Raw genomic sequence first — 110,667 nt, forward strand, 5'->3', positions numbered from 1 at the left:
CTCCGCTGCTGCTCTCTCTTTTCACACATGTGATGCTTTTGTTTCTCTCTTCCCCCTTCTACCAATCTTATGTCTTACTGATGATGCTATAATCATTACTGCTGATCTAGAACATCTTCGGCAGTAAATGTACTACAAATCAGTTTCCCTGTTATTGTTATGATTCAGCTCACTGAATCAGAGCAGACATTTTGATTAGACACAGCGAGAAAAGCACAGTTGCTATACATTAAGGATGAATCTGCTCCACTTTCACACTTTCCCCTGCTGTTTTAAAGGCACGACTTGAGTCATGGCCGGGCCTGGAATTATGCATGTTGTCATAACACAGGAAATATTTTGTAAGACAGAATCTGAATTCTGCACATTAAATATTGAAAAGAGTGGAAGAAACCTACAGTAGTGATTGTCACCAAAACATGCTTCCGAGTCTATAAGAGATATCCTATAATAAAAGGTTTTCTTTCACAGTGTATCCTTCCAGTTGAATCTAAATTGAATTAGACAGAAGACAAATAGCTTGGGGACTGAAGCTGACACTGTCATGGGGGCTGGATTGTTACCAGGTTGGTCATAAATCCACATGTACAGTTAGTTACTGCTAATAACCTGCTTTCTTTTTAGCCTCATATTTGTGAGAAGAGCTGAAATCTGACCTGATTAATGATTATTTTACCTTTGAGATTACATTCCAGTTGACTACAGCCTCACTATCACTTAGTGACCAATTCATTATTGGTTAACACTTTGCATGGCATTAACAATATGAACATGATATGGTAAACATTTTGTAACAGGGAAGTAATATATGGTAATATTATCATTTCCTTTAGCAATTTCGTGATAACTTCTTTTTTAACTTTTTTTTTTGTACATTTTGAAAATGTTCATGTGTTGCATTACATTGATTGTAGCCTATAGTATCTACCACAACACTGTAACATTATTTCCTCATTACACTAATTACATTATTAATGCATTCCATTACAAACAAGATCAAAATATTCCCTTCCCATTGCAGAATTATTATATACATTCTGTGATGATTTTAAATAACACCAATCTGTGAATATTTTTTTAATTGGGCACTAAAAAAAACAAGCAAAAAAACCTTATAACACACCCAAAGCATTATATTAATGACATAGTGAGAATGTAAGTTCACCCAGGTGATAGATCTGTAACGTCTTGAGTAGTCTTATGTTCCGTTTTCCTGTTTTATTTTGAAATAATTACCATTGCCTCTGTGTCTGCTTCCTGTACAGTTTCCCTCCTCTGTGATTACCTGCCCCGTCCTGATGTGTTTCACCTGTTCATCATTATCCCTCCACCTGTGTATCTTGACAGGTTGTCTTGTCTGCTGACCAGTCTGCTGACCAGTCTGTGTCCATGCCTGTATTTAAGGTCAGTTACTAGTAGCCTTTTGACCTCTTTTGTATTTTTGTATGTTTTGTTGCATTGTACTTTCTGGAAACCTGTTTTCGTTCACCTCATTTATAAAATAGTTCATAAGCCTGCCCCTCCTCCACTCTATATATTTGTACAGCACTGCTCTGATACTACAACCAGAGCAGTTGTTGATATTTAAAACTGTAATTGTATAAAAATAACACTAACTGAGGCATATATTCATATGGTTGATACGTTACCTTGCACATTATATAAACTAAAAATATTTAAATAATTTGAAATTATTTTTTAGAGAAGTGTTTGGATGGTGGGTTGCACCTTATGTGAGTACTATTTAGTAGATTTGGACTTTATATGATGAGGTGTGTGTAAAGGGACTGTGTTCTATGTTGTATTTTACATGTCTTGTATATTTTATGGTCATGTAAGGACTACAGATGGAAATTAGCTTTCTGCTAAATCTGGTGCATCCAACTTTTCATTTTATTGAAATGATTATTGTATGTGCACACTGTCCTGAAAATAAAAAAGTTAAGTTAAAAAGAAAAAGTAAAGGTGGTTTTCTGTTAAAACTGAGACTGTCCATCAACCTGTCCATAATCTCATCGCTCTGCTGTTTGATAATTAAGCGTTTCTGTGTGAAGTGGATGTGAATGGATAGACAGGAACAAGTGAAGGTGTAGTTTGTGAAGCAGAAGAGCTTACAGTTAAAATGTTACATTTGAGTGCAGGTTAAAAATTTGAAATTTGAAAAGTTAAAGTGGATAATGGCTCAGAAATGTGAGTGTTTTCAGAGTGAATTCCATTTGTGTCCATTTTAACTGTTTTGTTTTTGTGCTTGTAGGTGACAACTCTCGCATATTGGATAAAGTAAGTTCAAAGCTAATAGCAACAGAGCTGCATCTGGGTGAGTAGGAAACTAGAATTAGCCCATAATATACACTACATACAATACATAAGCAGACTCCATAAACAATCTTATGACCGCTTGTTATGGATAAAGAGAATAATTAATTTATGGCTTTAACCTGTGAGGTCGTGGCTGAGCCAAGGATAGTAACGCTGTAGACGGCATTTTCACCACCCGTGGAATCCCCAGCTATGAGTCATGCAGTGGTTTGTTGTGTGTGACATGTGTGAGTGGGAGGGGATGCCGCCTGGCAGCAATCTCTGATTTCCTTCTCTGGTCATCATCCCCCTTTTCTCTTTTCAAGTCAGCTCTGATCAATGTCAGTGAAGAGATGATGACACAAAACAAAGGCTGCTCACAGGATTTCCACCTTCCTTCAACATGTCAGGCAGAGGTGTTTGAAGGGACCCCAGGCTACATCCACAGTATCCACAGCGACTGCTGGAAAATTTCTCTTACCTTTTGATGTTTCTCAGTGGAAAGTTTATTTCACTGCTAAACCAACGCTATACTGTATATCCGGTCAGACCGACGTCTTCTGTTACACTCAAATCATTCTGTGCTTCTTTAACGGACATTAGGACCCAGGGGGAATCACTAAAATCAGCCTGATCCTGTCTGACAGTGCTGTCAATCTCATTTTGGTGATGATAACATCATTCTATTGACTCCAATGCATCAAATGAGGTATCATTCACTCAAATCGAGCGATCCGTTGCGGAGATACAGGCTTGTACGGTGGCCAAAGTGCAATTTGTGTTGGTGTTTTGCACTTTGCCTGTATAAACCTATTTAATAGGAAAACACAACAACATTAACTTCTGACAAATATATTTAGTATTATCATCTGAATCTGAATCGACCACCTCTAGAGGAGGTTATATCGTTATAACATGAGATCATAGAATATATGATAGAAGTGGTGTTTAGGACTTCCCTCTATCTGGACTATTCTGCATGCACCTAGACCAACTGAACGCCAAGTATGACTCCTATAAAGATTGACAGACAGTATAAGGTGGACGAGGCTATCACCTGGGACACCCAGTTGTTGCTCCACTTTCGCAGCTATATGCCGATTAATGGCTGTCGTGATTATACTTCTTTGCGCTGCTGTTTTCACATTGAAACTGGTCAGTGACGAGGAAAGAAGAAAAGAGTGCAGATTGCTTTCTCCCTCTGAGCTGGTGCCGCATGACATCAGCCGACCGTGAGGCTGTTAAAGGAGGGCTTGAATAGCATCCTTAATAGGATTACGCTTGTCATATGCAGTTATTCCTGGAAGAGTTCTGCACTGTAATACTGGCCCCTGTGCATTCATTCAATTATACTGTACTGTATCTATGCACACACACACACACACACAGGTCCGTGCAGCTGTCCTTTTATGACATACATTGGCTTCCATTCATTAGGACAGCCTGAATAAAGTGTAACCAGTTAATGACTGACCCTAACCTTAACCTGACTATACGTAAAATCTTAGCACTATACTTTTAACCACTTCCTCAGAAATGAATGAATTCTGCCTCATTAGGACCAGGTTGTGGTTTCCATGAGGACTACAAGGTCAGTGTTTATGCCTGAAAAGCGGCATGCAAGAGGCACTAAATATAAGAACACATTTTTGCACAGCTTTTTGTGGAGGACATTCGTAGACATTCTCTTGACTCTTAACTTAACTTTAAACATCACAACTAAAGACACTTTTCTATTATACAGTTCTAGCACTAATGGGCCTTTCACGACAAAGTGGTGTACTGAATCATTAGAATCAGTTAATTATCGCTAAATGCACCAGACTCCTTGGTTAAATATTGAGATTTTAGAAATTTCCTTGCTAAATGTTGGAGATTAACACAAGTTTTCAGGATTTTTAAGTATTTTTAACTGAACTACAGCTCGGCTATGTGGTTCAAAATGTCACATTTTAATATGAACTCAGCAGAGTAGTAACCCTTACCTAACCTAAACCTAACCGAAACCCTATCCCTAAAACCAGGTCTTTAAATTTGTGAGGAATTCCTGATAGTTTCTATGTTTTTTGGTGCTCACAAAGATACACATACAAGACAAGAACCCACACAAACGCTTCTAACCAAGTGTCCATATGATGTTGACACAATCCCTCTGTGAGCTGTTTAAAGGTTAGTGTCTAACAGGATGATGGAAGTGCAAGTGCCTTCCCTCTCCACTTGTCTCCACCTCTGATGTTTTATGTTTCTCTCCGTTTTCCGACCTCACTTTGTTTACCGCTCCACCACTGATCAATATTGCTATTCTCATTTTTACCTCACCCTGGCTTCTCTTCTATCACTTCGCGTCTGCCTTGGACAATAAATCAAGCGTGAATGCCGTGAGTAGTGGTCAATACTTGCTAACGCTGCTGTCACTTCTCACTTCATATTTCACCATGAGGTATTCAGCCTTCATGACTTAGATTTCCTGAATAAGTTCTTGCCGTAAGATTGATTCTTTTCAACTGTTTCAATTTCAGGTTTTTCAACAGGCTGCGGTCCATTGTCAGTGATGTTCTGAAATGTTCTGACTGCTGTTTTTTTGTCCTAGGGACATGAAGGAACTACAATTGCCTTCACATTCCAGAAGTGATATCTCCTCATTTGCTCACTTTTTCTGAGGGCATTTTGATTTGAAAGTAAACACTTAGTTTAAACCCTCCTTAATGTTACACACTGGACCTTTTTAAAGAGAGCTGCCCAGAAGTAACAGCAGAACTTTTGTCTGCATCCTCTTTAGCCCCTTTTTCACCTGATGGGCTTTAATAACACAGAGTTAACATGACAGTGTAATCTGATGAAATGGAAATGGAACAATATGTTCTCCACAAAATGCAGAGGAGTCTATAGCTCAGGATCAGTACTGAGACAAGGTGATTAAAAGCAACGACACTAGTGTAGGATGGATTTAGCTGCAATTCTTTCTTTCTTTCTTTCTTTCTCTTTCTTTCTTTCTTTCTTTCTTTCTCCATCCTTCTTCCACTTCACCCAACCTCTGGCTGACAAAGACGGGAAAGCAATTAAAATCACTGTCACCATTCATCTATTATCCTCCATCCTAATGGAAGATGACAAATTGTGGTGATGTGATATGAGGATGTTATATTCCACCACCCCAAATTTGCTGCCCATGTGTATGTGTCTGTGTGAGTGGAGAGTGGAGAGTGGAGAAAAATAGGGCAAAGTATAATAGATTGTTTTGTCCTGAAAATTGACTTTTCTATTCATTCGAGGCATTGTCTTAGCATGAGGAGGGGGGGTGAATACTGTAAGCATATTTCTTTACATGCTTCTGCAACAGTCAGCGGTCACCACCTCTGGGCTTTTGAACTGCCACATACGGATCTGTATGACGTGATGCACCGGAGGGATAAACATTTCCCCTTTAATAGAAAGGTACTTTACCTCAGGCACACTGGGGTTTTCTTGGTGTGCACGGCTGCTGTTTCTCATCATCTTGGGAAACCACATGTTAACCTCCAGGCAGGAAGTGATTCATTTTATATCAAGAGAGATAGAGGGAAGAGAGATAGAGAGAATGAAAACACAAAGAAGGAAATTCTACTACTCAAAAAAACCAAGTCATTCATCGGTTTAATGAAATAACCATCCCTGTAGTGCTGCTGTATACACACTAGCACTCCCTCAGTCAGGTCTGATAGTATTGCTCCCAGATGGACACACCATAGAAATGGCTTAGGAATGATTAATTAAGTCTCTGAGTCTCCGCAGGTTTTTATGAACTATCACTTGTGTGTCATTTCCACTCTTGTCTGTGCTCACAAAACCTCCTCCTAGGGTTCATAGGTCATGATTACATGCTGCGCTGACTGATGTGCCCCGGCTGTACTGACGCCCACACTTGCCTCATTACATCAAGTTTCACATGACACACACTCGTGTGACAGCATCTACACACCCACATAGATACAGAATTAAGTTGCAGTGCCTGTAATTAGTGCACTGGCACTTTGTTACCTCATGAGTTTAATCTTCTATTTGTTTGTGTGATCAAAAGAATAAAGTGAAGGAGCAGCCATGAGGCCTTTTCCAGTATTATCAGGTTTATGTCATACAGGGTTGTTTGCCTTACTATAATAAAAATAATAATGATAAAAGTTGGCTTCTTATTGTACTTTATTTCTACCTGCATAGAGAATAAACAATGATTACAGAGAGCAATGATAATAGTAGGGAAGTACATTTAAAATGATGGTGAGGCAATGTCTCTATATTGCTTTTTGTGCTTGCAGATGTTCAGTTCCCTATGCATTTATATCACAATATTAAACACTCTAATGCATGAATATGGAGGGGTAGGTTGAAAGCTTTCCACTCAAGCATCAGAGTCAAAGATAAAAAAAGGGACATGAGCTGAAATTCAAATACAAATACAGCTATTACATGAGAAACAAATCTAAATCTCAAGCCTCTAAATAAGCTTTGGTAACATTTTGTTTTCCCTCCATGAAGCACAAAGTCTTGACACTTTGGCATTTGCAGACGGTTTGTTGACAGAAGTATCTCTACTCTCTGTGGGGTCTGGAGATGTGACGCATGAAAGATCACAGGGCAAATCCAGGCAAGTCTGGCTCTTCTTATGAAACTTCCCAGGTTACATAGCATTGCAAAGAATTTCATTATCACTGTCTCTCTTTGGCTATTTTTATTTTTTTTGTTATGTCATGATAAATGACCTGTATTTATCTACCACAGCCATTCCCAGACTTAACAGTGCTGCTTTGAAATCTGAAAATCCTCTGAGGTCCACCCAAGCCTTAAATCTAGACTCTGATCAACACACAAGTCTAGGGTTTATAAATTAAAAATTCAGTGCAGCAGTAGCGATTGCTCTAAGACAGCAAGGGAAGCTCAGCTTCCTCTAAAATGTTGTCAAATATGCACTGTGTTGCATTCACATTTTAATACTGAATGTGTCACTAGCTTCCTCAGAATCAGCTGTTTATCACAGATGACAGGTCTTATGTGATTTTCATATTCCAATAGTAGCCTCTGCATTAAAACCAATAACAACTCCCCTTTACTGAACTTTATGCTAAGAATAGTTGTTTTTTGCAAAAACGTTACTTCCAGGGAAGCTCAGCTTCCATGACAGTGTATGGGGGAGTGGGCGAGATAGGCACTTGTTACACTGCTGCTGTATACACATAAATGCTCCCTCGGTCAGGTCTGATGGTATTTCTTGATCCTCTGGAATTGCTTTTAGATGAGGAACACAGAATATAATGATGTTACAGAATAATGACATCATCAAATCTTCAAAGTTACGCACTGCAGCTTTAATATCACACACATGACTGATACCGCACAGATGACTTTTCACCCATTAATGCTGGTGGTATCCAACATATAATAATAGTAAATAGTAAAAACAATTCTCTCTGTTTTGAAACAAACTGTCTCCCCTCCTCTCTTCCTCCTGCAGCCTCCTCCTCCTCATGAGACTCCTGAAACCCCTCACCTCTATCTGTTCAGAAATGTAATTAACCTTGCTTTAACCTGCCAGTCCATTCCAGAGGCCATTTGTCTTGTTACTTAACACGACAGTCAACAGTATCTCAACCCTCACAAGCTCATCCGTGTAGCTTTATGAGAGGGTGGAAACAGACGAGTTCACTGGAGGCTGAATAAGCAGCTCTGGTGACTGTTATGTGGAACAGTGGCTCCCAAACAACAATAGAGAAAGGATCCTCAGATGATTACTAAAAACACTAAAAAACATAGTACCGTAGTTACATTTGAAGTATAATTACTTACTCAATAAATTATACTTAACTGAATGACACAAATTTTACACTATGCTTTTCCACTACACGGTCCCAGCACTGGCTGCCGTCAGTGTCACAACCCCTTCCACCGTATTTCAATTTCTGTATTTGAAATAATCTTTTTAATGAACTGATTCTCATGATTCAGTTACACTGAAATTAACTGCTTTACAAGTCACTAGTCACTCGCTTGTGTGTGTTGCGTGTGAAATGAAGATACGGCAGTTTCACGCAGCCGTGCTATGATGACTCCGCCCACGTTACTATAGCAATGGACAACCGTACCGAACCGTGCAGTCAAGCTGTGCCATGCCGAGCCGAGGCAAGGCGTGTCGGGACTATGTAGTGGAAAAGTGCCATAAGAGTTTCTGGTCACATTTTTTGGAAACACTGTTCGAGACTGCTTTGACTGGACACACACTTTTATTTTGTATCTTCAATTACAGCCATAAAATGTGATGATACATAAAATAAAAATAATAGTTTGGGGACATAGTGAGGCATTTTGTTTGGGCAGTTAAGAGACCTAGATATATTGATATAGACCAAGGTGTGGTTGAAACAAAATAATGAGAGTAAATCTGGTTTATTGCTGCTGTCGCCAAAGCAAAATCGTTGCACCTAATCATTTTTAGTGAAGTTTAATAATGTGAATAACCAACCAGGAATAACTTTTGTCCAATACTTTGTATTTATTATTCAGTCTCTAAAGTACTTACTATTCAGTCTCTAAAGTACTTACTCAGTGGTTTTTTTGAAGTTCTGGTAAAAACAAGTAATTACTCAGAATATGTTTTGCAGTGTTTGTGTCTGTGTGCACTTGTATTTGTTCCCTCTTTAGGAGCTGGCATAAACTCTCATAGACTCTGAGTAGTCCTCATGGAGACTAAAACCCAGTCCTAATCAAACAGAACGTTTAGGGCTACATTTTGAATTGTGGTTAAGGTCAGGTTTAGGCTTTAACTGGTTATGGTTAATGAATGGATGTCAATGCAGAGTCCCTAAAAGGATAGCAGCACCAACCTGTGTGTGTGTGTGTGTGCAGAAAGATGAGTGGAGTGTGTAATTACAGGCACAACAGAGTAGTGCATCCTGATGCATTCTAAAGGAGACCTTGCTAACAACCCCCTTTGTATTTTACGCATGAAATTATGGGCCCACCAGGGCATATAATTAGAAATCAATTAAACTCTGTATCACACACATACTAGTGAACGGCTCAAAACATTTCTGCAGTATATTATCTAAGTGCACTCCCCTAAGGCTGTAATACCAAGAGTTTCAGAGAAGGAAAAAAAAAACTGTTACGGTATAGAATTGAGAGTTTAAAGTAGCAGTAGCAGTAGTAAGTAGTAATATCTGAAATCCTAACGTAAATGTGAATCCTTGAGATTTGGCTGACACCATGTTCACATTTTGCAAATGGAAGATGTTGAATTAACTGTTTTTCTCTAAACTGGAAAAAATTGTCATTATGTTGGATGTCTAGAACTAGTGGTTGAGACCATTAACTCCTCAGGAAAAAGTCAAGTGTGTAGTAGAAGCTAATTTTTCTATAGAAAGAGTTGCCCCCTGCTAGTTAATTCCTTCTTACTTCCTGTTAAGCTTCAACCGGCAAACAGGAGGACAATGTCTAACCTTTTTATATACCCCATCATATACAACATTATGTATTACATAAATGTACTACAAAAACTTTATTTTTTTCTTATATTTTACAAAAAACTAAACAGTTTAAAATCTTCCTTTCTGGAAATGTGATGCTTAGTTAAGAATTTCTTTGCATTGCTTTAAATGAACAGTGGTTTATTTAAGTTGTACTATTTGAATTTGGACTTTTTTGATCTTTATTGCCATTACTGATTTATGATGTGCTCTCCTCCATTATGCATCTCATCCTGTTTGACTTCTTGTTTGACCTCAGGAAGTACTTTTCTTGCCAAAGTGTATTCTCCTTCCTTGTGTGTCTACTCCTGCCTTTTACTTCCTGCTCCCAGTGTTTTAAACTCTTGTTTTAAATACTAGGGCTAGGTCAATAGATAAAAAAAAGAAACTAACTAAAAAAGACTAATTAACCTCACATATTGAAATTCACTAATCTAGATTAATTGCGATTAAAGGTTGGTTTTCTTCTAATGACTAAATGAATGAGTGACAGTGTGCTTTTCAGACACCATTGTTTAATTGTATCTGTCTTTTTAAACACAGAACCACACACGGAACCATGTGATTTCAAAGAGACTCAGGCCTGTCAAGTGCCAACAAAAGCATCCAAATGGAAGTCTCCGGGCAGCTGGCAGCACATTATGGGCAATATCGGTACCTAGAGAGGTGAGTTTGCCACTTACTTTCCATTCGTTGGCGATGTGGAGGAATTCCTCTGCGCAGGTCTCAGCAATTAGTCGTGCATCTGTTTTTTAGGCAAAGAATCGCAACCTCCAGTCTTTGTCAATAAACTGTGCCGTGACACCCGGGTAGATGTCATATTGCATAAAAAGCTTAAAAGCTTCTTAAAAGGAAACCTTCCGCCCAAGAATCCCTCATCTCAGTCTCTCCTACAATATCTGACTGACGGCATGCAAGTGACTGTTTCACGCCGATAATTTCCTGCTTTCATGTCAGAGGTCAGTGCAGTCCAGAAGTAAACAAACTTGCGTTAATTGCGCTAAATCATTTTTTTATTGTGATACACTCGACTGTATTAATCGCGTTAACTTTGACAGCCCGAGTTCATCCCTTTGCGGTATGTTTTACTCCAGTTTTTACATTGTATGTCCTCTTTTTAGGTCAAGACCCTGGTAAACTGCAAGAATACTTTATACTTAAGTAAAGCGAGATGACTGCAAACTGCAGTCAGTCAGCAGTTTGATGGGATCTTGCCCTCGACCACCCCTGCACTGCTGCTGTATACACACAAACGCTCCCTCAGTCAGATTTGATAGTTTTGCCTGACGGAGCATCATACAAAAAACATAACACTGATTTTGCTAATTTGTTCAAAACAGATGCACAATCACAAAAGTTACACACTGCAGCACTTATTTAGTGACCCAAAAATAGTCTCCCACTGACCCAGTCTCTGTGAATGATATTCAGTCTACGTCAGCATTACCATAGCATCAATAATGAAGCTTTCTTTTATTGCTGCACAGAACTCGGAGATCTCTTAATCTTCCCCCGCAGTGTTTTATTATTCCCTGCGTCCACCTACTCACCTACTTACTTACATCCTGTGTGATCAAAGACTGCGAGGTTCATGAGAGACAAAAGGGAGGTGTTAAAAAAAAGAAGAAGAAGAAGATAACAGACAAAGACGTGATAATTATGTTACAGCTCTGACATCGAGAACGGCGCTTGTGTTGTGATGATGCAAGACCAATTTAGTGCCAGTTGAGTACTTGTGTGTTATGCATATGTGTGTGTGTGTGTGCAGGCATGTCCCATGAATAATATATGTGTGTGTGTTTGGTTTTATTCATCTCAGCACTCAAATTAAAGCACAGCTGCTGGATGAAAATGCAAATGTAGCCACATTTTTTTGTTGAATGAGCCAGAGGGACGTCCTTCCATGGGCTTCCTTCCTCACTCCATGAGATCTCTGTTGTAATGGATATTTCTGGGAGCAGAGGAGATGAAGGCTCATTCAGTGGAGTCCGCGGCCTCCTCTTCATTCCTAGTCATGCAAAATTGGATGGCTGTTTGGGGACTGCTTACACACACACACTCTCTCTCTCTCTTCACTCTGAACTCTTATTGCCTCAAACTCTTGTGAGAGTCATTTGGTGACTCTTCATAAAACACAAACCTGGACGGATTGAGTGCAAAGACACTCGCTGATAAATTGATCGGTAAAAAAAATCATCGTTTGAAGCCAAGTGAGCTTAAATCAAGGGTGGACGCAGGGGAGGCACTATAGTTTTTTATATTCATTACATATAAAAGTCTACAGTATCTTGACAGTTTGTTCACTGCTTTATTTTGTCATGAGACGTCTTTGTCTGACTTTGTCTTCCCACACCAAATTCCATAGAGAGAATTCCTTGTTTCTAGCTCGCAGAGACCTGAGAGTTGCTGCTCTACCGTTGCCCTGTTTTAGTTAAGTATTTCAAACACAGAAAATCACAGAAAGTCACAAAATAACACGTTTGAACTTACTGATGGAAAAAAAAACCTGTGGATCAACAACCCCCAGGATGCCTTGATGGAAAATTGCTGATTTTCTCTATGGACTTTGGTGCAGGGAGTTTACAAAGTGACACAAACTTGAATTCACAGCTGAAAAGGGCTGTCGAATGGCAAGATAAGAGAGGGAACATGCAATTACGAGAGCATATGCAGTCTATGTCTCTGTCTGAAGTCTGCAGCAATGTTTTTCACTGTGTATGCTATCACGTCTCAGGTTGTTTTTTTAATTAAATTAATTTTTTATTTATTAATCCAACTAGGACAACATAAACCCAAACACATAGTAGCAAACAGAACCAAGTCCACCAGGAGACAAGTGAAGTGCAAAGCACTGCAATAAAACATGAAAAACAGTATTAAAGAAATAGTATAAAAATGATAAATAAAAAAAGCCATAGGCTGAATTTAGAATTCTGAACATCAGAAGTCTTGGCACTGCAGTGAGTACTGACTGTGTGTCATTATCAAAGACTGCACTTACAAATGGACTCAATCCTCTGGATTGATGAATGAAGCCCGCAAAGTAGGATGGAGGTTATGGTAAAGCCACTAGGGGGCGACTCTGCACGTTGCAAAAAGAACAGTTTGAATGGAAGTCTATGGGAAAATGAGTCTACTTCTCACTGTATCACACTCTTTAACCCTGAGAACAGAGCATTTTGGCTGCTTTTTTCCATTACTATGTTTAAACTTACAGTATATACAGAGGCTATAAGAATGTGCAACAAAGAGTGTCTTATATCCTTTTTTTCAGCACAACCTAAGCAATCTTTTTTTTTTGTTTTCACCAACTATATAAACACACCGGAGCAAAAAGTGCTAAGAATGTTTCAAATCGGATTGAATTTGTGAAATTTGGAAAATTCGTCTCAGTTCAAAGTTCACTTGGCTCAAAAGAAAAAAATGCTCTAATTTTGTGACTTCTGCACCATTATTGCTACTTTATATCACGACTAAAAATGCGATATAAAATGAATCATAACTTTGACTCAACAACACATAAGAAGACAAACCCCCCCCCCCCATCTTTTAAAGCCTGACTGTGACCTATAAGCACACACTCCCAGGATGTCCATATAAGGAGTTGTGTATTATTCCCACAGCAGGGTGAATCTACCCAAGGAGTACCAGGGGGCGATGTCACAGACTGCAAAAAAAACTCAGTTTTGAATGGAAGTAGTTTGTAGTTTCAGCTCTTCTTCAATAGAACATAATGTCATCTTTGTAAATTATGTTCCCATTTGGAGGAAAATGGAGACTTAAGGGTGGGACATGTGAATGGACACCAATGTGATTGAAAACAGGTGCCTTCACTGAGCTTGTGCTGCAAGAAAATAAAATAAAATACCACACCACTAATGTCAGCCTTAAAATCCAATGGGCCGGTACTGTCTGGTATGCAGTACCTGCACTTCATCATTTTTACTATTTCGAGAACCTGCACCTCTCATAAGATGCCAGTACACTGTTTGGGTCATCTGTCCAATTCATTATTATGGCCCAGAATAATCAAGTGCATGTTTCTATGTATTTATTTGTTATTGTTTAACAAGGACAATATCTATCTATCTAGCGGCCCATAAAGGGAGAAGCCGAAAGTGGAAGAAGAAAGAGAACAATATCCATTAAAAGGGTCTTTAAAATTCTTCACTAATGTTTAGTTATATTCACTGACTTCCTGCCACTGGAGGACAGTATAATAACAGGACACCAAAGTTTAAATCATTGTTCATTTACTGAACATAGTATATATTCTCCTGGTGTCTTGTATTTACAGTAGTGGAAGTAGCTGCACTTATTGTGTCCCCGCTTCACTCACTGCTTCAAATGAAAATGAATGTAACAGAACTTTCAATGCTTCTACTTTTAACCATTTCTACTATAAATGTCATCATTGTGCAGAAAGACGTGATGTTTAAATAAAACATCAGGATGTATTGATTTTCCAACCCCACCCCTTCCTCCCCTATCGATTAAGATGTGTGTAAGTGCAACTGATGCAGCCTCCATGATCTGATTTGATGAGACAGATCATGGATCTGTCTCATCAAATCTCATCAAATCTCATTTTTTCTTTGTCTGTCATCCCTCGGTAAACTTGGTCCCAGGAGCCACATCTCATCTGAGCAGCTCTCACTCTCAGCACTGCTCCTCTTTGTTCTTCTCCAGCAGCCTGCAATCACCACCACTCTCCGCCACACACGCTCACTGGAAACGCACACTATACTACTGTAAGATTCACTTCTTATGTTATTTGATTCCCCGTCTGTCTTTTACTCAAACAGCAGCAGCAGCAGCATCTCTGTTCCGCGCTTCTCCCTCCTCCTCCTCCTCCTCCTGACACTCACGCTTCTCACCTCCTCCTCAGCATCTCTCTCCCTCCCTCCCCCTCTCTCTCTCTCTCTCTCCCCCCCCCTCTTCCCTGGACTGCAGCAGAGGAACCCGCTGCACCGAAGAAGACAAGTAACGAGGGGGTGAGGAAGAAAAAAAGAGAAAAGAGAAAAGACCTCGTCGCGATGCTTTGCGTCTCTGCTGCTGTGTAGAGCAGGGAATCAGGAAAAAAAACCCAAAACCCCGGCCCATTCACACTCACTGAGCTCAGCATGACGGATCTGCTCCTCTGTGGTAGATTGTAAGTATTTTTTTAATCATTATCTTTCTTCTTCTTCTTCCTCCCTCCTTTTTTTCTTTCTTTATTACATGCTCCAAACTGTAACTTCATCCTCGCGCGCGTACAGATCGCATCACTCTGCGTCGGTTTGGATCAGTGATGTGGAGGCACCTGCATGATTTGACTTATTTTTTTAATTTTATTTTTTTTTTAACTATATTACGGATGATTGAAGGAAAAGTTGAAGGAACTTTTTTTTTCTAAAGTTGTCCCACCCTCATGAACACCACTTGAACAATTCGCAACACACAAACTACTGTGAGGTGTGTATTTTCCTCACGTGAATAAATCATAAATCATGAATAAATCCACTAAGTCGTTCTATTTGCACCTTTTTTTATTTGCGTATTTTGTTAAAGTTTGCGTGGATTACAGTAGAAAGAAATGCATTTGGTGCGCAAGTCAATGAGCCATGTTGCGACTTTTCTCTGGTTGCACATGTGTGACTGTGTGTGTGTGTGTTGCTGGTGTTGGTGATGTGAAACACCATGATGTGATCAATGGTCGTGGCACGCGCGCGGCGCGGAGGCAACCCCCAGCACTCCCCCACCCCCCCACCCCCGAGCGCGCACACGCAGTCCGAGATACTCTGCAGTGAGCTGCGCAGAGAAGAGACACAACCATCCATTACTCCACTTTTGTGTGTGTGTGCGGCGATACTCATCTCTCTAACTGCATACATGCATACATGGCGCACCGTGCCGCCGCAAACGCAGAGCAGGATTGATTCCCGCTCAGCCCCGGGATCTAATTATGGGACGCGACTTGCGTCAACACACTCGGCGGTGATTGATGCTCCTCCTTCCCGTATGTGGTGTGACTGTGAGCAGTGGAGCCGCTGTGCTGGCTGCAGTCGTAAACGCTGCAGGTGGAACAAAAGAGTTCATGCATCCATCACACTGTTATTATGCGGCATAAAAACAATGGAAGCAAAGAACATTTAAATAAAAGTATTGAAGTGCTGCATACAAGTTTGCATGGAAAGTTATTGTAACGGCGAATGTCGTGCAAATATAGGATATGATGTTTAGAAATCACAAGTATTTCTGCATTTCATCACCTGAGAATGTTGTAAATAGGGTGATATTATCGCCATGATGTGAGTATCGACCAATCTTCTTCCTCTTATGGCTTCTCCCTTTAGGGGTCGCCACAGCGGATCATCTGCCCCCCTCTCCCATGTGTCCTCTTCTGTTACACTAATGGCACTTTTCCATACAGCTCTACAGTACTACTCGGCTACGTCGTTTTCCATTACTTCATACCTCCTCAACGTGGGCAGGGTCGTCATAGCACGGCTGCACGAAACTGCCGTCACGTCATTTTATATGCGTCACAAAAACACTGGATCCTCAGTGTCCAGCAGTCTGTTGGCGGCACATTTTAGTGTCGACTCAGCTCGCTTTGAACCTTGTTAGAGCAGGTACCAAAAACAATCACCAGGTATTATCCCTAATGGAAAAGCAAAAGAAAACGAGTAGAGTCGAGCTGAGTACGGCTAGAAAAAAAGCGTCAATAGCAGATCAGACCTTCCCTTTCACTTGTTCTGCTATCATTGTGTTTTTTAGTTTTTAGCAATCAGCTAAATTCCTGCATGCGCTGAATTGACTTTAAAATGTATTATTGGATATCGGCAAACATATCCCCCAATATGACTGAAACAGTAGGTAGAATAGGCTGCTACCTCCTTGGTTATATTCTGGCTCCCTCTACAATTATTCTTTTATTTTGCACAATGAAGAAAATGTATGAGTATGCTAACTATTCCCTACCAAACAGACTAAATGACAACAGTCTGCAGTTGGGTGCAGGGAAAAAGTTGCATACCCTCCTTGCTATATCAGCATATCAGATTTCGCCAAAAAAGTCCTTTTAAACTTTATTTATATACGGTCTATATTAAACCACATCATTCAACTTAGTGCAGGAAAATCTTCACTTTCTTCTACAAAATTTTCAAAAGTAGGCTTTTTCAAAATTCCAAGTTATTGAAAATGTTGTTAAACCTTGTGACGTCTTTCAGTGGAAACCAGGTGATAGAGGCTTCAGCGGGCTGAATGCAGTTTGATTGGACCAAACGTGCTGTGAGCAGGCAGGTGTTTGCCCCAGGACAGTGTGGTTCAGTGTGAATAGATACTTGTCAAACACAGCTGATGAATGAATGTTTGCCTCAGTGTTGACTTTAGCTCCGTTGCACGTTATCTCGGCTTCGTCTGTGTATGACTGAAAACTAAACACAAAAGATGCTTTGGCTTGAATGGCTCTGCATGTCAGGATAACCTGGAGGGAAAACAGGACTCTATCTAACTGAGATAAAATATACTGAGCTTTCTCTGTCTGAACAGTTGCCTTTATGCTAAGCTAAGCTGAGCTAACCACATGCTGGTTGCAGCTTCACAAGTGATCGTTAAAGCACTTGTTTTTCTTGATTTGAAATGTGTTTATAATTGTACACAAGTGTTGTAAGTCTTATAAAGCAAAGCTGAAACACTTTGTACTGTGGTACGTTTGCTTTCTGCCCGTCAACAAGGCTTAAAACCCGGAGAAGTGAGTTTGGAATGACATTATTTCATCTGTTTCCGTGCCAGCTGAGGCATCACGGCTGTAGCTGACGTCACCTTCAGTTAGCTTTAACATTTTTGACTTCTTCTGCCAATGGCATTAGTCAATTTGGTTGATGGGCGCCCTCCACTGGTATAAGCCATATACAGTGTGTGAGGCCCAGAGAAATTACACAAAAAATTATTATTTATTTTTTATTTTTATTTATTTATTTTTATTTTTTTATTTTTTTATTTATTCATTCATTCATTCATTCTTGACAACAGTTATTTGACTAATGTTCATAATCGCCACACGGTTGTTGTAGTGGTTATCATTCTTGCCTTTGCAGCAAGAAGACCCCGGTGTAACAGGCCATAGTCTACCCCCAGTCCAGAATAAACCCGGGGTTAAAGCGATCTTTGCTATGTTATACCCCGGGTATATTATGGCCTAGGCCGCTTTAACCCTGCAATATAAATTAGCCTAAGCCCAGACTATACCCCTGTTGTGTTGTATTTACACCAGAATGACTTAAGTGTTCAACATTTCAGCTGTGTCATGTAAGTTAAGTGAGAAAGCTAGCTGACTTAAATCTTAAAATAAGACCACAACCCTGAACATATAGATGTTACAAGGCGACAATCCTAAACATCAATATCTCCCTAAGAAAATGTGAAATGTCAAAAGTTTGTTAGTAGTGAGAGACTTGTTTTTGATAAATGTATGAAACTCACTAAAGTAGTTCTGTCTTCTGTATCTTACATTTCGTTAAGTTTCTGATGAAAAAAAATAATTTAAAGCACATGTTTTATTTTCGGCTTAAATGTAGATTATTCCAGGGTAAATACATGTTCCTGTTCATAAATATTAATGAGTGAATAAACTGTTTAAATTCAATCAAAGAGGGGTATAGTCTGGCCTAGGTCAGAGCAATCTCTCCAGGGTGTACCCCGCCTACTGCAGCTTTAATTTTATATGTTGAATAAGTTATTCCATGTTTTCCTTGTAATTTAAGAAAAAGTACACGTAACATCACACTGAAGGCACACACACACACACATGCACGTGCGCACGCACGCACTACGTTCAAAGTGCATGCAGTGTATCCATCAAATCTCGATTTGGGCATCCGCAGAGGGAGGCCCACAGAGGCTGGCTGAGCTCCAGCAGTCAGTAAACCCTGACAGCTATCATTATATACAAGCAATCAGGCTGATGCAACTGTGTGTGTATGAGAGAGAAAGACACAATGTGTGTGTGTGTGTGTGTGTGGATATCACAAGGAAAACCCAAGCTAAGTGCTGCGTTTAGTATGTTGTGTGTTGAGTGGAACTCAGCCGCTGTAAGCTACTATGCCGTTATATAACTTAATGTGTGTTCATTAGGTCTGCTTTTATTCTACATCTCCACTCCCGTCGTGCACCCCCCAACATTAATGTAACTTCAACATCCCCTCGAGGCATCCTGTTCAAAGAGCTCGTTCGTCGGCCTGTTTCCGGCTCTGGGAAAGCAGAGCACACGGCGTCTCCACTGCTTTTCAAAAGTTCTGCTCCAGCGTTTAATCAAAGATATTTATTGGATTTTTTACTTGTATGACTTTAGTATTTTGTAACTGATGTTGTCACATTGTCATCTTTAATAACAGGAGGGTGTCTGTGTTATAAGCTATAGCTTTTTTCCCCCCCACCTTTATGATGCTCACCAACTGTCGCTGAACCTCAAATTAGTAAAAGGAGAATATCATGTAGCAGAAGTAGCAGAGCGGTTTCTCCTTTAAAGGAATAATGGTAGCAAAACACATCCGTTTTTTTTACTTTCATTGCAAGGTTTAGGGTTTGAGACAACATCTCGCTGCTGTTGCTTTCCCTCGTGTTCAAGAAGGGCAGTGAGAACACCTTCCATTGCCAGGAACATCAGTGATTTGCAAATTTTGGCTAATAAAAGAGCTATTTTTGGGGTGGTAATGTATTGGACCAGATAGATTCAGCACTGGCACCTCATCAGTGTTCTGTCACCTAACCCCCTGCAGTGATTTTGACCTCATAGAAGTCTATCTTTGGGAAAGACAACTCAAATTTGATGTTGTAGTATGTTTCATTCACATGAATGGGAAATCCTACTTTATTCTTGCCAAGCTCCAAACCTCACTTGTGTAATATCAGCAGATCGTGGCGTGCACTTTTATTCACATGATGTGCAAATGCTCACTGCAGCCATCTGTGGCCACTGCAGAAAGCCTGCAGGGCTCTGCACATGCACTACTCTTATTCACATGTCGTGAACGATGTCACATGTAGATACGGAATCTCTGATTATGCATTTGTCGTTTTTTTCTGAAAAAGTTTTGAGAGACAGAATCTACCTGCAGTGTGTGTGTGTGTGTGTGTGTGTGTGCGTGTGTGCGTGCATCGTCTCTATATGCGCGTGTTTCTGCGAGTGATTAATGGACGTGGCTGGTTGGCGTCAGCGGGCCATGACAGCACGACTGCAAGGAAATCATTTCTTCCCCCCCCCCTCTCCATGGACTGCTGATTCAGAGCTCGCAGGAATTTTGCTGATTGCTAAAACCGCATCATGAGGGCGTTGTTATAATAACCCCAATCACAGCATCACAGCGGCGGGTGAGGGCAGTCGCAATCGAAATGGAAATAAAAAAAAAAAAGGGGGCCATAAATGATTTTATCCTCCATGTTTATGGGGGAGGAGGCCGCGGAACTGTGATGGCTTCAAACAGCCCTATACGATTCCTTACATCAGCAGCATGCAGTGTGAGAAAACGCCGTATTATAGGTTAGGCCTAAAATCAGGACTGGACGTTCTGACGAGGGATTATCTCTGTGGCTCTAACTGCTCTGAAACACTTCCAAATGTCAGTATTAATGACCATCTGCATATGGAGGAGAGCGGTTAGCCCATCGTGAATAATGAAATGTCAACAGTAGCGGGATCCCTTTCGTGTTCGGCTTTGCCATTAAAAACACAAAGACTTTGAAATTCCTGCAGCACCCAGGTGTGTGTGAGTGTGAGAGAGATGAAGGGATGGAGGAATGGAGAAATGAAGTGTCCATGAAGACAGACAGGAAAGAGAGGAGAGAGATTGACAGTCGCTGAGAGGGGAAACCACAGAGATCCTTCCTTGGTGGACAGGTTCCTTCCATGTCTTCCATTGTATCCTAGCATTCTGGAAACACAGATGAAACAGGCTAGCAAGTGTCCGTCAAGACATCTCAAGAAGGATCTGCCTGGCAAATAAAAATGCGTAAAGTAAAAATTACAGTCAACAAATGCACACTTTTCAGCATTTTTTTTAAATTTTCTGGGCTCAATTTGAAAAGTACTTATCGTGTAACATGTACACCATAAGTATGGTAAATATTTAAATTCATACATAAATGGCATACACAAAGTTTCCAGAATGCATTAACTCAAAAAACCTTCAGTTTTCCTTTCATTTATACATCATTTTTTTCTATTTATTTTTGTGCTTTATTGTTGTCATCATTATTGCTATTATTTATTGCCTTCATTACCCTATCATTACAATAATGGAGTGCTCAAGTTATAAAAAAGAACATGAAGGCATGAAGGGTTTGTTGCTGCTCTTGCTGTGGATAAACCAGCAAAGGTTCTGGGGGAAGGACTAGCATTTGAAACACGCTGCACATTGGAGTCTGATAATAACAGTATCCTTTAAATCCAGCCATGTGAGCATCCTTCCTTGACTTTGACGAAACCCTGACTGAAAAACGGGCCTTTATTCATTTTCCCCATGATCAAAAGTTTTGCAAAGCAGATGTGCACACATGTGTTGCAGGAATTATCAAAGCACAGCATGGGGTCCAGCACAGAGTTTGACCTTTAGTCCCAGATGTCAGGCACTCTGCTGGAGGAGCTACATCGCTGGCAATGAGTACAGGGCATGTTTGCAGAAATGGACGTGCTTACAATAGTGAGAAATCGGGTATCATCTGGTAGTGAAATCGGAGTTGCTCCTGTCTCCTCATTTAAAAAAGGGGGAGGAGTCTGGGAAGAAAGAGACGAACGTAAATCATCTCTTTCTTTCAATACTTAACAATAAACTCAGCTTCATCAAGTAAAGGATGACTTGTTTTAAGTAAATATGTCAAAGAAACAAAGCATTTTCATGAATTACGTATCCACCACTGCCTGAATTTTCAATATAACTGTTTGAACTTAGTGACAAAACGTCAAGGACCGACGTAACTTCAACACATCAAAACTCTCCAGCACCATTTTACTCAAATACTGACTTTTTTAAAGCTGCTAATGTTTTATTGTAGAACCTCACCGTAGCAGCGTGTGTGCGGGTTATTGTTCTGAAGCCACAGGACGGAGAGATTTCACTGGTCGCTCTGGTGCTTTGATGGATCCATGGCCAGAGGGAGTTAGTGTCTCATCTCATCATCTGTCCGAGCACAAAGTTAGTTAGAACACATTTCCTTCTTCACTTTCATTGCTGCATTGCACCAAAATCTCTCGGGCTGCTCGTACGTCTCTGTGGAGCCGCGGGCTGTAATGTTCGAATGACAGATCCCAACTCATGTTTTATCTAATCCCGCAGAGCAAAGGTGAGCAGAAACACCATACATCAACCTGCCACCGTCTGGTTGGGCACAGACCCAGTTTCAACACTCACACAACGCTTTTTTACCCCAGTGACTGCACATACATATGGAGCATGTTAGTATGTTAATACTAATGTAGAGTTGAATGTATTTATTTGACATGATACTGATGCCAGTGGAATGCACCTTCAAGGCCGGTTTATAGGAATCTCTATTAGTGAGTGAAAATATGCATTGTTATGCTCTGGATGTCAATAAATATCATTTCATGGCAGATTGTTTTCATGCTATGGAAGAGTATTTGGGAGTATTTTGTAAGAAAAAAACAAAAAACATTGAAAGAAAAAAAAATAAAGCAGCATGAATTCTGAGACTTCTGACGTTACTCACAGAATTCTAACTTTAATCTCAGAATTCATGCTGAGACCCTGTGGGTTATAAGATAATGGGCTTAATCAGGATTGTGTGAAGTCATATGACAATTGTTTGACTGTAAGAGGTACAGTGTTGGGGGAAGTTACTTTTAAAAAGTAGTGTTTACTTGTTACTTCTTAAAAAAGTAATCCTTACTTTACTTAGTTACCCTCTATGGAAAGTAACTTACGTTGTTACTTTTACGTTACTTTTATGTTGCGTTACCAAATTTTCAGTAGTAGCACGTTACACTACTTTTTACCCGAAAAACTAGCTACGCCACGTTACTTTGGAGCGCGTTACACACAACACTGCAGAGGTATTTGTTTATTTTCAAAGATTTCGGACAGGAGTTTTTATTTTGTGTGATCTACATTTCAACAATGTCACATCATTCTCACATCTCAAATTGCAAGCCTTGAAAATGCTATAACACGTCACATGAGGTTTTTGATGTGTGCCATCGCGGAGTGAGACCTCTGTAATTGCCCCGTCAATAACAGTGTAGCTAAAGTGCTTACGGGTGTAATGTGAAAGCCCAGAGCTAACTGTTGTTTCACCTGCAGTAGTCTTTGTGTCCGGTCACTGCTGGACACCGTGTTGCAGACAGAGACGGCTCAGCACTGATGTGCTGACACTTTTTTTTTTTTTTTTTCTAAGACTCCACAGCAGCAGCGTCACGGTCCAGAGAGCCCCGAGGGGGAGTCAGTCATCCTGGATGACACGTATCCTGAGGCTAGAAACCTAAACTGCACAGAACACACAGTCATTCATATTTCCAAGAATGTATTTCTTTTTGTGTTTTTTCACATAAGTCAGTATGAAAAAAAATGTCATTCATTCATTCATTCATTCATTCATTCATTTGTCTACCGCTTAATCCTCCACATGAGGGCTGTGGGGCCCCTGGAGCCAATCGCTGCTGACAATGGGGTGAAAGACGGGGTACACCCTGGACAGGTTACCAGTCTGTCACCGGGCAAATGTTAAAATATTGTTAGAGAAAATTGAATTATTAAGTTAGTCTGAGGGCCACACGCTTGGTGTAACAAGGGCCTTTGTGCATGTTCTCCCCCGTGTGTGCGTGGGTTTTCTTCGGTTTCCTCTCACAGTCCAAAAACATGCTATATGGGGGTTAGATAAATTGGACTGACTAAATTCACCATGGTTGAATGGTTGTTTGTCTCTATGTTTGGCCCTGCGATGGACTGGCGAACTGTCCAGGGTGAACCCCGCCTATCGCTCTATGTCCGCTGAGATAGGCCCCCCCCCCGTGACCCTCCTGTGGAGGATAAAGTGGTAGAAGATGGATGGATGGATGTTAGTCTGACGTAGAATGGACTTTTGTAAGTCACTTGAACACATTAGTTCAATTGGAAATGTGCTAAACTGAGTTTCTCAGTGTCCGAGTAACAGCCACAGAATTCATCTGGAGTCTAATTACGATTGCGTGTACAGCGCTCTGGACGCGACGTGACTGACACTCATGCTGGCACCAAACAACACGGTTCATCCCATAGATGTATTCAGTCGATGGCACATAAATCAGACAACTTTATCTTCATCATAAAAGTGAAGATGGTGGAATATTTTACCGGATCAGAGAGATGCCAGAGATGAATCACTGCTATGAAACGAGCTTCACAGTGAGCAGAGGAAGACAGAGCGATGGGAACAATGGAGTCAGTCTGACTGACGTACAAGTCTGCAGAGTAACGTTAATAGCAATTATTTACATCTACACATCACAGCAGTGATTCACCTCTGCTGTCTGTCTGGATCTCTGGTAAAATACTCTCCTGTTACCCCGTCTACGACTGCTCTGGCATCCCGGAGCACAACATTTATCCACCATCTTCACTTTAAGAGACACCTTTTCTGATATATTACCTTCTTTATGTGCTGTCTACTGTATGTACGTCTGTGAACGGAACAAATTGTCTCCTGCCAGGGGGCGTGTCAGCGGTGTTGCCTTGTTTGTGGGACGCCAACGTCTGGAACTTTATACATTTATACTGCAGCTACAGCTTAGATGCTCGGCACAGGTGCTGCTCACCCGGCAACAATACAAGAAGATAATAATATCTTAATAAAGATTAAAAAAAATGGCATGACTTGCTCGGACTAGTAGCTAGCTGAAGTTAATTTGGTAAATGAACTAATACTAACAAACTGAAAAGGGGTCATAGATCGCCAGTGTTGGGTATAGTTACTTTGGAAAGTAATTTATAACGTTACAATGTTACCGTCAAATAAAAGTCATCTGTTGCGTTACTGCGTTACCTATGAATAAAAGTATCTCATGCGTTACTAAAGATGAAAAGCCATTCGCGATGCCTGCACATGCTGCGGCTTATCTGACCACAGCAGGACACACACCACCCTTCAGATGTACCGACACTGCATGGCATCGTTCTACTAACCACAATTTGTAATTCAGGAGGCTGAAAATAATGACAAGGTAGCAATAGTCCACTTAAAAGCACTTAAAAGCATTTAGTTCAATCACAAAAAATGTGATTAAATGATCAGGTATACAGGAGCTCCAAACAAGGTTATAATATTTGTTGTCCTATCCATCCATCATTCTTTTCTTTCTTAAAAATAAATACCATGTTAACCCAGGCTTTATAGCTGCTGTGAGACATTCACTGATTCACTGACCATGTTCTTGAAATGCGGGTGGAAAATACAAATGTCGGCAAAAATGACCGTTTTGTATGTAATGACCAAAACAGTGTTTGCAGAGGAAGGTCATTAAGCTGCTGTGTGACCCTGTTCTGTAATGACTGCACAACATAATTTATGACTACACACCAGGCTTCACAGGATTAAAAGGGTTCCTTTACCTCCAGCCATGATGAAACTAGATGTTGTCAAGTCACCAGCAAGTTATTAATACAACAATACTACTACTACTACTCAATAACAATAATCATGCAGTGGAGTGGGCTGCAGAAAACAACTCACAGGACAACCTCAGTGTTCTGAGAGCCATAATCCTTGTAGTAACATAAAGGTCAGGTGCAATTAAATGACAATCAGCCATGTTTGTTCTATTCCAATTGCCTTATTGATTATTTTCAATTGATTTTGTAGCAGTAATGAGAGTACAGTTGTTGTTGGAGGGATTTCTTGTGACTTGCAGTTATTGTTATTAAGAACACCTATCTGCATGTTACTTATGTTACTTGTGCATTGTCTGTAATATTTTGTGCACAGCTGTTTTTTGTCATTTGTTGATTTCCTCTTTGCACCAGAAGATATCCAACTCTATTTGTAACATTGCTAGAACATAGATCAGCTTCCCTTTGTTGTCCTTATTCTAAATTCTCAGCTTTTACTTGTCTTATTGGTGCACTCATTCTTCCGTGGACTGCAGTTTGTGTCGCCTCCTGTGGGGAGTTTGGCTCTCCCAGTGTCGAAATGTTCTTTTTGCGGGTTCTCCTCCTCAGCGTGCCAGGAAATACTGCTGTCCAGCATTTGTGACAGTCGGCCTTTAATCAGACTAAATGTGCTCTTCTCTTTCTGTCCCCACAGGCTGATGGTCTCTTCTCCTGAGCTCTGACAGCACTGAGGATCGCTTCCATCTTAGATCAACTGTCTCCATTTCAGCATCGTCTGGCTGCTCCCATCCCATGGAATCAGACATCATTACTTAATCATTAGTGTCCTGGCATCGAAGCGTCTTTTCAGCACTAGTGAACTGCCTTAAGTGCTTGTCTATCTGAGGATAGAAGACGAGAACACAAGAACACAAAAACAAAAAAAACAGACGTGCAGCTTACGTTTTGTTGCTCCTGGAGGAGTAAACTCTCAATAGAATTGAATTAAGAGACTTTAAGTGCCAACTATTCCTGTGCCAAGATGGATGAAACGCACAACAGGACTTCCTTGGCCAAAGGTGCCAAGGACATCGCTAAAGAAGCCAAGAGGCACGCGTCCAAAAATTTAAACAAAGCCGTGGACCGTGCGTCCGATGAATACTCAACTCAACGCAGCTACAACCGTTTCCAGAACGAGGACGAAGACGAGAGCAACTACAATAACTACACCCAACAGGACGGCCGGTATGCTGACAATGGAGCCAACGACGACGACGACGGGGCTTCTAGTGACGCCACGGAGGGCCACGACGACGAGGATGAGATCTACGAGGGGGAATACCAAGGCGTGCCGGCCTACAATGACGGCAAGCCGCAGGACGGACAGGTGGCCCTCGGCCAGCCGGTTTCTGACAGCCTTAAGAGCCGCAAGGAGCTGGAAAATGAGAGGCAGGCCGACGAGGAGGAGCTGGCCCAGCAGTATGAGCTGATCATGCAGGAGTGTGGCCACGGGAGATTCCAATGGCAGCTGTACTTTGTGCTCGGGCTGGCGCTCATGTCAGACGGCGTGGAGGTGTTTGTGGTGGGCTTTGTCCTGCCCAGTGCTGAGACAGACATGTGCGTCCCCAACTCTGGAGCTGGATGGCTCGGTAAGGATCTGCAATGTTCTGGTATTCTTAGACATATAACATTCTGCTGTCTCTTTCCTGTACCCTAAAAGTGGGGATTTATGCCAGAGAAATCTAGATATCTTTAGATATCTAAAGAGTGTTGAACTTAAGTTATTTGGTTTTGCCTTGTAGTAGAAGATTTGCTCATTTAGTTTTAAAAAACACAGTCATTCAACTTGTTTACTTGTTTCACTCAAGTTCAGTATCACCTCACTTAGTGCTTCACTTTGAATATGAAAGTGCAAATTAATGCTAGTGCAGCTAGTCAATCAAATGCAGCTTAAAGGCTTGGGCCGGCCCTGATTAATACACAGGTGTGACATATGCTTGGATAAAAAATAGAACCTGACAGAGCAACATACTGAGCACCTGTCGAATATCTTTTATTTGACTGACCCGTCCTCGTTTTAATCACCTGTGCTGTCATGTAACATGGAGAGAGCAGTGGTGGCCGACACTTTTAGCCGTTATCTCATCGCTTTAGGAGCTGCAAGCACGTTGTCATGGCACCAGGTATTTGGATACATGAGTAGGAGGTGTACTAAAGCGAGATGGTTCTCTCTCCCACACCGGAGGAAAGTTGTGTTTGTCTGCCACTAATGTGTGTGTGTGTGTGTGTGTGTGTGTGTGTGTGCATGTTGTGGTTGATTTGGCTCATTATTCCTCTCACTATATCAAAAATAGCTACATAGTACTGGCCATTTTCCCATCATACATTGACTTCATTTTCAATGCAGCATGAAATCATATTCTTCCCATTGAAAGACATTCACTTTATGATAGTGCATGTTTATATTTCGTATATCTCTTTAACACCTAAGCCTTAAAATGTCCGCCTGGACTTTTTTGTGTGCTTTCGCCCATTTTTTTTTTAGAATAACTTTCAATATCTGGCAGTTATTTACAATTTACTGCACGTCAAAATAGTGTATTCAAATTTAGAATGAAGAAAAGCAAAAAGTTAAAACTTAAAATAACCAGAACTGCAACTAAAAAATGTTAAAAAATGTTGATCAGTGTTTGTGATGATTGTTGAAATGATGATTTGTTTTGAATGATTTGATGAGTTATATGGAGCAAAGACATGAAGAAAAATTCACATTTCAGAAGCTAAAACAATCAGAAATTTAGTTTTAATCATGAAAAAAAGCTTCAAATCGATTCATCAATTATGAAAATACTTGACGATTCATTTAGTAATCGATTAATCGAGTAATTGTTTCAGCTCTAAAAATAGCATAGTTTTTCCAACTCTCTCCTCTCTGGTGACAAAGACGCTGATTCTCCAGTTTCCTGCAACAGCATGAGTGAAATCACCGTCATTTTGACTTGTAACCTGTTTTCTGACGAGGAATGAGTCATTGTTACCAACTCACTCACACATGCACTAAAGGAGGTGTGTGTACACTCACATATAGATGTAGAGCTGACGGGAGTTTTACTGCACAGTTTCTCAGTGAAGGTCACTGACTCTTCGTGTGGTCAATAAAAGCGCCTTGTGCCTGGAAGGAGAAAGCAAGAGAAAGAGAGCGAGAATAAACACAGATCACCCTGCACTGTGGCACTTAGTTACAGACCAAGATCATTAAAGTGGTTTATTAGCATCATTTCAACTACTAATGCATGATTCATTCACATTATTAAAAAAGTACAGTCACTGTGCATAGAATGACGACAGGCTAAGCTAAATGTCATCCAGAGATATTTGAGCAGTTCTATCCTCACTCTGTAATTGTGGAGTGTGATGTGCTAGATGGGGTTTGTTTTGGCTGACTCATGCTCTGTCAACAGCTGACTTAAAAAATAGATACTGATTAAGTGGAAAAGAGTTTTCCCAGCCATATGCAGCCTCGCGAGGAACCTCTTCTAAAGGAGACAAGAGCACAAAGATGATGCTCAACAATAAGGTGGATCGGAGGGGTTTCAGGGTCAGTATTAGATCACGAGTGTCAGAGACGTGAAGCACTGGAAATAAGGAGCTAATAAACCTAGGATTGTCCTCTAAATTAAAACAATATGCCAGATAATATGATAGATGGCGTCTAGTAAATGTAGACGCTGAGAGGACGTTTGAATGTCCAACATCGCCGTAATTAAACGCTGACTTGAAAGTAGTGGGAGTAAGTCTGCGTTTGGCTTCAAAGGAGGGAACGATAAAAGCAGGCACAAGAGGAACGATGGCTGGATCGCTGACAAGAATGACGAGAAGAGCGGCGCCAGCAATGAGGAGACAGACACAGGTGAACACAATCGGGACAATCACGATAGTTTCTGAACTTTTGTGTGAAAAGGAAAAAAAAAAACACTATGAAGTCCAATAGGAGGTGTATTTGACATGATACACAAAGAGGAAAGGAACTTAAACTTAAATGTCCAAATGAACAGAAACTATAGCCCCTTTTCCACCTATGGTCCCAGTTTGCCGCGAGTCCAGTGGTGCCGGGGGAAACACGCCATATGAGTCCATGAGAGGTTGATCATAATCAACTATGTCTTCTATAAACTGTTTCATTATGTTGTAGTTTGAGTATAACTTGACTATTAACTGGATTATGTTTGGAGCAACTGTTATTACTTTATGAAATGGATGCAGTGTTGCATTGAGTCATGCACTGTAGGAGGTGAACGGTGGGTGTGCAGAGCCTTCACACATTCACAGTTCCGTGTATTGTTTTGGTTTCTGCGACAAAGGTCAGTCTCTTTCATTTTTGTTCAAATTTAAGTACACCTGTGAAGTTTATAGTAGGTCTCACTGAAACTTAATCCAAGTGCTAAAAACTCTTCTTTTTTGAAAGCAAACAAGTCTTATGACTTTATTATTTATAATGAGGAGGCATGGAGATGCAGTGGTTATATTGTATTTGTGTACTAGCGTTTGCACGTTGTGTGTCTGTGGGAGTTTCCTTCAGGTACCTTTGGCTTCCTGTATGTGGGAAGACATGAATCTTAAGTTAATTGGAGACTCTTAATTGCCCGCAGCTCATTAAAGAGTGAATGGTTGCCTGTCCGTGTATTGGCACTGGGATAGGCCGGCCTCTCAATCAGTGTCGGGTGGGATTGGCTCCACTTCCCCCTCTGACCCACAGAAGGAAGACGGTAACAGATAAAGGATGGATGGGTTTTTTGCAGCTGAATGACTCCAAGGGGAAGGTGGGGGTGGCATTTTAGAGAGGAGGCGAGACACAATAAACATTCAGAGCAGGACTTCACACAGTCTCTCCTTCAACCATTCATTTTGCGGCTGTTTACTCAAAAAGTGGAGGAAGAAGTAAATAATTTGGAAAAAAAAAAAAAATCAATTTCAGTTGCAGCATCCTGGCAGGTCCGGCAGTCGAAAAAATGTTGATTAAGAAATGGTTGACATCCTTCATGCTATATATCAGCATCGTCATCATCATCATTTATTCAAGAAAAATGCAATAGTAATGATCATTTTGAGACTTTTCTTGTTTAAAACTGCCATAGTGCTTAAAATATAATTGTGCGCTTTCGCAATTGTTATTAATGAATATTAGTATCGATCAACATGAAAGAGAAAGCGAACCCCAATTCTGTGAAGTTGCTTTACTGTCACTATATTTAAATAGCAGCCTTCTATTTAATATAATATAAAAGTTGAGATGCCATCCAGAAATCAGTTGTTTCCCTTCTCTCTCTGTTACACTCCTGCTGTAATCCCTCCATTACACTCCGTGTGTGTCTCACACAGCCATGCAGGAGATGTGAAGATTATGGGCCGGAGTTAATCTCTGCAGCATTGTGCTTCTCTGCAGTTTAGCCATGGTAGACTGGCTCACGTACCTCTCCACAGCAATAGAGTGAGAGCGCTTGCTTTTACACTTACCATCAATGCACTCCCCCCCCCCCCCCTTCTTTCCACCACACACTGTATGACTTTAATTTGTCTGCAGGTGTTTTTTTGTGTTTTGTGTGTTTACCTGCACGTGTAGCGTAGGGGTCAAGACCTGGACCAGTACATCTGCATTAGGGTTTGGACTTGAAGGAGCGTTTTTGAATAAGGTTTCTTTCCTTTCTTCTGCTGTGCGACGCGTCCGATCACAAACTCCATCGACAGCCAAAGTAAATCGGCACAATGCAGTGATTAATAGGCTCTGCTGCAGCCCGAGGTGAGTTAATTAAAAAAAGCAGGCGACAACAACATTTGCGGACTATCTCTTCACTCCCTGTCCTTCTCGCTTTCTTATTCACAACAAAGCGCCGCCGCAGGATCCATTCACCTTCTCACTGCTCGGTGCAAAGTGGCCACAATTCACTGTGGCTTTGCCCTCAGGCCTGAGTGATTGAGTCATTGTCGTGTGGAGTGTCGAGGCGAGTAGGCGACTTAAACAAGGAGCAGGATTCGTGTTAATACTGTTGTTGAAAATGACTAAAAAAGAACAACACGAAGGACATGAGCGTCCCGTCACAAATGGGTCGCAGGAGATATCTCTTTCCAGCCCTTCATTTGGTTTTATTAAAATAACACACGCATGAAGTGAAGTTGGGATTAATTTATCTAAGAGATATCTTCTTTATCCTGGGTTTATCGTTTTTCGTTTTTGTTTCTGTTTTTCTTGTTTTATTTTGTAGTTTTTCCTTGTGTATACCCTTAAGTTTTACTTTCTGGGTTAGCTATAATATATACATATATATCAAAGAAGTATACATGACAATAACAAGTAACCCTTACCCTATACTACTACTACTACTACTACTACTACTAATAGTAATAATAGTAATATTGTGTTTTATTATGAAAGAAAATATACAAATCAAGGAATTAAAACAAAAAAGGTCAAGTGGAAAACCCAACAATAAAGATAAATGCTTGAATAAACCAAATATGACATGCAATTATATAATAAAAGGCAGTCATAAACATGCTTTTTTTCCCAAAACATAACTTTATTAAGTTTTATTTAAAGACAAAACTGATGTCATGAACATTTTTTTGTTCTGTGGAAATCAAAGCAGCAAATGTTTGCGGTCTTTTCTTTGCAGAATTCCCGACCATCTGTGGAAAGACGCTGTTAAAAGTTCATTTGCAGTTCTGTTCAGTAGATGAACTTCAATGAGACTAAAGTGTTTTAGTCAGCCCCAGCACTGTGACAACAAATCAGCAGGCGTTGATGTAATTAATATCTAACAGGAAGGGCTTTGCTTAGCGCTGGTGCCTCCCCCTCCTCTGCTCTCACTCCCCCGCTGAATCCCACCTGTCAATCACACGCGGCCTCATGGGAATCCCTTCAACTGCTGAAATCCTGCAGCTCTCACGTAATGTCCTGAACGTTCCCACTGAGGAAATTAGCACTTGTTTCTGCAGCCTGCTGTCTGTTTGCCTGCACTGTGTGCTCATCCATGCCAGGACGCTGTATGATGTGACAAGGAGAAGAGAAAAAGAAAAAAACAGAGCAGGTGTCAAGAGAGAATAACACTGAAAACACAAGAGCTAATTTATGAAGACGACTTTAAAAAAATCCCCAAAGGTACAGCAGAGAAAAGCAGCACAGAGTCGCTTTAAAAGACGTCTTTCAGAGATGTCTGCAGGGAGCTTTTGCTAAGGAAAATGATGAAGAGTAAAGTTAAGATGTGCTCAGAGCAACTTAACAGAGACCGACAGTGCTGTGGCAACACCACAGATCTGCTGGGTTTCATACAATGAGCGACACAGAGGCTCCTCCACTCATCCCTGCATTCCCCAAGTGTGTCAGGGAACTATACACGGCCACCTTCACATACCAAAAATCATGTTTTTTTTCAGATTCTGCTTCAAAACACAAAACACACACTCTGGTGTCGGCACAAAATGGCGTCATTCGCTGTGAAAGACTTATTCTCTAAGATAACTGTTGAGTTTTTATGTTGAAGTGATTATACTAACAGGCTAAATGTGTAGTACACAGCCAGCTATAGGTACTGGCCATAGAGGTGGTCGCAAAGGGGGCTGGAGGGGCACCAGACAACCACAAAGGAAATATAATATATACATATATATATATGTATATATATATATATATATATATATATATATATATATTAATAGTTAAGACAGAAAAGAAGGACAGAACAAAGAAAAAAAGAGAGTGTAAATTTAGTTTAATCCGAATCCCAATCTCACCTATAGGGCAGAATAATGCATAGGGCCGTCTTCAATTTCTATACAATTACCCTTTTTTTTGAGCTGGAACCAATTCCAGGTGACATTGGGTCAGATTAGGATTAAACCCGGACAGGCCATCAACCTATCACAGGGCTGAACCAGGAATTAAACTGGAGACCTAACACCAGCTAAACACCATACTGCCACGTACCACTCTGCTGTTTACAATGGCAGTAAATAGATTTTTTATCCAGATTCATTTTCAACAACCATAATAAAGGTAGTCCCAGCACAAGCTACAACACTGTGCAACAATTTCTCAAATCCATGTGTATCAACTGTGTTTTAGGAGACGCTTGTTTCACTCTGATTGATGTAGCTCACTGTTTGAAAGTGTTAACCGCAACTGCCAAAACCATGTTTACTACGACTGGATTATTACTTTAAGTGTTATATTATGGTTACCACAGAGCAGCCATGATGTCACTTTCTAACATGCTGTAAACACTAGTTTAGTGTTTCTGTATTTCTACATTAGTTATTTCCATAATGATTTCTATATTGTTACATTAGGTCTCGGTACTTCTCATCCATCTTTGAAACTGAACTTCCATTTTGATGTACTTATTTTGTAGTGGAACGGACGGATGCTGCAGTATTCAGAACTTCCCCTCTGGTAGTTTCTCGGACCACATGTTGCCGTGGTGACACAGAATCACTTGGTGAAAATAAATGCACAATTGACTATGATTTGGTAAGCAATCCAAAATGGGTTTTTGTTAGGGCTGGAAATGTCGTGTGGTCTGCTGCAGTGATTGTAGCCTACACAGTCAGCGAGCTAATGCTATCCATCCACTTACACACTGAGACGTTTGTCAATAAAACTGCCCCAAACATTTTAAAAAAGTAATAACCTCCCCTGTTGTGACAAAAAAAAGTGCAATACACAAAAGCCCATAAGCCCAAGCTGTTATATAATATCTACTGTCTGAAACTCTCATTAAACAGTGGGAGTCATGCTAACATCAGACTCCCATCTTTTAGTTGCATCAGCATTTTTACTAAAGTACTAAAAGTGTGTGGCTTACTTCCATATCATTTCACCGTGATTGTGTGCTTATAAATGTGATGCATTTGCATGCAGCGCCGCACACGCACTGGCGAAATGGCACGGGTTGCCAGACCGCCAGTGCAATTACCTACAAAAACAGTGCGAATATGATGCATTGCATTATATTTAATGTGTTTCCTAATGTAAATGACCAAATGTCCCCGGCTTTTATTTGCAAAAACAAGTTGCCCGAGTGCAAGTTCTGTCGAGTTCTGAGCCATATGCACATTTTGAAGTAGCCTGTTTGTAGTGTGAATATGGCGCTTTTCTCCGTTACACAGTTCTAGCACTACTTGACTCTACTTGGTTTGGATATCAGACACGTCCTTTTGTATTACTCCTCGACGTGGGCGGGGTCATCATAGAAGTAGACATTGAGTTGATGGTGTACTTCGTCTGCACCTCGTCTGCGGATGTGTATGCTTGTTGTGATGCTCTTGATGGTTTGCCGCTCATGACTAGAGCTGCAACTAATGATTATTTTCATAATCGATTAAGCTGTCGATTATTTTCTCGATTAATCGTTTGCTCCATAAAATATCAGAAAACCTTAAAAAATGTTGATCGGTGTTCGTCAAACCTGGAAATGATGATGTTCTCAAATGTCTTGTTTTGTCTACAAACCAAAGTTATTAACTTTTAATTAATTATTTGTTATCCAGAGCAAAGAAATGAAGAAAATACTCAGATTTAAGAAGCTGTAATCTTGTTTTAATCATGAAAAAAAGCTTCAAACCGATTATCGATTACCAAAATAGTTGTCGATTCATTTAGTAATCGATTAATAATCGATTAATCGATTAATTGTTTTTGCTCTACTCAGTAATTCAGTTGGAGCCTTGCAAAGGATGCAAAATTATCTTATATGTTCATAAAATTATACATTTTGGTGCAGCACAATGTTAATAAAACCATTTATAGCATGTTTTTTTTTATTTTCTAGTGTTGGACACTAGATATTCAGCTTCACAAGGCCAAACCCTGTGCTCCACTGCTTTTAGCTCCTCCGCCTCGCTAATTTACATAAAAGCCCTGCAATCTGAAGGGAAGTGGAGGTTATAACATCTGACCTGTGTTTGAACCTGGCACAAAAGCACAAATCCAGTCTCATAAAGATTCGCGCTGCGCTCCGTTGCCACATCACCCTCCCCCTTTATTACAGATACAAACCCAGTGTGAGGGGAGCCATAAAACAAACGAGTTGATGTTCCCAGATAGCATCTTCTCCCAGAACATGCCCTCCGATTCCTTATTTGTGTGTAGCTACACCAATCAAAAGATGTCATCGGTTTGTGCGCGATGCTGCAGTTTTTGATATTCGGTTTGATATTTTGCAAGCGGTAGTGTAGCCTGCTGCCTCTGTAGCAGCGCCGTCTCTGCAGTAGCAGTGGCTGTCACCTGTAATGAATCATTAGCGCTCAGTATTATGTCTGTGCGGCTCGATAAGAGCCTCTACTTTCACTGAATCTGTCCCATCACCTCAAACAGAGCGGGGGAGAAAAAAAGAAAGGAAAAGAAGAGAGAAGGCCTCTTTTCCTCGTCCGACAATCGCATCGTCCCCTCCACACGCATTAGCATTTTTATTAGCACATAGAGAGTAAAGTGGGTTATTTTACTGGCCTGACAACCCCCACACCTGTCCACCACACCCCCTTTTCTTTTATGCTTCATGGTCCTGCAGACAGGAAGAGAAATGACCCCCGACTTCCTGCAGACAAGCTGCAGCGAGAGACGAATGCCCGGGCTTTAAAAGCAAGGATGCAAAGTCAATGGCTGCTCTGCTCTGTTTCCTCCAACCTATAGTCACATTAGCGGTGTTTCCCAGGAGTGGAACGGTTTGGTTTGGTTTTGTACATTACGATAAGTATTCTTTGCATTTCCACGAGGAATATGTACCAAAATAACCAGCTTCGACCGTACCATTTTTTGGCAACCCTTCCCTTGGGGTACCAGTGGTACAGTAAGGTCAATGCGGAGCTAGACCAGCTGCACCCATGACAGTCAGCTGATTGGGCAACAGGAAAACGTCACTATGCAGTCTATTCTAATTCAAAGCTTGATGTCTTGTTGAGACAAACGGAGACAAACCAAGCAGGATAAATAAGAGCTGCTGGACGGCCTCCTTTGTAGCCTGTTGTGTCACGTTTGATGTTGTCATTTGTTGTCATCGCACTGGTACAACGTCACGGTACGACTTCACGGCACGAATGGAGTCAAATCTTGATTGTCCTGCGGGAGAAACTTGCTTTAACAGATGGTGGTTATGATATTATGATACCAGTTAATACTGTGGATAAATGAGTAACTTTATTTTGATACCCTCTACTAATAATCAACAGGTATTCAGTATCATGTCAAGAGATAATCAGTTGACACTTATTTATTTTTACGGTCCTCAACAGTTTTTTCTGTAGATTACATTTACAGATGTAAGTGTAGTCTGTTGATGAGCATCTAATGATGTGATTTGATGTTTACTTGACATTAAACATATTGTCAACAGATAATCAACTAAGACTTAATAGTAAAATAGTCACTTTTTTATAGCGTTAGGGTTAGAATCAGCAGACTAACACTGAAGCACAGTTTATAGTATATTGGCAATTAGTTAAATAAATGACAACTGACTACCAAAGTAAAGCGTTAAAACAAAACTGAAGGGCACTGTATACATGAAGCGATCTCACCACAGCTGTTGTAAGTCAGACCTTTTACACATCACTTTGTATCACGTAATATGGCGCAGAAATGCGTGCTATCAGATATTGATCTTGTCTGCCTCGGCCCAAACTCCAGACGATATTGACTTTTATAATCAGAGGAAGGAAATGAAAACGCTATAGCCTCGTTGTAGCCTCAGCCGAAACACGGTTGAGTTGATCTCCAGTGTTGTGGCCTCACCGTCTGGCTTGTCGTTGTGCTCCAAGGCAAACTGAACTAATCAATCAATAGCAACAAATGCTTTTGATGGAGATGTGCGTTTCATTTGACCTCACTGTGTTCTGTCGAACGCCGAGAAATCACAAAAACAAGCGATCTCTGTCCGAGCTCCGCGGCCGCATTCGAAAAGCACCACTTAAAGTTTCCAGGTGATGTTTAGCAGGTGTGAGGAGAAGCGATGCAGTCGTAAACCACACAGCTAAACAGCACATGCATCATTTGGTGTGATTGGTCATCCACAGCTGTGGTGCATTAGCTTGAGTGTCAATATGTATACTGCCACTTTGAAATGGATTCCTAGCACCTGCAAATACAGCACATGCAAGTGTCTTTTACTTTTACCCAAACCATGAGAATCATCACATTTGCACATTCTGTACGGTACACAAGATTCAATATTCATGCATGTTTTTTCTTTTAATGGAATTTAGTAAGGCTAAGAGCTAAAAGCAGTGGAGCACAGGTTTTTAAACATCCAATTTCCTCTCACAGGTACATGGATATTGAAAAAGGAAAAAAAAAGGAAAAGGAAGGAAAGGAAAAGTATCCCTCCTCCAAAACTTAGAAGTTTTACTTTCAAGGAGAGAACACTGTTCTGTATTCACTTTTGGTTTTGAAAAGTATCCCCACATGGACTGAACCTTCACTATGACCTTAAGTGTTTCTTCATAATGGGCATATTTTTCTCCTTTGCTGTATATTTATGATGTGTGTATACTGCGGTTAAAGCCCTGTCTTTAGATCTTTTAGAAATCTTATATTTCTGTATTGGTATATTCTGTTTCTATGTACGTTAAACTGTCAGATTCGCCTTGATTGAGTGCTTTTTCCATTTTTAATATTAAAATGTCTTGTGACACATTCACACATAAACATATTGTTCACCAGAGATCATTCTTAACAATTAATATCCTCTCAGTCACATTAACGTCGTATGAATGAAGGCGTTATTGGATGTTTAAGATGGTTCAAGCCTCAGTGAGAGTTTGTAATCTGTTTTATTTACCCACTCAGCACTTTTCACTGAGAGTTTGCCTCCAGATGGTTGTGATCATCTGTCTCTCTCTCTCCGTGTCTCTCCTCCTGCAGGTAGCATCGTGTATCTGGGGATGATGTTTGGAGCCTTCTTCTGGGGCGGCCTGTCGGACAAGGCGGGCCGTAAACAGTGCCTGCTCATATCCTTGTCGGTGAACGGCTTCTTCGCCTTTCTCTCGTCCTTCGTTCAAGGCTACAGCATGTTCCTCTTATGCCGCATGGTCTCCGGCTTTGGGTGAGTGCACTTAACACTTCCTTCACTGGAATAGTCTCCTACTTTACATCACATCCTCCTCTTCCTCCTACATCCAGAGACCATCTCTGAGGACTTTCCCCTCTCCGGCCCTTAGAGTTCCTCTGCCATTTCCTCTTCTCAAAAGTCAAAGCCCATGACAGTTTTTTGTTTTTTTTGTTTTAACTGCCTGGCTTCAGCTCATCCTCAATCCCCTGAGTCAGAGGGAGATGGAAGAAAGCGAGGCAGAAATGAGCTGAGCACAGTAAACGAACATCTGGAGTGTGATCCACTTGGCTGCCCACATCCTTCATAAATGCCCTCCCATCTCAGGGATGTGACATCCCTGTTCATACAGTATGTGACTTAGAGAGCTCATCACCATTGCAGAGGTCAGACCGTCATTATAATTGATAATTATGGGACATACAGTAATTGGTTTACGCATTTCTTAAAACCGTGGAGTGCGTAACTTTTAAATATAAACAAACATTGTCACAATCTTGGTCAGTAGCAGAGTTTACAGCTTGTTTCTCCCACAACAGGAAAGTTGAGCTGTAAGTGAGATGACTGCAAATAGGTTGAAGTACGACTGAAAACACAAAGAAGTGTCGGAAGTGAATTCTACAGCTCAAAAAACTTGGTTGTTCAGGAGTTTGATGATGTAAACACTTCCCAGCTTGCATCGGCGATGCTGCTGTATACACACAAACGCTCTCTAAGTCAGGTCTGATAGTACTGCATGACAGAGCTCATTTAAAGATGATGGACGCAGCATACAAAGACCAAACAGAGGCAGGATATTGATCAGACATCAACAATAATAACGCTAATCACCATAAGTTACGTGCTGCATCTTTAAATCTAACAAGTGGTGATAACTTTAAATGATAGTTCCAGATTTTAGAAATATGGTTAAATTAGGTTGTGTGGTTTGTGCTCTCAGAAAAGTTCCAGCGGTTTCTGAAAGCTGAGAAGTTGCACTTCAAAACAAATGTGTGGTTATTACGGTAATTTCACTCACGCTGTTGCAGGAAGCTGGTAAATCAGTGTCTTTGTCACCAGAGGGGAGAGAGTTGGAAAAACACCTGTACGGAGTTTCCATTTTTTGGCCTGTTTTTGGACATTGAGACAAAGACTCAAACAAATGTGATTTGAAATATATTTTATACTGTTCAAATTTAAAATTTAACATGCACAATCTGGTATTTGTGTACTCAACTACTTTTTTTTTTTTTTTTTCCATTTCAAGTTGTTAATACACTATTTCAACATGCAGTAAATTGTAAATAACTGCCAGATGTTGTTATTCTGGAAAACTGGGAAAACTCACATGACATTTTCTGGCCCTTTTATGGTTTAAATAAGCAAAAAAAAAAAAAAGTCCAGACGGACATTTTGAGGCTGAGGTGTTAAAAGGTTAAGCTGATGTATGTCAGTGATCAGGCTTGCATTAAAGTGATAATCAGAGGGTGCTGCTGTCATGTCACATTTGTATGATTGGTTCAAAACTGTAACCTCTACTGGAAAGAGCTGTCAAAAACATGAAGTCTAAAATGTTCTTTTCAGGCTGATGTACTGGAGAGAGCATTGTGTGTGTGTGTGTGTGTGTGTGTGTGTGTGTGTGTGCATCCCATTACAGCCTCTTTCTATTACACAGTCGTTCTGTTCTGGCAACAGAGTTACCTGATTTGCACTTAGCTGATTTGTGCTTTAATTACAGTTGTGTTAGCCACCAGTGCCTTGCTTTAAATTTTTAATTAGTAGGTTTAGTTTTTATTTCATCGCTTAATTTGCAGTCTGTACGCAGATGCGAGTTTATGGTGGGGGGTAAAAGAGATTTATGATGATGCGTACACCTTTGAACAAACAGATCTATATTATTTGGGCCTGTGCTGCTATCTGTGACAGTGTAACAGATTTGTCAGGGAATGCTGGGATCTTTTTTTCTTTTTTACAGCCTCACAAATACGATGCGGCATTGAGGGTTATAGCCAGGATGACTTAGATTCTGCTGGTCTCATTAACATTTTCCTTACTTCATTAACTCTGCTACCATGAGCTGTCTCCACAAACTGGAAAGACAAAAAAAAAATTGTGTCACTGCAGCAGGATTCGTAAGGGTGGGAGATGGGAATGGATTTTATTTAAGGATATGATCAGATCATCAAGTTTGCAGCAAGAACCCTCCCCTGAGGGACAGGAACATGGTCTTTGGCCATTGCTCCCTCTGCCTCTGCTATCTACTGATCCTCGATCCTCTATCCTCATCAACAACTCAATTAGACTGCACAGGATAAGGAATTCCACCAAAAACAACCTGCATTTAACTGATGAGGAAGGAGAGCGGGACACTGTGCAACAAGCAGAGTGTACGTGGATTGTGAACTGGCCTACTGTAGGTTGGTGCATCCGATGCATTGCTAATATAATCACGAAAATACTGCACCATTGTCTTAAGTATTTGCTACCTACACAAGGTAGCTTGTGTTTCTCCTGGCAGGTTAAAATGGCTTCAATTGTCATACCTTCAAACACGAATTGAATAATCCTAAGTTTCTTCTGACACTATTTTGTTGAACAGGACAATACAGTTTCTATACTACACTTTATTTCACAGCAGAACTTTTTCATATTTTTTTATGACACTGCCGTAAACATCCATCCATTGTCTACCGCTTGTTATGACCAAGAAAGCTGGTTGTGTTTAGTTGTTGTCTTGTGTCAATGTTGTTTTGTGGTTTCCTGTTTTATTTTGAAATGTCACTCTCCTCTTGTTTCAGGTAACTTGCCCCTTGTGTTTTTCCCGTCACTCTGATTGTCTTCCCCCCCCTTGATTGTTTCCACCTGTTCCCCATTACCGTGTGTGTGTGTGTGTGTATATATGGTCTGCGTCTCCTTTGTCTGTTGCCAGGTCGTCTTGTCTTGTGAACGTGAGAACGAGCGTAACCTCCGTGCCTTTGTCTTGACAGGCTTGATCCGCGTTTGCTCCATGTCCCAGTCTCGTCAGGTTTTGTACTGTTGTTTGCTGCTTTGTCGAAGCCCTTGTTTTTGCCAGTAGTTTTTCCCTCGAAAGCTTGTTTCTTAGCTTTATTCAAAAGAATGATTTTGTTTGTTAGCTTTCGCTCTGGTATTTGTTAGTTTTTCCCTCCGTAGTAGTGTTTTTTGTTGCACTTTCAAAATAAAAGATTGTTTATTTTTCTCTTTGTCTCCCAAGTCGTGCAAGTGGGTCCAAGTCCTTGTTCAGTTGTGACACCACTTTATCCTCACTGTCATAAATACTCACCACTGATGCTCCCACCCCCCTTACTGATTTGCATTTTTGAAAAAGAGCCGGTCCGTTGTTTACTCGTGTGCGGCCCTTCGTCACTTCCTCTTCCTCTAACGGTGGGGGGGGGCTGGTTCCAGAGACAGCCTCCAAATTTTCCCACAACAAGACATTTAACCATCAAAATGACTCTCTTTTAAATTTGGGGTAACCCTATGTAACCCTAAGTCTGTTTTTCTGTATTTTTTCCAAATTTTCAACGAAAGCATACATCGTTAACTACAACAATCTCTCTTTACAGGATTGGTGGAGCAGTGCCAATAGTATTCTCGTACTTTGCTGAGGTCTTGGCTCGGGAGAAGAGAGGAGAACATCTGAGCTGGCTCTGCATGTTCTGGATGATTGGAGGAATCTATGCCTCAGCCATGGCCTGGGCCATCATCCCACACTATGGTGAGTGACAGCTCTGACCCACTGAACCAGACGTGACGATATCACTCTGATGCTGTGGTGCCACACTCTGGAGACTGGGTCACGGAAACAGAGAATAAGCAGTGAAGGGTTTCACATGAAACACAAAAACAGCTCTACATTAAAATACAATGCAATTCAATTCATGTGTGTAGCACCAAATCACCACATACATGTTCTCATTTGGTTATTATTATGCACTGGGGTTTTAAGGGATTATTTTAAATTTAAAACATACTCGGGTACATTCTTGGGTGGTGAAGTATTTTGTAGTACCAAAAGTAAATGCACAGTGACTTGATGTTCATCTGCTCCGTGCTTCAGTGAACCCAGGTTCCAAACAGGGGATCTTCTCACAGTTGGGAATCACATGCATCAGTAGTTTAAACATTATTTCAAACAGAGACGGCAGTGAGGTTTGACGTTGCAGTATGGTTCGACTGTTGTTGATGCACATATACGTCTCGGCATGACATCCGTAATGTGTGAAATAAAGGGAGCATTGCGAAAATAAATGAATATAAACATCAATATTTAGAAATAAAGACCCTCAGTGGGAGCGCACAAGCACAAAGCAAAGAGGATGTCAACCTGCACAGTGAAAGAAAATGACCAACACAGGTGTGTGACATTCTGTCTAAATCAGTCCATGAGGATACCACACTTCCTGCAACAGGAAGTATGCCTTCATTTGTGATGCTTTCTCATTCTTATATTTATTGATTTTTCCTTACTGCAGCAGTGCTCTATAGTCAGCACAAAACTACATTTCACATTGGGGATGGGCATTTTAAACAAAACCACTATCAAATAATTGCTGTGAATGATTTGCTGGAATATCCAGATAACCATAACCAGTTAACTCTAACCTTAACCTAACTAACAATTAAAATCTTAGCTCTACACTTAACCAGTTCCTAAAAAATGATGTTCTGCCTCATTAGGACCAGTTTTTTGTTCCTAAAAAGGAACCAGATTGATTATGCCAGAAAAGGTCCTAAAGGAGTGACAAATATGAGTATTCGCTAATATGATTTGATATGATATGATATGATATGATATTCACCATAGTCTTTAAGAAAAAAAAAAGGAAAAGGGTGTCTCCGTGCAAATCTATGAGACAGAATTTAAATTATGCCTGAAGGAAATTCTCCTTTCAAAGAAAACAAACTCCAGTGTGGTGCAATTGGAGCAGCTACAAGATGCATTCAAGAAACCTCTTAAATTTGCAATGACACATGCAGTGCACTAACTACATGCTTGCTGCTGCTGCTGCTGCCACCCTGTGGTAGTAGATGCACCAGAAACATTGGCATTAACTGATTGACATTTTATTGTGAAATGAATGATCACACATTGATAATTCACATCAACCAATGTGCATGGTCAGTGTTTGTGTTTGTTTCCTGGGAGTATATGTGGAAGTGTTTGGGGGGGGGGGCGTGAAAGAGTGAAGGGCTGGCTGACACAACAAATCTCATAAACTATAGCGAGGCAGGGCTGAGGAGGATAAGAGACAGACAGAGAGGTGTGTGTCAGAGGATAAGAACAAAATGAGCAAAATGAAATCAATCTGGTGTGTGAACGAGGGAAGAGGGGCAGAGGAAGAGATCGGGGGGATGGAGAGGTGGTGGTTGGAGGCGGGGTGCGCTTGATTTATGTGGCTCGTGTCAGGGATAATCGAAAGGTGAAGGGATACAGCAGGAGGCGAAGGGAGACAAAAGAGAGAGTGAAACGGTATGAAAAGGAAGGAAGAGTGAAAGGATGAGTGTGTTGTCAGAGCTGCGTCGATCAGATACTGAATGATGACGTCTTTGATCAGGATATTGTCCCTGAGAGTTGGACTCTATACAGTAATTTATAGAGTGCTGTTTTTATCTTTAAACTCACTTGTACAAACTTTACCACACCATGGAAGGAAAACTAGCTAGAGATCCAATATGTAATATGTGAATATTTGCTTCAAAATAAGATTCATCTGGTTTCCACAGCATTGGAATAAGCCTTGTTTTTGTACTTTAAACAAGGGCCGCTGTTATGTCCCTGGCCTAGGGAAACCAGGGGTAACGTGTGTGTCTTCCACCTCCTCTTTCCAAACCTAATCTTATCTACAAAAAGAAAACAGAAAATAAAGGCAAAAACCTTTACAATGGTGTAGTATTGTTTGGCACTTTTTATTTTCAGAGAAACTGCAAATAAAAGTGCCAAACAAACCCAAAACATGTGACCTAGGGTCATAAAAGCTGCTATCTTAGGGCGCCTTGTTTATACGGCAGCCTGAATGGACTAAACAGCCAGAGCGTGTGTTTTGCATGTTTAAAGTAGAAGCTCACTACTCAAATGAAGACTAAATGTACAGTGCCCTGAAAGGAATATGGAAGGAGAAAAAAAACAAGCATGTACTTTTGTGAGATCTTGTAAAAGTGCAGTGGTTACTTGGTCATTTGAGGATTAGCAAATAGGGAGCGTCATGGAAGAGGATTTGTTAGAATTCCTGGGGTCAGAAGGCGTAAATAAAGAGGACATTATGTGCATGAAAACAGACTAGGTCTAAATCACATGATAAGTCAAAGTAACAACACATGTCACTCACTATTTTTAATGCCACACACTGATTTAATATCTTTATAAAACAATATTAACCTCTCCTCCAGGTCAGTATGCAGTTTGTTCTGTTGTTTTGTTCATTTAGTTTGTTTTTGTTGTCATTTTTGTCAGAAGTACAATGAATACAAGATAAAAAAAAATTCAGAATCTCACACAAATTGTCTTTCAACCTTCATTTTTTCCTGTTCCTTTTCTGTCCCTTCCTTGGTTCTGTAGAACTGCATTACTTCTGGTGTGAAGGCCAGAGTTCCCCTGTTAGAATCTGCTGTCTCACCATGAGATCCCACTTTTTCTTACACACTGGAGCTTTATAACGTGGACATCACACACACACACACACTCTGTACACAAACACACAAAAAAAACAATCTGGTCAAAGACAGAATCCGCGGGTTGTTTGAGATGACTTTCCTAAAGTTTGATTATGTGGCTGTAAATTGCTCATCCTTCAAGTCTAGACAGGGAATGAATACAAAATCGAATGCGAGGATGACAAAGTACCAGAGGCAGCTGCAGAATTTAATACTGTGAATGGGCTTTGCTTACAAATGCTGGGATTAAAGATGAATTGAATACTTATATGTGTGTTTTGAGTTTACAAAACTGAAGTTTCATATCCCTCCCCAGCAGTACTACTGCAGTTTAGATCACCACAGAACAGTGAGTCCTGTGATGATCTGGCTTTTGTTTCCGCCGTTAGGTGAGAGAGCCAGATGGCAAAAAGCTGCTTCAGCTATGTAAATAGTGTAATGTCATACCGGTGGAACAAGGGATGTCGAGGGATATTCAATAAATGGACATTTATTGAAAAGCAATTATGGTCTGTGTGTCCAGTCTACACTGCAGTGTCTCCTCATATATTCACTATTAAATACATGACTTTTCAAATAACCTTCTACCTTCTAACCCCTATTATTAAAGTTATAATCAGCCAAAATGTAAAATAATTGGGATTAATAATGTTTACAGCATTGGAAGAAGAAACTTTATTGACACAGTGTGTCGGGATAATCCTGGGTAAAACTGGGAATATTATGGGTAATGATGACATCGTTGCAAGAAGAGGAGATAAAGCTAAAAAAAGGGAGATAAAACTTGGTAGAACGAGTAATACTAAGGAAAGAGTACATTTTTAAGTGCATTTCAATTTTGAAATTGTTTGCATATTTATTTATATTTAATTTCCATCTACTACTTTTTTTTTTTTCCAGCCACAATTTCCTCTGGAACTATTTCTTTCATTATTTGCCGAGACAAACCCCAAATTATTACCCTGTTAATTATATTGAACATAATTGTTTTACATAAATGTATGTATAGATTCTCATATATCACACAGGAAGAAGTTTATTCCATCTTCTAGGCTTGTGTGTGTGTGTGTGTGTGTGGATCTTCGCAAACTTGAGAGTGTGAGTCGACAGAGGCTCATAATTGAGGTCAATTGATTAGATGCCACTGTTCTAACACATTTTGCTTGCAAGATGCAGTGGTGTGTGGGTAATAGGTTCCGCCGCAGTGCTCTTTGCATTGACTGGTGGACAAAGGCCAGATAGCGTGTGTGTGTGTGTGCTTGTATTTGTCACCTCTTAAGGACCTTCTCGGGCTTAAACACTGACCTTGTCAGGACCAGTAGTTCTCATTGGGACCAAAACCTAGTCCTGATAGGGTAAGATAATCCTTTATTTGTCCCTCATTTTAGACATTTAGAGCAGCAAAGACAGCAAAGGTTAAGGTAATAAATAATAAACATCTATAGAATGTACAATATAGAAAAATATGAGGCGGATCCTCATTTCTAAGGAACTGGTTTAGTTTAGGGCTAAGATTTGAATTGTGGTTAAGTTAAGGTTACTGTTAGGCTTTCGCTGGTTATGGTTAAAGTTATGGATAATGTTTTGTTCAGAGTGTCCAAATGAATAAAAGTCAATGCAGTGTCCTGAGAAGAGTAGGTGCACACTGTGTGTGTCCATGCACACTCAGTGCTTTAAAATTTGTGCTACAGCATTGACCGATGACCAAGGACAGGGTTTTTTGTGTGTTTTGGCTCGTGGAGGTGTGTGTGTGTGTGTGTGTGTACGTCAGTTGTGCTCACTTACTGTAGAATGGGGACATAAATCTTGCTGAGTATCTCAATCAGTCAGCTGTCCCCTCTAGTCCATTACAGCCATAATCCCCCTAATGAGGTTTGTAGTGGTATACAGGCTTGAGGCAACCCCCCCCCCCCCAAAGCACACACACACACACACACACACACACACCGATGTGTGCAGCTACTCTTAGGATATTGCGTTCATTTGGACATTCTGAACAAAGCATTATCCATTTTTCTTTACCCTAACCTTAACCTAACCACAATTCAAATCTTAGCCCTAAACTTAACCAGTTCCTCAGATAATTAGGTCCTGCCTCATTAGAACCAGGTTTAGGACCACTGGTCCTGACAAGGTCAGTGTTAATGCCAGATAAGTTCCTGAAGTGGTAACAAATACAAGAACACACTCACATGCATACACGTTTGTATTTGGAGTTATTTTTGAAAAAGAGGCGTTCAAGTGGTTTTCTAGTTTTGAGTTTTTTTCTTTCATCCCAACCGACCGAGGCAGATGGCTGCAAATCTGCAAATCACAGACTGTTCTTTTGAAAGGTTGCTGGCAAGAATGAAGGAATGAGGGAACACTGTTCTAAACTAATAACCCCAAAGAAGTGGTGTTTTTGGACAGACCATCATTTGCACTTTTCGGATGTCGCTCTCTGTGGTGCTGAAAAGGTTCAAACTCAGGCTTAATCCCATTACGGGCTGCAAAAATACTAGAATTGCCAACTTACTTTTTTTATTCTTTTGTAATTTTACGTTCCTGGTAGTCTCTACTACATATCTCAATGATGATGATGGTGTATATTCATTTAAAAGTTTCAAAACAAGGCTCTGCAGCAGATGGATATTAAAAACCTGCTGTACCTGTTGCTCACACACACACACACACACACAGTACAACACTCTGACCACATTGTGCAGAGAAAATAAAGTCTCTATTATCCTTTCACTAAGAAATATGTATCTTTACATGAGCAGTAGATTAGCATCAGCTCTGTAGTGCAGATATATCTATCAATATCATCAGTGCCCTGGCACAAAACATCAAACAGCCACCTGGTGACATCCTGCGTCATCTTCTCTCTGATTCTCTGTGTTCTTCATCTTCTCTTCTTCTTTGTGCAGGATGGAGTTTCAGCATGGGCTCAGCCTACCAGTTCCACAGCTGGAGAGTGTTTGTGGTGGTGTGTGCGCTGCCCTGTGTCTCTGCAGTGGTCGCGCTAACCTTTATGCCAGAGAGCCCCCGCTTCTACCTGCAGGTCAGAGACAGAAGCAACATTTACATCTGATGATTTTGCTTTAGTCAGTAAATAAATGCAGCATTTTTTTTTTTATATTATGCTATTACATCCTTGCATTATTAAGGTGAGTTTTTCTGAGCAGTTTTCAAACTCCCAGAGTGGAGGAGTGTTGAAAGTGTAGAATCTGGACATGGAGACATGATACACATGCTGTATGTCTGTGTTCAGTGTGGCTTTTTATTCCTGCATCCCAAGAATCATAATCCTCCTTGTAACTACGCAAGCTACAAACTTAAGTGTTAATAATAGCTGTTAGAACATCCATTGTTATTGAAATTCAATACACAGTTTCAGTACTGATTGTTTGTTTTTTCCCTGACCATGCCCAGAAGGGCAGGACCTGAACTCATCAGGCCACATGAAAACAGATATGAGGCCTGGATTCCTATGTTAATTCCAAAGTGTGCCTGTGACAGCTTAATTTATGAGAGAAAGTGACTGAAACAGATGGAATATTTGATTAAGCTGATATTTGTTAAGGTACTGTTCTCTAGATATACTTATTTGAATAGCCACTGCTTATCTATAAGCTATTGAAATTGTCTAAATGGTGAAATGTAAGTGGATGAATAGAAATTCTTGTGTTATAGCATCAGGCACATAAAGAAAATCTAACAAAGAATGAGATATAAGAGGAAAATACAAATGGATACATGTAATAAAAGAGAGGAAAGTAGAATACAAGCAACATGTGCCAAAAATAGATGCAGAGATTCATCAATTGTTGGTTTTGTGTTGTCTTTAAATGTGTACTTGTAAAGTTTTGCAGAAATACACAAGCTTCATTTGTGTATGTTTTGTTTGTGTGTGTGTGTGTGTGTGTGTGTGTGTGTGTTTGTGTACTCGACTGTCTCTCAGAGTGGTAAACACGACGAGGCGTGGATGGTGCTCAAACACATCCACGACACGAACATGCGAGCCCGCGGGGAACCGGAGAGAGTCTTCACTGTGAGTACACGCTCCGCCTCCGCACTTGGCAAGCCTCCTGCTGCTGCAGTGCCCGGTCGACAGCAGGTGACAGAACAGTGTCTCCCCCTGCAGGTGAACAGAATCAAAGTCCCCAAGCAGTTGGACGAGCTGGTGGAGATGCAGAATGAGTCAGCCAACCCTGTGCTCAAGGTCCTCTTCAAGATCAAGGCTGAGCTCAGAGGAGTACGACACTGTTTTTGTCTTTCCTGAAATAGGCAGTTCATACAACGACCACGTTTTGTCCCAGTTTTTAAGACGATAATCATCTGAATTTTATCTCTTATTGTAGATCTGGCTGACATTTATGAGATGCTTCAACTACCCAGTGAAAGAGAACACTGTGAAACTCGCTATTGTCTGGTTCACTCTGTCTTTTGGGTAAGAAAAGTCTTTGACATCACCTCGAGCTCTGATGCTTAAACCTCTCAGTTCCTTTGTCACCGTGTGGCACGGTCATTACAACTTTTAATGAAAGTTCCCTGCACTGATGCAGATGCCCTCTCACTTCAGAACTTAGTGATGAATGTTGACAGGTGAGATCAGGGAGAAAGAGAAGGTACTGTTTGACTGTAATGAATTACATGACATACGTTTTGGAAAAGCTTCTCTTCTTTTCTGGTTTCATTTGTCCTTTTGCACACACAATTTTGCAACAATTTACTTATTTTAAAATGTTCTAAACCCATGGTTCTCAAACTGTGGTACATGTACCACCAGTGGTACGTGAGCTTCCCCTGGTGGTACTTGGAGGAAAGACAGAAATACTACTGTATAAACCGATCGGAGTGGAGCTGAGGAATTAAATACTAATAATTAAAATCACGTTATCGGAGGATGGGAGAGCAAATTATCTTTTATTTGGAATAAATCTACCTCCTGTGAAAAGTCCATAGCTTTTTTTAAGTGTTACTTACTTAAAAGTAAGTAAAAACCCCTTTACTCCAATGAGATGCAAACCTACACCACATCCAGTTATTCCCCTCTTTTAAGGATTCATTCAGCTGCTGCACTGTGTCTAGAATTAATGAATATGATGCAAAAATGCTGTCATAAAGTTGTCGTTTCATCATGCAGCCATAGCCCCCTCACCCCGGCACTCAGTGAGTGAATACACTTTTATCAACAATGCTGCCACAAATCCACCCAGTGGAACAATTTCACGCCGTTCACACATTTTCTTTCAAAATGAGTTTTCATACAACTTTCAACTCCTTCCTGGCAACTGTGTCTAAACACAGCGAGTGAGTTCACTGTCATGGCGTCTTTGTACTGGACACTGAGCTTCAAGTGTTTGCATTGTAATGACTTGAATTTTACATTTTACACAATGGTGATGAAACCACTTTTATACACAGATTAAAACAGAGGCCCCTTGTTGTGTCGCCTCAAACAAGCCACTATTCGCGGCACGGTCGTCCTGTCCGACCTTACCAGCTCTCCCTTATCCCCCTGCTGCTGGATTTAGTGTCGGAGAACAACATAACCCTCTAATTTCATGTCCATAAAGGTGCATCAGTTCTGTCTTGAACAGGTTAGGGAGCAGGGGCTTCAATGACAATCCCTGATCACATTTAGCAGCTGAATTTGCTCTAAAACCAAATCTGCAACTTCAATATGAAATGTACTGTTGTTGGGCCATTCCCTTGCTTTTTCATATATAAACTATAAGGACAAAGTTGTTGAGGTGCCTGAACAAGGACTGTAATGAAATACAGTACTTTAAGATGGAGTTGGTTCTAACGCTAAAACAGCTTCCAGTCTTCTTGGAAGACTCTCTTCAAGGGTTTCTGTGGTCATTTGTGCCCATTGAAGTAAGTAAACAGTATGTGAGGAATTATCTTATGGGGAATAAATCTGCCTCCTGGGGAAACTCCGTAGCTGCCTTTGCTCGGCCTATTTACACCACTCTATTTTAACGTTGGTGATAATGGTGTTCAATATTTTCAAATTTAAGTGGTACTGATGTTGGACAAGAAGGCCTGGCTCGCCATCTCTGTTCCACTTCATCCCAGAGGTGCTCGATGGACTTGAGGTCAAGTTCTTCCACACCAAACTGGTCAAACAATGTGTTTAAAATCCTTGCTTTGTGCACAGTGGCACAGTCATGTTGCAGTAGAAAAGGGCCTTCCTCAAACTGTTGCCACAAAGTTTAAAGCATTGCCCTATATTGGCGATAAGAGGCGATAAGACTTTTGTCCATATAGTGTATATACAGTATATGACATGTCTTATATATTCCCAATAAGCTTCAGATGACAAATACTTAAAAATCAGCGGTAGCGGCATCAAATGAAAAAGCTCCGATCAGTGGCTTGTGTTGCATGCACCACAAGTTGAGCCATCCAAGTGGCAACCATTCAAAATATAGCAACAGGCGCTAGTCAATCAAATTCAGTGCTCTTTGACAAGTTTGTCTTCCCAGCTGCTGATGTTTTGTTGCCCCCAATAACAGCAGAATTAGACTTGACAACACCACATCACTGTCGCTTTAGCAACATTAGCAACTCTTGCTACGTAGTCAGCCATGACAGACTCTCTCTGCTGTGTGAGTCCACAGTTGACACGGTCCATGATTTCTGACCAGTAATCTGGTTAAATGAGTCAAATTAGGTTGCAGGTTGGTCAGTGAGTGATGTGGGCGGCTGAATGTGAAAAACAGCAGAGACAGGATACAGAGTGAGCTGAAAAAAGCAGTGTTTATGAAAGGAAAGCTTTAGCAACTTTAAATAAATGTACTTGTATGCACAGGGACAGCCTGTGGAAACAGGGAGAGGGGGAAAACAGAGGGTCTGATCGGTTCTGGTGGCTGATGAATGCACGTTGCATCTGTGGTGGTGCAGACTGTCTCCCATAAGGTATTGGAAAAGTGCTGGTCGATTAGAAAATAAACAAACAAAAGAGATATGATGATGTGAGCAGCTCATATCCCCAGTTCTGCTGAAAAGCTACTGCTGGTGTGTCCTGCATATGGTGCAACATCCTGCAGTGGAGGCTGCGCCAGCATCGTCAGCTCCCAACTTGTCATCGCCCGCCTTCAGGCGCTGAAATGTGTCATTGACCATATGTAACTCACTTCACTACTGCAAGCTGTGGTTGTGTCCAGGTACTACGGCCTGTCTGTGTGGTTCCCCGATGTCATCAAGCACCTTCAGGCAGATGAGTACGCGTCCAGAGTGAAGATTCACAACAACGAGCGCATTGAAGACTTCACCTTCAACTTCACCCTGGAAAACCAGATCCACAGAAACTCCGCCTTTCTCAACGACAGGTGAGGAAAAACAAAAACCGTGTGCAGCGATCCAAACCTGTGAGCCTGCTGTGGAATAGCTATACTGTTATTGGTTGTTCATGTAAACACATCACTCTTGGTATAATATTAATCCCGCCTCCTTTATCTCCTTTCTCTCATCACCAGGAAATTAAACGGCGTGTCTTTCTCTCTGTTCTGTACTTGCACACATACATGGTCCTTCTCCTCTGTCTGGTTGTGGTTACACAAAGGCCAGTGTGGAGATGCAGTGATATGCTGTTTTTGTTCTTCACATGCACACTGGAGACCACAGTGCATGTTTATTACCAGATAAAATCAAGGCCAATATCATTTTCTGTCTGTGTGCAGCAGCGCTTTCATATTAGACATAAAGAAGAAATACTCTACCTCACATACAAGTCAAAGCTTTAAATTCATATACATTGCTTCATATACCACCGTGCTATATATGAATCTGAACCTTTCAGCTTGACTCGCCTCGCGGTTATTTTGCATTTCCATTAGCGATGGTACCTGGTACGTTTTTTTTAGTACCTGCTCTGGTGAGGTTCCAAACGTGACGTCACCAGACTGCTGGACACTGATTGGTCAGAGTGCCATCAAAGGAAGAGGCATAAGACATGAGCAAAGACGTCCGACACAAAAACCAAGCCGAACAATGCCTGAACTGTAGATCAGTTAAAAAGACTTAACAATCCTAAAAATGTGGGTTAATCTCCAACAACTACCAGGGAAATGTGTAAAATTTCAATATTTCACGACAGTTTCATGCAGCCGTGCAGTAATGACTCCGCCCACATTGAGGAGGTACTATTTTGTAGTGGAAACACAACCTAAACCGTGCTGCGAGCTGGGCCCATAGGTGGAAAAAGGGCTTAAGTTTATGTAGAAAGAACTTGAGACAGCTCTGCTTCTGTTACTTACTCTCTTTCTGTGTATGTGTGACAGGGAGGGAAGAGGGAGAAAAATAAGGTCAAATATTTAATCAGACGTCCACAGGGGGCAATAGAGGTTCTACTCTGTAGCTTTAAGCCAAAAAGCTGTCCTGGTATCTGAATGAAGTGAGGGGCTTGTAAAATGTGTGAAGGGGGCAACTTTTTCCTCAGTATACAGTAAAATTCATAGGTTTAACTAGAGCTGAAACAATTACTCGATTAATCGTCAACTATTGTGATAATCGATTAATCGGTTTGAAGCTTCTTTCATTATTAAAACAAGGTTTCTGATTGTTTTAGCTTCTGAAATGTAAATCTTTTCTAGTTACTTTGCTTCATATAATAAAGAAATCATGATCAACATTTTTTTAAAACATTTTCTGACATTTTACAGACCAAGCGATTACTCGATTAATCTAGAAAATAATCGTTAGCTGCAGCTCTAGTTTCAACCATAGGTCAGCCTCAGAAAGTACATAACATTATCACATTACATTAGTGTTCAAAAGTCAAATACACATTAACTGAAAAATGATTCAATTGATTTGTAGTAGAAAAACAATTACCACCTTTATCTCATCCAATACTTTTTACATAGATGCAGGAAGCCTGAACTGAGTCGACTAAGCCTTTTTTTGCCCACTTTTTGCAAAAAGTGTCTCGTTCAGCTTTAACCTCTACTTTGAATTTAGGTATCGGCACCTATGCTGTTAGAGTAATGTCAGCCCTTGTTAAGCTGCTTTACACGTTGATACCTGAGCTCTCTTACATCTCTTTCCTCCACCTCCGCCCAGGTTTATCGGGATGAAGTTCAAGGCGGTCACTTTCATCGACTCGTCCTTCGTCAACTGCTACTTTGAAGACGTCTCCTCGGTGGGGTCCTTCTTCAAAAACTGCACCTTCGTCGATACCTTCTTTTACAACACGGGTGAGTATGCGCCTGCAAAGTTGCCCCACTCTTTCTTTTCCCTTTCCTGTTACAGCGGCTCCCACAGCTGAGGTGTTTCCTTCCATCCAAGAAAATCCTATTATCCTGTCAGTGCTTCGCACATAAGTCTCAATCAGTCTCTTTCAGACAGTTCATTTTAAGTCTAATGTCCAAGCTTCTGGCTCGGAGGGTAAAAAAAGAATGGGTTTGAGCGTTTTATGGCTTTGCTTTATGTCAATAAATTACTGCTTAACCTCTCCGCCCCTGCACAGATTGCTTCTCTGAACTAAGGCAACTGTACTTAACAAAGAAACGGAGCCACACTGCACTGCAGCCTTTTTTTCCTCAGTCACACGCTCACTACTTTTATATAATGTCAGAAAAAAAATCTAATCATTGTGTAAGTTTGACTAAAAACCACACTTCATCAAATCATGCTTGTCAAGCACTGGGTGGGTCACATGGTGGAATAGTGGCTAGCACTGTTGCCTTGCAGCAAATAGACCCGGGTTTGCAGCCGAGGGCTCAAACCCGGGTCCTTCAGGAACCTGAGGCGCGACTATACCAGGGCCTTAAAGCAGTATTTAATGAATGAATGTAAGGTAAGCAAATTTCTCAAAGTCAGACTAACACAAACTGGCCTAGGAATACTGCACGTCCCACAGTTCCTGTCCCCAGATTTTGACCTGGAAATAAAAGAAGACGCCAGTATACAGACGAGAAAGACAACAGAGAGAGCCCACCAGATTGGGGATTAAGTTAACTGAACACTAACCTTGTATGTAAGAGTGAATGGTTGTTTGTCTCTGGGGTTAGGATTAGGGTCATGTGGACAGGGTCATATGTTTCATAAACCGTACAAACTTCTTCCACATCACAAGAGTTTCAGTGCAAAGTTGTCACAGATCATTTGTCACCATAATTTAGATTAAACAAATTACTGGCAGACATTTAATATGAAAAATAAAATATTAAAATACCTGTATCCATGGTTATTTTGGTCTGTGACATAAGAGGTCAACCCAAAAAATGACTGATACTAACAAGCTCAATGGAGGTGGACACACTTCATTTAATAAACTAACTAATAATAGGACAGTAGTCCAATTCAACAGGTCGCCCAAGGCACAAGCAGAAGTGGCTGCTTGCATCGTGTGTGAAGAAAAGAAACAATCATTTTAACATTTTAAAGACATCTAGATAGAGATTTCTTTATATATATATATGAATAGTTTTAAAAACCAAAGGCATTATACTATTGTGCAAATTAATACTAGGCCACTTTTGTGATTTTACACACATACAGTCAAGCACTGGCTGCTGCATGGTTGTGGTAGGAGGGATTTTGCTGAGGGACTCATAAAGGCGTGGGTACTGAGTGACATGTGTGTTAGGAAAATCTAAGACGGTGAGGAAATTGAACTTCCTGAGCGGAGCTTCCCCTGAATAATTCATCCTGGCATGTTTTGTTTTGTTTTGATGAAGACTTGGGAACTCAGGCATGAACAGCATCTGTGTAATATCCGTGGGTTACATGGCTAAGATATTAAAGTGCAATCACAAGCAGGAGGGAGACGAGGAAAAGGTACGAGAGGCATTTTAAATGTTCGCTGAGTCAGACCTTGTGGGAACGTCGGGTAGAAAAACTGTTCCCTGCAGCGCTCAGGAAAACGCTGAACACGGAAACAGGAAAGGGCACGTTAGGTTTCTGGTAATGCCCCATGGGAAATGAAGTCTCTTTGCCCCCAGCAATGTGTCTCTGGAGAGCAGAGGATAAAGAGAAATGAGGAGAGACAGAGAGAGCAGGGGATGTTGCTCTCACAACACACTAAATATTATATGGTTTATTGCTTATCTATTTGTGAAGTTGGGTTAAGGTTAATAATTACATACACATTATAGCCGGAGTAGAAGTCCTTACACGTTGATTGTTTTTTGACAATAAAATTCTGCTTTCAATCTACTTCCATATGGAACTAGAACTACATCTAGTATTATTCATACATTAGCTAAGCCACTGTGGATCCGTCAGATATGAATTGCTATCCAGTCACTAAACCACAAGCCTCAGTCCAGTCTTATTTAATCCTAGTTCAAGTCTGGGTCTCTAAAGAACTGTCAAATCTGAGTCACTGAGTTGACTCACATGTGGGCTCATGTGTCTGAGTCCTGGACTTAATAAAGTATATAAAACAACACTGCTGTATAAAATCATCCTAAAACACAACGTGATGAGGCTTTAAATTGAATATCTAAATATAAAAATATTAATATCAAGTCTTATATATTACAACATCATTTAAAATGAAAACTTTAAACATCAGATATAACTGCATAATCTGCAGCAACTGGACATGAACCTCATATAAGTATAGGGGTGGGTCAAAATATACTGTGTGTTGGGAATAAAGAGAGAAAACCTTTACATTTGAAGTATTTAGTTTTCTTCAGTTAGACAGATATCGTGCTGTATCATTATATGATTGTCTTGCAATATATTGATTATCACAGAATTGTTGTATCGTGATATTATTGGTATCGTGGACCATTGTTTGTGTATCGTGTCATGAGCTACCCCATGATTCTTCCCCGAGTACGCTACTTGTGTGTTATGGTGTTTTTCCACTAGTGCGACTCAGCTCAGTACAGTTATTTATATATTTATTTAGATATTAGTGCACCAATCTACCACCACATCTGAACCTGGCTGGTATATGCACCATGTGAGCTCAGTATAATAATTAATAATATAACTGACGGATACATGAGGCTCTCTTAAATCCATGGTACATGGCAACAAGGTGAGTTAATTATGCAGTGGCTGCTTCAGCTGTCATGGTTGTTAAGTGGTGAATTCATCACGGTCGTAAAACATGAAAATTTGACATTTAAGTAAAGCTGACACTTTCAGGTCTTAAAGGAGTCTGCGGCAGTTTTCTCCTGGCTTTCCAGCTCAAGAAACCTGAATAATTCCATCATTATAATGTAAATCATTTCATTTATAGCAGCTTTAAAAACACAAAGTGCTTTGACAAACAAAGAAAAGGCAAAGACACAAAAATTGAGAATATCAAATGTCAATGTTTATTTAAAAAACAATTCTAAAACACATATGGAGCTGTTAGAAGCATCAATCAAAAACTATTAAAGTGGAAAATGGAAATAAACTAAATCAAATCCTTTGAATTCTCAGCAGAAATATCATAGTTAATGTGTTTGACCTCTTTACTTACTACATTCTTACTAATACATCCATTTATTTTGATTATTTATCTATATTTTATTATATTTTCATTGTCATGTATGGAAGTGTACAAAAGTGAGTATTTCTGTTTATCATTGTAAAATAAAAATGATGCCTGATCGACTACACATGTGCATCTGTGTCTGTGACTTCAACGCTGCACTCTCATCTCTCACATTCACAGATGTCGACGACACCAAACTCACAAACTCCCGCGTGATCAACAGCTCCTTCCACCACAACAAAACCGGCTGTCAGATGACATTCGAGGACGATTACAGCGCCTACTGGGTCTACTTCGTCAACTTCCTGGGAACGCTGGCCGTGCTTCCTGGAAACATCGTCTCTGCCCTGCTCATGGACAAAATAGGCCGCCTCAGCATGTTAGGTATGACGGGGACATTGTTTGAGCGCTCCGTCGTCCCAAAATGTCACAATGTCCCGCTGCCGTGACCTCTGGTGACGTGAGTGAGGTGTGTTGTGTTGCCCCCTGCAGGAGGCTCCATGGTGCTGTCAGGTATCAGCTGCTTCTTCCTGTGGTTTGGCACCAGTGAGTCAATGATGATCTTCATGCTCTGCCTCTACAACGGCCTCAGCATCTCGGCCTGGAACTCCCTTGATGTGGTCACAGCTGAGCTGTACCCAACAGACCGGAGGTGAGCGCTGCACACAAAGTATTGGATTAGAGAAGTTAAATCATTTGTTTATTATTTTTATAGAAGCCTAGAATGGGGCGAAAGGTGAGGTACACCCTTAACAGGGATGGAATTAGATTTGTGTCAATATTTTCCAACAACACTTTTCACGAAGCAAATGAAATATCTATTTAATTATTCAAAAGTATTGTATTTCATTGCTTGAAAATACACTTGTTTTTTGTGTTCCCTCATTTGTTCTTTGCTCTCCTTGATTTGTTCTTTGTGCTCCCTCACTTGTTCTTTGCGCTCCCTCACTTGTTCTTTGCACTCCCTCATTTGTTATTTGTGCTCCCTCACTTGTTCTTTGCACTCCCTCATTTGTTCTTTGCACTCCCTCATTTGTTCTTTGCTTTCCCTCATTTGTTCTTTGGTCTCCTTGATTTGTTCTTTGCACTCCCTCTGTTCTTTGCTCTCCCTCACTTGTTCTTTGTGCTCCCTCACTTGTTCTTTGCACTCCCTCATTTGTTCTTTGCACTCCCTCATTTGTTCTTTGCACTCCCTCATTTGTTCTTTGGACTCCCTCATTTGTTCTTTGGTCTCCTTGATTTGTTCTTTGCACTCCCTCATTTGTTCTTTGCACTCCCTCATTTGTTCTTTGTGCTCACTCACTTGTTCTTTGCACTCCCTCATTTGTTCTTTGCACTCCCTCATTATTTCTTTGGTCTCCTTGATTTGTTCTTTTGGCTCCCTCACTTATTTGCACTCCCTGATTTGTTCTTTGCACCGTGGTTTTTTGTTTGCGTTTCTGACCACGGGCGGGCCTTACGAAGCTGCCTGCTGATTGGCTACTGAGTTTTAGAGCGACAGCTCAATGGCCCAAAAGTAGTCACAGGCCTGGAGCCACTGTCCGTCTGGAACTCGTTCCCCGAAGTTTTCCCCGTCGACATCTGACAAAATAATTCTAAGTAGCTAATATGACAAATATTCGATACTTTTACAATTATTTTGTTCCAGACAGACAGCGACTCTGCCCGTGATTACTTCCGGTCCATTGAGCTGTCGCTCCAAAACTCAGTAAAAGAACAAATGTATTTTGAAACAATAAAATAAGAAATTTTTGAATGATTAAATCGATATTTTATTTGCTTCTTAAAAAGTGTTGTTTGCTTTGTGAAAAGTGTTCCATAAACGGTCCCTGTGGTTGATATTTACAGAAAGTTATATTCTTATAATCATAAAGAAACACATTGCTGCAGCTTAGTCTTTTTTGTGCGATAGGTTCACAGAATCAGAGTCAAAAAAATCCCAGTAGATCGGCCGTTTTCGTTCCTCCTCTTCACTCTGACGCTCCATTTGAACACCAGCAGGTCGTCTTGACCGTGTCTATGCGCCTGAATGTGATTGGCTGATTGGCACATTTATATTAACAAGCAGTTGAACAGGTGTACTTGGAATGTAGAGCAGCAGTGATAGATGGCGTATACGGCCCTGAAAAAAGAAGTAAGAGTTCCATCAGAAAATAAATATCTGCCACTCTTTTCTTCTATTTCCTCCTTGTCTCATTGTTCTCAGGGGCACAGGATTTGGCTTCTGTAACGCCATGTGTAAGCTGGCAGCGGTGCTGGGCAACCTGATCTTTGGCTCACTGGTCGGCATCACCAAGGCAATCCCCATCCTGCTGGCATCGTCTGTGCTGGTTGGCGGCGGGCTGGTGGGGCTGCGACTGCCAGATACACGTGCCAATGTCCTCATGTAAACCTCACCATGGAGCAGTATGTCTGTTTCCCAGGTTTTCACTCAGTTTGCTGAATAATTAGCTCGTCAACAACACAAAAGTTTGATTTTTTTTAGCTCTTATTCTGTCGTTTCTGAGTGAAACACCTGGTCAATCGGGATAATAAAACACAGTTTAACTTTACAGAGAGCTGTAGATATAAAGAGTTTGAAGACAAAACAATCGAAGGTTGCAAATCTGTGTCCCATCAGTGGCTTTTTTGCAAGAATTCGCGATGAGAAAGTTAACAATTGTGGTTATAAAACTCTGTATATCCGCAGCTCTGCTATATCTATTCACCACGGGCTGTTTCACACATGCAACACACCTAAAAAAAAAAAAAAATGTGTCAAAGCTGCAAAAGGCTTGGACAACAACACACAACTTTAAAATCCCACTCAAGTTCATCTAGATTAAAGAAACAGTTATTTTTTTATTTGGATGTATTGTTATTGAAAGCTACCACCCTAGCATAGTATTGTCTGGTTGATGACAGATTACAGATTACGGGACCATTCACATGCAGCATTGACTCTCCATTACTTTTAGTGAGGAGTGACACAGGTGTGATGCGTGTTTGGTGGAACGCACCTCTTTTTCTGAGCGTGTCACGGTGATGACTTTAACATTTTGAACCTCCATCCTCCAGATGAAGCTTCTACGAAAGAGTTTTAGGGCCACGTGTAAAAAAAAAAACATTGAAAGAAAGAAAAAAATAAAACAGCAAGAATTCTGACTTCAATCTAAATAAAAAAATTCTTAAACTCAGACTTTTTTCTCAGAAGTCTGACTTTAATCTCAGAATTCTGACGTTTCCCTTTAATCTCAGGATTAAAGTCAGAATTCATGCTATGTTTTTTACTTGTGGCCCTAATACTCTTCCATAAGCTCCTGATCAACAAACCAAACCAAACAGTAAATCTTGGGGTGAGGGAAATCAGCACTGATAATCTGTAGTCTTAATTTTGAGGTTTGTTTTCCTTAGGTTAGAGCAGTTTTTAATTCAGTGAAGCTACGGCAACTTCAGTCATCTGACAAGCTCTAATGTTTTTCCTGTGGTTTGGCACCAGGTTTCTTGGGCGTGATAGAAGGGCGACCCCACAAGCCCTGTATGTGGCCCCTTCCACGTGTTTCTTAAGCATTTTAAGATGCTGCATGTGAATACAAAAAACACCTCTAGAGCTCCTTAAGAAAATAGACCGCTCTTGTTTCTCAATGGGAGTCTGAGTGGCCGACTAAAATCTCAACACGATTTTCAGACATGCACTGAAATTGGCGCTAGCTCCATGTGTGAAGACAGTCAAAAAGTCAGTAGTGGACATTTTACAGAACTTTTCCTGCCACCCATTTTATCAAATTCACAGATTACAGTATATCCGGGTGAGAACACAGCAGCAGGAAAAGCTCTGGATAATCTCTCAAGTCAGATTAAGACAATCTCTTACTATGTATGTGACACGCAAACTGTCTGAACTCTGTTTTCTGGAGTAGTCTGAAAACTACGGAAGAATATTACAGCCATATGTAAAAAGTAAATAAATAAAACAGCATGAATTCTGATTAAAGTCAGAATTCTGAGATTTAAGAAAAAGTCAGAATTCTAAGGAAAAAAGTCAGAATTCTGATGAAAAAAGGCAAAATTCTGATGAAAAAAGGCAAAATTCTGGGATTAAAGAAAAAGTCAGATTAATAATCTCAGAATTCTGACTTTTTTTGTCAGTTTTTTTTTTTTTTTTTAATTGTGGCCCTAATCGTCTTCCGTAGAAAACACATTAAATGAGCTTTAGAGGCGCTGTTTCCCTCTGCTTCCTTGTTTTTATGCTAAGCTAAGTGGCTCCCAGCTTTAGCTTTATATTTACAGTTAAGTGACATCATCCATCCTGACTCAGCAAAAAAGTGACTATTGTTCAAAAAACAACAACAACAAAACACTGGTGGAACAGTATCTTTAATCATTTAGTAGCAGCTGAGCATTTGTCATCGTGTATGATTATTTTTATATTTATTTATTTGACGTTTTATTTCATATGAACACAGACTTTTATTATTATTGCTTCACGTGTCTCTTAAACCTGAGATCCACCAGGTTGATGATGTTCAAGCCTTTTCGCAGCAACATGCAAGAATGACAAGGCCATAGATTTAAAAAAAAAAATAAATAAAATAACGATGTAGTAGTTTAGTCAAAACTGGCAACTTCAGCAGCTACATTTCTAAAAACCGAAAAGACGTTTACATTTTCTGCTTTTTACAGTAAGACTTTTAAGACTGGAAAAGCTTTTTGTCTGAATGCTTCCTCTCTATTTTTCTCTCTAACTCTCTCTCTCTCTCGTGTCCGTGTTGTGTTTGGTCTCGTGGCGTCCGGCTCACCGTCGAAGGGCTTTGCTCTCTGTTGTAATCAGATCCTGTCAAGAAGAATTTATACTGTAGGAAACCTCTGCTCTTCCTCTTGTGTTTTCCCCCTGTCACGGTTTCCTGAGTGTGCCTCGACCTGTCTTGTCCCCTTGTCCTCTCTGTTTATCTTCCTGCCTTGCTGCTGCTGCTCCCTCCAAAACTCAAAGGCCTTTCTCAAATGTCGTGCCTCTCTCTTTCTCTTTCTCTTTCTCTTTCTCTTTCTCTTTCTCTTTGTCTCTCTCTCTCCATTGAGCTTGTCTCTCCTTCCAAACCTTGCTGGAAGCTTTGCTGCTCTGCCCTGTTTTTTTGGTCTCTCATCTCTTGATACTGCAGTGTGTGTGTGTGTGTGTGTGTCTTTCATGTTCTTTTCTATACAGAACAACTAAAGATTTTTGGAGAATCCGAAACAAACAATTAAGTGAAATTAAAAGCCATGCGTAAAGGGCCAGTTCACCCAAACGTGCTCACAGCAGCCATGCGGACATGCATTGACTTTTTTAGTAAATTAGCAGCTTTTTTTTTTTATAACCCTATGATGTATAACATAATTAAAATTAACATATATCTCATGTGTCTTGAAAATGGGCCGCCTACCTATTCAGCATCAGATTATTTGTTTGAAGAATGGCACTGAAACAATAGTCAAAAAATGTTATAGCAGAGATGGGATCAAGTCACACGTGTTCAAGTTTTAACTTTCAAGTCTCAAGTTAGTCGTTTTAGTCTTTTAATCCATCACTATGTTTAAACATACAGTAGAAACTACATTTTCCACCAACTCTATAAACACACCTTTGAAACTGTGCTGCACACACCTTTTTATGAACAAAAAGAAAAGAAAAAACCCTCTATTTTTGTGACTTCTGCACAATTACTGCTACTTTATATCAATACTAAAAATGTGATATTAAATGAATCATAACTTTGACCCAACAACACAAAAAAACACACTTTTTAAAGCCTGAATATGTGACCTATAAACATATGTGACCTATAAGGAGCTGTGTATTATTCTCACTGCAATTTACAGTGAGTGCACCTGAGCACTAAGGTGTCTGGTCCTTATAAACAGAAAAGACAAGATATTAGGATCTGTCAAATAATGATATCACTGGCAAATGTATCTAACCTGTATGTATGACAATCAATTGGATTTGCATTGTCGTTTTTGATATTTATAGAAACACACATAACTTCATAAAAGCTTGTATTTTTCTTCTCAGTCAAAAAAACAATTCCGATAGTTTGTCATTTTTAACGAAAAGTTTGGCGATTACTGGTATATACAGAATATTTCCAAATGGATCACTGTACTGTAGTGTTTAATCCATGTAATGTGAGATGCAGGACATGGTGGAAGATGAAAATCAGTTCAAATATAGCCTAACATGCTATGGTTGGCTGTATACCGCTATAATGTATTTATTGTGTGTAATTTGGGTGAACAGATCCTTTAAATTCCCTTGTGAATGGTACTCTTGCTGCTCCAGAGCCAGTGTATTATAGGTCATTTATAAAAACTCAAATCCTCTAACATCCTGTTCTCTTCTAAGTTCATACAAGAGTGCAGCACAGTTTCATTCATACAGGCTTACGTCACATTCCTTACTGTGGAAAACGCTTGATATTGAACACATTATTTGTTTGTTTTCTGACACTTTTTTTTTGTTAGATGCTTGTGTGCGTCTGCTCGTCTGCACTGTGCCCTCGTCTGAACTCCACCAGCTGTGCTCAGCAAACTCACCGTCTGTCACTGTTTCCAAGAACCAAACCCTGCATGTTTGTTAACTGAAGTCCCTCTGTCGTACGTATGTATGCGTGTGTGTGTGTGCGCGCGTGTATGTGTGTGTGTGCTTTTTCCATGTCGGTGTCCTCGCTCTGTGACTTCCTCTGTGGGAGGAAGTCACAGTCCCTGGGTCAAAGGTGAATGTATCATGCGTGCGTGTCGTCAGGTTTGTCGTGGACAGGTGTTCATCGTAGCGCGTCGACTTGTGGTGTGTTTGTGGAAGGGCATGCTCGTGTCTGGTGAGGTGACTGTTTCTGCTGGAGGGTCTTCAAATCTGCCGTCAAGTCACCGAGGCAGGGATGGACACGCCGGTGTCGTGACTCGGATTTGAAAAACCTCTGCTCGCAGATGATATACAGACGTGTGTGTAAAAGACATAATTACTTGTCCTCGACATGATTTATTTTGATAAGAAAAGGTGCAAGTGGATGCGATGTAAAGGTGGATTCCGTACTGAATAAAGAGTTTCATTTGAACAGCAGAGGGACTCGACTCGAGTGTGTTCACTGCATCGACATTCACCAGCAGATGGCACCATTTGTGGAAAATGAACGAGTACAGACTCCTGTGACCTCTCTGCCAGATTTTATTGCTCTTTGCTGGGTTCTTATTTCATGACTGCGTCCTGGAAAACTTCCTGTTTTGAGTAGAAATGTCACAATGTTTATTTTTAGTTTAGATGATTCGAGAACCACAGGGGGGGCTGGACTAGGATAAGCTGTTAAATCGTGACAATGCCGTTTTTAACCGTACCATAAAAAGCCACACAGTAACAAGATAATGATGAACATGACTGACTCAGGAGGAAGTTACAGTTTAGTTTAATGAACTTATTCTCTCTGTCATATTAAATCAGCTATGGTTCTCGGAATGAGTGTTGGGATGTTTTTTTCAAATTTTAACGTTTATTGACTTATACATTAATTTTATTCTCAAGATACAATAACATTGTGCTGTAAGAGACATATTTTATGTTATAAACACTCATTCAATAGTTTATTTCACTAATGGCTTCAGTAAACAATGCTTATCATTGTTTCAAATACATGACGTCCACAAAGAACAAATACTAAAGCTTCTTCAACACTTGTTAAATAAAAAAAAACACCTTTCATTTCTCCCTAAAATGCCGTGGTGAAGACTTTTAACATGCAAAAATAAATATTTTTTTTTAATCCTTGGCACCACAGAACCAGCAGGTCTCTGTGTTGTTGCTGAATGTTGGCTGCGACTCTGAGGCTCTCGTCTGGTCACATAAGTTATCCAGACGTTACAAAGAGGTCTCTGAGAGACCTGTGGGCCTCAGCTAAAAATGCATGTTCCTGAAGTGTTGGAACATGCTCATGTCGAGCATGTGTTTCTCATGGGTTCACACCAAACACTCGTTCCCAGACAAATGCCTTTCCCACTTCTCCAAATCGCAAACAGATGGAGCAACAGAAGACGCTCAGAACAACAGAATCGAAAATCTATGGACTCAAACGTCTACGTACAACTTTGACTTGTATGTCATGTTTTTGATTAACAAGTGTTTCTGCGGCTCCTCTAGATCAATCTAGTCTCATTCAGACCACTTTATTCATCGAGCATCACGAGAAAATCAGTCACAGATGATTTAAAGAGAGTCCACAGCAGTTTGATCCAGCTGTTTCCTGACCTTTCACACAGACACCGCGGTGGTTTTCAGTGAGTGGAATTCAGGTGACGTGGAAGGATAAATGTGTTTTAATTAGGGTCGTTTGGGAAAATGACTTTTTAATCACACCATTTACAATAAATGTATTTTTTATTCACAAATGTGAAAGTGTTTGGTGTCTCTAGGTCTCACTGTTTGTCTTTGCTATATCCAAACGTAATTAAGTACATTTAATGAATTTTAATGTATTAAATATGAACAAGCAATAACATGTACATATATATAATTTACTGTGGGACTTTCCTATGAAAAGTCACAATTTTGTTTAGAATGAAAAGATAATTATTCCATCTTTTTGGAAAAGTAGGATCCTCCTGGAATAAACACAGGCTTGTCCTCGCTGGACAGCTCAAGACTGAAAAATGCAGTCTGGTCTGGATTTGTGCCGAGGCCGCACACGTGGAGTGTGAAATTTGAGTCAACAGCATGAATCAATGGAACCAACCTGCCTTTTATTAACAGTCCAGGCTCATGCTGCTGCGGGTGTTGTAACGGTGGGAAGTGTTTTCTTGATGTGATCTCCGGCAGGATGCGGCTCCATGTCACAAACCGGTTTCACCTTTGCGAGCTGAAGATCTGTGACGAATCGTGTCACATGCTGAGCAGGAAATGCCAACTTGGTGACAGCGAGACGTCAAGGATGGGAGGCTAATTTTCGATTGGATAAACAAAGCAGAAATGCTGCGATTCTATCTGTGTGTGAATAATCTCACGTTGTTCATGGTCTGTGGCCACGACGACTCATATTTTTGAGGAGAATCTCATGAAAGTTTCATGTTGTGTTCATTCTTCACCAAACCTTAACATAATGGACATTATACAAAAAAACAACAACAAAACAATAGTTTTGTTGCTTTTAAACCAGAAAAAGACAAGACACGCTGATTCATAAGACATACATTTATATACTAAATAAATAATGTTGGTCTACGGCAATGTCAATTTGGTGAGAACTACCTTAAATACTAGGATTGCTTATGGTTAATAAGAATATGGTTGAAAACCCACTACAGAGTCCCTAATCTGGTGCGGAATCTTTCAACAATGGAGTGCACTTTAGGGAGTGACAAGAGAAAAATGACATGTCAAGAGGCGGAGGACATAAAAAAAGCTTTATGCAAATGATTCATTTGTAACAGGAGCATAAACTGCATTTCCAAGCACTAAGCAGTTCGGCACAGTGGGATTACTGGAAAAGTAAACCCTGATGTGGGGTGTGTAGGCCAGATTGTGAAAGCTGCGACAGCTGCGAAAGCTTCGTCATGTATGTATCATACCAGTGTGAAACCAAAGAAAATGTGGAGAAAAAGAAACACAGAAACACACAATCCATTCCCATTGTTGCACAGAAGTGATCCAGTGTGTGTCAAACTCAAATGACCTGAGGGCCAATGAGCATCTAGTCTGGTCCAGCTTGTTTTGATATAAAATGATTCACAGTAAAAACATATTTATGATGCACAAATACGGAGAATTAAATTGAAAATTTAGCAAATAATGACGAGGATAATTGTGATTAAAACAGCTTAAATATATGTAATTTCAAGTTGATTAAACACATTTAATAAAGCAATGATTACAACCAAATGTCTTATTACTATTATAAAAATTTTGCAGGCAAATATAGTCTTATATTCTGTCTCTATTCCATCACCTTGCACAGTGGTGGGCGGGCCGCATGTGGCCCCCGGGCCACCAGTTTGACACATGTGGTCTAACTCCACCGTTCAGGTACCAAACCACTGTGCAAGGTACTGCAACAAAAGGGTACCATGCAACTGTTATTATCAGATATTTTGATTCCCAGGACAATTTCTGACAATGGAAACACAGCTTATTGCATAATATACCAATATAAACTAAATTGTACTGAAGGAAATGTAGCAGCATGCTAACTGCTAGGTTCTCAGTCAAGAAAACACCCTGATTGTTTAGATCTATTGATCCTAATGATTCAAACAAAGGCCAAGTCCAGCTCTTGGTGCAGTGGAGGTCTTTTTGCTTTCTCTCTCTGGTTCCAGCCACAGAGAACATTTACCTCCACATCAGCTCCAAAATATCAAACAACACCAGTCTTTGGGGGAAGGGGCGGAACAGGTGTCTCTTAAACAGATATGCTCAAAGTCTTGCCTTTAAAGGCCCTCAAGTATCGTGTTGATCCCACAGACTTGGACATCAAGACAAAGAGGAAAGGGTCCAGACACGCGTGGAGGCAGCACAAGCACACTGCCACGTTAAAGTACATGTACAGGTTCTCTGTTCTATTCACAAACAGTTTCACATAATGGAGGAAGTGCAGAACTCCTGCAGGGGTGAAGCACACCAGGAAGATGACGAACATCAGTGAGCTGGCCTTGATGTACAGGGACCAGTCGTGGTGGGACTGGTTGAGCTCACAGATGATTCTGCAGAAGCACACCACAGAGGTGACCAGCGGCACCAGGAGGCCGAAGACGGTCAGGATGAGGTTGTAGTAGAGCAGGAAGCTGTGGGAGTCGCTGCCCAGGGGGAGCACGTCATGGCAGGTGATGCGCTCCAGCTCAGGGAGCCAGTAACTCTGCTGGACGAGGAGCTCGGGGACGACGGCGGCTCCGAACACCACCCACACGGCCAGCGTGACCCAGGCGGTGCACATCCTCTTGGGGAGGGCCTTGTACTTGAAGGGGTGCACTACAGCCAGGTAGCGCTTGACGCTGATGCAGGCCAGCGTCTGTGCCGAGCAGTAGAGGTTGCCATAGAAACAGGCCGTAACCACTCGACACAGGGTCTCTCCAAGATCCCAGTGGTTACCATGGAGATGGTAGTGAGCCTTGAAGACGAGGGAGAGGAGGAGGAAGAGGTCAGAGAGAGCCAGACTGCAGTACAGGATGGCGGAGGACACCTTCCGGATTTTAGACGCCAGCGTGTAGAGGATGGCGACATTGGCTGGGACGCCGACAGCAACCACCAACATGTAAATGATGGGGATGACCCGAGTGCTGAGGGGGCTGCTGAGGTAACCTGCTGTGCTGTTACTGAGCGACTTCAGTGCTGGAAGAGAATGAGCTAAAATGGGAGCCTGAGTCCCATTGGCGACAAAGTGGGTTGGCTGAACATCAGGGTCCCCAAAAAATGTTCTGGGCACAGGAAACTCTTGTGAAGAGCTGTTTCTCTTCACTTTGGAGCTTTTTGGTTTCCCTGCAACACAAACAACAGCAACACAAAGAAAGTTTACTCTCTTTTCACTTTAGCTTGTTATATTTATTTTATATCAGGGACAGTGTACAAGATGCTTCATAGCAGATTTAGCTACTAAATAACTATAAATCATTATTATTTATGAGCAAAACAATTATCTAGTGTCTGTTATTTATACCAAATTCTAACACCTATGTTATTTAACATCGAGATTTAAATTAAATGTATTGTTTCGTCATGAGTTGTAACTTATCTGTCCTGTAAATGAATCTGATCCGATCAATTAATCTGATTTAATAAATGAATACTCACAAAACACTTCAATGTCAGTGTTTATGCAAATATACACTTTAATTATAGTTCATTTTCTTCAGTTTCTTCTGTATGTGACAAAAAGGCAACAAAGTCTGATTTAAAACAAGGAAAACGTGAATAAAGTTTTTATTTTCTCTTCAAAAGTCGAAAGATTTTCCGATTTCAAAGAGAAAGGACAGCGTTTTGGTGACTAGTCGATTATCAGAGTTTAATTTTCCATCAATAAACCTGATTGATCTGTAAAACTGATAACAAACCATCTTGTGTTGTAATAATGTGGCATTTGTTGTGAGTCAGTGAGAGACGGCTCTGCATGTTGCAGCTTGCGTTAAAGTTTCCACATCAACTTACAGATCGCCCCCAGCACACATTCACATTCTTTAGCTAAAATAAAAGTCCTAATGATCTCATTATAATAAAAGAGAAACATGGCAGACACCAAATCACTTCAGAAGTCTTGAATGTTCTCAGATCAAATAAAGATAAACTATCACTCACCTTTCTTCTGAAGAGAGCCACTTATGCAGAGAAGAAAAATGAGAATAAAGACAAGTTTTCCCATTTTTCCTTCTTGTTTGAACAGCACTCGGACTCAAGCGCAGATCTCTCTCCTGTCGTTCGGCTGTTGTTGTCTCCTCTTCTCTGCTTCACATTTCAACAGCCTCTCCTCTGTCTGCTGTGCCTGTGTGGGTGTATTCAAGTTGGGAACACCTCCTCCCCCCACATCTACTGATGTGGGGGGGGGGGGAGGTGAAGAAAACATCTTCACCGAGAGTGGTTTCCTGCCAGTTTGTTTTACCATGCCCATGTTGCACGTCCTCACATGTAAGATCTTTGTCACATTACTGTGATATCGATTTCATAAGATTTAAAGGTGACAATACTGACTGAGCCACACTCGTTTTTATGTTCCATACTTCCATAACTTCCATAACCCACTGTTGTCTTCACTCTTTTGCTTTTTAATCTTTGAGGCTTTAAAATGGCTGAATTCAAATAAAAAAATATATGTTGCGTCAAGTGATATATTATCATAAAGTCCACTCAGTACAGTATGTACGACACATGTGAAGGCGTTGGTCACTTTCTGTGTTGACTTCTTGAACCCTAGAAGAAACGTGGAATGAGGTAATAAGCAGAAAAGGGGCTCTGGGTGAGTGCATGAGGAAATGTCTTTCTGAACATGATAAGCTTGTCCAGACATGAGCACAGTTTTCGTTTAGCCTTCTTCAGTGCTTGTGTTTTAGTAGGAATATGTTCACTGTGAAGGATCTACTTGTGATTAAAATCAGTGAAACAGACGTCAGTTGTTTGTGTTCTGTTCCTGAGGGCGAATCAAAAACATGACACTTATATACAGGTTGTTAAATACAAACACTTTGGGGCCGGGACTCTCTGACTCTCTCACTGAGCCCATAAACATGGTTCTCAAACAGTGGTACATGTAGCACCGGTGGTAGGCAAGATTCCTCTGATGGTACCTGGAGGAGAAAATAAATAACTAAATTAAACTAGGTGCGCAGTCAAGAAAGGGCCCTCGCGTCCCCCCCACACAAGTGTCGGGGGGGTGCAGAAGTTCCCTGACATCATTGTCTCCCATGAGACCATGATCAGGGTCGCTCTCTTGTGTCATGTGTGACGTTTCAAGGCAATCGGTCAATGTACGGCGAAGTTACAGGGCACTTCCTGTTTTGTGGTAAATGGTCGGAATTCGGCAAAATGCATATGGTTGCTGTGGCCACGCCCCCTTTAGAATCCGCGATGGGTGTTTGTCAAACCTGGAAATGATGATGTTCTCAAATGTCTTGTTTTGTCCACAAACCAAAATGATTCACTTTTAATAATTTCTTTGTTATCCAGAGCAAAGAAATGAAGAAAATACTCACATTTAAGAAGCTTAAACAATCGGAAATCTTGTTTTTAAAAAAAAAGCATTAAACTAGTTATCAAAATAGTTGCCGATTAATTTAGTAATCGATTAATAATCGATTCATCGTGTCAGCTCTACACCAGACAACAACACGATGGACAAGAATGGAGGACGTCCATCAGATGACTGTCATGGATGGAGCCGGTCTAGCTCCATCCTGACCCTACTGTACTATTTTACTCTGCTACCCCAAGGGAAGGATGGAATGGTTGTGACCAATTGAACTGTTCCACGCAATTAACAAGACAGTGACGTTTCAAGGAGGAATAAAATAAATAAGTCTTGTTTTATCACTCTGATGACTGCTGGGGTGAAGGACCGTAAGGTAACGGTTATTTAAAACGCCGACCTGACGGTATTATTTTAAATTGACAGAATGAGGATGTGGTCGTGTTGGACACGCGCTCTCACCAGAGAGAAGATTTCTACTTCTTTGGTGGACTCAGACAGACCTTGGTGACGCTGTTCAGTGGTTCAAGTATAGGCTTGAAACCGTCGCATAAAGAAAACTGACATATTCTCAGTGAAGGACGGATAAACCACCTGTTACACACATGAAAGAGTTTCGCTTCCCCAGTTCTCACACTTAACAACAGTATCTACGTTGGTATCAAATTGCAGCAGAGAGTCTAATTGCACTGAGACTGGTCAGTTTCTCCTATCACCATCATCAGATTTCTCGAGAGGAAAACACCCGACTCTGGTATTTAATGTGAATTACGCTAAGAGATATGGACGTTGTTATCATTAAGGCCAAAATGATCCTGCCTGCTGTTTCTTTTGCTTTCATTTTGGACTCTCCCTTTGATCACTTGCGTCCAGCTGATCGCAGATGTGACCTCTGTCTTGTTTTCCTCTAAACTGTTTAGGAGAGGGGTGGGCGTCGATGTTTTCGGTACGAGCATCTGCTCGACCTCAGAGCGTGCGACAGCTCTCTCGGAGATGTATTGTCTCCACGTCCCCGCCTGCGACGTCACCGCGGCTGACAAACATTCGCGTGACTCAGAACGCGACACCGAGGCATCACAGCAGTTTACTGTAGCATCATCCGAGCACACACACATACAAACATGTTGTTTTCATATTTGGAGTGAAAGGTCAGAGAGGTTCTGTTTACTGTCAGACAAACACAGCGCAACCAAACTACAATCGTGCTAATGTTATTATTTAAACCTCTAATCTCACATTCTTCTATGAACACACAAAAAAAAGGAGAGCAACTTTTGTTAATTGTGAAACCATTCAGTATTTCAGGTCGTTCAGATAAGAGGCGTGATGCATCTCCTTCCTCTGTGTAGCAGCAGCACATCTGAAACAAACATCTGCTTCCTGTGTTACAGTCGTCACCTCGTATCCTAGAAGGGGCCGTTGCGTTCTGCTTTCCTCTGACAGAGAGAAAAAGAAAGCGCTTTGACATGTCGGCATGTGACGTGGATTTACTTGAAGCGACTGCAAACACAGGACGATAGGACGATAACGATGGTCCGGTTTGACCTCGTTTTCTAGTCCATTAAAAAGGTTTTTATGAAGGACAAACAGTGACAGGCAGTGATGATTCACCCTGACATGGAAAATTATCTAAAAGGAAAAACATCGAAAACTGGAAAAGTAAACTGAACATCTTTAACTCTGAGAACGCAGAGTATTTCAGCACATCTGATGAAAAAATATACATATTTTCACACCTGAACAAAAAGTACTCAAAATGTTTAAAATCCGATTGGATTTGTGAAATTAGTGAAATGAGGGAAACACGTCACAGTTCAAAGTTCACTTGTCTCGTTTTTATGAACAAAAAGAAAAGAAAAAAACTCTTTTGTGACTTCTGCACAATTACTGCTACTTTATATCACGACTAAAAATGTGACATAAAATAAAAAGGCCTGAATATGTGACCTATAAACAACCTCCCCATTACACCAGAAATGTTTGAGCCTTACATGTTTCATCATTCCAATCCAAATGCAAATTATAATTATATATTTGTCTGTATTTTCTGGAAATATGTTTATAAAAAAAAAAAAAAAAAACAGAAATAAATACAGATAGTCATCCAAACTTTGCTAAAGCTGCAACAAAGCTGCTGGCAGCGTCCAACTCACAGTATGATTTTAACAATATACATGAATGATGTTTATGTACCCTCTGTGCCCTCTAGGGGCAGTGTTTCCCAACTTAAACTGAAGGCTTAGAATTACAGCAGTTGAATTTGACCCAGACTAAATGTGTGAAATGCTGCTTATCAGGTTCAGCAATCAACTTCACTTTATGCTCTGGTGCCAGATGTTGTTCTGGTTTCATACATACAGTATAGATTAAAAATCTGCAAAATGACACAGATTATCCGGATTTGGGGGTTTAACCCTTAGTGCTCACGCGGCACAGGTCTGTGCCGCAGGTGCACCCACGGTAAATTGCCGTGGGAATAATACACAACTCTTTATATGGACATCCTGGTGGGTGTGTTTATAGGTCACACATTTAGGCTTTAAAAAATGTGGGGGTGGGGGGGGTTTTCGTCACATAATTGTATCAAATTGAAAATCTCAAAACGCCCGCCTCGTGTTTCCGTGTAGACAGCGGATAAAATACTTTAGGGAAAATGATGACATCATATTCCCCGCTCTCTCTCTCTCGCTGTCATTCATTGCTTGTGTTTGGAGATTATTTGACCAACTACTGTCAATGAAAAGTAACTGAAGTCAGTCTGAAAAGACACTTATGAAAAAAGTATTGAATCATAAAATAAAGACAGGAAGGAGAAAACAGTAAACTGTGCCTCATTTGTCACACTCTCATCCCTCACCTGGATTATTGTTTGTTCTCTTCTTGTCCCTGTGCTGACTGAATGGCAGAATAATCAAATCCTCGAGTGGAAGCAGAAAACAACAGGAATGAAACTCGTTTGAGGCGGTGCCAGTGACTTAAGTTTGGACCTAATCTCCCACACTCTGCATCCTGCCTCCTTGTGTGAGCAGGAATGGGCTTCTGTTATTTTAGGAACACCCAAACACAGCGGGCTGCAAGAGCAACATGACCTCAGCCATGTCCAGCTGCTCTGCCTCTGCACACAAAATGTGAAGCAGCTATTATTAGCGGGTTTAATCGATGATAATATATTGATAACTGCTTATACATGGGTCGATCGTGGAGATGAAGTATAGTAAATAATTAGTACCTATTGTATTGTACCATTTTGTTGTTTTTGGTTCACGCCCACTGCTCACACACAGTTCATCGCTGTGTTATCAGGCTGCAGAAAAGAAATACCCAGCAATTAGTGACCAGCACCTAATGGACAACCACAAAAGAGCTGAATATCTCCCTCTGAGTGAAGAGGAGATTGAAATATGAGGCCAAAAAAACACATTAAACATAATGAATCAGTAATGCTCCATATCTGGCAGCCTATGATGCAGACACTCAGTCTCACTGAGGAACAACAGACAAACAAACAAATAAAACAATGGCACTTAGTGATGGAGACAGCAGTGAATCAACAACTCAGCACACAGGAGTTCTTGTTTTCATCTAGAAAATCACATTCTCGTTGTCATGGGATGTTGATTGTAACCATTCTAATAAATATTCTCTTGGATTTGACGGTTTGGTCTCAGTTGAATCTTTTATTACACTGATCACTTGTATCAAGAATTTCATAAATTGAGTCATGTGACTGTTATTGTTTCTGTCTGCATGGATTTCAAAGCCGGGGGTCGGTCACATTCTCAGTCATGACGTAACAAACGAGACACTGGCTGCCTCCAGCTTCTTCACAAACACTTTGTTTTCGTTGACTCACGTTTGGAACAGAATAAATGCAGGTGGAGGATATGCACTGGCTGATCATATATCTAAAAAGCAATAGGACACAGATCACTCTGGTGGATATTTCTTGAGAGGAAGTGGATTTGTCCTGGCTGTCTGTGAGCTCACGTCAGTCCCAGTGGATGTAAAGCTGCAGGATGAATGAGTCAGACGACTCCCACCTCATCCTGTCATTATTATCTGATAACAAACCCTCACAGAGAGAAAGCGTCTCATTCTCCCCCACACACTCCTGCTCTCCCCCGCATTATTCTTGAAGTTTATATGAACTGCAGATCTCCAAGAAACACACACAGGAAAGAAAAAAAAAAGAGAAACGCTCCCATGGCTCCCATGTCCAGCAGACAGAGGTAGATGCAAAACATCACGTATGACATTAGAGTCTGAACAGCGTGTTTACATAAGCGGATAAATAAAGACTCAAAGATTGGTTGTTTTGCTTTAAATTGGTCACTTGAACTCTCTGTCCGATTTGGTTCGTTTCCAAACAGCGGAAACGCTTAAGCATCTTGAATGCAATGGGCGTTCGTTTACATTTGAAAGTTACACACTGCAGCTTTAAGAGGAAGCATGACCAAGAATTTCCTGTTGATTCTGACTATGTCTGAACAAAATGTATATCTTACCATGATCTTATTCTGGCACTAAAGGAAGGAAGTACATTTCTAAAACAACTGCTGCGAGAATGTTGGTCCAGTACTGCAGATTAGTAAGAAAGGGTGGACTTCTCTGCTCCCCCTTCCGTTTTAATAGTAAGACTACGCTTCAAAGTGAGAAAAGCACATTTTGTCCATTTGGGCTGCACATGACAGCCTCCATAAAATCCCTTGCCTAAAGCACACACATCTGGAATTTTTATATATATATACATATATATATATATACATATATACATATATATATATATATACATATATATATATATACATATATACATATATATATATATATATATATATATATATATATATATAAATTCCAGATGGACAGCGACTCCAGGCCTGTGACCGCTTCAGGTCCATTGAGCTGTCGCTCCAACATCCAGTAGCCAATCAGCAGGCAGCTTCCTAGGGCCCGCCCACAAACAAAAAACAAGTGTATTTTCAAACAGTAAAAGACAATATTTTTGAATGATTAAATCGATATTTTATCTGCTTCTTAGAAAGTGTTATTTGAAAAATATTGACACAAATTTAATCCAATAGACTGCAAATTATAACAAAGCGGGAATTCCTCCATTCTTCATTTGCATGTTATGCTTCCACTTCAAAATGCGAAAGGCGTGATATAGTTTTGCCAGCTGTAGAAACATGGCAGCACAAAATGACATAAAGTCCTATTATATAAAAGTTTTTTACCATGAAAACCAAACTCAAAAGAAATCAAAGAGATACACTTTTTAAAAACATACATATGAGTATAATGTTCAATTTCTGCCACTACACCCTCCTAAATGTGAGATAACCTATGAAGAGAAACCAGACACCAAACTGAACTATTCAATTTTCATACTTATGAGCCACTGGGGTGCTGCTGTAGCTAAGACTGTGTGACGGGAAAGGTGACCTCAGTGGACAGGAATGTCTCTCTCTGAGCCTGGACTCTGCTGCTGATGATTGGTTGGTACCCAGGTTTTGTTTTTTTGTTTTTTTCAGACCAGCGGAAACAAGACGCACAGAGGGAGACAGAGAGAGAGACAGAGGGAGAGACAGAGGGAGCAGAGAAAGCGTGGGACAGATAAGAGTCGCGTGGATTAACAACATTTAATATCATATCTGAGTCTTTTTTTATTCCTGTTTTTAACACGGCACCATGTTTCCAAAGGCTTTGCTGATGCTTGTGGCGTGCACATGTGCTGCTTCAGCCCAGAACGGTAAGAAAACTTACATTTAAAAAGCCATTTAAGAAATATCAAACAATGTGTAGTACATGACTCAACTATGGCATCAATTTTTGGGTTTAATAGAGCTGAAAACATTAGTTGTTTTTTCTTTGTTTAGGTCTAAGGAAATAGAAATAAATAATATAATATACAGCACTTTCTGGTCTTGGTGACCACACAAAACTGTCTTTCTGTTACGTTCATTTTTCTATCAGGAAGACAAAACCCATCCACAAGAGATGCAGATTCACTACTGGGATGATGCTTTTGACACGATTGGATTGTGTCACAATACTTTTTTAAATTTGTATCACTGTGACTCAATAGCATAGATCACTGCAACTTCATTCTGCTCGCTGTATCGTCCACAATTGAATGCTACATTTCTTGAGACAATAACCCATGATTATTTATTAAGCTGAAAAATGCCTTTTCAAAATTGAAAGCTTCCAATACTTTTGGAATTGGTGACTATGTTTTTCTGTTCAATAATTTAGCAGAAATAACAGGATTCTGGGGAAAAGGGGATTTTTAAAATCATCAAAACAAACAAAAGAATTCACGACTTATTCATTTTTTCATCAGATTGCATATAGGTTGTGCTAAAAAAAGGATTTAAGACACTCTATATTGCACACTCTTGTAGCCTCTGTATATACTGTATATTCAAACATAGTAATGGAAAGCAGCCAAAATGCTAAAGGTTAAAAAAAAGTGTTTTTAAAGAGGACAAATATTTTGCAGATACATAGATTTCCTTTTTTTAACCATGGCCTTTTATTCAATTATACTTTATTAGACTCTTTTTTTCTTCATTTAACTCTTTGGGTTCTGTAATGACCAAAATAGCAGAATATCCTGTAGAATATCTGATAGTAATCTCAGCTCTAAAATATGCTTTCATGTTCTGAGTAAATAATCTTTCTTACATCATGGATTCTCTGACTTTTTAAACGTTTTTCTTACTTTTTCTCTCTCCAGGAACAGCGCGCGGGCGGACCTTTGGCTTTTTTGGAATGCCAGAGCCGGACGAGTCTATAGAATATACGGACGATGAGTTCACCACATCTAATCTCGTTAAATTGGGTCAACTGAGGAACATAACCAGCAGCAGCAACATGCTGCAAATCTCAGAGGAAGCGTTGCTGTTTCTCACAGGCCCGGTGTCCACCATCCTCATACCGTCCTTCTACACGCTGGTCTGCCTTGTTAGCATACCGATCAACATCCTCGCGATAGTGGCCTTTGCTCTGAAGATCAAGCCTAAGAAGCCGGCAGCGATCTACATGCTGAATCTGGCCTGTGCTGACCTGCTCTTTGCTGTGCTGCTGCCCTTCAAGATCACCTACCACTTCAGCGGCAACAACTGGATGTTCGGCGCAGCCATGTGCCGTGTCGTCACTGCAGCCTTCCACTGGAACATGTACTGCTCAGTTCTGCTCATAACCTGCATCAGTGTGGACCGGCTCCTGGCTGTGGTCTACCCCATCGACTCCCTGTCTTGGAGGAGGCCTCGGAATGCCATCGTGGCCTGCGTTACCATGTGGATATTGTCGTTTGCTGGCACTGTGCCGCTAGTCCTCGCCGAACAGACTGTTCACCTCAGTCAGTTGAACATCACCACTTGTCACGACGTCCAGTCGGCGCATGAGATTATCTGGCACTACAGGATCTACTTCATCACCCTGGGCTGCGCCTTCTTCTTCCTGCCCCTGCTCGTCACCGCCGTGTCCTACGCTCGCGTGGTCTGGTCGCTGAGCAGGGTCCCCAACGGTGTTCTGGGGAGTTCGCGCCGAAGAACGCGAGCAGTGGTGATGGCGTTAACCGTGCTGGTGATTTTTGTGCTGTGTTTCCTGCCCACCAACTGTCTGCTGCTAGCGCACTACCTGCAGTTTCACGAAGGTGTTACGAAGATCCAAGATACGCCAGACGGCTCTTATGCAGCCTATCTGGTGTTTATGTGTTTGGGAAGTCTAAACTGCCTCCTGGATCCTCTGGTCTACTACTTTGGGTCGTCCCAGTGCCAGAAACAGCTGTCCAACGCGCTGAGGTGTCAGAAGACTTCAGGGGGCAGCAGCATGCGGCATTCATCATCTGACTCACGCCGATCCAGCAGCAGAGCAATTTTAAAATCCAGTCGTACAGACAGCTCCAAAGTACACACTCAAGTTACCAACATGGACTCGTTCAAGAGCGACCTCAACGGCCAGTACAAGAAACTGCTGGTTTGAGCAGATGTGACTCAGCAACACAGTCTCCCGGATCATGTGTCGCCTTTGTAGGTTTCTGCAAACCACAGATAAACATGAGGTCACCAAAATGAACCAAAATGATGTCCACATCTAAAGACGGGCATTTCAACATGACAGTGGTTTTTACCCCTTGCCGCACTTATTGTGTTCTGAGGAAATGAAGGTGATGACAGTGAATGAATGGCAATGAATGTGGTTGGGTTTAAGCACAAAAACCACCTGGTTAGGGCAACCAAAGAGGCTTTAGTTAACCTCAATAGCACCAACTAGGGTTGAAGTATTAAGCGTTATACAATCAAGATTGCAATTTAAAACAATGCCATTAAGAAATCACAATGTCAAGGTTCTATATTATGCCAATTTGAAAAAAAAGCGTAGAACGTACATTTGGTAATGCTTTTCTTGATCTAAGACCATATAACACAGCAATATTGAACCTAAATGTGTACTAAAAATAAGATCATTTAAAGACCACAATGTCACACTCAAACATTTATGTTCTGCACAGAAGGTCCAAGAGGCAACATTTCCTGTGGTTTGCAGAAAAATAGAACAGTAAACTGTGTGACTGAACTGACTCTGACATGAAGTCGACAGTTGTCTCTTTGTTGTGAAGTTCAAAGAGAAGAAGTTATAGCACAGAGCAAATCTGCAGAGTTTAGTCTATTGACTGTGTTTTTATCTTTCATTGAGATTAAACAGCTCTGCTGAAAATGTGATACTATGAAATGCTTTTATGTTTGCACTATATCTTGAGTTTTATATCCTCAGCCTATAGAAATAATAGCTATAATATACAATATAATGGAAGGAAACTACTTTTTGCTTTTTTCCCCGCTATATAAATGTATTGAAAAGCTAACGTTAAAGCACTTGTAAGTTGTATAATGTTACTTTGTACTTTATAGAAAATGTGCTTACTCCAGTGTTTTTGTCTGTCTATCATTGTGACTGTGTTTAAGAGACTATCAAAAAAAAACCTGGGTAAATCACCCAGCTTGTCTTGGGCATATTCAGCTCCATGCTGCCTCCTGCTGGTGTGAAATGTGCAGTACTGAATGTGGGTTCTGTAAATAAAAGCTGTCATTTTTACACCACTACACAGCTGTTTCTCTGTAGATAGATGGATGGATGGATGGATAGATAGATAGATAGATAGATAGATAGATAGATAGATAGATAGATTTGGGTGTGAAGCTTGTGTGTGTGTACGGAAGGAAGTCAACAACATAATACCTTCATTAAAGGTCCACTCATCGCTTTCTCCTCCACATAAGGGGGCGCTGGTGCCAATCTCAACCATAAAAGGTCCAGTATGTGAAATCTAGGGAGGGTTTATTGGCCGACATTGAATGTTAATTGAGTTTATAATAATAATAATAATAATAAAAACATTTGTTTTTCATAGCCTTAGAATAAGCCTTTTGCTGTACACACACACACAGCACAGTTTTACGCTATGTCTATTTATATCCCAGTTTCCAAATGTAATCAGGCTCTACAAGTACACACATGTCCAACATGGCTCACACCATGGAAGAGGACAGGCAATCTGGTAAAATAAAAAGTCTCAATCTATCACAATCTAGAAACAAAACAAAACAAAAAACACACAATCATTTTTGTGTTAATACAGTAAAGGAAATATACTTTTAAATAATACTGGATCTCTGTAACCCTAACCTTTGTGTCTCAATGACATCATATAATGTACTAAAATAAAATAGAGACACTGAGGTGTTATTTAAAATTAGGAAACAGAAAGATAAGGGAACAATTGCACAATTTGTTATTTCCTTGTATATAAAAATACCTCTGTGATCATATGTCTGTCTGCACCAGAAGGCGGAAAGGAAGTTGTTGTTTTTCCCCCTTTTCATATTCAGCCATTTATTCATGAATGAACAAAGTATCAGAGTTGACATTACTGAACATCAAACAAACAAACAAACAAACAAACAAACAAGTAAATGAATGAATGTGAGCGGTTTTATTCAGGCAGCGTAAAGAAGGCGGAAGGGAAGGAAGATGAAGAAACACCTGCGAGAAACGCGCGCCTGGATCACCTGACTCCGTGACGTCACGCAGGTGTCAAAAAGCATTTTACAGAAACGAGGACCGCACCCACACACACACACACACAGACACAGAGACACAAACATACATTACACACACACACATACACACTCAGTCAGTCATGGCTGCTCCTGGGACTGTTTGGCTTCAGCTGCTCCTGGTTGTGCTCGTCGCGCAGACTTGTCTCTCAGAAACAGGTAAAGTCTCCTCTTCATTTCACGTAGATTCGGTTCAGACAGAGTCACGAGACAAAACGAGCTCGACCGAGCTTCATGCGTCGAACATACGACACAGGCCCCGTTTCTGTGGCTGTGACTCTTGTGTCTGTTTGTCTTGATAAACCGAAGCCAAGCCACAAATGTCATGGAGATGTCGTTGTGTCCACATTGTTTACAAGTTAGTTTTTATTTCACTATTTTCACTCAGGTGTGTGTGTGTGTGTCGTCATGTAATAGGAACTTTGAAGCTGTTAACGACACATTTGTGCCATTTCAAGCTATTTCAAAGACATAATTATCCAATGTGTGTGTATGTGTTTTTTTTTTTTGACTAGGGCTGCAATGATTAATCCATTACTAAATTAATCGTCAGCTGTAGTCGGCTGTAGTGTTTTTCCAATAATTGAAACAAAGTTTCCGGTTTTTCTGCTTCTTCAGTGTAAATATTTTCAGTTTTTCTTTGTTCCATACAACCCAAAAGTCATTAAAGCGTAACCAAAAAGTGCTTTTTCTGTCTGATTATTTATGAAAATAATCTTTGGTTACAGACCTACCTTAGTCCTGTTTACTACTATTAACTATGGTTAATCCAGAACCCACTCCAATGTTTACTGCACTTCACTTGTTGCCCATTACTTATTAATTGAAATACATTTTAAAAAGAGTGATCACTTATAAGGCAATTCATGGCCATGTCCTATAATTATGGCTCATATCATTTTTGCGTGTGTGTGTGTGTGTGTGTGTGCTGCAATACCAATATTAGGGATGAGCTGATACCTAATCCAATCATTTTAGTCAATATCATACCAATACTGATATTACGTGGCCTCGGACTAAACTGCAGAACTTTTTCACCAGTCAGACTGAAAACAGAAGGTGACTCATCATTTTCAGTTGTTGGTCCTTGTCTGTGGAACAACCTCAAAATGTGTTGAGTGCCATTTACCTGGATTTTATATAAACGTCCGTATTCAAAGTTTTTGTTTTTAAAAACAAATGTAAGAATTTTATTTTGAAGTCATAGAATGGCCATGATGTGTCATCAGAGATAAAGGAAATGCAAAATTGGAGATTGGAGGTGTATTGGTCACACTCAATTGACCATATGTGTGAGTGTGATAGTGAACGGGTGTTGGTCGCTATATGTTGGCCAGGGTTGAAACATGCTTTTTACATGATTGTAGCTCTGTTATGTTAATGTATGCTGTTCACTCTTACACTACACTATTACTTTTATTATTTATTTCCAAATTGGATTATGTAATTCATTAATTTTATTCTAAACAAGGCAATCAGAGATGGCAGACTTCACCCCATCAAGCCTCTGTCAGCCTCTGTTGGTCAAGTGTCGAAACACAAACATACAAACACACAGAGCCGCTAAAAACAGTAAAAAAAAACACTCACAATTTGTTTATCATGGTGAATTTCCATTATTGGGATAATTGTGAATGTAGAAAATCATTAATATTTCACGCGAGTGACTTGAAAACATTTTAAAATGTTGTTTTTCCACATAAAAATGTTCTCTAGCCATTTTTTTGGTAACACAACAAACATTTATCGCAATGGACATTGTGGATCGCAGTCATTTTGTTGAGAATAAATGTGACAGGAAATGTTAACATGGCCTATAGCTTTGTAAATAACACACATTGGATTTGCCTATACATTGTTGTAATACACAAACTCAGCCACAGCCAGGATAATTCAGCCTCATAATAGAAAGAAGTCAAACTTGTTCTGAGTTTCAGGTGCAGGCAAGTTTGGTGCTGTTTCCGCACATAAACCTGTTGCACTTCTGTTTAGCATATGTTTTCATATTGTGCCCTCACAGACACCAGAGGCTTCAGTGGCACAGAGACCCAAGATGGCGTGTGGGTCAACTCCCAAGCCCAAGAAGTCCTGAGCAGCCGCCTCACAACCGTCTTCCTCCCGATCGTCTACATCATCGTGTTCGCCGTTGGGTTGCCCACGAACGCCTTGGCTATCTGGGTATTCCTCTTCCGCACAAAGGAGAAGCACCCGTCGTCCATCTATATGGCCAACCTGGCTCTCGCTGACCTGCTCTTTGTCATCTGGATCCCGCTGAAGATCGCGTACCACTTCAACGGCAACAACTGGATCTACGGAGAGGGTCTATGCAAAGTGCTGGTGGCGTTCTTCTACGGGAACATGTACTGCTCCATCGCCTTCATCACCTGCATTAGCGTCCAGCGTTACTGGGCTGTGGTCAGCCCACTTTCCCGGAAACATCGGAGCAACCGTGTAGCCATTTGCGTCTCCATCTCGGTCTGGGTGGTGGTCTGGCTCATCACGATCCCTCTCTATCTGTACGATCAACAAGTCCGCGTCGCTAACCTCAAAATCTTCACCTGTCACGACATCACAAGGCCCGGTCAGAAGGAAACGGCAGCAGGTTACTTCCTGACAATGGGAATACTTGGGTTTGTCGTTCCCACCATCGTGTGCGTCGTCTCCTACGTCCTCATGCTCAAGACCCTCAGGAACAGCATGGGGGACGCCGCCATCGCCAAGAAGCGGCGTAAGGCCGTGGTGTTGATCATCACCGTGCTGGTCATGTTCTTGGTGTGCTTCACGCCGAGTAACATCATGCTGCTGGTGCACTACATCCTGCTGCTGCGCGAGGCCACCAACAACCTGTACGGCTTCTACATCACCACGCTGTGCTTGGCGAGCCTCAACAGCTGCTTCGACCCCTTCATTTACTACTTCATCTCGGAGGACTTCAGGGAGCATGTGAAGAACACGTTCCTCTGCAGGAGTGAGAGGACAGTGGAGAGGATGAGGGTCTCCTTCAGTGCCCTGAAAAACTCCAGAAAGAGCAACACGTACACGTCCGATTCACGGAACACACAAAGCTCTGACTGCTAGTGAACCGCTGTTTTTTTGTTTTTTTTTGTGTAGATTTAAGTTTATTATTCTACGGTGAAGTCTTACATCTGTGTGGAAACTCAAGGGAGCCATCCGTGGTTATGATCCACTCAAAGCCTTGAAGTTTTTCAGGTGCTGCTTTTATCTATTTTATAAATGTATTATAATATTTCACTGTATTGAATTCCCCCCCCCCACCCCTAATATCTGCTTTTCTTCAATATCAATATAGTAAAGGTACAACACATTATAAATATAATATAATTCAGACAACACATGATTGCTAGTAAATCCAAAATAATCTGTGCCAGTGAGGACCAAATACACTTTGGAATAGTGTTAAATGTTACTCTTTTGGAGTAAATTCAATGCTAATGTTCATTTTAAAAGTATTTCAGTATAATATATTTAACTCTTAGTTTAGTATTAACACTAATCCATCCTGGATTTGGTCCTAAACTGAACTGGTGTTAGGTTGACTCCTACTTTGAATGTTTGATTTTGATTTAAACAAAATTCAGTTTTTTACAACTCAATCTTTAATATTTAAGATTTGTAACTTGTTAACCAATACGGACTGATTTAATTTTTTTGAAAAATGATTTTATCCATATCACCCAGCCTTGGGACATAATTGAAGGTCATATTAACATTTTACTTTGACATGGGCAGAAATCTCCATGCTGTTATTACTTGTTCCAATTTGTACATGTTAGTTGATGTATCTTGTATATTTTTAAAGTTTTCCAGTAAAAATCTAGTGCCCAGCTTACGTATATTTCCCTGTCAGACATGGCATTTATTTGACTGACATTGTCTCTGTGTGGTGTGAGACTGGCAGGCAGTTTAAAAGGTCAAACTGGATGTTCCTCATTTTCAAAACAGTCCCATTATTCAGCACTTGTTGTGGCTTCGGGTTTCTGTTTGACATTGAACCAAACTTTCTCTTATTCATTCCAAGCCAGAGTATAACTGTCATTTTGATAGATGGAGTATAGATATTTATTTTATCAGATCTATTTATGACGTTATTAAATACCCAGGATTTTCTATGGATTTGATGTGATAAAGTCCACTCACTGAGTATTCTTGTTTTTATGTCTGCCTAAACGGAAAATGTGATTTAATCAGGCCAGTTTTTAGATCCAATATATCATTTATTTTACAAAGAGAGCAAATTGAAATTGTATTTTTCAACACATCAAACATGGGTCACCTATTTTTATGTGTTCCTTCAACTCTATTTTTGCCTCAGGTCTGTACAGAATAGTATTGAAAGAAGCTTACAGTTCTGTATTTGCACTGTTACTATTCGCTCCCAGGAGAACATTTTACCTTTTATAACAGCGGAATAAAGTCGGTGACGTTACTGTAGCACCAAAGCTAAATAACTTGTAACTGTAATATTTTAGATTTTTAACCTCAGTTGTGCCACACTGTGAGTTCTGTAATAAAATGTTAAAACAAATAACACTGGTCTTTGTCTGATTTGTGGATCAGAAGAGAAATTAGTGTTGTTAAGCAGAAACCGATGACACCAGTTCCTGAAACAGTTTTTTTCCTTTGTCCTTCATATTCAATTGGAAATATCTGGGTTAACATTTGATGCTCAAGCAAATGGCCTTTTTTATTTTATTCAATACAGAAACTAACGGCAGATTTGTCTGTAGAGGATGTCATTTTCTAAGTTTTCTTTTCCAGAACAGATGAGAAATAAAACGGCATGTTCTCTAAAATGTGAATCTCGACCTGTGGCTGAAATATTTCACATGAGAGGAAAGCACAGATGTTTATGTTATGTACATTTTCCTTGTATTACTTCCTTCAATGTACTACTTTCTTCAATTACTTGAATGCATTATTGACAATATTGCAATTCAAATCAAAGATAAAATACAGTAGTTATATTCTATCAGTGTAAAATCACCTGATTGTGTAAGTTACTGTTTTTATTACCTCAGGTGTACGATACACGTTTTATAAGAATACTGAACATGAAATACTACTTATTTCCACGATTAACTTGGAATTACTTTAATATTGAGATCATATGACTGTGATTACTGCAATAAATAAATGGCATACAGTAGACAGTTGAATATAAATGCAACAGTTGATTTGCTTGGATGTTGTTTGCTTTGGTCACAGCTGTATTGGGATCATTGTTATTTGTTCATAAATAAGTGCACTGCGACAGCATCTTCAAACACCTTCTCTCAACATGGTTTGTGCCAAGTCTTTGTGCTGTTGCGTGAGAGAAAGTGAAATGTACGGTGGCCGACGGAGGCAAACGCACCGCAACGAACCAAAACACATGCAGAAGGAGAAACGAGCTGCAAAAATAATGCGATGCGAAACCCAAAACACACACCAATCCCAAAACACAAGCAGAAGCGAAAACACCAGCATATTCAATACGTTTCTCACGTTACATTTGTTTTTGTTGTCGTTTGTGCATTTGTGAATATGCAGCTCATTCACCTCCTGCAAGAGAGAAGAATGTGTGACATGTTATTGTATCGAATAAAATTATCGTTAATTGTCAATCATTTGCAGTCATGGAGTGTACTGTATAATTTCACAGGCAGGAAAAAAGACTGTCAGTTCTTTTGATTTGCAGACATAAATTGTTTCAGCTGTGATTGTCATTATTAGTACTTAAATGCATATAAATCATTTAAAAATGATTCATCATAATTTGTTGAATGAGAACACCAGTCCATTTTGGACCACCATGTTCTTAATGGACAAAACCAAACTCGCACAACTAAATGTTTACACACTGTACCTTTAAAATTTAATGTCAGCGGTATTTTCCCTTGTCCTTGTACATCTCAGTCTTGCATAAAGTACCAAAAAGGGATACTTGAGTAAAAGTACAAGTATCTTACCAGAAAATGACTTTGGTAGAAGTTGAAGTCACTTTTTTAATAATATTACTTAATTAAAAGTCTTAACATATATGACATTTACTGTACTTAAGTATCATAGGTCATTTTTCTGATATAAAATGTACTTACGTTTTAGAAGTAAATGTATTGAAAAAGTCAGGAGTTAGGTAGCTCAGTGTCTTTCAGCTGGAAGGTGGTGGGTTCAATTCCTGGCCCTCCTAGTCTGTCATTGAGCAAGACCATAATACCAACTCTTCTTCTTCTGATTTGATTTGGTAGTAACGAGTAACAAAGATAGTTAGAGGCAAAGTAAAAGTATAACTACAGATACGTGTATTTTATTCTACATTTTATTACATCACTGGTCATTTTACATATCTATATGTGTATATATGTATTATAGTTGTTGTTTTTTATCCAATAGATCGAATTAATTGATATTTTATTTTTTATTTCAAGAAATTGCCTTAATCAAATCATATGCATTGTGTGTGTGTGTGTGTCAGTGAGTGGGCGGGGCGTCCTGGGTTTCCTGTGTGAAAACTGGCACAGACGAGAACAGGTAGTCTGTGACGTAGCCGTGCGAGCAGGTAGTCTCGGGGTGTGTCCTTCATGTTGTCCGACTTTAAAAAGCACCGTGTCTGCGTGTGGAGGAAAGGAAAGAACAACAGTCATAGTAAAGAGAGCCGAAATGGATTTAACTCGCTCGTTTATTTCGCTCCTGGTGATTTTCTGCTGCTTCTTCGTCTCCGGCTCTCATGCTGCAGGTAAAACCCTGGAGTTTTCCGTGTTTCTCCCTCACGTACAGAGATAATGACGTTCTTATCTTTAATCTTGTCTCACCCCGTTTTATCTCTGTGCTGCTGTTAGCTATATAGTGTCCACTGTGCTGTTTTGAAGCGTTTTGTCTTTAAAATAGTTCATTTTGACGTTTTTCTTTTTAAATGTTTTTGTTTTCTAACTTTTTCTAACTTTGGCAAACCTCAAAAAAAGTTATACATAATACAGGGCTCACTTTCAACCTATCAATCACGATCTAAATGTCAACATTTTAGGAAAATAAATACAGACATATCTACAATAGCACAATATAGTTGTAATGATATATATAGAGTCAGAAACTTGATTAATCATTCACACGAGTAATGACGTATCAGATGTTGACAATGAAAGGTCAGGAGCCGGGTTTATCAACAGAAACTGGATACATTATTAAGAGAAAAATCACATTATCCTTTATTTATTTTCCTAAGAGGAAATATGCAATGTTACAGCAGCCAAGATAGAAAATAGAATAAATACTCCTCATGAATGAATAACACATTTAAAGACATGCAGAAGAATATTACATATGAAATAATAAAAAATAGCTAAGTGGATATATACACCGTGAAGTGTGTAACTAGATCATATCTTTATCAATATGTCTCTTTTTTGTGACCAGCTTTTTTTTAAATTATGATATTACTTATGGAACAACATTAGTCAGGTAATAATTACTGACAATAAAAAAGAAAAAAATAGGAAAGGAAATGGAAGATCTACTGTATTTCTCCACATGAGGTTGTGCAAAGTTTGTTTGTTTTTCTCATATTTAAACCTTAATATTCAGCTGATAATGTGGGGTTCCAACAATTCTTAACTTTAATTGTGTCACTATTCTCCCTCTCATGTTTGTACAGAAACTCTGGCTCTAGGGAGGCCACCATAGTTTCCCATGTAGACTTTAGATTAGTAACATAAAGCAAAAGGTTTTCAGTTGGTTTCAATATGCAACTTTGCTCCAACATGACACTTAATCCTCGCAGGTCCTTTTTAGTGTCTTCTCCATCCATTACATGATTATTAACTACCTGTTTAAATCCTAAATGTGCTTTTATTCATGCATGTGTTAAAGGTAAAGGACGGGGCTTTGTCGGGCTTGTGGACCCTAAAAACTCTGGCCAAGTCATTGTGGACCCGATGACATCAGCCACACTGAAGAGCAATCTCACCACTGTCTTCCTCCCGATAATTTACATCATCGTCTTTGCGGTGGGGCTCCCCGCCAACGGCATGGCCATCTGGGTGTTTCTCTTCAGGACCAAGAAGAAGCACCCGTCTTCGATCTACATGGCCAACCTGGCCCTGGCCGACCTGCTGTTCGTCATCTGGACGCCGCTGAAAATCTCCTACCACATAAACGGCAACGACTGGGTCTACGGCGAGCCGCTGTGCAAAATCTTTGTGGGCTTCTTCTACGGGAACATGTACTGCTCGATTCTGTTCATCACGTGTCTGAGCGTGCAGCGATACTGGGTGGTTGCGCACCCACTGTCCCAGCAGAACAGGAACAACAAAGTGGCCATCAGTGTCTGTGTGGCCATCTGGGCTTTCATCTGGCTCACCACCACGCCTCTGTACCTGTACGACCACACCGCCAAGCTCAAAGACCCCAACATTACCACCTGCCATGACGTCAACGTCATACTCGACCCGCTGAATCCGTTCCCCTCTGTCCAGCTCCCGTACTTCTACTTCATCTTCATGGCGATGGTCGTGTTCCTGGTGCCGTGCGTCATTATCGTCGTGGCCTATATTCTTTTACTCCGAGCTCTGGGGAAAAGCATGGAGGAGAGTACGGCCGCCAAGAACCGACACAGAGCTGTGGTACTGATCGCCACCGTCTTGGTGACGTTCCTGGTGTGTTTCATCCCCAGTAACATCATGCTGGTGGTGCATTACTCTCTGCTGAAGGACGGCGAGATAAACAACGGCTACGGCTTCTACGTCTCCACGTTATGCCTGGCCAGTCTCAACAGCTGCCTGGACCCGTTCATCTATTACTTTGTCTCCGAGGACTTCAGAAACCATGTGAAGAACACGCTGCTGTGCCGCAGCAGCAGGACTGTGGAGAGGATGCGGGTCTCGTTCAGTTCCATGAAATACTCCAGGAAGAGCAAGACCTACGTGTCGGACGCTGGGAACACACAGAGCAGCTCGTGTTAGCGTCACAGAGGCGCGGCGTCGTTTATTGTGACTCTACTGATGACACACAGCGTCGCACAGGCTGTGTGTGTGTGTGTGTGTGTGTGTGGCACTGGGATGCAGCAGATTGGCCCATAATTATGGACAAAACTATCATTTGCAACCAGGTCACCTTAAAGCATCTCATAACCAAAGATGAACTTGAAATGTGAAGAAAGCTGTGCTGGAATGAGAGCAGAATACATTTTATGCCACATGTGAATTCATTATGTTTTTTTTATTCTTATATTTAAAGGGCTGAAAGGCCTTCTTTAAGGGATAGTTTTCAGGTTTTTTACAGTGTGGTTTTATAGGGCAGTGACATATATATGGTACTGATTGTGCTTTGTTAACAGCTCACTCTCCCTCACCAAAGTCCATAGAGAAAATGTGCAGTTTTAGCTTATGAGGACACAGTAGCTGCTGCTTGATTTTGTTAGTTTGTGTCACTGATCTGAGTATAAGAAACACTCCAGAAAACTCCCAAAAATAACAAGACGTGAACTTGGTGATGGAGTGGATCAATACTAACCGTGTTCTATGGACTTTGGTGTGGCAGTAAATTGACACAAGCATCAGTTTCCATTTGGCAAACACTGTTAAACAACGCGACATGGCAGCCGACATATTCTTAATAAATGATAAATAAATCATTGACTCAAGCAGGCAAAGAGTTGATCACATGAGTCACGCTGTCTCTGTCTGACGCGTACAGCACAGTCAGCACCGACTATACAACCCCTGAAAAACACCGTGAAGTATCCCTTTAAAGCCTGCTTGTCTTGCAACATTGTCACTACACTGCAGAACATGTAACTGAGCAGCCAGATGAACCTGTTGTGTGCAGAGTATATCATGTGTTACAGATTTATTTTCCATGTTAGTGTAACTCAAGTCAAATCAGTGAAAGAAAAAGATGTTCCTTCTATTTAATGTTGTTGTTGTTGTTGTTTGGTCTTTTCTACTTGCCACACAGCTGCAGGAAGTTTGAATCAATGTTATCATATGTGTGCTTATGCATTTTTAGTGCTGTTGAAGAAAATGTGTCATTGTTACATATAGTTTCCTAAATAAATGATAAAACCGAGCCATCTCGTTTCTGTGAAACTCCTTTGTGGGATTGCGCAAGTTAATTGCTGAGTGAGTCACTGGTGTCACTTCCCTCGTTCGGCTCAGCAGGAATGCAGATGAGACTCCGTGTCATGCCTTCGTATGAGGAATTTGTGGAATGTGCTGTGGTGTCTCATCAAACACATTTAAGGTCACTTTGTTGTAGTTCTCAGGGGGGGGAGAGGGTCAAAGTGGAGGGGGAGTCAAGGAATGTTTAAAGAACATGATGGGGCTTGTGAAGTGTTACGACGTATGTCGTACTCCGACTGGTTTCAGTCCCAGACCTGTAAAGCCAGACTCTCCTTCTTATTTTTATTTGTGATGACCTTAGTTAGTCACTTCCGGTATGACTTCACTCTGAAGCCGTTTACTTGCTATTTTTAAACTAACAACTCCTCCAATCAGAGTTATAATCACATTGTTGTTTGGGCCCACTGGTGGGAAGAATCTTTTTTTTCGGGGGGGGGGGGGGTTGGTTGAAATCTTTGTCTCTCTTAAGACAATGTGTTGTCTTCTAAATTGACAAAGGAGGCTATTGTGAACTAATAAGAATGCTCTGCTGTTTTATCTCGAGATAAGAAGTGAAGTGCTGTGTTTGGCAACAGCCCCACCTATCCACCGAGTCGCCACCCTCCCCCAGACACACACACACACACACACACACAGGTATTCTTCTAAGGACAGCCTAAACAGACCCTTATCGCTAACTTTACAGCTTTACACTAACTGTAATCTAACCACAATTCAAATCTTAGCCCTAAACTAGTTCCTCTGAAATTAGGTTCTGCAGCATTAGGACCAGGTTATGGTCTCCGTGAGGACTATACTGGTCCTGACAAGGTCAGTGTTTTTGCCCGAAAAATGTCCTAAAGAGGCAACAAAGACGAGAACACACACGGCTGTTTATAGTCGTGAACGATCGCGGTGGAGTGTCACGTTACCTTTTGTCAGCACTCACCGAGTGGAAAACCTTCTTTTCACCTGTTGTTGGGGACGGGGCCACTCCCTGACTGAGATACATTTACATGCTGCCCTTCAGTCATGTGTGTCACTGTGTGTCTGTGTGTGTGTGTGTGTGTGTGAGAGTGAGTGAGTGACTAAAGGCTGTGTGAAAGTTTCACAAATACACTTGTTAAATCATTCATGGACAAATGAAGAGGGATTAGACTTAAAGAAAGTCTAAAGTAATGGCCTCCGAAACGCTCTAGGTACCACTGTATAAAAGCGGCAGTGCTGTTTGGTATCAGTGTGTCATGTTTTAAGCGGGGAGTGGCATTTCCTGCTGTAGATTGTATGGCCATTAATGTTTATTCAAGAATGAACAAGTCAGGTTACACTTTATTCTCCTCTGCATGCAGAACCAGGAGAAGCAGCTCTGGGATGATTATTTTGTGCAGTCTAACATGCACAAATATCATGCGGTCTCTGTGCCAGTAAAGTCACTTCTGCGGTTGCGTGTGCGTGCAAGTGCACGAGTGGCTCGCATTGCACATGTCCACGGCGCAACATTTGCGGTATGTTCTTTTAATGGCATCACGTCTGTTGCTGCAAGACTTGACATGTGGTCGAGTTTGAGAACTGCAGGAAGTAGCATGCATGGTTTACACCAGAGCGACTTCACGGAACAGGTTTTTTCTTATCTTTTTTTTTGTGGCGGAACAGGTTTGCTCACTGCACACAGTCGCTAGTGAAAATGCACATTGAAGATCCCACACACAATCCTGAGACATGAGGGTAACACTTGTTTACTGAATTCATGAATAAAACCCTGTGTCTGTGGAGTAGTTTTTTTAGCTGCAAAGACAGTTGTGCTCGAGGCATGTGAATACTAGTCCCTCATAAACAAGTCTCTTCAACTAATGGGGGGGTGTTTAAAGGTCACCTGAGTAGCCCGAGTACCAAAATGTTACCCATCTGTTAGTCCACACCGTCAGTGGGTCTAGGATTCTAAAGAATGACACCTATACCAGTGTTGTCCTAGATGCTAAATTAAATATAATCCTTAATTTGATCATAAAAACCAAGATTATGTGTGTTTTAAGATTACGTCGTGAAATAAAACAGGAAATAAACTCTGCTCCTCTGATCTCCTCCTGGCAGAATGTGCTGGACAAATATCCTGTCCCTTTTGGAATGACCAGCATCACATTTGCAGTCCTGGCTCACAGGAGTAGTTCAGAAATACACAAAGTATGTATAATGTATTAAGTTTGGCAGCAGTAGACTTAAGGATGCTCTTTGTTTGCGAGAGCTAAATGATAAAGATCTCTTCCAGTAAGAGCATTTTGTCTGAGGGAGCATAATATGATTGATTAGTATTGCACCCACGCATCATACTGGGATGCAGCTAAAAGACTGCTATTCATGCCAGGGAGCGAGAGGGTTGTTGCCGAGGAGGGAGAGAGGGCGAATGTACGTGCTAACGTGTGTGTAATCACTCTGACGGCTCATTCTCAACTGGTGGAGCGACTCGGTGAAGCACAGCAGAGCGAATCTTGAATAAATAAATAAACAAGCGCTTTTATTTTTCACAGTTTTTTATTATTTTTCACCAGGGAAGCTGAAAAACATGTTACACATACACAAAATTGGACTTGAGACAAAATACCAATATATTAACATATAGAAATAAATGTGCATAGTGCAACAGTGCCTGATTCCAAATGTTAGAGTCATAATCAGCTGCTAAACTGTGAAGAACATCCGTGGACTGTTAGAGAGCAGTGGAGGATATCAAAACAGTGAGTGGGTTTAATGATATGAGAGAGAAAGAGACAAAGTCGGGGGAGAGAGAGAGAAACAAGTGTGTTGGAATAAAAGAAGTGAGAGAATGAGTGAATGAGCTCTTCAGTCTTCACTCCCCTTAAGCTCGTCTGGGTCTGCAGTGACAGAGTGGCCGGACAGAGCTGGCATGGTGTGGGTTCCTGCCAGCCAGTCCCAGTGTGCAAAGAATGGGGCAAAGTTAGTCGCAGGACGCTGGTGGTGTGCGTTGTGCTTGGGTGCGCCCCCCCACAGGCCAAAGGGCACCAGGTTATGCACGGCCCATGGGAAGTCATAGCCGCAGTGGTCCTCGGTGGAGACGTACACGTTGAAGACCATGAAGCCCCATGTTGTGAGGCAGTGGCACCGGAGCAGGATGGGGTCCACCGTCGCCCAAAAGCCCACGCAGAACAACTCCCAGCCGGACAGGTACTCGGTGACCAGGCTGAAGGGCTGGTTGTACTGGTGGTGCACGGCGTGGAAGGTGCGGTACAGCCAGGGAATCCGATGGTGCAGCAGGTGCCACAGGTAATACTGGAAGTCAAAGACGACCATGCAGCCCAGGATGCCAAGGAAGAAGCTCCAGAGAGTGGGTGCTTCAGGCGGCAGTGGGGTGGGCGGCCTCCACAGCCACTGCGCCACTGCAGCGGGAAAGATGTAAAGCAGGTGGTTGTAGATGGTGATGCTCAGCGTAGTCCAGATGTTAGGCCAGGTGACTGCTCTCTCAGGGTGGAGCCTGTAGCCGTTGATGTAGGGCCAGGTGGGAGCCAGCAGGTCCAACACAGTGTAAAGACCAACCAGGAAGAAGTAGGTGGTGACAGAGAGGACCACAGGGAAGAGAGGGCTTCTCAGGAGGTCATGGTGGTTCTGATGGAGGTAGTCCCAAAAAGGCTGCAGGACTAAGTCCTGGGACTGACCCCCAGTTTCATTGTCCACATTCGACATCCAGAAAAAAACCTCAGTTCTGATTACCCTGCCTGTGCTCATCACTAACACAGCGTTTCTCATCCAAGAGAGGGGCCGATCCAAGAGGATTATTTTCTGACAAGAGCCAGTCGAGAACAAAAAATAAGAGTCTAAACAAATGGAGAGATCCAATCAGCTTCCTTGTATTGGCTAAGCAAAAGCAAATTGTCTGGTGAGGTTGTGCCAAATTGGTCTGGAGGGCTGTCTTAGCTTCTTATGTATATTCAAGCCCCACCTCCACCCCATCCAACCCCCTGAATTTCAAAAGCCGGCGCTCTGTAAAAAGGGCTCTTTTTCATGGTCCAAGGACCAGAGCCAGGACTCAGGAACCAGGCCACAACAGCGCTCATTTTTGTCCCAAATCGTGGAGCGAATGCTTCCGTCTTGTATTTGTGAATATCAACAAAATAAAGAACATTAACAGAAATAAAATACGTGATAGTAATCAGCCTCTCTGATTCCTCCCCTCCACACATACACACAAGCCCAAAAGAGTAATTAATCATACGCGAGCTGTCAAATATGGGACACTGAATTCAAAAGCACTTCCTTTCCGACTGTTGTTGTTTTTGCTTATTGCTCAGTTTGAGTTTGTTTATAGAAAAGAGTTCATTTGTGAAAACTGGCCTTGTTTCCATGGTGTGACTCAATGATTCTGTGACTAACTGAGGTTTTAATAATCATCATGCAACACATTGTTTCAGAGGTTCTGAACTAGAGTCCTTTTGATTTTAAGGGTGTAATCATTTACACGTGAAATGTAGAAAACTAAGCAAAACTAACAGTCTCTGTTTAAATGACTGTCTTTAGGTGAAAGGTAAAGCTGCAGTGAGTCACCTTTGGGGATTTGTGTTGTTGATTTTTAAAAAAACATTCTGTCTTGAACAGTGAACAGAAACAATGTCACATCATTTGCTATATGCTACTTCCTTGATTTGAAAATGGACTTGTGTCAAGCAAAACTATCAGTTATAAAATTATTTTAATGATATGTTTTTAAAAACCTTTTGTTCATCTTGTTTACCTTCTATTTCCATCGTTCTATTTGAAAGCTAATGTTAAAGATCCAGTGTGTAAGATGTAGGTGAAACTATATTGATTTGGCAGATATTAAAGCATAAACATACTGTATGTTTTACATGTATACAATCACCTGATTGTATGAATTGTTTATTTATTTTATGTTAGTATTGTGAGCAGGCATCTACAGAGAAGTAAAGAAAAGCAGCTAGTTAAAAATGTACTCAGAGTAAAAGCTACTTAGGTTTTTAACAAGGTTGGGGTTCTTTCTTGTGTCGCGCAAAAAGGACAAGTTTTTTTTTTAATTAAAGGCAAAACTTTACAAATTAAAGTGCTGGCAAAATAAAATATGTAAACACATAATGTATCAGTCAAAATGGGTCAAAGGTCACAATGCTTTAACTTTCTCGCTCACTCAGGGACCTTAATTAGCACCAAATTCACCTGTCCTCATCAATCGCATTTAAAAGTATGTATGTAAAATGTAATTCATTATTTTCCACCTCTGGTTCTCTTGCAACCTCACCAGTATCTGTTGCTAAATTTGATCTGGTCTTTGTGCATTTATGATGAATGCCTTATATCATAGCATGGGGTTATGGTGTTTGATCTAAGGTGTAGGTGTCATTCAGGCTTCTGGAAACATCTATGAGATACAATAGCTGGTGTGACAAAGTGTAAATGCAGTGGAACGCAGCCTGTAAGTGGAGTTTCAAGGTTCACAGTGAACATGAATGATCAGGACACTCTGTGATTCCTCTGATCAGCCAATAGAGGGCAATAAAACTCAGGCTTTCACCAAAGATGCACACTAATAAAATAATGAATGCAGGGAACTGTTTCAGTGTTTGAGCAGCGAACAATGATTTGTTCTTCTAAAGCTGTGAGAGAGCACATGAGTGATGTATGGGAAGCAGTTTGGCAATGTTGCGTTACATGAATGGAGTTTTGTGTCAACACCACAGCTGATGAAACTTTGTCCTGTGTAAATCTGGACTGTTGGTCTTGTACAAACACTATAGAGGAGGCTTTTGTTTCAACTGCTAACACAGAAAACTGGTTTCCCTGCACTGACGATGCAAGAATCTGTTTTATTATCTTATGTTTTTATACAATTCATTGTAGACATTTAGTTTAAATTATGAATATGTCAAAATGTGTTACTTCAAGTAGTGATTTCATCATCGTACCATCATTTCAGAACTCCCTTCCTGTCATTGTGTTTACTTGGGGACAGAAAACATGAAGAATTGTAAGGCCTGTGATGTGTGAAGAGTGACTGACACGCCCGTGTCCAGGTCACAGCTGCGTGAAAAAAGACAAACAAAAAAACCCCTTAGAAACTTGGCTTTTCTCTTATCAACCCAACACTGCAACTTATTAACTTTGCAAAGCCTCTGTCGTGACTCTCAACCTTGAACTTTTATTTACTTCTCATGCTTTGATTTAGTTGGAATTTGAGGTATTTATTGTTGTCATATTTTGTGATTTCCTGTTTTATTTCCCTCATACGTTGATTCACTTGATGCTGTATCATTTACACATTTTTATAGTTTTATTACTTCATTTTTTCCCCTCTCTCTCACTCTGCGCCAGATTGTCTTGTTTGTTGATTTTGTTCCGACTGTGATTCTTGGATTATTTCGCCCTTTCTTTCTTTTCATTTCTTTTTTTTTTGCTTGTGTCTGCCATTTGTCTCCTGTGCCTTTGTTGCACTAATTAATTTGTATTTTCACTTGCACTCTCCCGTGAGTTGTGCTGCTCTTGGGTCCAACATTGCTGACGCTGAGGAAAATAAAGAATGCATTTCAACAGTGGCACGGATTACAGCGAAAGAAAGGAGCGACAGGGGATGGAAAGTGAGTTAAAAATAGCCAAACGAAACAGTATTTCAGAGACATCCAAGAGCAGAACCATAAAGATTTGCGCCAGAATTTGAAGAAACCAGTGAGGAATTAACTGCATAAAACCAATTCAACCGAATCATAGCTTGGAAGTTAAAGAAAACACAAATGAGGGCAATCCCAAAAATGAAAAGTGGGATTGAGTAAGTGCACCCACAGACATTGTTTTTTGGCTCTTGATATCAAGTCAAGCTCTGAAGAGAAATGCTGGCAGTTATTGAAAACATTCAAATAACTATTAGCTCAAGGCAGAGGATCTTCCCCCGTGAATGTCTCATCACGGTCCTCGCAAGGAAATACAAAAACCACTGATGGCACGTTGTCAGAAATGATAAGAAGGAGCTGCTTCACTGCCTCAGTATGGAGCTGTTTGGGTGGATGTGGGCAATAACAAACCACACTTTGACTCCTGTTAAAATAACCGGGGAAGAGGAGCCCACCACATCACGGGGAAGGGTGTCTGAGGCGATGACAAGGTGTGAGACTCCTTGGTTCACCTCAGAGCGTGTGTGTGTGTGTGTGTGTGTGTGTGTGTGTGAGCTTATCCTCTGCGCTCTGCTGCCACATGGTGTCCACGAAACACTGCACAGACCGGGGGCCTGCTTCTGCTTGTGGTTGTGCCGGGAGCCAGATCAAGATAGTTAATGGATCCGCTTTAGCTTCTGTCGCAGTCGTGGAAGCAGGCCTAACATTTAGAGAATAAAAAGAGCGATGATGCCGAGGAAAATAGAGAATAAATACGATTTTTGAGGGAACCTTTCTTCTCTTTTATCCTTCTTCATCTATCCCCTCACTTGTGCACTGGCTGACTGCAGGATAATATCTGAAAGCAACAGACATGTTCTATAATCAGTCAACAGATTAAATATGCAGACCCTACTGTGCGAGACATGTTCATATAACTCTAAGTCAGGTTCAAGTTTATTTACGCTCCAAAGACAAGTGTAGTCAGATAATCCAGTGATCTGTGATTCATCACAGTTGCATAATTGAATCCACAGGTGAAACTGTCATTGGTGTGTGCGCAACCTCTTTTAATGTAATTAAAAAAGTGACTTCAAATCCAGTAATTATGACATGATCAATATGTTCTAGTTTTATCTTGGAGGCAGGAAGTGACTATGAGCTAAGAACTGTACAAATTCAAAGTCTAGAAGATCAATGATTGTCCCTTCAATGTCTAAATGGAGAACAATTGTAATTAAAAAAATCTGTTGAGATGTGTGATTTTAACAAGTTCTCACATTTGTTTCTAATGCAGTGTTAATTCTCAACAAAATACTTTAATTACAAAAAGACCATTTTCTATTTGACGTATCCATATTTTAAAATACATGTATCAGAAGTACTGCTCATTCCTGATAGTGAGAAATCCTCCCATGGCTGTTTCACACTCAGCATGACAGCCTGAGCACAGTGAGGCTGACAACTCGCACCAAACACTTTCACTTTACTTATCCTTAATCTCAGCTTCACAACATTTACCATTTATAACCACTACGTGTTTTATAAATGGCTTTTAACACACTGTAGTGCAGCTGTGATCAACTTATGAATGTATTTTTGTGTATAAGAATGACAGAAAACACAATATAATGTAGTTTAAATTTGTATATTGTGCTGTACAGTGTGGCTTTGCATGGATGCACAATTATTACGAATAACATGAATAAATGTAATGAAAATATAGACTAATTGGCCATATTAGAGCAACCCAGCAGCATTAACAACAATGTCACCGACTGGTTTTCTCACACAGCGCTGACAACCTGTCAGTGACTCATACGAGGAGAGCCTGAACATAATGAAGTGTTACAAAATCTCTTACACACTTTACGTTGTAGTTACTCACAGGGAATTCACTGTGGAAATAATCTGAAATGTTCACGTCACGCAGCACAAATTAAAACTGAACTGATCTGAATTAGAACTGTGTCATAAAGCAAAGAACGACACTTGAACTGAAGGGGGACAATGCTGTGACGTGACATTCAGACTGAAAGGCCGTTTCACCAGCACATTTCTGAGGAGTAGACGTGTGAAAACATCCTCATAAACGTGTTCCTTTCCTGGTTTTTTGCCGCTCAAGGGTTTGTGACAGTGTGTGTGTGTGTGTGTGTGTGTGTGTGTGTCAACAGCACTAAAGGTGTGAGAAGAAAACACCTTCAGGAACAGGAGTCATCACGTCAGAGCTCATCAGCAGGTGCCGGACTCTTCTCTGTAAAGCAAACTGCCTCAGCGAGAGTGGAAGACGTGAGCAGAGGGATCTTCACCTACAGGGGGTTAGATATGTTCAGAGGGAAACTCAAAGTTTGAGCTTTTTTTTGTCTCAGTTGAAAGTTCCATAAATGCTCTCTGTGATGTACAGGGTCACACGGCGGTGTAGTGGCTAGCACTGTTGCTTAGCAGTACATGACCCAGTCCAAAAGAGGGACATAGGCCCTTTTTTTATATATACTGTATATATATGTATGTATATATATATATATATATATATATATATATATGTATGTATATATATGTATATATATGTATGTATATATATATATATGTTATATATGTATATAAGCAATTGAAAAGTGGGCGAAAACATCATATCTTTATGACACAAAATAATTTTTTTCTGTATCATTTTGTACAAAAAGAGGGAAAATTAAAGGGATTTGTTGGATTTTTTTTTTAAAGGCCTTGTACCCAAATTATTTAAATCAGTTTTTTTTTTTTTTTTTTTTTTAAATAAGATTTTTTAATTAATCTACTGGGCCGGATATTAATGCAGGCGAGCCAGTTTTGGCCCAAGGGCCACCAGTTGTTGACCACTGCTCTAAATTGTCCATGACTGTGGTCGTGAATGGTTGTTAGTCTCTGTGTTGGCCCTGCGACAGACCGATGACTTTTCCATTGTGTGACCCAGCCTTATGCTCTATGTCAGCTGGGATTGGCTCCAGCTCGCAGTGACCCTCACGTAGACAATGAATGAATGAATGAATGAATGAATGAATAAATATGATCGTGAAATTCCATACGAAATCACTTGGCAATGTTTGGACTGGAAACATCCCAGTATTTGACGCAGTGTCCAGCAAAGACAGACAGACACTGAGTGATGTACAGCGGCTGTGAGGGGAAACTGTTTCATCACCTTGACAAATGGAAAGTTGCGGCAGTGGCAGGGGCTGCTGGAAAAGTTGCAGTCGCACGTGACACCTGACATCCCTCAGGTGTTGTCTTCAAAAAAAAAAAAAAAAACGGATGTGTTGTTCTCCACTGTCAGCGTGGACACGGTGGTGGGGGAGGGTGGATTACGTACATGAGAGGGAAACAAAATGACAAATGATGAGTGTCGCTGATGCACCATTTATATGACAAGGTCAAAGGGAGAAAAGGAACCTGGAGGTTAGAGTTTTTTGGGTGTGATTTTTTTTATTTCTCTTCAGCTGTGCACAATCTGAAGTGAACATGTACATAACGTGAGATGGAAGGAGTCAGACTGTGCACCTGCGGGAATTATATGCAACAGCAAGTGCATTTCAGGAGACTTTAACAGCACAGAACATAAAGCTTTGCATAGAGGAAACACAAAGACAGTATGGAAAGACTTAGAAGGATAGTTCAAATAAATAAATAAAACAAAAATCTACAGAAACAGTTGGGTTTTTTAAAAAAATAAAATGAGAGCCAGAGCAATATCCAATTCCATTCAAACAGAATGTGACATAAGGCTGAGATTAACATAGAATATTGACCAGTCTACCGTTTACACAAGCAATCATAAAGAGAAAGGCAATGATGACAGGACGTTGAATGAGATAGTAATATTAAGAATAATAGATAATATCTAGGATACCTAAATGAAAACAATCGACACAACAACCTTATGAAAGGAGGATGAAAAATGAACAACATACCATTTACACTAGGCAAACACCAGGCTAAATAGATGTATGCTTATAGTACATAGTATATATAATACCTAATCCATACATATATGGATTTATAGCCATTGTGAAAAAACAACATATTTCAGACTCCATCTACAGCATCATAGTCTTGCACCACTGACCAGCAACAGAAACGTACATATACTCTTTACTCTTTTACTCTTACTTTATATTATTATTAAACAGTTTTTATAAGACAGCCAGAGAAAAGGGTGTAAATATACTGTTATTCAGTGTTACTTTAAGTTATGTTTTCCTCGATAAGGAGTTTAAAATGTATGTTATGCTTCATGGGTCTTGTTACCTGTCTTAATACTTTGAATGTATCTCTAGTTTATTTTATTTTTTAATCGCATCCACGTTGGGTCATTACATCGATAGTATTAACTCTAATGAATTGTAAAATTGCAACATCTCACCCTCTGTGTTCGGAAGGAGAAGTATCTCAGGTCTGTCCTCGCTGCTGCAGTCAAACCAACACCGTCATTAGACCACACCCACACCACAAACCGGCCTCATTCCCTGTGCAACACTGTATATAGTATATAATCAAAATACTGTCTATTTTTATTGCATGCTTCCTTACCTTATTTCCATTTTCCTATTTTCAACCTGGTTGTGATATTGATATTGTTTTGGCTGCTGTAACGCTGCAAATGTGGTATCTTATCTTAACATTGAAAATATTCAATCAAAATGACAATTACGTACAGTTGTTCATTATTTTATTTTTTTTTAACTGTGAACCTTTAATAACCCTGAGCAGAAAACCTCACAATGATCACAGGTAATGTTTCCACTTCTCATTAACTACTATGACACAGTTGCTATAATTTCCCACCTAAAAAAAAGTCTGGGTGACAGGGACGGATGGGAGCCATAGAAACAATGGGCATGATGATTACCCACGGGGCCCCTGGTGGTGGTGGTGGGGGGGGGGTCATACTGGTACATGTGTTGTTTTTCACTTAACATCAATGATTAAGACGTGGAAAGAAAGACAGTTACCATGGCCGTCTCACCTGTGGAATTAATTATCTGCACACATGCAGAGGAAGGCTCACTTAGCCTCTCCTCATTTCCTAACAAACAAGCTGTGCCGCGACGCCTCTCGCCACACTCGCACAGGACTCTAACCAGGTGAGAACACCTCCGCTTTCCTACACTCTTGACTTCACCTGAGTCCGTTGAATGTTTTCTCTTTTTTTTTTAAACGTGAAATAATGTTTTCCCTCCTCAGGAAGCGGCAGAAGCTTTTGCTCCCAGCTCAGAAAAACAAGGAAAGATGCCGAGCCAGCTCGAGGGCGCGATGGACGCACTGATTTCAGTTTTCTACAACTACTCTGGGAACGAGGGCGACGCAATGAAGCTCAACAAGGGCGAGCTGAAGGAGCTTTTGAACAGCGAGCTCAATGACTTCCTCACGGTATTTGACCTTTTATTTTCTTAAGCGGGAAAGTCCCTTGAGATTAAAATCTCCTTTATTCAGGGGAAGCCGAGCTCATCATAACAAACTGATATAACATGATGAAATCATAAGAACAGATTTAAAATGAATTAACCTTTAACGTATGCAGCACTACAACTAACGATTAATTTAATGATCGATTAATCTGTCGATTATTTTCACGATTAATTGAGTAATCGTCAGAAAACGTTTTGTCCGCAAACCAGAATGATTTCTTTGTTATATGGAGCAAAGAAATGAAGAAAATATTCACATTTAAGAAGCTGAAACAATCAGAAATCCTGTTTTAATCATGAAAAAAAGCATCAAACCGATTAAATTGACGATTAATTTAGTAATCGATTAATTATCGATTTATCGAATAATTGTTCCAGCTCTAAACGTATGAATATGGTACCATGATCTAACTATCATGGTACCAATAGTACAGCATATATTTAATTGTTAATAGTAATCTGAACTAGAAAGAAATACTGGTTTGATACATGAGTCCCAGCTTCATTTAATGCAGGTTTTATTTAAAAAAAATCTTTAGTAGCAGAAGATCTGTAAGTGTGGTGGAAGACATGCAGAAGAGCCATCCTCTTAATTACTGGGAACGTGTGAAAGCACCTAGTGTGACCTTTACAGCTCGCAGTATCGGATTGGTTCATGTATAATGACCAGTGGCTATTAAATCCCTGCTCACTGTCTTAAAGAAACAATGAGAAACTGCAGGTTTCTTCTCTCTCTCTCTCTCTCTCTCTCTATCTATATCTATATAAAAAAAATATATAAAGTAGGAGAACTCAGCTCTCTGACCTTGTTCAAGGAAATCACTTTTCTTATCCATTGCTATCCTGCTGTGATAGTGTAACTGCCGGTGGCTCTCACACCGCAGCACTGTGGGGAAATAAAGAAGGGGACAGATACAGATAAGGGTGTTTGCAATATAATCCTGGGCCCCCTGAGCGCGTCTGATAGCGACGTGTATACGAGCCGCCGTTTCAACATGATTGAGACCAAAGTGTCGGCCTAAAAACCTCTCATGCCTTAAAAGATTTTTTCGTTTGTTTTTTCGTTGTCCTGCCTCATATGGATGGGAAGCCTCAGGTGCTCTAGCAGCATCATCATCATCATCATCACGATCACCAGTGGCCCGTATCGCCTCCAAATATAGACACCTCCATGATGTCATCACATCCCCACAGGCTACAGTCACCTCTGAGAATAGACGCAGCCCCAGAGAGAGAGGCCGACATTCTCCCTCAGTCTTCTTTCACTTAAAACCTTTTTTACCTTTAACCATTTACAAGTGGCTAATATTCAAAAAGGTGCCTCGCTGACTGAAGGAGGGCACGAGCTACTTGTAAAATCATTGTTTATGATTAGTGTACGGTGGCGTTAAGCTTATAAATGGCCATTTCAATCATTAAGACATGTTTAGTTCATTACGTAGTGTTGTTTATGTTGACTTACGTAAGAAACAAGAACATTTGGTGCTATAGGAGTACGTCACTGTACAATTTAAGTACACAAACCAAAATGTCTGTTTGTTTTTTGTTTGTTTTCATTTAAGACAAAAAGAAAAACACACCTTGAACCCGTCTCCTCCCCTCAGAAATCTCAAAACTATTTTTGACTATTTTTGCATCTATTTCATTAAAAAACTGTCCATACACCAACTTTATATTTTTTTATGTATACGTGCCATTGTATTAAGTATTCATGTGTATCTTTATATGTTATTCACCCTATTTTATCTGTATTCTTGTTTCTACTCTTACTTACAGATAAGGGTTTGAATTTTCCTAAGTGCTTATCTTACCTTATCTTATCTCTATTTTATTATTTGAGTATTATTTCTATATTTTTAGTTTAATTTTTTTGCAGCATCATCATCATTTTTTGTATTTATCTAGCTATACAAGTCATATGAGCTTTATTTTGATACTTGTGATGAATTTGCTTTAATTAGCCGCCACCACCCCCTGCTGCAGTGGATTTTTAATTAAAAAAATTGAAAGTGTCACAACATAACGATCACATGTAAGACCGTGACTCATTCCTCCACCCCGTGGATTTGACCAGAGCAGTAAATGTCGTGTGTGATCAGCTGCAGCTCACGGGTCATTAAACATCGACATCGCTCTGCTCTCCACTGGACACAGATGGACACTTTCACCTTGAGTCAATCCAATAACAAACATTCACTCTACATGTGTCAGATATTTCCTATGCAACAATGTTTTTTGCTGTTGTTGAATTGATCTAACTGGAATACGAGGAGGAGTCAATGGGGGGGGCGGGGGGCGAATCACTATTCTACATTCCTTGGATTAATATTCTTTTCTGCTCTCCTTTCAGTGTCAGAAGGATCCAAGGATGGTGGAGAAAATCATGAACGACCTGGACTCTAACAAAGACAACGAGGTGGATTTCAACGAGTTTGTGGTGTTGGTGGCCGCTCTGACTGTCGCCTGCAACGACTTCCTCCAAGAGAAGAAAAAGAAAAGCAAGAACTAAGAATTATCTGCTCAAAAACCCACAAATGTAAAAGCACTGTAAATCTCCTTCAACTGTTTCAATAATAATAACAATGTCTCATCAGTTGAATAAGTTGTTTTACTATTCCAGACAGTATAGGTCACAAATAAGATATAGACTGTTTTAGGCACTGCTTTTCCCAATTTTCAGCCTGGAGCTGTTAAAGAAGGACTTTGTGAACACACATCAAGCTTTAGTTAATAATCTTTTTTTTTTTTTTACAGTAGAATGATGTAACTTGTTTTATCCCATTTTTTCTTTTTATACATATGTTATTCCAGTGGTTGTCACCTTTAAAATAATGTTGTCATCTCAGATGTCTTTGGGGTGTCTGCTATTTTCCTTATCCTTTGTCCTGGCAGACGTCCCGGTCAACGCATGTTAGATTAGAAATGTCAAATGTTAACAATCTCGTATTTTACCCTCGAGGCAGCCTGATGGTCACTCTCTGATGCTACCATTAGCAGAAAAGACTTTTGTCCCCTGTCAGTCAGGTCTCTGTTGTTCTTCTGTTTGTGCTGGTGCAAAGTTAGACTAATGGAAAAATAAAACTAGATGGATATTGTTCTGTTTTGTGTCATTGATTTTTGTGTCGGATGTCTTGCTCATGCCTCTTCAGTGGCCGGCAGACTGCCGACAATCGCTCATAATATCAGCCCACCTTGTCAGAACAGGAACTAAAAAATGTACTATCGCTAATGGAAACACAAAATAACCATACCTGGAAAAGCACCATATGATAATAGCTAACAAGCATATGTAACCAGCATGAAAAATCGGGTTACTAACCCTGTATATGTTACCCTTAATGTACCCCCTGTAGGGGGCAGTGTTCCCCCAAGAGCGTATTTCCACCGGCTCTAAGTCGTAAAGTCTGGACCTGTGTGTAACAGCATTTCCGGTCTGAAAGGAGGAGAAAGTAGCAGACACGAGGGAGGCGATTAAAAACACACACAAAGCATACAGAATACGATATACGAATAGCCGCAGATAAATGTAGACAGACCCCGGTAGTCACAGACGGATCCAGGTTTCATCCCGATAAGCTGTGAGCCGAGGAGGATAACCCCCCCATGAGAATTTATGCTTGATGGAAACTCCGGTGAGTTAGCACATTGTTAGCCGGCTTTTCACTGGCTGCTCTGAAGTAAAAAAAATAATATATTGTGCTATTTGTTTGGTATAAGTTAATCTACGTTGCTCAATAGATGTCATAAGATGGTGTCCAATGTTTTTCCATGACCTTTGGGCAGTTAATATTGTAATTTAATGCTTGAGAAAAGATCGCTATCTTAATGCTAATCGCTAGCATACGTTGCTAATTCCTTATTGTTATTATGCTTAGCTCATGTTAATGGGAACGTTAAAACTAACTTACATGTTTTACAATGAGAAGATGTATTTCATTTAGGTTTTATGCCATTTGAATTATTCATTTTGAATTATTAGCCACTGCAATAGGTAATAGTGCCATTAAGGTGTGGTATATATAATTTTTCTAAAAATTGACGATACAAGTAAAATAAAGGTTAAAAAGGATGCATAAATTATGCATCAGTTTGAAATAATAGTATTTTAATTATTAATATAGGAATAATTGGTTGCATTTGTGGCTACAATTGTTTTAATTCATAATAATTCTTTTTAATGTGCATATGTATTTCCTTGAGAAAATGTTGAGATCTCATATAGAAACTGAGACGGAATCAGATGAAGAACCTAACAACTTTGCACTTTCTGTGTAGGTTTTTTTTTTTTGGTTCCCCTAAACTAAACTTCATTGAGTTGTAGAGCTTGACTTCAATTGACTCTTTACTTTTCTTTCTTTTGTTGCACATATTTTTGTAAATGCACAACGGCTGTCACTGTTGATTAATTGTAGTACACTGAAAATAAAGTATCACCTGTTCAAATCATACTAGCATCCACTCCTTTTTGTGAGTACCCTCCAAGTGCAACTCCTATCTGACCTAGAGCCATGTGAGTTTCTCTTTCACCTAAAAGTTAGGTCCAAAGGTGCTACACATATTTGGTATTATATTCTCAGCCACTTATTCTGTGTTAATAAGGCAGAGGAGGTTGTGGGTCACGTCTCATTATAACTTGATATTAAGTAGTGGGTCACATAGTTACAGTAAGTGGAGGCGGGGTGGTGGTGATTGGAGACCTTCACTTTATCGGCAGTGATGTCATGTAATATAATACAAATAATAAATAAAGTCCTGTATTCAAAATACTGCTTCTGTAGAAGTACAGAAAAAAAATAATAATTGTATTGTACTGTTTGCCTGCAACAGGCCATCTACGTCGACCAGTTAGGATGATGAAGATGATGGAACTGTCAGACCATGATGTCACAGATGAAACACAATGTCAGAGTCCAGAGCAGAGTGATTATTTTCAGTGAGAGCGAGAGAGACAGTGCTCTCTGATGATGACAATAATAAGAGGTGAAGAGATGATCCTCTGTACCACTGTATCATTAAATTTTTTTTTCCATTTTAACCCTTAGAACAGAGCACTTCAGCTGCCAGTGATGCTTTTTCCATCACTATGTTTAAACATACAGTATATGACTGTGCAATATAGATTTATAGATATATATTTTCACCAACTATATAAACACACATGAGCAAAAAGTACTAAAAATGTTTAATATCGGATCGAATTTGTGAAATTCGAAAATACGTCACAGTTCAAAGTTCACATGGCTCGTTTTTATGAACAAAAAGTAAAAAAGAAAAACACTATGTTGAGAGTTTTGCACAATTATTGCTACTATATATTGTTATATCACTACTAAAAATGTGATATAAAATAAATCATAGCTTTGACTCGACAAGACATAAGAAGACAAACCCCCACCCCCCTGCATTTTTAAAGCCTGAATATGTGCCCTTAAACACACACCCCTAGGATGTCCATATAAGGAGTTGTGCATTACCACGGCAAATTACTGTGCACCTGCGGCACAGATCTGTTTTTTTTTTTTTTTAAACATGTGGCCCTAATACTCTTCCGTAAGAAATGTTAGTTTCAAAACGGTGAATGTGAACGTGTGTCTCACTCAGCTGTCACTCACTGGACATGACTGAGTGGTCAGAGGGGCTGTGCTTTTGTGAAACGACCGTGTCGGTGGTGCACGGCGATCCCAGAATGCACCCGAACCACCTGCGTCCGGCATCGTAGGACAATCATAGAGGCAGGCTCGTCATCTGCCCCCCCTTCCCAGGCAGAAACGCTGATCCTCTCACCTTGGGAACGACAGATGTGCCAGAAGACTGAAGCTTTGTCAGGGTGTTCCTCCACAGGTTGCCCCACCCCCACAACCCCTGAGTTCCCACATGTGGTGACATTTCCGTCTATGACGTGGAGGAAAATCACTGAAATGACACACAGTGGCGAGTGTCCCCGCTTTTATGCGCGCAGATGGTGCCCTCACTGTTACAATGCAATTTGTCTGTGATTGGCTGTAATCGAGCAGGATAATCACCCAATCTACCATGGGAAGATGCCATGCAGTAATTATGGATTTTTTTTGTACCAGTTTTAAAAGGTTGCAATCAATCCTGAGTGTCATTTGATGATTATTACGCGTATACTTCTATTCTCATTCCGATGATTGCCCTCCACTTTTGCACAAACTGTTCACGATTGTCTCACGTTTGTCGACTTCCTGTGAGCGCAGGATCCGGTCCTGAGCAGAAAACACACGTCCTTTCAATCGTGACCTCCTCTGAAAGCTTCCTCAATTTGTGTTATTATAAAGACGTGGTCCGTGTGGGAGAAAATAACTGGCAGTTAAGAAATGTTAGGGACAAGAATGGCGACGGTCAACGTGACTTTTCAGTCTCGGTCGGCAAAAATGTAGACACAACTACTGTTCCCTCATTTTGTGCAAAATTGGTAAACCAAGGTGGGTGAGTCAACCCTTTGTGATTGATAAGGTGGGTTGGATAGAATCCAGATTTGTTTCCAGGACAGTATGCATCACTCATCCTCGCTGCTGTCTGTGACAGAGATGTCTACAAAGCTCACCCCGAGCCCCCGAGCCCGTATCTCACACTTGCTGCCTTTCCCCCCCTTTGTGGCGTCATTGTGTGCGTCATTGTTCGTGTCGTGGTGGTTCATTAGGCGAGAGACCAATGGTTTTAGCCTTTTTTTTCCAGCCTCAGCTGATGATGAGGGAGGTGAAGATTTTGAGAAACTGAGTGAGATTCATTTAAAATGTTATACTGTGTGTGTGTGTATATATACACACAGTATGTCATGATGACTATGTCTGGAGACGATTGAGCATATAGAATAAATACTATACAATTAAATAAAACAAGGAACAGTACAGTCAGAAGGATAAAAAACTGATTGAATTGAAAAATATGAAATATCAGACTAGAACTATAAACAATCTACTACAATTGAGATAAATCAATTAGATAAAGGACCCATTATGCATGCTATTTAAAAGAGAGGATACAATTCAGCAAATACATTTGGAGACCTATAAAAAAATGTTTGCCTGCAATCCAAAAATCAGTTTACATCAAATAACCCTCAACACACTTTGACCCTTTGACACAGAGCGTATCACAGACGACACCGTAATTATACGACTATGTGCTTTCAGAAAAATTCCAGCTGTTTCTGAAAGCTGAGAAGTTGCAGGTCAAAGCCAACACGTGG

The 110,667-nt window shown here is 40.5% G+C and overlaps 7 protein-coding genes across 7 annotated transcripts; 5 read left to right on the plus strand and 2 right to left on the minus strand.

The window, feature by feature from the left end:
* The first annotated feature begins 14,425 nt into the window (after positions 1-14,425).
* Positions 14,426-60,016, plus strand: LOC131446256 (synaptic vesicle glycoprotein 2C-like). Its single transcript, XM_058617383.1, has 13 exons — positions 14,426-14,943; positions 26,067-27,000; positions 38,262-38,442; positions 42,009-42,160; positions 48,006-48,139; positions 49,040-49,129; positions 49,223-49,333; positions 49,440-49,528; positions 52,254-52,418; positions 54,151-54,284; positions 57,713-57,916; positions 58,025-58,184; positions 59,739-60,016. The coding sequence occupies exons 2-13, from the start codon at positions 26,394-26,396 to the stop codon at positions 59,920-59,922; spliced, it is 2,211 nt and encodes a 736-aa protein (XP_058473366.1). The 5' UTR covers positions 14,426-14,943; positions 26,067-26,393; the 3' UTR covers positions 59,923-60,016.
* A 6,898-nt stretch (positions 60,017-66,914) lies between these two features.
* Positions 66,915-69,999, minus strand: LOC131445809 (proteinase-activated receptor 3). The gene is made up of 2 exons (XM_058616493.1): positions 69,807-69,999; positions 66,915-68,993 (listed from the first exon to the last, which is right to left on the minus strand). Exons 1-2 carry the CDS (start codon positions 69,868-69,870, stop codon positions 67,921-67,923), a joined length of 1,137 nt encoding a protein of 378 aa, XP_058472476.1. The 5' UTR covers positions 69,871-69,999; the 3' UTR covers positions 66,915-67,920.
* A 6,740-nt stretch (positions 70,000-76,739) lies between these two features.
* Positions 76,740-80,300, plus strand: LOC131446245 (proteinase-activated receptor 1-like). The gene is made up of 2 exons (XM_058617364.1): positions 76,740-76,939; positions 77,930-80,300. Exons 1-2 carry the CDS (start codon positions 76,879-76,881, stop codon positions 79,177-79,179), a joined length of 1,311 nt encoding a protein of 436 aa, XP_058473347.1. The 5' UTR covers positions 76,740-76,878; the 3' UTR covers positions 79,180-80,300.
* A 1,005-nt stretch (positions 80,301-81,305) lies between these two features.
* f2rl1.1 (coagulation factor II (thrombin) receptor-like 1, tandem duplicate 1) lies at positions 81,306-85,872 on the plus strand. The gene is made up of 2 exons (XM_058618220.1): positions 81,306-81,473; positions 83,335-85,872. Exons 1-2 carry the CDS (start codon positions 81,398-81,400, stop codon positions 84,390-84,392), a joined length of 1,134 nt encoding a protein of 377 aa, XP_058474203.1. The 5' UTR covers positions 81,306-81,397; the 3' UTR covers positions 84,393-85,872.
* Positions 85,873-87,865: 1,993 nt separating this feature from the next.
* Positions 87,866-91,376, plus strand: f2rl1.2 (coagulation factor II (thrombin) receptor-like 1, tandem duplicate 2). The gene is made up of 2 exons (XM_058616457.1): positions 87,866-88,050; positions 89,181-91,376. The coding sequence occupies exons 1-2, from the start codon at positions 87,975-87,977 to the stop codon at positions 90,269-90,271; spliced, it is 1,167 nt and encodes a 388-aa protein (XP_058472440.1). The 5' UTR covers positions 87,866-87,974; the 3' UTR covers positions 90,272-91,376.
* Positions 91,377-93,955: 2,579 nt separating this feature from the next.
* On the minus strand, positions 93,956-95,289 carry ch25hl2 (cholesterol 25-hydroxylase like 2). The gene has a single exon (XM_058617737.1). It carries the CDS (start codon positions 95,165-95,167, stop codon positions 94,247-94,249), a length of 921 nt encoding a protein of 306 aa, XP_058473720.1. The 5' UTR covers positions 95,168-95,289; the 3' UTR covers positions 93,956-94,246.
* Positions 95,290-103,043: 7,754 nt separating this feature from the next.
* Positions 103,044-106,549, plus strand: s100z (S100 calcium binding protein Z). The gene is made up of 3 exons (XM_058617532.1): positions 103,044-103,130; positions 103,231-103,416; positions 105,805-106,549. The coding sequence occupies exons 2-3, from the start codon at positions 103,276-103,278 to the stop codon at positions 105,961-105,963; spliced, it is 300 nt and encodes a 99-aa protein (XP_058473515.1). The 5' UTR covers positions 103,044-103,130; positions 103,231-103,275; the 3' UTR covers positions 105,964-106,549.
* Positions 106,550-110,667: the final 4,118 nt, after the last annotated feature.

This window comes from Solea solea, chromosome 19 (assembly GCF_958295425.1).
Source record: "Solea solea chromosome 19, fSolSol10.1, whole genome shotgun sequence".
In the NCBI taxonomy this organism is placed as follows: domain Eukaryota; kingdom Metazoa; phylum Chordata; class Actinopteri; order Pleuronectiformes; family Soleidae; genus Solea; species Solea solea.

Excerpts from the sequence above, each read along its gene's own strand:
- ch25hl2 (XM_058617737.1), bottom strand. The coding sequence starts at position 95,167 with ATGAGAAACGCTGTGTTAGTGATGAGCACAGGCAGGGTAATCAGAACT.
- f2rl1.1 (XM_058618220.1), top strand. The coding sequence starts at position 81,398 with ATGGCTGCTCCTGGGACTGTTTGGCTTCAGCTGCTCCTGGTTGTGCTC. Across the intron at positions 81,474-83,334 it reads GACTTGTCTCTCAGAAACAG|ACACCAGAGGCTTCAGTGGC; the intron begins GTAAAGTCTCCT and ends GTGCCCTCACAG.
- LOC131445809 (XM_058616493.1), bottom strand. The coding sequence starts at position 69,870 with ATGGGAAAACTTGTCTTTATTCTCATTTTTCTTCTCTGCATAAGTGGC. Across the intron at positions 68,994-69,806 it reads TGGCTCTCTTCAGAAGAAAG|GGAAACCAAAAAGCTCCAAA; the intron begins GTGAGTGATAGT and ends TTTGTGTTGCAG.
- LOC131446245 (XM_058617364.1), top strand. The coding sequence starts at position 76,879 with ATGTTTCCAAAGGCTTTGCTGATGCTTGTGGCGTGCACATGTGCTGCT. Across the intron at positions 76,940-77,929 it reads TGCTGCTTCAGCCCAGAACG|GAACAGCGCGCGGGCGGACC; the intron begins GTAAGAAAACTT and ends TTCTCTCTCCAG.
- LOC131446256 (XM_058617383.1), top strand. The coding sequence starts at position 26,394 with ATGGATGAAACGCACAACAGGACTTCCTTGGCCAAAGGTGCCAAGGAC. Across the intron at positions 48,140-49,039 it reads GCCCCCGCTTCTACCTGCAG|AGTGGTAAACACGACGAGGC; the intron begins GTCAGAGACAGA and ends ACTGTCTCTCAG. Across the intron at positions 58,185-59,738 it reads CTGTACCCAACAGACCGGAG|GGGCACAGGATTTGGCTTCT; the intron begins GTGAGCGCTGCA and ends CATTGTTCTCAG.
- s100z (XM_058617532.1), top strand. The coding sequence starts at position 103,276 with ATGCCGAGCCAGCTCGAGGGCGCGATGGACGCACTGATTTCAGTTTTC. Across the intron at positions 103,417-105,804 it reads AGCTCAATGACTTCCTCACG|TGTCAGAAGGATCCAAGGAT; the intron begins GTATTTGACCTT and ends CTCTCCTTTCAG.
- f2rl1.2 (XM_058616457.1), top strand. The coding sequence starts at position 87,975 with ATGGATTTAACTCGCTCGTTTATTTCGCTCCTGGTGATTTTCTGCTGC. Across the intron at positions 88,051-89,180 it reads CTCCGGCTCTCATGCTGCAG|GTAAAGGACGGGGCTTTGTC; the intron begins GTAAAACCCTGG and ends CATGTGTTAAAG.